This window comes from Marmota monax, unplaced genomic scaffold, assembly GCF_021218885.2.
Source record: "Marmota monax isolate L192 unplaced genomic scaffold, Marmota_monax_Labrador192_F-V1.1 WCK01_AAM20220418_F8-fsc00185, whole genome shotgun sequence".
In the NCBI taxonomy this organism is placed as follows: Eukaryota; Metazoa; Chordata; class Mammalia; order Rodentia; family Sciuridae; genus Marmota; species Marmota monax.
The window spans coordinates 266280-388175 of NW_026693278.1; the positions used below are offsets into that span (position 1 = coordinate 266280).

Below are 121896 nucleotides of genomic sequence, written 5' to 3' on the forward strand. Positions count from 1 at the left end.
AGGGAAGCCCTAGGCTTTGGCTCAGCCCCCAGATTCCCAGCCTGGGGCCTGCTCCATCACGGGGACCCTCAGAGCACCCCCCAGTCCCTCAGCTGAGACGTGGGGTAACACCAACGGCATCCGGGTGGGGTGGGGGGATTTCCCTCTCTCCCACTGTCCCAGGACACACTGAGCGCACCCTGCCTGCAGGCCCTGCTGTAAGAAACCATGTCGGCCACACACACGGGCACACGCACCCTGCCATGTCACATGGTCCCTTCCCCTGTGTCAGACTCAGGCGCACCTGAGTGGCTCCGTGCACTATCAGGAAATGGAGAAAACCCACTAAGTTCCAGAAACTTTCCAGCAAGGAGAACCCCGAGGCATGGCCTCCTCTATCCCACCTCTGTGTTCCCAAGGTCCTCCATCCAAAGCTCCGTCCCAACGGGCCCTGTCCTGGGAGCCCAGCAAGCTGGGTTTGTCCCCTGTTCCCCTTGAAGTAAACGCATTTCCTTCCTCATCTTCCCTCGGGAACTATTCAAAATTGGCATCTTCCAAAACCCCTGAGACCACCTCGCTGCTGCACCTTTCAGAATCAAATAGTGCAGCGCTCACCCCCACGTGGCCCTACGTGCTGCTCAGAGGCTCCTTACAGAGGTGACTTACAGTGGAGACCACCCCAGAAAGCCCATTGTGGGTTTAACATATCCTGAGCCAGCATCAGCCAGTTCTGTAGTCAGGCTGTGTGCCTGCACGAGCACGTAACAACGGAACCCCCAACCTGGCTCAACTCTAAGGCACCAACAAAAACCAGGGAAAACAAATGCCGGAAGCCAAAAGTGCACTGAAGACATGTAAAATCTATAGCACACGATCACTTAGTGACCCAGAGCAGTATGGCCTCACCTTCCCCCTGGGTACCGTGTGGCTGACTGGAAGCTACACTCATGCTGCTGCTGGCCTCCTGCTAGAGGGATGGACCAGGTGTCACTGGCCCAGACAAGATCAAAATCCAAAGCCCCTCGCTTTCTTCTAAACAGATGTCGCTTTTACAGTGTCAACAGGTCAAATCGTGGAGGGTCAGACACCGTTCACGTGGTAATGTCCTCTGTCCACCTGGTTGTGATGGCCCTCAGAAGGTCCATGCTTCTGTCATCAATGTGAGAACAACATGCCTACTGACTCAGGGCTCTCCCTAAGGCCAGAGCCTCAAAGCCAAGCACCCTCCACAGCTTGCACAATCCCAGCAGAACTGAGCTCAACCCCAGCCAGACACAGATAAGTGAATTATGGTAGTGATCTCTGCATCAACCCTCTGCAGTTTGGGGCAGGTTGTTACCCAGCATTAGCTAATTGATACAACTTTCCTGGCAAGGGCATGTGTGGGCTTTGGGTTCACTTAGGCAGTAACCTGTCTGGGCCTCTGTGGCCTCCTTTGTGGAGTGGGGATAACAATACAGACCACAGTGTGCGGTCATCGTAAGGACCCAGTGGAGAGTGGGGCTCCTGGGCTCTCCAAGCCAGCTCCCACAGGACGGTGGCTGCAGGTCCTCATCACCTGCATCAGCAGGAAGGGCCAGGACGGGGCTTGCTCTTCTTCCCGGGCAACAGGGGTTCCACTCATGCACGCAGGAAAGCTGAGCCCAAGCTAAGATTGGGACACCACAGAAAGGGACCTGGATCAAGGTAGAACTCGAGGTTCAAATCCCAGCTCTGCCCCCTGCTGCTGTGTGACACCTAATTTCTGAGAGCCTTCTCTTTCCATGACATGAGAACCATGGGTCCCAGGATGCCCACCTGACAACCCTGCACTGAACACGGGGGGCTGGCGGGGCATCTGCACACGGCACCGGCTGGTGGAAGGTGAGTTCCTCTCTCCAGGAGCCCCAGCGCGCAGGGCTGAGCCCTGAGGTGTCCGCACCCCGGCTTCAGAGAGCTGGCTCCTGTTCCCGGGCTCTGGAGTCGTCCTGCCCACACTGCCGTCTTTAACCCCTGACCCCTTCCCGGCAGAGCAGAGGGTGGGCAGGGGTGGGAGGAGTCACACCCTAGAACAGGGGTCCCCCACCTGAACCTTGCATCAGCACCCCTGGAGGCTTGTGCAAGCACAGAGTGCTGGGTCCCCCGCCCCCAGCTCCTGATGCAGTGGGTCTCTGGTGGGACCTGAGAATCTGCATTTCTAACAAGTTCCCGGGACTTGGTACTCCTGAGCCGTGGGCCACGCTGAAGACCCACAGCCGAATCCACTTGGCCGTTGGCAAACAGCTGCTTCCAGGAGCCTTGTTCTGTGTTGGAGGAAAGAGTTCCACTGCTCAGATGGCTGAGGAGGTGCTCAAGGAGGAAGAAGGAAGGAAGGAAGAGAGAGGGAGGGAGGGAGGGAGGGAGGGTTTAGAGAGATTAAGCCACTAGCCCAAGATCACAGCCAATGACAAAGCTGGGTTTTGAACCTAGTTCTCTAAAATCCCACCTGATTATCATTTCACCGACTTGAAGTAGCCCTTGTCAGAAGTTGGGGCTTGGAGTGCGTGAACTGGACCCCTCCCCAGGTTCAGAACCCTCCCCAGGACCTGGGCTTATCGCCCCTATATGACACGGTTTCAGGGCCCGCGGTGACTTCCCTGCTGAAACCTGTCTCTCTACAGCATCCACAATGGCCTCCCAAGGATCCCTGCCCCGAGTGCTCATGTCCTTGGTCATCCCCTCCCACGCTGAATAGGTCTCATTTGCACAACCAAGAGGATCTTGTGGAAATGACAGTGTGTGACTTTCCAGGTTAGGTCATAAAAGACATGCGGCTTCTTCCTTGCACGCACACTCTCGTTCTCTCTCTCTCTCTCATAGATCACTCGTTCTGGGGAAGTCAGCCACCAATTCATGAGGCTCCTCAAGCTCTGCAGGGCGGTCCCCAGGGAGAGGAGCCAGCTTCCTGGCCATGTGAGGGCACCGCCTTAAAAGTGCACAGATCGTCCAGCCCCAGCCCAGCCTCAGCCCAGCCTTCCGAGGGCTGCGCCCCAGACACAATCCAACTGCAAAGTCATGAGACCCAGACCACCGGAGTCGACCACTTCCATTTCCAGCCCTCCGAAACGGTAAGGTGATAAATGTTGTGTTAAACTGCTGGTTTGTCCCGCGTCTGCGATTAGCTAACACACCGGGCAATCTTTAGCTCCTTTATCCTCATCTCCCAGGAACCAAATAGCCCCAGAAAGAAAAACCATATGCTTCCCAAGGACCAGGGGGTGTGATTCATCTCCTGGTCCCCAGCGTCCCAGGCAAGAGGGCTCCTCAGTTGCTGGAAACGACTAACCGTGGTGGGCAGTGAAGGGGGAGTTCAGAGAAGCCCAGAGACCTGAAGTGGTCGCCACGTTCTAAGGGGAGCCCTGGAACGTGTTTTCCGTTGATCTCCCAGACGGTGTCCTCATAGGACCTCGACACGGAAGCCAGATCCCAGAAAAGTCCTCCCCTACACACTATAGCCCAACTGCCACACTCCCCAGTCCTCCTCGTCCCCTACCTGGTCCCAGGGGTCAGCAGCAGGAAGAAAGACACAAGAGGACCTCTGGCCTGAGGCCAGAAGTTGGGAGCAAGCATCCATCTGGGCCTTCGCCTTGGGGGGTAACCCCTCCTCCTCGGCCCAGCCACTTGTTGACTTTGGGACCTCAAATGAACCATCTATTGCTAAATTGCAACTCACCCCAAAGCTTCCAGCAATAGGCGTTTCTCACGGTTTCTGTGGGTCAGGAATTGGAGCAGAGCTCAATTAGGCTTGGGGTCTCTCAAGAAGTAAGTGTCTGGCAGTGGGATGTCAGCTGAGGCCACGGCCAGCTAAAGGCTTGGCTGGGGCTGCAGGGCCCGCTTCCAGCATGGCACACGCTCATGGCTGGCGGGCTGGCATGGGCTGTTGGCTGGGGGCCTCAGGTTCTCTCCACGTGGGCCTCCCACAGTCTGCTTGAGTGTTCTTACAACATGGCGACCGGCCTCCCCCAGGGAGGGCAATGCAGCCCTGATTCAGTGTAGGTGGACACGCCCCAAGGACAAGGACCGTTGCCAGGGATCAAGGGCAGGTCTCAGCTTCTCCACGCTCAGCTCCACCCTCTGAAGAACAGGGGAGGTTCCCCACTCAGACTGCTCCACAGGAAGCCCAGTCCTCTTGCCCAGCCACCTGGGCTCCTGACCCCCTCTAGTGTGAGGCACAGCCCCCCAGAGCAGCCCCAGCAGAGTTCCATGAGCTGAGTGGTTTGAAAAAACAGGAATTCCTTTTTTCACGTTGGAGTCCAGAAGTCCTAAAGCAAGGTGTCAGAAGACACCATGCTTCTCTGAAGTCTCAGGGGACCTGTCCATGTCTTTCTCAAGCTTCTGGCACTGCTGGCAAGCCCTGGCCAGTAGTGGCCTTACTCTGATCCCTTCCTGTTTTCACGTGACTCTTTCTTGTGTCCTTACACACCATCTTCTTACTGTGTCTGTCTCTCCTCCTCTGCTTTAAGGACACCACCCTGTCAGATTAGGACCCACTCTAATGAAATCCTTTTAACTTGGTGATATCTTTAAAGACCCTATTCCCAAATAAGATCTCATTGCAGATACTACCAGTCTTAAACAGATGGAGGAGGACATTGTTCACTCAGTTCATAACACTTGCTGAGCTCATCTGCACCCCAGGACCTTTGCACCAGCCTCCTCCTCCTCACTACCACTCCTCTTCCCTCACCTATTTGGATTCCTGTCTCCTTTTCATGCGTCCTTCTTCCACATTGTCTCCTCAGAGAGGCTGTTCTCTCTTCCCCTTCTAAAGTAGCCCCTCTGGCTGGGTACAGAGGCCCACATGATCCCAGCAACTCAGGAGGCTGAGGGAAGATCGCAATTTCGAGGCCAGCCTTGGTAACTTATCAAGACCCTGTCTCCAAAGTATAATCAAAAAGGCTGGGGATGTGGCTCAGTGGTGGAGCACCCCTGGGTTCAATCCCCAGTACCAAAAAAAGAGTATGAACCCAATAAAGTAGCCCGTCTGTCACTCTTTCACATACCCCTGTCTTTCAGAGAAGAAAAGGAACTAAAATTTAACCAATTCATCCATTCATTCATTCATTCATCCATCCATCCATTCATTCATTCATTCATCCAGTCATTCATCCATCCATCCATTCATTCATTCATTCATCCAGTCATTCATCCATCCATCCATTCATTCATTCATCCATCCAGTCATTCATCCATCCATCCATTCATTCATTCATCCAGTCATTCATCCATCCATCCATTCATTCATCCATCCAGTCATTCATTCATCCATCCATCCATCCATTCATTCATTCATCCATCCAGTCATTCATTCATTCATTCATTCATCCATCCATCCAGTCAGTCATTCATCCATTCATTCATCCATTCATTCATCCATTCATTCACTGGGTGCTGTCTCTCCTGCAAGTATAGAAGCTCTCTAGGACAGGACAGTGTCCGTCTGTCTCTCAGCTATTTCCGCAGCACCTAGCTCAAACCGGAGGGCATAATAACTGCTTAGTAAACACGTGTTGAGTGTTTACTAATGGAAACCCGCCTGAGCCCGCAGCCTGCCCGCCACCACCTGTGGAGCTTCATTGCCACGTGCCGCGCAGCTGTGTTACAGCCCATGTGAAATTCTCTGTCGCTCTGCTGCCTCTTTGGCCTGCACCAGGCTCTCGGCTGTGCAGGGAGTGGGCCTGTGGGCCTGGGGCCCCCCCCCCCCCCCCGTGTCTCCTACAGGCGCCCCTTTCTCTGGCTCCAGCTGACAGATGCCCCCGTCCTGAGATGCCTGACCCCTCCCTCTGTCTGGAGGCTGCTCCTGGTGGGTGGGTCCTGGTGGGTGGGTGCCGCCCCCGCCCCACCTCCTGCACCCGTGCAGCCCCGTCCACACGGGCTCTGGACCACGCTGGTGGCAGTGCCCCTCGGAGCATCCCCTGAAGCTCACTCAGGGAGCGCGCTGGGCTCGGCACTCTGGGCCTCAGAGGGGGCATCTCCTTTCCCATGGGGGCACCAGGTCTGTGCGAGAGAAGGCCTGGTGTTCAGCCAGGCACGTTGGCTGCCAGACCCGACCTCATGAGGAAACTGAGGCTCAGAGAGGTGCACTGACTTGCTCGGAGTGACCCAGCCAGAGGGCACAGCAGGCCTCTGACAGGCACAGCTGGCTCCAGATTCCACCCCACTGCCACCTCAACAAAGAGCCCAGTGTCCACACCTCCGTCCTTCTCACACTGATGGGCCCATTTACCTTAATGATGAGCAAAGAAAGGAATTTGGGTTAAATTAGGGGACCAGAGGCCCCCCAGCCCACGCCCACCCTGCCCAGTGAGCGGTTCAGAAGCCCCCGGCTCTGTGGGGCCCTGGGGGAGGGCGAGAGGCCACCAGAGAAGTCCGCACGGGCCCAGGAGCTGCCGAGGCTTTGCCCGGTGCCAACAGTTGCTGAGATCGGAGGTCAGAGGTCAAGAGGAGGGAGGTGGCCCAGGAGAACTTGTGACCCTCTGGAGGACCCCCCCCCCAAGTGAAAATCAAAGACGTGGGGCTCCTCAGAAACGAAAAACCTGAGAACAGTGTCACAACCTGCTGCGGCGCCCTGGCCGTGCATGGAGGGACAGCGTGGGCCCCTGGGATCCTAAGGCTCTGGGGGGGGCCTGGAACTAGATCCTGGAGGAGGAGCAAAAGTCCCGGTTCCATCGCGCATGAGCTGTGCGGTCAAGAGCAGGCTCCTCAGCCTGCGCGGGCCTCGGTGTCCCCCTCCGGACCAGGACAAGGAGCAGTGCCTCCCGAGGATGAGAAACGGCTGTGGAAGCTCTGGAAGGGTCCAGCACAGCCTGGGGTCAGGCAGACCTGGGCTCCCATCCAGCCTGGGGGGTGCAAGCTGTGTGACCCTCCAGGACCCCGAGCCTCTCTGAGCCTCAGCTCACCCGCGAGTGGCGGATGAGCAAAACCTCTAGCTTGAGGTGCCCACCCCGCCACCCCCGCTCCTCCAGGGCCAGCATCTTCTTCATAGACGCCAGCGCTGTGGCCCCCCCGGGGACTGGGCTTCTGGGTCCAGAGACGCTGGAGGAGCCTGGATCCGACCTGCAGGAGGACAGGGACAGAGTGGCCAGGAAAGGAGACGGCCACCTTCCCCAGAAGCGCACGGGCAGCGATTTCCCGAGGTGAGGGGGGCCCGAGCCTCCGCGGGAGTGGAGCCCATCTGTAATCGCAAGGCAAGCATTTTTCCACCCTTAATGGGGGACCCGACCAATCCACCAGACACCCTATTTCTCTCTGTCGTTCCCCTGCCAAGTCAGCAAGCTGACTGATCTCCCCCGGGTGATTAATTTTCCCCTTGACACCCTGGGGAATGAGACATTTGTCCCAAGGGTAGAGAGACAAAGGGGCAGGCTGTGAGGATCGGGCGGGCCTCAGGCCTGGCCCACCGTCCCCTGCACCGGGAAGGCCCAGGACAGCAGGCAGTGGGGGCCAGATCCCTTTGGAGGGGGGAGTAGTGGCAACCTTGGGGGACTCAGGTTTGACCGATCTGACTGGCTGTCTCACTTCCAGAATCACTAAATCCCTGGATCAGACCAATTAGAAAATAGTGACAGTGTGGTCGGGGCATGGGACACACATTTATTACCTCCAGGTCCCCCTTCTTACCCTCCTGGGACTGCAGCCGGGTAGGCACATTCCTAGAACCAAACTCCTCACATCGAATGTCTTGTCTTGCTTGCTGTGAGCTGTGGGACAAATCACTCAACCTTTCTGAGCCTCCATTTCCTCGCCCGTTGAACAGGGCCAATCATTTTACTTACCTCCCAGTGAGCCAGGAGCCCCAGGTCACAGGCATCTAAAATCTCGGAGATGCACCCAGTACGTGTGGGCTGCATTTTAAGGTCTGCCTCTTCCTCTTTGCCTCTAAGCTCTCGGACGGAGTTTAGGGCTCTTTCAAACTCGAGTCATTTTCAAAGGCCCCAAGCACTGTTCTTGAGAGACTCCGGTGGCATTTCTAACAGCATTGACTTAATATGTTCATTTCAATTGATTCTGTGTTATACTTAAGTTTATTTCAGAAGGAAACTTTTCATCCTGACCTTAAATGGAAAATCACGCCGATGTCATCATAAGAAGGTAACCAGAAAATCAAATGCCACAAAAAGGAGCCATTACTATTCAATCCTAGCTGGCCCAGGAGGATCCGAGCAGGGGGCCGCTGGCTCATGACAAAGGGGCACAGCGAGGGCTGGGGTGGCGTTAAGCAGGAAGCAGTACCAAGCGGGGACTCCCCTGGGTGGAATGCCGAGGACAGAAAGGGGACTTTCTCACATGACATCCAGGGTCAGATAATGTCTCCCAAACGTGGCCACCAAAACCTCTCATGGAGCCCCAGTTCACAGCCATTCCAAGGGCCACACCATCCTGGGGACGTTGCAGCTCTGACTTCAGGTGACTTGGCACCTTTGGGTCTCAGGATACGGAATCCAGGCTGCCGCTGAGGTCAGGAAGCAGCCTTGGGCAGGACCCAGGGGTGCAAGATGCCACCAAGGACTCACCAGGGCCTGGGTCTCGCAGAACCCCCAGTCCATCTGGGTTTCCACGGAATGAAGCCCAAGTTACGGAGGTGGTTTTTCCTGCCGGCCTTTCCTCCTGTGGCCTGTGGCCTGTGGCCCCTGAAGCCCGGGCCCTGGCCCTCTGCCCGTGTCAGGCTGGAGTTGGGGGGAGGGGCTGGCTGGCCTTCAGCAGGGTCCTGAGGGGGAAGCAGGGGTCTGCAGCTTGCCCGTGTCCAGGATTGGCAGGAGAGAAGGCAGCGGAGAGGCAGCAGGGTCAGCGGAGAGGGGACTGGAACAGCAGGCTCCCCTCCCCTCTGCCACCCCCCACTCCTCCAAGCCCGCGCCTGGCAGGGGGTCGTGCTCTTAAACACAGAATTGTCGGGGCTTTGGGACTCGCCTACGAAATCCATTGGCAAATATTGAGCACCTACTATGTGCCTTGTTGAATTCATCTTTGAGGTCTCCCTCCATACCCGGCACACAGCCTGGAGAACAGGTGCTTGAGTGTTTTCCAAAGGCAGAAATGAATGAGGGGCAGAAATGAGTCGATTGGATGGGTGGACTGGTGGATGGGTGGACAGATGGATGGACAGACAGGCAGATGTGTGGGTGGGTGGATGAGTAGATGGGTAGGTGGGTGGGTAGGTGAATGGATGAATGGGTGAATGAAGGATGGATAGATGGATGGGTGGGTAAGTGAATGGACAGATGGGTGAATGGAAAGATGGATGGACAGACAGGCAGATGTGTGAGTGGGTGGATGGGTGGGTAGGTGAATGGATGATGAGTGATTTCAATAAATGAGAATGGGATAAATAATTGGTGTGTATGTCAAGGATCTTGTCACAAGCAACAGAAATACTCTGACCAGCTTAATCAGAAAGCAAACACGTGGTTGGCTGCTGAGCCTCCCCCAGAGATGGTCAGGAATGGAAGAGGACCGGGCTGGGGAAGCAGGTGAAAGCAAGGGAGGCTGACACCAGAAAGCCTACCCAGGGCCTCTTAGACAGACAGGGGAGTCCATGCACATGCCACCAACGGCCGGCTCTCTTCCAGATGCTCTGGACACTGCTGCTGGGCTTCCACTGTGAGTCATAACTGGACATTATTGCCACTGGACAGCAGATGTCTCAGCCATGAAAATATACTGGCCCATTCCAGTTTCTTTGGCTCCCCCAGGCCCTTCAAAATCCAAAGTCCTGGGCGGAGCCATCAGTTAACTGAGTGGGTCCCATGGCCGAGTCCCAATGGCCAAGTGTGAAGAGAAGGGTATCGGCTCCCCACCCCCCCGGGCTTCTTATGGAAGACACAGCTGGGGCTCCCCTCAAGATTCACTTGATGGAAATCCCTCCAAGCAAGAAGTAAATAAAATGAACAAATGAATGAATTTGTATGTTAGATAGATGGATGGATGGGTGGATGGATGGATGGATGGTTAGATTGGTGGATGGATGGATGGATGAATTTGGTGGGTGGATGGGTGGGTGGATGGATGAATGGGTAGATGGATGGATGGGTGGGTGGATGGATGGATGGGTGGATGGATGGATGGATGGTGGATGGGTGGATGGGTGGATGGGTGGGTAGATGGATGGATAGGTGGGTGGATGGATGGATGGGTGGATGGATGGGTGGATGGATGGATGGGTGGATGGATGGATGGATGGGTGGGTGGGTAGATGGATGGATGGATGGGTGGATGGATGGATGGGTGGATGGATGGTGGATGGGTGGATGGATGGATGGTTGGGTAGATGGGTGGATGGGTGGGTAGATGGATGGATAGGTGGGTGGATGGATGGATGGATGGATGGATGGGTGGGTAGATGGATGGATGGATGGATGGGTGGGTGGGTAGATGGATGGATAGGTGGGTGGATGGATGGGTGGATGGATGGATGGATAGATGGATGGATGGATGGTGGATGGGTGGATGGATGGATGGATGGATGGTGGATGGGTAGATGGATGGATGGTTAGGTAGATGGGTGGATGGATGGATGGATGGATGGATGGATGGATGGGTGGGTGGATGGATGGATGGATGGATGGATGGGTGAGTAGATGGATGGATGGGTGGATGGATGGGTGGGTAGATGGATGGATGGATGGGTGGGTGGATGGATAGATGGATGGATGGGTGGATGGATGGATGGATGGGTGGGTGGATGGATGAATGGATGATGGATGAACAGATTAGTGAAAGATAGAATGATAAATGATTGGTAAAACTGAGGAGCAGAGGGAAAGAAAGAAGGAAATATTACAGAAGGCTGCTAGATTTATAGATGGAACCAGAAGAAAGGAAAGAAATAAGAAAGGGCAGAGGGAAGGCAGAAGGAAAGAGGATGAGTGGGTGGTGAACATAAATATGGATGGTGATCAATAGTAAAAAGGGTTAAAGAGGATGGGTGGATAGAAAGAGAGATATGTGAAAAGAAGGGAAAGGAAAGACCAGGAGATACCAAGCTCCTCTCTGGTTCTGGCCAGAGGATTCCAGAGAATAGAACATGTGCTTTCCTAGGCTCCAAATGGGCAGGTACGTTGGAAAGTACTTTGCAATCAGAAATACCAGTCAGAGGTGGGTAAATGAGATGGGCCGTGTGGTGTTGCTGTGGATAACAATGCCATCGGCGTTTACTGGGCGCTCATGTTCCAGGCATTGTACTAAACTCCTCCAAACGCTGCATATGATTGAAACGGCATGACAGCCATGCAATCCTCATTGTACAGGGGATAAAGGAGAGCTCAGAGAGGTTAAGCAACTTGCCTGAGGTTGCACAGCCACAGAGTGGCAGGCTGAGACTGGCATCCGGGTGTTTTGTTTGTTCATTTTGCTGCACTAGGGATTGCATGTGTTTCTCCCACAGGTTGGGCAAGTGCTCTTCCACTGAGCTGCCCCCAGCTGGCCTCCAGATGTGAGCACCACTCTGAAACCTGTGCAATGGATTACTTGTGGCTGGCGCGTGCTAGCCTTTCTGTGACTGGTCAGCCTGGCTTCCCTCACCAGACTACAGGGATGGGGAGCGGGTTCCAGGCTCTGTGGGTCTGGCCTCGGGGCCAACACTCCCACCATGAGTGATCCAAGCCATTCGCCCCTGCATCTCAGCAAGTCCCCAGCCTCTTTCACCCCTCGATTCTTCCCCAGCGCACCTCTGCCCTCCCCCACGGTAGAGACCACTGGGCGTGGGTCCCATCTGAAAACCTCAGAACCCTGCACGCGTCCACTCTGATGATCCTGCATCAACCACGCCTGCCATCCAAAATGTCCTACCTCCAGATCCTCGTGCCCTAAGCGACTCAAGCACACCTGCCAGGCGGGACTCCATCCCCCACCTCAGGGACGGGGGCTGCCTGGACATCAGGGGAGCTGTGGACTTCAGGGCTTTCCCAGCCTGGGGTGGACACAGGGCGGGAGCAGGGCTGGGCTCTGCACATTGCGTCTCCAATCCAAAGCAAACAAATCAAGCCAGGGAAGGGGACAGGAGGCCAGCAGCCCCGCACACCTCGCCAGCAGGGTGGGGGGGGGGGCTTCTGATGGCCTAGGAACCACCTGGTCTCTGTTTAGCAGAAACCACTGTCCTGGCCTGGCGGGAGGCGACGGCGCCTATAGGACGTCAGATGCGTCTTGGCCAGGAGCCGAAGGGACCCGGGCCTCATGCCGGTGGCCAGCCGGGACCCCGGCCGCGGCGTGGACTCCCTCCCGCCCTGCTGGATGCAGAGGGGCTTGCTGGCCAGGGTTTTGTTTTCTTCTTCCTGCTCCTGGCAGCGGAGGCTGGCAGAGTTGGCAGTGCGCCCTGTCCCTGGAATTTGCCATCTCAATTAGGACCCACGATGAGCAGGACACCTGACAGGGACAGTGGGCAGAGGGGCAGAGGGACAGGGCCGGGGGCTTGCAGCCAGGCTCCAAGAAGCAGAGGGCCACAGCGGGCACAGCAGAGGAGCCTCGCACCCTGCAGGCCCCCCTCCAGGGGAGGGGACCAGGCCCAGGCAGGGCCCCTTGGCGCCCTCCTTCCAACCGCTGCTGCAGGAGTCACCTTCAGTGATGACCCACCACCTGCCAATCAGAGGCTCAACGCTTCTCATGCCTCGTCCACCTCCTCCCGGCAACCTTTGCAAAGCGTCCATCCCTTCCTTCAATCCCACGGATATTTCTTGAGCCCATACAGACCCAGGTACGGAGGTCCACCCGAGGATCTTTCTAGAAGGACACAGTCCCTAGCCCTCGTGGAGTTCAGCATCTAGGAAAAGGAAGCCAGTGGGCACGTGAGCAAATAACTAAATGGCCCAAAAACGTTGGGAGGTGGCCAGGGAGGGGCGGGAAGGAAAGCCGGTGACACTTGAGTAGAGATCTGGACGCCGCCGTGTGACACAGATCATGCAGACAGGGAAGGGCGGTCCAGGTAGCAGGAACAGAGAGTGCGAAGGCCCTGAGGCGGGGAGGAGCTTATGAGTGTGTGGCAGGCGAAGGGCCAGCAGGCCTGGCACCCCATGAGCGGCCGGGGCAGGAGGTCTGGACGGGAGACAGCTGGGCCTGGGAAACTGGGTCTGGGAGAGACCCAGTGTGACCTGATGGGCAAGTTACAAAGGTCCCTCTGGCCGTGTGGTGGTGAAGGACCATGAGAGCCATGGGAGGAAGCCCGGGGCCCAAAGAGGAGGTGTACGTCTTGGGACAGGCAAGAGAAGATGACAGCTGAGACCAGGGTGGTGGGGACAGGGGTGGAGGGAACGATGTGACCTGGAATACAGTCTGGAGACAGAACCCCCGAGGACAGATGCCCTGCGCTCAGGAGGAGCACACGGAGGCTCAGACCCCGGCTTCCTGGAGTGTCCCCGTGAGCCGACAAAGCTGGAACCCATCTCTAGAGTCCTCCGGTGAAGACCTTCTCTGCACCCAAGTGGCCATCACCCAACAGGCTGTCCTGGGAAGGGACCGAGGGTGACAGTCTTAGGCCCTGCAGGCCGCGGGGTCTCAGGGGCGACTCCCCCGTTCTAACCCCGCAGCCACAGCAGGTGAAGGAGCACGCCTGGCCGGGTGCGGATAAAACTGTACCCACAAGGACAGGGACCGGCCCTGGGGAAGACGCTTTGGAGGGACAGACAGGAGAAGTCATTTAAGGAAACAAAAATCACCTTCTTCAAACTGATTTAGGTTCATGGGACAGAATTTCTGTGCCCTGAGGATACGAGACGCCCACCATTAAGGGACAGGGGCTCCTCCCGGCTACCGGGCTCCAGCGAGGAATCGTCCAGCTTCCACAAAGACGCCCTGACTTAACCCCTCCGAGGGGACGGGCCGAGCGGGAGCCCCTGCCCAGCGGTGTCTGGCGGGTGACAGGACCCGAGGAGGTGGGAACTCTGCATCCCAGAGCCATTAGCATCACAGATGTGCGCTGGCAACGCCTCCAGACCATTGGCACTCTGCGCGGGTCCCGGGAGAGACGGCAGGACACAGATGCTCTTCTGGAGCAGAAAATGGGCTGGGAAATGAGACCGAGCCCGGCCAGGGACAGCACCCCTCGGGGCCCCGTCATCTGTATGGAGCAAGGGACGGGGACGGGAAGCGGCCGTGGGTCGTTCTTCTGCTTTTGTGTGACAGTTTCCTTGTTTTCCCTTTAAATTCGCTGTCTGGGTTAATGGCTGGGTCTCTGCATCACCTCTGGCACCTGGTGAGGCTCGGTGACAGCACTCGGCCGCCTGAGCCTCGGTTTTCTTTCTGTCAGGACAAGATCGGCTACAAGAGGCACCTCACGATGGCCCAGCGCCTCCCCACCCTGCCCGCGTGTCACATGAGCCTGAGGAGCCCTTAAACTCCCCAGAGTCCTGGGCCCCTCCCCAGAGATTTGGTGGCCGCTGTCCGGGGGGGGGGGGGCCTGGCCTCTGCACCTTCAGAAGCTGCCCCGCTGCCTCCTGGGTACAGCCAGGCCACAGGACCCCTGGATGCTCCCTACAGACACCAGGAAATGACCCTCGGCTGGGACAGTTTGGCCCACAGGGAGACATTCAGCAATGTTTGGAGATGTTGGGTCACCACGGCAGGCGGAGGCCAGGGTCACTGGTGACCACCCTGCATGCACAGGACAGTGCTCACCACCAAGAGTGACCAGCAGAGCAAAGGCTGAGAACCTGCCTGGGAGTCAGTGACCCGTGATGGTAAGAGGCCGCGTCCAGGAGAGCGCTGGCCAGGGACAGTCGAGGGCGGAGGTCTCACAGGTCTCCATGAGGACACAAATTCCTCCAGGGAGCGGGCCCAGGCTCTCCCAGGTGCACGGACTCCCCCAGCCCACGTGCGACCCCATCGGGGTCCAGTGAGGACCTCAGAAGCCACTTTGGGCATTTCCCAGCCACAGTGAACGAAGGAGCTGACTACTCTGGTGACCAGGGAGCTGGAGGCTCCGCAGGGGACAGTGCAGAGACACCTGGCCTTCAGCAAGAGCGGGAAACCACAGAGGGACCAGAATTCCTGGGCTCAGCGCCACCTGGCCGCCTGTCTGTCGGCCCCACCAGGCTGGCTGGCTGTTCCCAGGGACACACACCCCTGAGCCCACCCAGGGCTGTCACTGAAGAGGCGACAGGCAGTGAATGACAGAGCAACATTCTGCCTCCACCTAGAGCAGTTTCAGAGAAGGGACCCTGGAAATCAACCCGGGGACCCCTCCACAGTGTCTTTAGGCAGCGTCCCTCTGGGGACACTGGCAGCACCTGATACCTACACAGCCCGCTGCAGGCTCCGGGCGGTCAGAACAAAACAAAGCAAGCAGACCAGGCCTGGGCCCTCCGGGACGCCACGGGGTGGGAGACAGACAGTCACAAAGGCGTTTGTTAGTTTCAGTTAGTTCTCAGTGCTAAGGAGGAAAAGCAGGTGACATGATCAAAAGCCACCAGGAAGGAGGGGCAAGGTCTGTTTCCCTAGAGGGGTCAGCAGAAGGTTCTCTGGGGAAATGTTTAAGCTGAGATGTGGGTAAAGTAAGGGGGGTCCTGCAGCCTGCTGGGGGAAGAGCATGACAGGCAGCAGGAACAGCAAGTGCAAAGACCCTGTGGTAGGGCTGCTCTGGGTGTTTGGAAAAGCGATTCAGTGGGAGACAAGGGCCAGGCTTCCCCAGGGTTTTATAGACCAGAGCAGAGGAGCCACCTGAACTGATTCCTGTGCTCCTAAAATCCCTCCACCTGTCCTGCAGAGATGTGGACTAAGCGGAATAAACGAATCACAGTATCTTCTATTCATGTGGATTTCACAGGTGACTAAATTCTCTCCCCACCCCCACCTCAAAAAATGGGGCCCTCATCTCACCGAGATTACAAATGACTTGCTCCAGTCACCAATTTATTATAGATTGGACATTTCAGCCTCAAAAACAGGAGCTGGGGAGGAAGGGCCAGAGTCAGGAGGAGGGTAAGTGACAAGGCTCCGCATGAAGCCCGGTGGCTTTGTGCCCACCCGCGTCTTCCTGGGGCTTTGGGCTTCCCCTCCTCCAGTCTGGTGCACCTGCCGCCTCCTGCACCCGCAGGAGGTCTGAGAGAAGCCAGGGCCACCAGGGGTGCCTGGCAGAGGCATGGAGAGGCGGGGAGGGGCGTTCCTGAGGACCCCAGGGACTGACTGAGGTGTCTCATCACACACACCCACGCCCAGGCCTCTGCGCACAGAAGAGGCGGCACCCACAAAAGTCCCTTTTAGATTCTGTCCCAAGGTCTTGGTTGTGTGCCAACCGTCTCTCTCAAGGTCAAAAGCTGCTTTCACCAAAACCGCACAGAGCGCAGGCCCGGGGGGTGCTGGGATGCGCTACCAACTGAACAGCAGGCCCTGCCCTTCCGCAGGCAAATGGCAGAGACGCATGTCAGTCAAACATGCTAGGGTTACAGAGGGGAGGGGGGAGACAATCAGGGTGACTTCACCCAACCAGGGGTCAGGAAGTGACCTCTGGGCTCACCACTGGAACAGAAAGAGGAATGGCTGGGTCAGGACTTCTCAACCCTCCAGGACCCACCCAACCACCCAGGGAGCTTGGAAAAACACGAAGTCCCCCACACACACCCCGCACCCACAGCACCTGTGTCACTGGGCATGGAGTGAGGCTCAGGGTGATCTGCACAAACCTGCCCAGGGGACTCTAAGGTACAGGCCTGGACAGAGACAGGGAGAAGGGCTTCCAAGCAAGGGGTCAGCCTGAGCAAAGGCCCTGGGGCTGGAAGGAGCTCATGGCCGCAGGCCAGGAGAGAAGGAAGGTCAGATCTCAAGGGTCACTGCCTCCCTCCGGACAGCCAGCCCCTGGGGGTCCTGGCAAAGAGCTGGATTTCAGCAGGGGAGGGAAATGTCCAGGTCAGTCTTTTCTAAAGGCCGATTGGTTCCACCTTCTTGAATGAGAAAACGGAGACATTATTTCCTCTGTCCCTGGTCAGCTGCAGATTCCACTTGCCCAAAGCAAAGAGATTTCTAGACTCCTGCAAATGTCCTTCTCTCCATGGCCAGTGAAGACCCAGCTCCACCCCGACTCCTCCCTCCCCCATCCCCCTGTCCACGAGACAGGCACACTGCCTTCTGGTTCCCAAAGGCAACACAAGAGATCCCTCTGGGGGTGTTACCAGACAATAATGGGGGCCTGCCCTGTCCATGGACACCGACTGGGCATTAGGGACAGAGCAAGAAAAAGCCACTACCACCACCCTCCCAAGACTCAGTGCTGGTGGAGAATCTAAGAAGCTGTCGCAGGTGCTGCTGGGGGCCTTCGAGGGGTGGGCAGGCTGTGGCTGGGATGGACGTGGAGCCCAGGGAGGACGGTGGGCAGGGTGCCTTGGGGACCCTAGAAGAGGCAGCCCCAGGAGGAAGCCCAGCACACAAAAGGATCCAGGAGAGAGGAGACAGCCGGCGGGCCCACCGCCACCTTTCGAAAAACAATAAATAACAGCGCCCGGTGACAACTCGCGTCCCCCACCCCGGGCCTGAATGGAGGGCTGGAGAACTCGCCCCTTCTCTCTAATCACTTAATGACCCCCAGGAGGGCGGAGGGAGCGCACTCGGGGACCCCTCCTCCCTCCCCTCTCGACACCGAGGTCTATAAAGAGAAACTCGCTCCTTAAAGAGGGTCATTTACAAACCCTCCTTAATGGAGGGCGGCAGAGCTCCCGGGTGACACCCTTCTGGTCCTGGACAAGGGTCATGAAAAAGGAATTGGCTTCGCAGGCCCCAGCACATGCGCTCGCCAGCCCCCGCCCGGTCCTGGGCGGCAGGAGCCCGCGGCTGGCGGCTCCGCGGCTTTCTCCTCCCCCCCACCCCTCATTGTCTCGGCCTCCCCCGCCCCGCAGCCCCGGCCTCCTCGGGCCTCCCCCCCCAGCCTCCGCGGCGCCTCCCCCTCCCCAGCCGCCCCTCGGCCCGCCCCCCGCCTGCATCCAGCCTTCCTCATAATAGCACCCTTTTCACAGAGACAAATTGTCCAGTCTCAGGACGCACCTGAGGACTTGCGCCCCTTAACAAATGGTCTTTTAATTTTCTACCAGAAGGGCAGAGGGAGGGGGGTGAATCAATCACACATCCATCTTCATCATGGCTGCCGAGGGACTCTTTTTGCTGGCTGGCTGCCCCTGGGGAAGATGGGGTGAAAAAGCCGGGGCGGGAGGGGGGCGCCGTCGGAAGAGCCGTGGGGGAGGGGCGGCCGCAGGGAAGCCACGCAGCGGAGGCTCCTTGCACGCCCCGACCTCAAGTCCGATCTGAGGGCTGTCTGCACCCCCGGAACGAGGCGGGGCTGTTTGTGCAAGTAGGAAACTGAGGTCCACCTCTCAGATGGACGGTCCGCGCCGCTGGGCCAGCCCCAGAGAAGGGAGAGCCTCCTCGCCACTTGTCGGAGGAAAGGCTCTGCAGTCAGACTGGCTTGGCACATTCTGCCCTGTGCGTCCCCCACCGACAAGCTGCATCTGGCCACGTTGGTCATTGGGCTCAGCCCGGAATTTCTCGTCTCTGGGAGCAGCTACCTCCTAAGGAAGTTAGAGATGAGCCCAGGCAGGGCTCAGTAAGCTCCCCGCGTAGAGTCAACGCAGGGTCCTGGAGACTCCTGAGCTTACCCTTCAAAAAAGTGAAAATAATAATAATGCCAGTACTTAGAAATTTGGTTTCGCTGGAGTCTGGGGAACAAGCACCTACTTTCAGGTCAGGAGTGTGCTGCCTCAGGGCCTTTGCATTGACTGTCCTGCTTAGCTCTCACATGGGAGTGGCTTATCCTGGACTTCTGCTCCAGTGCTGCCTTCTGAGTGAGGCCTTCCCCGGCCCTCCTACATAATACTGCCACACCCCACACAGGTGTGGGGTGGACTGGAGGACTTATCACTGTCTAACAGGCACTTGTGTAGCATTATCCCTGGGTCAGGCAGGTTTATAAGCACATATCAGGTACTGGCTCATCTGGTCTTGGACGAACCAGCAGAGAAGGACGGTTTTCTCACATCTAAGGGGTGCAGAAACGGAGGCTTCTGGCTGGGCTTGCTGAAAGGACCTACCTGCAGTGACACCCCAGTAGCAATGGGCCCACCTGGTGGTGGCTTCTACCCACCATTCCCTGCTAGAAGGGACCAGGGCTCCTTGGAAAAATGGCTAGGAAGGGCCGGGGGAGGGGGGTACAAAGGGACCCTACCTGCCAAGCAAGAAAGCTCGGGGAGTGACAGGGACACGTCAGAAGACCCAGGAGCCATCGGGAAAGGGCTTCCCTGGGGCAAAATGTAAGACCAGCTGAACGTCCAGGTAAAGGGTCCCAGGTGGACGCCATTGGTGGTCTACACCAGGTAAGTGAAGGAATGAACAAGGAACCGCCTTCCTCCCAGCAGAGCCCAGGAGTAGACAGAGGAGAGCGGCACCCTCACCACTGATGCAGACAGGGGTCCTCCACCAGTGCCCAAAACCAGGAGGTATGGCTGGGGGTGGCGCCACGTCCCCACACTTCCCCACGGAATTACAGAAGGGGACACCTGAAGGGAGGGACCCCTGTTAACACAGCCCTGGGACGAGTCTGCATCGTGTGGCTTATTATGGGAGCAGAGGGCACAGCGGGGCCTGCACAGGGGGGCTGCCCACACCTCCCCCAGGGTCACTGTGAAGGACACTCTCCAGAGCAGCTAGGCTGGCGCCTCCAAGACTGTCAGTGTCCCCAATCCCAGAGACAGAGGAGCTGGTTCCAGGTTAGAGGGGTCTAAAAAGACCTGACCACTGAGTGCCCATGGTGACCCAGGAAGCGTGTGTGTGTGTGTGTGTGTGTGTGTGTGTGTGCGCGCGCGCGCGCAGGGAGAGAGGAGGGAGAGCGAGCGCATGTACACAAATGTTAACACTTAAGATTCTGTGGAGTCTGATGCCATTTTTTTTTCAAGTTTCCTGTCTGTCAATATTTAAAATTTAAAGGAAGACAAGGAGAGCACGCAGGAACTGAGGTGGACTGTAAGCAGGACTGGTCCTGGCCCTGGCCCCCAGGCCCCCAGCACCCTGCCCGCTGCCCAGCCCCCAACCCCAGAAGGGCAAAGGCTTGTTTTGGGGGGTGTCTGAGGTTACTGGGGGGTCTCTCCGCTCATCACCAGCCTCCGAGGCCTACCGGAGGCTCACAGTGGGCACTGGGTGGGTGTTCGCTGAGTGCCCGGGGCTGGGCTTGGGCCAGCTCCTAATGCGCTGCCACGTGACGCCCCTGTCCCAGAGAACCTTCCAGAACCTCCACAGGCAATGGGCTTCTCAGAACGCATCCCCAACCAAGAGAAGCAGAAAAGACAAAAAAACCAAAAAAACCTCTCCATTTCCAGGCGCTGCGCCCCGCCCCGCGCCCTGGAGAAGGGGGCTTTGCCCACTTGGAGCGCAGGCCTCGGAGCCTGGCGCCGCCCCACCTGGTGGGGAGCTGCTAGAAACCGAAAAAAGGAAAAGAGGGACGAGAAAGCGCAGGCCGGCCCCTCCCCCTCCCCTCGCCTCCCCTCCCCTCCCCCAGCCCATCCCCCCGGGAGGCGGTGCAGCCCCCGGGGCCGCGCGAGAAGGTTAATTAGATGTTTGCATCCAATTTGCGTCTTGTTTGCGATCGCGCGATTCCGCCGCAGCCCGGGCGCCGCCCCTCGCCCTCGGCGCCTCCGAGTTACTTCACAGCTCGGAACCGGTTAGCCCGGGTCACCACGCGCCCATTAGCATCTGACCACGGCCTGCTCCTCTGTAATTACGGGGACAGCGGGGACAGGGTTGCGCCCCTCGTGGGGCCCTTTCCTCCCTCCCCAGGGCACCCACCTCGGGAGGAGTGGCCACGGGGAGCCGCGAGCCTGGAAGGCCCCGACAAGGGTGCGACACCCCGGGGACCTCCAAGGCCCCGTGGGATCTTGAGAGCGTGAGACCCCAGCAGGGACAGCGGAGGCCGGTCCTGGGTCGGCCCCAGTGGATGCCCACTGGTTGGCAGATTGACCCGTCTCTGACCTCGGGGAGCTTTGGGGAAGATGGGGGCAGAGGTGGCAGCAGGAGGTGAGGTCAGAAGACAAGGAGGTCCTGGATGGACCAACAGCCATAGCTGGAAACTGCCCAGATGCCCATCAGCCATGGATAAACCCCTGTTCCTGCAGGGGAGTGACAGGCTGGCCCAGGAAAACCAGGAGGAGGAGCGCAGGGCTTGATCCTTTGTCTGCTGATGGCTCCCAGCACCTCACACAGCCTGCAGGGCATAGTAGGTGCTCAGCACGTGCTGGCTGAATGAAGGAATGAGCAGCATTCTTGAGAAGTCCAAGTTGCAGGCCTGACAGTCCACTTCAAGCCACACACAGTGGCATGAGCCTGTCACCTCAGCTGGAGGGTCCCTTGAGCCCAGGAGTCCCAGAGCAGCCTGGGCCCCCGAGTGAGACCCTGTCTCAAATAATGAAATAATCAGAAAATACAACGTCTACTTCCAAGTCCCCAGCGTCACCAGCATCCCCCTGTGATAACCCTGGCCAAACCCTCCCGGCTTCCTAGTCCCCAACCCACAGCCAGGGCCTCCTTCCAGACTGTCCCTCCGCCAGGCCGGCTGTGACCTGTCAGTCACTCTAAGTCCTGCAGGCAAGGCCCACTGGAGACCAGATGGAACCCTCCAAACTCATTCAGCTTGTCAGGGCGACCCACCTGGAGGTGGGGGCCTCGGGGAGAGAGGACCACGGGTCCATTAACCCCTTCACCCCCGCCCAGCCCCATCAGGGAGTACTGTGCTGGGTACACAAATGGCGGTGGTCAGGCAGAGGAGGACAGTGGTGGGGGAAAGCTCAGCAAGCCTCCTTGCAGGTGGGGGCCCCTGACCCTGGCCCCCAGGGAAATAAAGGTGTGGGGGGCTCTGCCGCATTTCCCTGGCCTCCACCCTACAGGCATCTCAACAGCCTCTCTTCACAAATGGGGAAACTGAGGCCTGAAGGGAGGAGAGTCTGAAGCCACCTGCCAGTCAGAGAGAGGGTGGGGCGCGAACCCCCTGAGTCCCTGGTGGCAGAGTCCCCACCACTCAAGGGCTCCATCTGTGGCTGCCCCCATTCCATCCCACCCTCTGCCCCTTCTTGCTCCGTGGCAGGAGTGGAGGCTTTGGAGAGAGGGTCAGGGACAAAGAGAACCAGGAATGGGAGGTGGACCTTCCCCTCTGCTCAAAGGCACAGAGTGACTCTCTGCCTCAGTTTCCCTCTCCACCAGCCTTTGGTCTCAGTGGGTGGGACTTGTCCCTGGCAGAGAAGGTGGCTTGGAGGGACAGAATGGTGACGCGGCCCGGGCCACCCAGGAGCACTGGAGAGAAGATGGAGGCACCTGCAGTATCACAGTGCCCTGGGGTCTGGTCCTTCCAAAGCTCTGGCCTGGATCCCCAAGAACCCTGGTAACCCCACCAGGCCCTAGTCCCTGCCCCAGGTTCCTCCCCAAGTGGCTGGATGGGCAGGGGGCATGGTCTGCCTGAACTGGTACATCCCTCCGGCGGCAGTCCCCAATCCTGCCCGCTGCCCCCCATCTCAGCTGGGGGGCTCAGAAATCCTCTGTGGCTGGAGGGAGGAAGGGAGGGGGTCCTAATTGCTTCTTATGACAGGCTAATGGCAGGTCTATTTACAGGAGATTAAAATCCCATTCATAATGGGGTCTAATAATTTCCCCGTTGCTGGTCTGGCAGCTGGGGCGGGGGGGGGTTCTGTGCGGCTGAAATGCAACAGCCCAGCCACAGGCTCCAGACCCCACAGACCACTCTGCCCTGGGCCCTGGGAGGTCTGAGGACCTGAGGCTTCCCAGTGTGGCAGGGGCCTCCAGGAGGGGCCTTCAGCTGCTCCCTTCATTCAGGAGTTTGTTGAGAGCTCTGTGCAAGGCGTTGGGGAGACCCCTCCCCACCCTACACAGATGACAGTCTTTGGGGGGCAGCCCAGTGACAAACAAGCTATCAGATGAAGACCTCCATGATCCCCTTCCTGGGACAGAGAGGCCCTGGGATAGAGGTGGGTCAGACAAGTCTCTTCCCCAAGCGTCTGACAATATCACCATCAGACATTGAGTGTGTCCCCCGTTAAAGGGCACACAGGACCTCAGGATGCCATCTTATTTGGAAATAGGACCTTTACAGAAATAATCAAGTTAGCCTGGCATGAGGGCACGCGCCTGTGATCTTCGAAACTCGGGAGGTTGAGGCAGGAGGATCCCAAGTTCAAGGCCAGGCTTGGCAACTTAGCAAGACCCTGTCTCAAAGTAAAAAATTAAAAAGTCTGGGGATGTGGCTCGGTGGTAGAATGCCCCTGGGTCCAGTCCCTGGTACCGGAAAAGAAAAAAGAGGAAGAACCAAATTAAAATGGGATCCTGAGAGTGGAGCCTAATCCATTATGGTTGATGTCCTTATAAAAAGGGTCATTTGACACAGAGACAGACAGCCGTGCACAGGGACAAGATGATGTGAAGAGACACAGAGAATGTCACGCAAAGATGGAGCCCCAGGGAGACGCATCCGTGAGCCCAGGCGAGCCCGCACAGCTGGCGAACGCCCCCCCCAGCCAGAGGGGCCAGCAGAGGTCCTCCCGGCCGGCCTCAGCCTCCGCAGCCGAGAGCCAAGACAAGTGTGCCAGTCAAGGCCACCCATTCTGTGGCACTGTGTTACAGCAGCCCCGAGGGCATCAGCACAAGGACCATCCCCAACACAGGGGACACCAGAGCCCAGGTCCAGGGTTCCACGCAGGGAGCCGGCCGTCAGGTTCTGACTCAGCCTCTTCCTAGCTGTTTGACCTTGGGCGACCACCAACCTCAACTCTCTAAGCCTCGGCTTCTTTGTTTGGCCCCTGGAGGTGCTGACAGTGGGACAAGCCTCCCAGAGTCATCATCGTTAAGATCAACCATTAAATAACAGGTCACAGCATGGCAGTGGCTCTGTCAGGAGGAGGGAGGGCAGCACCGTGGACTTCCTAGATGGCTGTCCCCAGATTGGAGGTTTAAAGAAACCCACCCAGGATGGAAGAGGCAGGGTGGACATGGGAGGGGAAGAGGGTGCAGGAAGAGGACAAATAGAAAGGAAAACATATCACCTAGAGAAAGGCAGCTGGGGCCTAGCACAGTAGTGCATGCCTGTGATTCCCAGCGACTTGGGAGGCTGAGGCAGGAGGATCCCAAGTTCGAGGCCAGCCTCAGCAACTTAGTCTGTCTCAAATAAATAAAGAAACAGGACTGGGGATGTGGTTCAGTGGTAAAACACCTTTGGGTTTCATCCCCAGCACTGCAAAGAAAACACAAGGGGAGAAGAATAACTCCCATTGCCATTGGTAGAGAGGCACATGGCATGGTGGATAAACACCCAGTCTTCCTGGGTTCGAATCCCAGCCCCGCCCCTGGCTGGCTGTACAACTTTGGCCAACTTACTTAACATCTCTGTGCCTTCATTCTCCCATCTGAAAATGGAGAGAGTCACCACACAGACCTCACAGAGTTAACTCTGAAAATCAAAGTTTACTCATTAGCTTGATCTGGGCGGCTGCACAACATGCACGGGTTTTAAAACATCACCCTTGCACGTGATCAGTGGTTATGGTTTTTATCTGTGCATTTTTAAAAAAAGAAAACAGGCAGGAATACCCGGACAGCCCTTAACACATGCCGCCTGGCTCACAGCAATTGCCCTGTGAGTGAAATAAATAAAGGAAAGCCAGTGTCCCTTTCAGGCAGCCCCCAGGACACCTCTGGCCCTGCGGAGGCTGCCCCAGCCCTCCATCTGCACCCCGCACGGGGGGCACGTGGGTGAAGGACTCCCCGCCCCTATCTGGGGACCCGCCTCAGCCGGATGATGGAAGGCCAGCCCCCCCACCCCCCCACCCCCCGCACCTGAAGGGAAAACACATTCCGCCACCAGGAACCAGGGTCACTGAAAGCTTTTGCTGGGAGGAGCCCGAGATTTTACCTTTGCCGGCCTGGGATCCCGCTGCCCACCTCAATGAACCCAAGGACAGATGGTGACAAAAGAAGTGGCAAATTTATTGGGCCCCTGCCATCAAGGGCTTTGGGGGAGTAACAGGTTGAAGATCGATAGGACGCAGGAGAGGGAGCAGCTCAGAAATGGCTTAGTGGGGAGGGGATTAGAGGGGACCGAGCAGGAGGGAGGGGGCGATAGAACCGCCTGGCACCAGGAGGCCCACTTCCCAGGAGAGTCCGAGGAGGCTTTTAGACCCCCGGGGCAGATTGGGGTCAGTCCCGGATAAGACTCCTAAGAAGCCCGAGTCCTGGCACCTGCCAGGGATGTCACACAGTTGGGAGGACTGGGAAGCACCGGGAGTGCAACTGGACATCTACCCCTGATCCTGGAGGCTGGCCTCCACTGAGGCTCGCTGTCTGCCTGGCGCAGGGATAGGCCCTCGCCCGAGGTATTAGTCTCCTGTTGCGGCTGTAACAAACCACCACAGCAGCCGTACAATTCTGTAGGGTGGAAGTCTGACCTGGGTCTCACCCATCCAAAGTCACGGTGTCAGTGGAGCTGTGTTCCCTCCCCAAGCTCTAGAGAGTCCGTGACCTGCTCTTCCAGAGGCCACCTGCATTCTTTGGCTTGTAGCCCCTGCTTTTTGGGACTCTGTGATTACATAGAGCCATCTGGATAATGCCAGGATATAGGTCCATCACAAGATCCTCCATTTAAGCACCTCTTCCAAGTCCCTTTTGCCATGTAAGGTAAGATTCAGATGCTCCAGTGATTAGTAGCTTTCTTTTTTTTCTTTTTCTTTTTCTTTTTTTTTTTTTTTGATTCGCCCTACTTGAATTGACTGGTTTCGCCCTTGTGAGGCAGGCATCACTATCCCTGCCCACACCCCTATCTTTTAAAGATAAGGAAACTGAAGATCTGAAAGGTAACCAACTTATCCAAGGTCCTACTCCCAAGAAAGTAGGGACTCTTCCTTCCTCTGGCCTTGAACCAGGGAAGATGAGCCCCTGGATCCAACTGTACCTGAAGCTACCTTTAACTTTTCACTTCAATAGCTAACAAATTGCCTTTTCTGGCTCAAGTCAATCAAGTTGGATTTCCTGTTGTATGCAGCCAAGAGAGGTCTGGTGGCTATGGGAGTCCTCTGGGAAAAGGACAAGGATCCGTGTCCCTTTCCCAAAGGACAGGGGCTGCAGGTGGGTGTCAGGCCAGTTTGCTAATCAGGATCAGCAAACATTTTCTGTAAAGGGCCTAGAGGATGGCAGAGACAGTGGCCCATGCTTGTAATCCTCGACACTCAGGAGGCTGAGGAAGGAGGATCACAAACTAGAGGCCAGTCTGGACGGCAAGACCCTGCCTCAAAACAAAAACCTTAAAAGGCTGGAGATGTGGCTCAGTGGTAGAGCATTTGCCTAGCATGTGTGAGACCCTGAGTCTCTTCCCCAGTAATGCATAAAAAAACTGAGTAGTCGAATTTCCAGCTTTGCAAGATCTGCCCCCTCCGCTACACTTCCGCATCAGTAAAGCAAGACCAGCCCCAGACCGTACATAGAGGAATGGGCAGGGCCATGTTCCAATAAAACTTTATTGACAACCACCCACTGCAAGCTGGCTTTCCAGGTAACATGAATGCAGTGTGGACACCTGCACCAGGGCCCCCCACCGTTTCCCAGGCCCCTCATCTGTTAGAGCAGAGGCCTGGGCAGGTGAGGGTGGGGTCCGGTGGGCATCTGTAGGAACAGCTCCACAGCAGAGGGAATGGCCCGTGCGGGCCCCAGAGACCGGGTCACACAGGCAGTGTTGGGGGGAAGGAATGGACACTCTGGGCGGCCGAGCAGAGGAGCCAGGTCAGAGGCACCACAGGACGGGAGGGCAGGGGGCCACAGCTGGACATCGGACTGCACCTGCAACATGGCCATCCGTGTGCCTGGGGCCTAGGGGTGACGGGATCCGGCTCACGGGTGGAAATGGTGCCTTTGGCCACTGGGCACGGGCTGGACGCAGGACCAGGAGCAGAAGCAGGGGACAGGGATCAGCTGCCACCGCGGCCGGGAGCCACAGAGGAGAGGTGGGAGGTGGGTGGACTCGGGATCAATGTTCAAGGTCGAGCTGACAGGATCGTCCAGCGGGTCCACCCTGACCTGGGCCTCGCCTCCTGTCACCCTCTCTGGCGGCCCCTGCCTGCCCCGCCACCATGAACATAGCTGTCAAGATTTCTTTCTTTTTTTTTTCTAAGAATGAAAAAAAAAAAAAGCCAACAATCTATTAACTCATCAATACAGAGCCCTGCCAATCTGTCCGTCACCCGGTCCCCGTCGATAACTCCATCTCGGGGCTGACAAGGCGGGAGAGAAGAGGGAAAATGAAATATTTATAATTTCTTAAGGGACGAGGCCCTTCCCCAAGGTGATGTTTTCAGGTCCAAGCACATTAAGGATTCCATCACAGGACAACCTCTGTGACTCCTGCTGTCATCTCAGCAGGGCAGGGACCCCACAGAGGGGAAAACCCTCAAGGACACCTCTGAGCCAGACTCTTTTATGTTGGAGCCTTGACTTTGTAGTCAGGCTTATAGATTTCCATCACTCATTGACTGTGTGGTCAAGGGCAAGTTGCTTAACCTCTCTGAGCCTCACTTTCCCATCTGGGAAATGGAAACGGCAACCGGACCTATCTCATAAGGTCCTTATGGAGAAAACCAAGATGAGGTGGGTAAGGCCCTGAGCACAGGGCACAGATGGAAGTCATTGGAGCCCATGTTTTCTAGGGGCCCATTTGATTTGGATTTTTTTATAAACTGGGCATTGAACCCAGGGGCACTTAGCCACTAAGCTACATCCCAGCCCCTTTTATATGTTTTTGAGACAAGGCCTCCCCAAGTTGCTCAGGGCCTCCCTAAGTTGCTAAGGCTGGCCTCAAACTTGCCATCCTCCTGCCTCAGCCTCCAGAGCCACTGGGATTCCAGGCTTGTGCCATCGCTACTGGCTTGATCTGGATCCATGGGAAGGGCACACCAGGCAGGAGGAACAGCCTGAGCCAAGGCTCTGCGGGAGAGAGGAGCGTCAAGACTGAGGACTGCAGAGTAGTATGAGGAAGAGAGGGGAGAGGGGAAACGGGTGGGTGGCTGCCCAACCACAGTGACTCAGATCAGGCGCCCCAGGATGGAGGGTGGGAGGTGGGATTGGCACGGATTGGGGTGATAAAAGAGAGACCCTGGCCCTGGCCACTCTGCCCAGAGGTGAAGTTGACCTGCAGACATGCAGGAGTCTGTGGGTGGGCACAGACTCTCTCTCTGACCCCAGGGGTTGACATTAAGCTGGTTGTTCTCAGTCCACAGAGCAGGCTGAGTACCCCCTCCGCACTTCAGTACTATTTCTCTTTGTTGCTGTATCAGTCAGTTATTGCTGTAATAATGCTGCGTAACAAACAACCTCCCAGTTCCAGGGACTTATGACAACAAATGTGCCTTTCATACATGTGAATCTGCAGGTTGTCCATGGGGCAGCTGATCCAGGCTGGTGCAGCCGGGTAGCTCGGATCCAGGCCTCCTGGAGGGTGCAGATGAGCTCTGAGGGGACCAGATGTCCCAGGCCATAATGCATCCCAATGCATCATAAAAGGGTGAAGATCAAGCAAACCTCTCACAGATATTGAAATCTCTGCTTCTGTCCCGCCCTTTAACATCCCATCTGTCAAAATGAGTCAACTGGCCAGAGTCAGGGGCCAGGGAAGTGCCCGCCACCATATTGACAGAAGGGGAGGAGCATAAATCTATAACAAGGGAGGAGTGAAGGGTTGGGGACCAGGAGCAATGATGCAGTCACCCCACTCCTCTTGCTTGAGTTCCTCCTCCCACAGGCCCTAGTTATGTGTTTCAGGTAGAGAGATGGGTGATAGGTAAAAGATTGATAGGTGATTGATTGATTGATAATAATTGATACATGAAAGATATTTAAAATTTAAGTAGTACATTCTATTTTATTATTTACAGTAAAACAGTGTTTTAAATAAACCATTGAGGCCAAGTTATATTCAACGCAAGGATGCACCCGTTTTAAGTGCGTAACTGGGTAAGTTTGGATAAGTGGATACCTTCACGTCATCTGCACAACCCAGGGACAGACCCCTCCCATCACCCGAGGAAAATGCGTCCTGGTTTCTCTGTGGGGCCGTCGCCTCCACCCAGCCTGCCCGGGGGAGCTGTCCCCTCCTTCCCATCCAGAGGGTCAGTTTTGCCATTTCCACTTGCCTAATAAAGGATGTCCCTGTGCACGCTCTTGTATCTGGCTTCTTTCCCTTAGCATGAGATTTGTCTGACAGTCCCCGTGGGCCACCCAGGCAGGAGCTTGTCCTTCTCACGCCACCATCACCCGGGACTTCGTTTCCCAATTGACACGAGTGGTGCGACTTCCCACACGTTGGTCTCTTTCTCACAGGCCACATTACACGGCCCTCCTGTCGCTCTGCGTGGCTCCTGCGGTCTCCTTCCCTGGCGGGATCACGCACACACCCCTTCACCTAATGAGGGACAGTGCTCTGCCTGCTCGTCAATACACACAACACTGCCACAACCCTGTGCGCGTATGCTATGTGTCTGTGACGTGGCTCCTCCGTGTCGATGCCCAGGAATTGCATCTCTGGGTGACACTGAATGCAAATGTCTAACCTCATAACCTGCTGCCTCCCTGCGCCCACACAGCCCCAGCAGTACACCGCAGGACTGTGACCTCCCCACAGCCTCTCCAGCCCTGGATGGTCCCCAATGTCCTGATTCTCACACATGAGATAGACCTGGGATAAACAGCAAATCGTTCGGTTTTCACACGCATTTCTTGGATTACAGATGGTTCCGTCCACTCTCATCTAGACTGTCCATTACAGTTGCAAGTAGGAGGCTTTCCTTTATTATTCTTTTGTGTTCTAGAACAGCTCATGTAATCCAAGAATTATCTGCTTCTTAACATTTACAGAACTCACCTATAACACCGTCGGAGCCTGGTGCTTTTTCTGTGGAGGGGGGCGGGCACCATCTCCCCCGACCCCTGCAGTGTGGGGTCTCTGGAGAAGCTCTGCTGTCTCTGACAAGACCTGTTGGATTCGCCTGAGCCCAAGAAAATATGCTATTACCAGGTGACTGAAGAAGGGACGAGGCACAATATGTAAGTGCAGAGAGGCCATGGGGTGTGCAGTGTGGACAGCAGGCGTAGTTCAAGGGACAAGAGACCAGGGAGGGCAAGCAGGGGTGACACTCTGAAGCTGCACGCCCTGTGCCCTGTGCCAGTTATGCCTGTCGGCGTACATTGTCAACGTGTCCCTGCCCAGTGCCTAGCTGCCGTGGTGCAGGTATGGTCCTGCGGGTCCACAGGGGTACATAGCTGCCCATCACTCCCACCAGGTCCTGGTTGTAGGAGCTCTGCATGGTGTGTGTTCACATCTTACAATCGATTATCACACATCATTTGCATAATCTGAAGCGCACACTGTGCTCAGTGTGTTTGTACCTATTGTGTTATTTGGTAAAGATCACTGCATGGGGTCTGGGTGCCTCTGTGTGCCTGGGGGTGGGGGACATTACCTAGGGTGCCTGTAATGACATAGGCGATCTCGTTACATGCATTTATTTGTTAAACAAAACCCACACACCAATTGTGTTTGTGTGCACACGCATGTGTGTGTGTGTGTGTGTGTTGACACGGCCGTGTCTGTTTCCACGACACCAGGCACCGGGCATTTTCATGTTGGTGTCTGTCTGTGGCACCCAGGAAGCCTCCCCTGCCCCCTCCCCAAGCCTGTCTGTAAAGACACCGTCGTTGTGTGGCTGTGTGTGTGTGTGTGTGTGTGTGTTTGCCTTTTAGTTTGCTCACTGTTCTGTGACAACAGAATGCTCTCCCGCTTACCTTCCCTTGCACATTGAGATCCTTTGGGGATATCAAGGGCAAGCCAGAGAAGGGTTACCTGGAGAAAAGGGTTGCTAAGCAACCAAACACCCACCACCCCCGAGCACCACCAACCCAAAACTCCGTTCCAGGCCTGCAACCAGATTAGCATATTAATGAGGCTGTAATTTCCCCCCGAATTGTCTGCGCCGCACACTCACCCACAACACGCTGGCCCAGGAGTTTGCTATGCAAATAAACTGGTTTTACAGACTGCGACTTAATTAACTCATCAAGTTCATCCTCCTAACAGAAAAGGCAGACGAACTACAGATTAATGAACCTGTGTTTGCCGGCGCCTCTCCCTCCCTCGCCGCAGCCAGCCGCCTCTCTCCCTTTATGGCCCGTTCCTCGCTGCTCCTGCCCAACCTGCTTTCCTCCAGGAGCCCATCGGGGGGGGGTCCCTCCACCTCCTGCACCCCCGCCCGGCCCGGACCTCCCCCGGCCCCTTCCCCGGCCCCCAGGTCCCCGCCCCCGGCCAGCTCGGGCGCCGCGAGCACCGTCCCCGCCCCGCCCCGCAGGCGGCCGGGGAAGCGGAGCCCTGGAAATGGGGCGCGGTTCCTTTAACGCGAGCCGAGCGCGCAGGCTTTCTTTTTGACACGCGGCGCCGGCTCCAGCCTCAGCCCCGAGATTCAATCAGCGGAGCGACTCGGGGACGGAGGCGCCCTCCCTCCTGCGTGCTAATTAGAAACGCCAGTCCCGGGGCCGCCCGCGCTCGTCAACTTCCTCCGCGTCCTGATGGAAGACGCGCACCCAGGAGGGGGCCCGGGGCTCTCCCTGGAGAAGTTGGCGAGCCCGGGGCGCAGGGAGCCCCGAGGAGGGGCGAGGAGGGGCGCCGCCTGGGGGGCTGGACCTCCTCCTCCATCAAGAGCCCCTTCTCTCTCCCTCCTCCCCCCCCCTCTCTCTCTCCTTTTCTTTTTCTTCTAAGCCTGGGGAGGAAACCCAGGGAGGCCCCCACCCTAGCACGGAGCTACAACCGCAGCCCGAACCTCCTTTTTCCTCTCCTGACTTGTCCTCCCTGGGGCCTGGGGTGGCATCACCTCCTCCAGGAAGCCTTCTCTGGTTTGGTGAAGTTCAGCACTTAGATTCAAGCAAGGAAGGCGGCCCTGCATCCATCCCAAGGTCAAGGCTCCTGTCACCAAGCTCCACCCGAGGAAGGACAGACCATGACTCTCCCAGGGCCACAGCTTAATGACCTTCTGGCCTCATCCCCATCCAAATCCTACAGTGTCTCCGGAGGGTTGCTGCACGTGGTCAACTGTGGGTTCCCTGTTTCCTTCCAACTGGCCTCCCCGGCTCCCCCTTCCTCCCCTGCTCAAACGCCCTGGGGGCTCCCTATGGCCTTTAGAACAAAGTCCAAGAGTGATATGTTACCCAAGGCCATCTGGATTGCACTACCTAATCTCCCCAGGTTCTCCCAGCAACAAAAATGCCTGTGGATTTGAAGCACAAGGGAGCCCAAGGATCCCCGAAGCCTTCATTAAAGGTGCAGCCTCCTGAGCCTCACCTCCAGAGACCCAGCCTCCACCCTGCTAGGTGGACCCGGCCCTGCACCCACAACCTGCATCCCAGGTGATGTGATGCATGTGGTCCTCTGACACGTGCCACTTCTCATTAGGGACATGGGGAGTGTAAGCAGGGTCCCCCACTGGTCCTCACACCCCCACTGTCCCCCACTATCCCCCCCACTCATCTGAACCATGGACACCAGCAGCCCTCAGTCAGCTGGGTGTGCCGGGGGCTGACTCAGTGTGACTGGGGGTCTGGGTTGTTTTTTTTTTTTTTCTTCAGTGTTGGGATTGAACACGCCAGGCGCTGAGCTATACCCCCAGCCCCGGGGTTCGGACCCTTTTTAACTGTCCTGGAAACACAAGAGATGTTTGGTCATCAAAAATAAATAAATAAATCTCCCCAGTGCTGTGCCCTCGTGTTAATTCATAGAGGTCTCTGAGGTAAATAAAGCCTGTGAGTTCCAGAGGTCAGCTTCCTGGGTTTGGTCAGTGCCACCCCACCCCTCCTCCTTGCTGTGTGACCTTGGGTGACTTCCATCTCTCTGTGGGAATAAAGACAGTCCTGGCTTCATCTGAAAACATCCACAGAAAGCACCTGAGACACCCAGTTAGTGGTCAACGCCACCAGCCCTTACTAACAAGGCACCCTGTCCCTGGTCCTCGGAGTCTGGGGCCCTGGGAGCTGTACCAGGAGGTTCTGGGTCTGGTGCGTGGGAGGCCCTCAGCCGGGGAGGGTTTGACCAGTGGAGTCGATGAATTCCAAGCGGGAATTTCCCTGGGGTCCAGCTCTTCCGATCAGCCACACAAAAGTCAGACACACCAATACAGACACGCACGTGCACACAGACAGGCAAAGATGCGCAGATCCAACCCACACCAAGGCCCCAGCAGGTACCGTGGCACACACCTGTCATCCCAGCTGTCTGGGGAGGCTGAGGCAGGAGGATCACAGAGCTGGGTCAGCCTGGCCACTTAGGGAAACCCTGTGTCAAATTTTAAAATAAATAAATAAGGGAGGTGGCTCAGTGACAGAGCACCTGCCTGGCACGCTCTGGGGCCTGGGTTCCATCCTCCGTATTGCCAAAAAATAAGACACAATCAGACACTCAAAAACAGACACACAAAGGAGACAGACGCACAGATGCGCACAGGTGCGAGCATGCGCACCCAGACTGGCACCCGGACAGACACACGCCCCCGAGCAGACTCCTGGACACAGGCACACAGTGCTGGTGGGACCAGAGCAGCCCGCGGCAGCTGCCTCCGTCTCTGGCAGCCTGCATTGATGTGAAGAGTGTCAGGAGGTCGTCCCTCAGCTAAATAGTGTCACTGCCATCCTCCCTCTCCTCCCAAGCTTCCTCCACACCCATCCATCACGGCTATCTCCAGCCGCGGGGCCTCCCGGCCACCACAAGGAGGGGCGGCCAAAGCCACGTTGGGAAGCGGACCCCAAATCCCATCCCTGGACTTGACCTCCAGTGGGGAAGGCAGGGCCCCCGTCCCCGGTCGTGTCACCCACCCTATAGAGGGCAGAGGTTCCCGGAGGAGAAACGTCCTTTCCCATCATTCATTCAAGATGAGATGAAGGCCCTGAAGTCACCAGTATCAGCAAAGCCACAGGTTCATTCTGGTATTCAAGGAGGGGGTGGTATTCAGGGGTTCACCCTCTGCTGAGCTCCAGGGGGCCTGATGGAGGACAGAGAGACACAGGCACAAGCCACAGCCTTCAGCTGGTATTTAGTGCCATGAAGAGAAGCTCCCAGCCAGAGGCCGGGGTGGGGTGCTGTCTTAGACTGGGGTGTCAGGGGGACTTTGCTGAGAAAGCAGCAAAGGAATCCAGGCTGGAATAAAGGGAGGGGCTGAGCCCAGGAGAGGGGGAATGGCCAGTGCAAAGGCCCTGGGGCGGGAGCAACCGGCACTATATTGGCAGCAGGAAGGCCAGGTGGCTGGAGTAGAAGGAGCCATGGGAGCAGGCTGGGGACAAGGAGAAGCAGGCAGGGAAAAGCCAGGTACATGGGTAGCCCTGGAGCTACTCAAGTGTAATGGGAAAGGGCGCCTCTTCCTCTGGATGTGCCCCCCAGGCATTCAAAACAGGGACTCAAATGACCACTGAATTTGTTTTTATGTTTTGTTTTGTTTTGGTTTTTTGTTTTTGTTTTTGTTTTTGTTTTTTTGCAGCACTATTCATATCAACCAAAAGGCAGCAGCCGCCTAACTCTCGCTCAAGAGATGGATGGTAAACAGAAGGGGTCTTGCCACCCAGAGGAACAGGGTCACGTCCGACCTGACTCTCCTGTAAGAAGCACCTGGAAGAGCCGGAAGGGAGACAGGATGGGTCCCTCCCCAGAGGGAGCAGAGTTTCTGTTTGGGGCAATGACGTTTTGGAACAGGATGGTAGTGACACTTGCATGACAGGGTGAACGGACTTAAAGCCCCTGACACTAAAAATGGTTAAAAAGCGAGCCCGATAATATAAGGGGGACAAACGAATGTCAGTAGAGGGGGCAGAGAGAGAAGAGGGGAGGGGAGGGGAGGGGAGGGGAGGGGAGGGGGGATAGTAGAGGATAGGAAAGGCAGCAGAATACAACAGACACTAGTATGGCAATATGTAAACCAATGGATGTGTAACTGATGTGATTCTGCAATCTGTATATGGGGTAAAAATGGGAGCTCATAACCCACTTGAATCAAATTGTGAAATATGATATATCAAGAACTATGTAATGTTTTGAACAGCCAACAATAAAAAAATAAAAAAAAAAAACCAAGTAAAAAAAAATGATGAGGACATAGAAGATGGTAATTTGTAATAGAAAAGAGATTTCTAAAGAGAGGAAGCTATATGTCCTTAGGTAACTGTTGACACAGATTTAATGTCAGCCATATACAATCTGCATAAAAATGTTATGTGCATAATTTTGAACCAAATATAAATAAATATCAGCCTTTTAGAATATGCACTTGATCTCCTAAACGTATTTGAAATGCCTGGCCCCTCATATATACAAATCTAATTAACAGTGTTAAGATTCCAATACTTTCTTTGGTAATGATCTGGCTTCTTATAGATCTTCTGTAATAAAATATAAGCTAAAAAATGTCAAAAAAAAGATACTTTAGATATTCCTTTATCCTTTCTGTTTCTACATTTTGTAATAAGGAGGCTGAGGCAGGAGGATCACAAGTTTGAGGCCAGTCAGCACCTCAGTGAGGCCCTCAGCAATTTGGTGAAACCCTGTCTCAAGATAAAAAACAGAAAGGGCTGGGGACATGGCTCAGTGGTTAAACTCCCCTGGGTTCAATCCCTGGTGCAAAAAAAAAAAAAAAGATTAAAAAGTGAATTTTATTTTATATGTATTTTATCAAAATATAAACATCACTGCTGGGTACAGAAGAACCTGGAAGGTACCCGGATGAGCAAGGAGCTATTGTGAAGACCACCTCAGTCATCTGGGAGAAGGTAATAACAGGCAGAACTAGACGTACCCAAGGTGAGCCCATGTCCCTCGTGATCTGCCCAAGGGTGTGCCAGGAGCCAGGAGCAGAGCAGAGGCCGAGAGCCAGGGTTCTGGGTCTCAGTACCTGTGTTTGAATTGCAGGTGTTCCCCTCCCCGCTGTCTGACTTTGGGAAGGTGACCTCACCTCTCTGGGCCTCTGTTTCCTCCTCTGCTGAGTGGGGCTCATGAAAGCACCTGTCTTGGGGGCTGTTGGGAGGGTGGGCTATGATAAGCCAAGGGCTTGTCCCCTGCCTGGTAGCAGAGATAACAAGCCAAGGTCACTGTGTGTGGCCAGAGTCCCAGCCCCGATTCCCTCTTCTCCCCGCTTTGCGGCTCCTGCCCTCTGTCCTCCCTCGCCTCCTGCCATTTCCTCCTCCTTTTCTCTCCTCCTGCAGGAATGGCCTCCTGGTAGTGTCTGCACGAGCCCTTGGCTCTGTGGTCTGGCCTGAGGCTTGTCACTGAGCAGGGGTCCCAACCGCGTCTTCACTCGGCCCCCTGTCCAGGCCCCACCCACAAAGAGAACCACGAGCCATCGGCGGCCTGCAGGGAAGGGATTTCTAGAACCTCCGGCAGAAGGGGCGGGGTCAGCAGCCTGAGGGGGACGCACTTCATGCCCACCCTCTCTGTTCAAGGTCTTCCCCGGAAGGTGAGCCAAGGCAGACAGTGGAGGATGAGAAGGCGGCCCAGGGAAGGTTCCAGAATCCTACTGGCTTTCTTCTCCCCTCGTTCCTGGAACTTCTGCGGCCTTGGGGAAGAGGGTGGCCATGGAGAGAGAGGAGCTGGCACCAGGCGCTGCCTCCAAGGCCCTCTGGCCGGGGATTCTGGACGCTGGCTGTCCTCAAGATCACCAGGAAAACCGATAGGAGAAGGGGGCTCTGTGTCCCGCCACCTCCTGGGTCCTGAGGGCTCCGCTGCGGGTGGGTGAGACCCAGACTCCTCCAGACCCCCAGCGGGACCCCGTGTGACTGACCCCAGCTTCCCAGGTCCCCTCCTTAGGCAGCAAACAGTCCTTCTCTCAGGAACACCCTCCCTGCACCTTCCCGGGTGTGGTGCCCGGGAGGCCTCAGCTTGAGAGTCACCTCCTATCACCTGAAGCTAAATGAGGCCCCTGCCTCGTCATTCCCCATCATACAGTGGCCGCCCCCCACCTGCGGTTCTGTTGCCCACCAGATCTTGTCTGCCCAACCTAGTGCTGACACCCAGTAGGTGTTCAATAAACACAGACCACACCCAGGGACACGCGCATCTGGGTTTCGGCAAGTGCCTGGGTGACCCTGACATCCCAACCATGCTGGGGTACTGTTAAGAGCCACAGCCTAGTCGGAATGGCCCCTGGCATATTGCCAGAAGTAATGGTTGAGAGGCTAGCCATTAAGATGATGCTGGATTGAAACTGGCTGTGTATTCAATTGTATATAGACCCCTGCTGTCCGCCGGGCACCGGCTACTTTGGAGTTCCCTTTGGTTGGTGAAGTTCCGGGTGGAGGAAGTTCCGGTTGGTGTGTGGTGTGCCTGGAAGGGCCGTGTGGATGGCATTCAGGGGGAGTTCGGAAATAAAGTTTGTTCTTGCTTGAGTGGCTCCTGATTTGTGCCCAGCCAGACTGCGGCAGGGTACATGGGTCGCAGGTGGAATAGCCTCTCTCCATGCACATGCAGAATCAGGAGCCTCTGACATGCTGCCCGGAGTGGAAGGGTCACCTCTCTCCAGAGCCCTACAGTTTCCACCCAAGGCCCTTCCTGGGCCCTCGGGGCTCCTCAGAACAGACCTAACTCCCTCTTGAGATAGCAGGTCCTGCAGGGCTCAGAAACCCCAGGTGTCCATTACCCGCACTTCCGGCCCTTTACAACTCCCATTTCTAGCAGGGCACGGGAGGCTGAGGCTGAGGCTTGTTGGTCCTAGTTCAAGGCCAGCCTGGGCAATTTAGCAAGATCCTTTCTCAAAATAAAAATTAAAAAGGCTGGGGATGGAGCTCAGAGGGAGAGCGTTCCTGGGTGAAATCTCCAAAAATAAAAGTAAAAAAAAAAACCCACCATTCCTATTTTAAGTTTCACCTCCACCAAAGGAGGCTGGGGTTTAATGGAAGCAAGCCTGCTCTGGATTGGACAGCTCTCACCTCCTGTTTTTGACCTCGGCCTTCACCTCTTCCCATGCCCAGCTTGGATTCCTTCCATAATGAGGGACAGGGGAGACCCCACTCCCACACCACCTCACCCCAAGTAATAAAAATAAGTGTCTTCATCATCTGGAAAGAATGACAAGCAGGGACAGTGGGCAGGAAGGCCCTTTCTTCAAGATGCCCAGGCCCTGGGCATCCTCACAAGGTCCACCTGGAGGCCACCCTTGCCACACACCTGAGACCAGCCCCACCCACCGAACACGCAGCTCTCCAACGAGCAGAGCAAGACGGTGGCGCTCAAGTTGGAATTTTCAGCCCCACGTCCAGCCGCCTGCCCGGAGCGGCTCCGGCCACCCTGGGCCTGGGGGTGCGTTGGAAAATCTGTGCCCGTTGGGAAGGTGTTCCTGCGGGTGGAACAGGGTCTCGGTCCCGGAGGCCCTGACAACGTCCTGGGACGCTTTGGGCTGGATCAGGATGGGAGGTTCCACGGAGGGTCTCCTGGGAGGTCACAAGTCCTTAAATGTCACCCAGCCTCTCACACAGTTGCCACCCCAGGAGGCTGACAGGTGAGAGCTTCAGGAATCCACCCCCACCCAGGCCAGTTTCTGGTGCCATCAAGAGGTGAGCCTTTCAGAGAAATGACGGAAGGGGACATGGAGGCAGTACAGAGAGCCGCTGAGGGGGAGCTGTGGCCAGAGGGACATGTGCTCGCCCCCCTCCAACCTCCCACCAAGATGCCCATCGGCAGACCCCTGCCAGACGAGCCGAGTGAGAACAGGGACGCCATCCGGGGAAGTGGCCTCCTGGCCATGGGAGGAGAAGGTGGCAGGGTGGAGGGCAGGTGAGGAGACCCCAACCCCACCTTTAGCACTACTCCCGCACACGCCCTCGCACACTGCTGGAGCTCAAAGATGCTTGTTGAATGACTCAGTGACCTTGACCCAGCCTGGCCTAGTGACCTCGCATTTCCCTGCCATCCCTTGCGTCCCCTGGTCTCTTCTTCCGGCGGGGTTCTCCGCTCCCCAAGTCTCATCCTCACCCTGCACAGCGCAGCCCCAGACCTACCTCCTCTGAGGCAGGAAGCAAGTCAGACATGGAAGAACACAGACAGCAGCTCCTGTTTACATAAAATAGAAGGAAATGCAGACTTACCTCCAGCCCCTGAGAGCAGGTGGGCAGTGGTTTGTTGAACACCTACTGCGACAGGGACACTGGCTCCGGCTGGGTATGAAGAAGGGGTCGGGAGGGACGGGATGGGAGGAGCGTCCCCGTGAGGTGAAGACTTCCACCCACCAGGCCCTCACGTCCGCAGCCCTGGGGCCGGTGTGCCGGTGGCTCACGCTCTGGAAGCTCCATTCCCCATGTGGCGATGCTGAAGGAGGAAGGACCCGTAAGACCTCGGTCAGGTCACGGGGGCACTGTCCTCAGAAGGGATCAGGCAGTTCTGTGGGACCCTGGTGGGTTCTCAAGAGAGGGTTATCCTAAGGCAGTGGCAGCCTCCCCGTGCTCTGACTTCCTGTCTTCCCACGTGACCTCCCTCTCGCTGGTCCTCCCAACATCACCAAGCCACCTGCCCGAGGCCCTAACCAGGGCAGAACTGATGACACAACTGTGTCTTCGAATCTACAAAACTGTGAGCTGCATGAACCTCTTTTCTTTATGCATCACCCAGCCTCAGGCATTTTGTTACAGCAACAGAAATCAGACTACTATCAGCCCGGGGGTATAACTTAATGGGAGAACACTTGCCTAGCATGCACAAGGCCCTGGGTTCCATCCCCAACACTGCAGAAACAAGGAGGGAACGAGGAAGAGAAGAAGGAAGAAGTCAGAAAAATACAACAGCAAGCCACACTCAAAGCCTGACATAAATTTTCCTCCTAATAGAATAGGTATTTACTGGTTGCCCCCATTGATGAGTTCTTTCTCCAGATTTATACACATCAGTCCAGCATCAGGAAACCTCTATTTTTAACCCTTAGTCTATGAGGTTTCCATGTCTCCTAGGTCCACGCCCCAGGTGACCATTAGACACCCCTGGGTTTCCATGGGCCAACTCCACCAACCCTCCCTGAGGCTCTTGCCTTGGACCCCTGTGCCTAGATCAAGCTGATCTCTGGGTGTCTTCTCTTTATGACCAGTCTGTCAACAGAGGGACACAGAACTCTACACCTGCCACTAGGACAACTCTAGCCTAGCTCTCCAGGAAACTCCGGCCAATGTAAGTGCACAAACAACTCCCGATTCACAGATGGAGGGGTGGAACAGAAAGGTTGTGTAACTTTCCCAAGGCCACACAGTCAGGCCTCCTGGTGCTGAGAGTGACTTGTCTCCAATCCTGACTGCTCCCCAGTCGACCTACCCTCTCCAGAGTTGGCCCCTGAGAACACTGATGGGCTCAGATTAGAAAAATCATGAAAAGCATAGAAGGTTGAGAGGACTCCTTCTCACTGCTAGGAAGTGGCCTGTGCTTTTTCACTGGAGTAGAAACCAGAACTCCCCCCATGTTCCGGGGGCTGTGGAGCATCAGTGTCACCTGTGTATCACACCAATGAGCCTGGGAGCTGCAGACTCTGCTTCTTGGGGCATCTGGTATTTTCTCCTGGTTTCATATTGAATCTTCGCCACTGAACTCCCAGGGAGGGAACTGAGTCTGATGTTCTCCTGCTGCCCGACCCCTCTCACAGCGCCATGGGACTGGACACGCGGGTGCAATTCATTCCAATTCTGGGACGAGGTGGAAAGAAGAAATTCTTGAAGGAGATGAGAAGCAAGCCATAGGCTCAAGGTGTCCAGCCCTGGGCTGCCCTTCTCCAGGTGTCCACCCTGCCCTCTGGGCTCCACGTGGGAGATCCCCGGGCAGCCACCTGTTCCAGAGCTCAGGCTCAGCAAGTGGGAGCCACGGTGGAAGGAAGGGCTTAGCCACGAATCCCCACTGCAGCGTCCCTCCTCTCATCAGCTACAGGGGACAGGTGACCAGGGACCTTTTGCTTAGCTTCCCCTGCCTCCCACACTGTTAGGATCCAAGCCCAGAGAGGAAGCCATTGTCCAGAGTGAAGGACAGTCCATTCAAAGTGACACACACCCCAGTCAAGCCTTCCTCCACTTACAGATTCAGACTCAGGGAGGCACAGTGATCCCCCCCAGCTCACACAGCAATGGAGGGACACTAGACAAGCTGAGGTTAATCAGGTGAACCATCCCTGTTGGAAGAGGGCCTTGGCAAGTTCCCACCAGACAGCTCCGGGTTCCATCTTCTTTTTAAATTAATTATCATTTTAACCATACAAATGCATGGGCTATCATGTGATCATTTAATACACATATGTGGTGTGTAATGACCAAATCAGGAAAGCTGACATTTCTTTTTGCTTGTAGTTGGACACAACACCTTTATTTTATTTTATTTATTTATATGTGGTGCTGAGGATCAAACCCGGGGCCTCACGCATGCAAGGCCAGCGCCCTACCACTGAGCCCCAGCCCCAGCCCCAGGGTAGTTGACATTTCTATCTCAAACATTTTTAAATATTTTGATGGACACAGAATAATCGGACATAGTTATGGGGCACAATCAAATATTTTGAGACCTGTAACACAGTATGCCCTGTCCGAATCCGGGCAACGAACATTTCCATTGGAAGTGGAGACTTAGAGCTTCTCCTTAGCTCTTCATGAAGGGTATGACAGGAGGGTCAGAACTGTAGCTCAGTGACAGGGGACTTGCCGAGCATGCATGAGGCTTGGCTTCCAGCGTCAGCCCTGTCAAAAATAGAGAGAGGGAGGGCAAGACTCTTCCTTTCTTCCTTGGTGAATATTCACAGTGAACTCAAGTTCAAGCTTGGCTCTGCAGACACGGGTGCTGAGATCCCAGGAGAGTTGCTGGCCCTCTCTGCCCCAGCTTTCCCCATCTGTGAAATGGGAGGATTAACTGCACCTGCCCAAATAGTGCACGTGAAGTGCTTCCTACCTCGCCCAGCCCAGCATCCTCCAGAAAAGCTGTGGTGACTGTTGACATTCCACATGTCCCCTGAGATGAGACACCGATGGTGGAGATGCCTGAAACTGACCAAACTGGTATGTCTCTTAGACTGGAGGGACTTCTGGGGTCTTCTAAATCTCACAAGCTCCTGGCCCCTGACCGCCAGTCACCTCTGCACCCTCTCCACCTGCAGACCCCACAGGGGACAGAGAGATTCATGCAGTAAGGAGGGATCCAGCGGCGATCTTCAAAACAAAGCCTCCTCAGGTCTCCAGCACAGAGTCTGGGCAGCAAGATGGGGCTATCCACCAGCCCAGGGCATAGGCCGTGCTTTCTCTATGTCCGCACTGTTGAGACTTTGAGCTGGGTAATCCTGGGTGGGAAGGGGCGGGAAGTACCGTCCTGTGCACGAGGGTGCTCCAGGGTGACCCTGGCCTCCACCTCCTAGCCTCCAGTAGCGACCTCCACCACGTCCATCAACCAAATGTGTCTCGGAACGCTGCCACGTGCCCCTTGGGAGACAAAACCCCATTGATGTAAAAGAAGCTTCCCTGCATAGGAAGGGGCAGGAGCGGGGACAGACACTCAGGTGGATAGAAGGAAAAGAGGAGGGGAGGGGAGGGGTGGCGGGGATACCTGCTGGCCTACAGGGGAAAGGGGATGTTGACCCCTAACTGATCACATCGGTGCCTCCAGAGACGGGTGGGGATCTCCTGCCCCTCCTGCTCCTCTCCGAGGGCCCTCCTCCTGTTTCTATTAATAAGGGCGTGATTCCTTTCTGTAAATATTGATGGTTTTCTGTAGACAAGGCCCCTCTTGCATTCGGTTCCTTTGGTGAATCTGTAATGTCGTTATTACTTAATATCTGACCGCTTGGCAGCCACCGCCAACTGGCTCTCACCGGGAGCCTGGGTCCATCATCTCGATTCGTCCTCAGAGCCCCCGGGAGCTCTGAGTTTCTTTTATCATTACTACTGTACCTGGTTTACAGACGACCAGAGTGAGCCTCAGTGAATTCGATAACCTGGGTTATCGAATTCGGGACACTCTGGGGAGAGAAAAGGAATGAATGGGGGAGTGGACAGCTTGGTGACCAGGGCTCTCCTTCCTCTCAAGTCCACGGTCACAGGTGGAGGTGTGCAAATTCACGGGATGTGTAGGTCTCCCCTGCTCAGCTATGGACAGCTGGGGGGGCAGGGGCGGCTGGGTAAAGCTCCTTCACCTTGGACCCTCAGCCACCAGCACAGCCCCTGGCACACAGTAGGTGCCCCATACATGGTTACCAAGTGAGCAAATGACAGAGGGTGCTTTTCGAACATCTCGTTTACCTTTATAAACACCACTCCCCCAGCCCAGTCCCATAGTGGCTCCAGGTTTTGTTCTGGGGCTCTAAGGGAGGGACAAGGAACGGAGATTCGTCTTTGTAGAATGTTTTCATTACGTAAAGGAAGGCTCCCCTCTAGGGTAGCCGTGACCACAGTGGCCCAGGTAGAGCCTCTGGACAGGAGCTCTGTGGGAAGCTTGGTCAGCCCCGGCCCCGGGACTGGGGGTTGAAAAGCCCTTTGGTGACTCCGAGACTTGGCCTCCCACCCTCTGCCTTCTGCATCCATTCCAGGGCCAACAGAGTAGATGTGCTTTCTCAAAGAGGACGGCCACTCTCCAGGACACACCGTCCTTTGTAAAGAGGAAAGAAAGCATTCTCAGTAGCACCAGCCAACATGCAGGCGGCTGCCCTCTCCCCCAACTCCCAGCACCCCCAGGAGGCAGACACAGCTACCGCCCCCGTGGACAGAGATTCCAGGAGACTGAGATTCCAAGAGGCTGCACAGCTGGGCCGTCAGCATCGGAGCTGGGCTGGAAGCCTCCTATCAACAGATAGGAAAAGAGCTCTTGACAGACAACATGAGATCTTAAAAGATGAGACTCATCTCTTTCCTTGCACCATCTTCTCCCCACCCCTGGGACATCCTGAGCCTCTCCTTCTCTCCCATCCAAGGCTCTGACACAAATTAAACCAACCAAGATGATCTCTCCCGGACACTTTAGGGGACAGACACAGACTTTGACCCCCACTCCACAGACTCAGAAACTGAGGCCCAGAGAGGCTAAGTGACTTGCTCAAGGTCATGTGGCTGATAAAAGGTGTCACCAGATTCCAGCCTAGGAGAATAGGGCCCAGAGTCTGGGCTGTCCATGGACTGTGTCCCCTCTACCACAAACGGGGCTGGCGGGCTTTCCCAAAGCCGAGTGGTTCCGATGTCTTCCTGGGCTTCCTACTGCCACCCTCTTATCTGGACCCAACTGAAGGTGACCCACCTGAGAACAAGTGAAAGCCACCCTCCAAGGCCATGGCCCCATTTCTCTTCCCTGACTCAATCCTGTACCTAACCTGCAGATTTCCCACCCCCGCCCCAAGGACTGTGTTCTCTTGGAGTCCTTAAGCAAGATTTTTTCTCTTCTTTTATCCAAAATGGGAATGCACCCAGTTATCTGCTCAATTTGCTGACCCCAGAAGATGGACAAATAAAGCACAGTCCTTCTTCAGCTCTGCCCATCCATCTCCACCCACTGCTGTGTCTCTGAGGCCATCCATGTGCTCCATCATATTTGTTCATCCAAAAAATATGCACCAAACAACTATGTTCCAGTACCTAGCTGGGCATTTGGAAGTTAAACAGTAGACAAGATATACAGTCTCTCTGCCCTCATGGAATGGATATTTTATTAAGGAAGACAGATAATATGCAACTAAACATATTATCAGGATGATTCTAAGCCAGGCATGGTGGTGCTCCCCTGTAATCTCAGCTACTCAGGAGGCTGAGGCAGGAGGACCACAAGTTTGAGGCCAGCCTCAGCAATTCAGTGAGACCCTGCCTCAAGATAAAAAAACAAAAAGGGTCAGGAGGTGGCTCAGTTGTAGAGCACTCCTGGGTTGGATCCCCAGTAGTACAAACTAAAAATAAATAGGATAAATCTAGATATTAATAAGGGCTACAAGGGCTGGAGTTGTGGCTTGGTGGTAGAGCGCTTGCCTCCCACGTGTGAGGCACTGGGTTTGATTCTCATCACCACATACAAATAAATGACTAAAATAAAGGTTCATCAACAAGTAAAAAAGAAATTTTAAATAAGGGCTATAAGAAAAACAGACTGCAGAGGGACTGGGGAGGGAGTGCTTTTAAATAAAATGGTCAGGAAAGACTTGGTTAAGGAATTGACATTTGAGCTGAGACCTCAGTGATAGAAAGGAGCCAGCCCCGTAAGGATCAGAGGGCAGAAGAGCAAACCAAGCGCAAAGGTCTCGAGGTGAGAAAAGCGAGGCCTGTGTGAGGCCCAGCAGGGGGTGAATGTGCAGGGTACAGAGATAGGAAGGGGGAGCCCACGAGGAGAGGTGGGCAGGAGCCAATCTCAAAGAGCCCTTCACACCAGGATGAGGAGTATGGATTGTGTTCTAAGTGCAATGGGAGCTGCCGGAGGGTTAAAGGCAGAAATGACAAGATCTGATTTATGATTTTAAAATATAACCTTAGTTATAGTGTAGAGAATAGATGGAAGAGGAGGTGAGCATGGGAGGAATGGGGGACCTGGTCAGGAGGAGGCTGCTATAAAACAGATGAGCTGGGGTGGCTGAGACCAGAGTGCTAATGCAGGAAGGTGAGGAGCAGGCGAGTTGGGATGTGCTGGGGAGGCAGAGCTGACTTCCTTGACGGATTGGACAGGAGGAGCTGCGGTGGGGGAGGGAGGGTCCGAGGAGACTCCCAGGTGTGAGCCTCGCAGAATTTCACACTGAGCTGGTCCCATTGGCGGCGGGGGTGGGGGGGGGTGGGGGTGGGGGTGGTGAAGAGCCACCCGACCCCACAAAGGGAGAGCCCTCTCTTCTCGCCATTATTTTCTGCTTTCAGAGTTACCACTTAAGCTCACTTCCAAACACAGACCACAAGCCAAGGTGGTCTGAGAAACCAAAGAGACTATGCTTTTTAAAAAGTTATCAGTCTCACAGCTGGTCCACCCCCAGAGCAGCCATCTGTGTGGCTCCCCTGTAAAGCATGGAGTATCATAGCAGGCACAGGATCCAAAGCCCACAAAACCTGAATAGCAACACAGGTCCTTTCTGTGTAATCATAAGTAACAATAAATGTTTCAGAGTCTCCGTTTTTCTCATCTATAAAATGGGTCCAGAATAAATATCTACTCTTTTTTTCAGAGTTGCAGTGAAGATCAAGGAACCCAATGCACATTGTGATCACTCAAAAAAATGACTTTATTATCATTTTTCTTATGCCTTACTACCCAAGGTGAGGGCTTCTCTTATGACTCGTTGAGGTTCTGTGTTCTGAGAGGCTGAAAGGCTTGTGACCTCAAGGCTTTGGTCTTAATTACAGATCTAAGTGTATTTGGATAAGAAGCTAACAGTCCAGATCTGCAGGAACTGGAGTACCATTGTCCCCATCCCATAGATGCAACCTCTTGTTACAAATGATCCCAGTTGGAGAATTCAGGTTATTTTGCCTTCATGGGCAAAGAAAATATCTACAATATTCCGGTGGAGAACCAGCCAGTTGTATGCCACTGAATTAACGGGGAACCCTCTCCATATGTAATGGTGATGTCAACAGCTGGACTTGGCTGACACCTCTGCAGTGGGGAGGTTTGAAGGGTAGTGAGAAGATCAAATAAAGAGGAGGCCATGGGGCCTCAGGGCTCCCCAGGAGGCAGTGCATCTATGAAATGCCACTGGGAACAAACCTATGTGCACGAAATGGGTCTCTTTCCCAGGGAGAGAGTTTGTGATTGTTCCTCTCCCTAGCACACAAACTCCCCTAGATGGGTGCTACATGCAAATTTGAACAGAGGTGTGGACACTTGGTTGTGTCCATGCTTGGCACCTAGATAACATCTAGAATGTTTAGAAAATGAAGCACCAGATGATCCCTTTGTGTCCAAACTTTCCAAAGGCATCGTGCCCCTCTGAGTAATCCCAAAGGTCACTATCCCTGAAGCTCTCCTCTCTGCCTCAAAGGGTTAAGCCAACTTATGCCCCTTACTGGGACCCTCACAAAACGTCTTTCTTTCCTCCATTAGGCAGGTGCCTTTGTCTCCTCACCTTCCCGTGCAGCCACCAAGTCTTCCAGCTCCTAGATTTTTCTACCTGAGAAATTAAAGTGGCAGGGATCTGGTATTCCCCAAACCAAAATTTCAAATCTAAACTCCCCGCCTCCTCTTCACAATAAGTCAATGGGCAGATTCGTGGTATTCACGACAGTTTCGTTCTATTGTTTGCAACGTGAATTTTCATTTCTTGGGAGGGTTGGGAAGAGCTACTCGTGTCTTTTATGGAACATAGTTAAAATGAGCCTTTCTTACAGAATTTATCTAAGCAACAAGAAATCGTTTCTTAATCAATCGTTTCATCCTTTGAGATTGCATTCTATATTGGCCCGAGTATAGGACACGGTTCTAAGGAGAGGCAAAGGGAAAAGGGGTGAAATACATTCAAGGGGCGGCAGGAGTCACAAAGTGAAGACGCAAATCAAGGATCCCCGAGGAGCAGGCCAACTGCAGCAGCCCCTCGCCCCCAAGGCGGTGCGGAAGGTTCAGCACCGCGGACAGCTCCCGGCTCCGGCTCCTGTCTTTGTCTAGGTCCAAACTCCCGGCGCCGGTGCAGACCCTGCAGCCGCCGCAGGCGCGCCCCTGCCTCGTGCGACAAACCTGCTTGGGAGAGAAAGAGACAGAGAGCAGAGCAGGGCGGTAGAAGCCTTTTTCTATCCTCTTCCCGCCTCCTCCGAACTTGGCCCTGACCCCATCCCGCTGCATCAGAGGGATCGATGTTAACTTGGGTTCACCGGGAACCTCGCTTCTGTCTACCTGGTATTGGGGTGAGTGTTGGGGGCAGGGGCTCTCCATGGCGAGGGCAGATTTGGTTTGGAATTCGTTTCAGTGTTACTGCCCCAGGCTCCAGCTGCATCCCTAGACAACACCTCGCCTTGGATTAAAACAAAAATACAAACATAAAACACACACACACACACACACACACACACACACACACACACGGCGATGTCCAGCGCTTCTCGGGTGCGTCTCCCGGCACCGCACAAATGCCCGGTCCAGCTGAGCTTTTCACCCCAAGACCCGCAACCTCAAATCCAGGGGAGGGAAACCAAAACTACGAGAAGCCAGAAAGGATGACACCGCGCGTCTTCCAACGCAGCCACGTCCCCCTAGAGAGGGGCGATGCATGGGACAAGCCTGTGCATCTCCCGTGCACCAACGCCACAGCGCTGCTTCTCCTTTCGCCCGCAAAAGCGTCTGGCTCCGAGTTCAACACGCCACCGAGGCTGCTCAAAATATTTGTTTTTTATGGGTCATTTCGTAGGATCCAGGATAAGAAGGGATTTCTTCCCATGTTCTGCTCAGCCAGAATCCTCGCCTCCCCCAGGATGTGGAAAACGCGAGCTCGTGAAGCTCGCTCTCCAAATCCCACACCCACCTGCGTAAACACACACACACACACACACACACACACACACACGCTCTCTAGCCCGGGGTCAATGAAGTTCTGCGCCTCCGCCGAGCTTGGAGAAGTAGGCGGCCACGCTCCCATTCCATTCTCCGGAAACCGTTCCCCCAGTGGAGCCCCCCGGGCAGGGGCAGAAGGGCAAAGTAACTTTAAGAACGAACCGCCGGCACGGGGGTCTGCAATGCGTTAGTAGGAAAGAAAGGATTCTTTGCAGACCCCCTGAAGCTTGGGGCCCGCGTTTCGGCATCGCTGGGCGCAAGGAGACCTCAGCCACCAACCAACCAGCCCTGAGATCCCCCAATCGCGGTGAATTCATTTGTACTCGCCTCCAAGATAAGGCACCTCACCCCCCCCACACACACACACACACACCCCTCCCAAAATCCCTGATTTTTTTTTTCTTCTAAACAGCACTCTGCCCTCCCCGCCCTCCTCCCCAAGAAACCTGCGGGGGAGAAAGGCCACCGCGCCGGCTGAGCAGCTCGGAGGAGTTTCCGAGAACGCCCCGTCCCTGCTGCGGTCCCTGCGGAGCAGAAGGGCGCACAGCGGGGTAAACATACTCGCCTTGGGAGGAAAGAGCTGGGGTCGCCTTCCCTGGTCCCCTCCCCCCTCCCTGGATCCGCCGCGGTGGGCGCCTGGGGGGGTGGCCGCGCCCCCCGCACACACACCAGCCCGCTGTGGCGCGCAGGGTTCAGCCCGGCTGCTGTGTAAACCGCCGCTTTCCGATGCAGATTTCCCTTTTAACACCTTCTAAACAAAGGCTAATGAGGCCACTGCATTACTCTATCAACACACAATCATTAGCAACCGAGAAATACACACACGCATACACACGGGCGCGCGCGCACGCACACACACACACACACACACACACAGCGCGGGCTGCCAAAGTCGGGCGAATTCTAAAGGAACCCATATTAGGCTAACAAAAAGGAGGTAGGATATGGAGGGGCGGGGAGAGGGAGTAGGAGAGAATGGAGGGGGGAGGGGAAGGGAGAGAGGGAGAGAGAGAAAGAGAGATGTGCTATCAAAACAGAAAAATATAATAAAGGCTAAGAGAACAGAGGAGAAGCAAGACGCAGACTAGCTAGTTGCAGAAAGAATGATGAGAAAGTCCAGGGACCCTTGTATCTGAGATGAGGAGAATGGAGTGGAACTGTGGGCATCTTCTTACCAATAGCTCCCAAGGCCTGGTGGATGGCCTCCATCTCAGGTACACTCAGCAGGGCCAGGAGGCCTGGTCACAGCCTCCTCCAGCCTCAGATGCAGAAGGACTGGGCCACTCCAGGCCCAAGCCCTAGACAAGGATGAGGAGAATCTCAGCCATGGTCAGGGCTCACCCAGGGCTAGAGCGGTGCTGCTGGCCGCCTGGAATCTACTTCACCAAACAGGGTAGCCAGGGCCGCTCTGGGACATGTGTGGGACTTTCCCTCTCTGAATAAAACACCAGACTTTCCCTCACAAGTGGAGGGACTGGACTGCACCTTTCCTTTGATGTCAACAAGATCCCCCTTTTGTCCTCAGGGGTCTATCCAGACTGCACCTTCCCAGAAACTGGAGCAGGAGTTTGGCCCTGGGGATGAGCGCCCAGGAGTGAATGCAGCCTGCTTGTGCTGGTCCAGCAGCCTGAGTGGTGGAACTGCTTGGGGGTACCTCCGGGTCGGGCAGGGGCTTGCAGGAAGGAAAAGGACCTCAGTCCCTGCCCTGGGTGGTTGGGATCTCAGATCCCAACAAGCTATTCAGTTCAAAGCTGAATTCAGGCTCAGACACGGCCTCCTCACCTGCTCCAACTTGGAGATGTGGAGCCTGGAGAAGGCTCAGACCCCAAAAAGCTGACCCAGTGGGTATTGTCCCACCCCTCACCCTCTGGCCCAGCAGTCCTCTTTAAAGTTCAAGTTCTGGACTGGGCTTGAGTTCAGACTAGGAACGCCCCTTCCTGGAGCTGGAGTGAAAGTCTTGGGGAAGGAGTGAACTTGTAGAAGGGTCCCCGGCAGCTCTCCCAAGGAAAGAGGGAAGAAGGAGGGAAGAAGTGGAGAGAAGAGGAAGGGAGGGGGAGGGATTCCCTGCCTTTTTTGATTAAATGTCCCAGGTTGGGCCTGCCCAGTTAACGAGACCGTTAATTAAGCAGTGCACAATTCAACTGTCGTGAAGGCCCTGCGCCCTGCAGAGAGGTTCTGGAAATCAAGCCGTCCACGGTGGTGCGCGAGTCCAGGGTTCCACGCAGGCGGGCACCCGCTTCCATCTGGAGACCCGAACCCTCACCCACTCCGCTCTTGCCATCCCTTCAGCGTCCCTGCGCAGACACCTAGACCTGAACCCACGCCCTGACCCATACATCACAGCCCTTGGCCGTGCGCCCCGGTCCGCTTGGGTGCACAGGATCTCAGAGTCCTCCGGCAAAACCCAACTCCCGAGGACAGAGTTGAGGACCCAGTCTGCCGCCTCCGCTCGCCGGATCCCGCCAGAGCGCTAAACCAGCCACCAGCGGCTCGGGCCTGCAGGCGGCGGGCGCAGGCTCCACGCCCACTCCTACTCCGGGGCAGATTCCCGCCGCCGGCGGGCCGTGCGCTGCGGCGCGGCGGGACGCTGAGTGTGTGTGCGCGGCGCGGCCTATATTTACACCCCAAACAAAATAATTACACTTTTGTCGGAGGGAGAAAGCCAGTGATTAGGCGCGGGCTCTTTGCGGCAAAACAGTTTCTCAGTGGTACACCAGTATAATTTTTCACGGCTGGCTGAAATCAAAGAGGGGAGGTAATGAATCCGGCGAGCAATTTAAATTTACAATTTGTAACGCCGCCGCCGCCTCGCAGACCCGGCCGAGAGCGCAGCTCCCAGGCGCTCGCTGCGTTTGTTTAATGTTAAACCGCGCCGGCTCTTGGGGTGGGGGGAGTTCGTGTGAGAGTTGGGGGTGGGGAGGCGGTAACGATCGAAGTCGCGAGAGGACCCGCTGCTTCGCCTGAGATACCGAGGGGAGAAGGGAGCGAGGGGCGCGCCCCCTAGATCCCCCCCAGCCACCGCGGCCCCCGGCGCGCGCGATCTTCAAAAAAAGCAGGCCACTCGCGGCTATTCAAAGGGAGGGAGTGCCCTTAAGAGGGACCAGGAGAACCACTAGCCGCCGGTGAAGCCCTGGTCCCCTTTTCTGCAGAATCCCCCAGGCCGGCGACTCCCCGATCAGGAGTACAAGGCCTGCAACTGAAATGTCCTCCCCTTCCACCTGCGGAAAAGGCGGCTGGGAACGGCCGGAGGAACTCTCCTTCCGGCCACTGCCCCGTGTCCCTGGCTGGAGGAGTCCAGGAAGGTACCCGATGCCCCACCTCAGCTGCCTTAAAACTCTCACTTGGGGCGGGTGTGCAGCCTTCTCGCCCGTAATTAATTACCGAACTCAAGGGGGAATATGCAAACCGCAGATTACTAACTCTACAGGGCTTAAGTGATTGGAAACAGATTATTATCTTGTTTGTCTTTTGTCTGTTTTACTTATCCCGCCGCCGTCTGTCGAGTTGTAATGTTGATACTCTTTACTCTAGGAGGAAGATTTTTATATAGTAAATTCCATCAACATCTTGTATAAGTGACATTGCGTCTCCATGCATTACCCTGTTAAGACACAAGCGGTTTATTAGTTACATATAGGAGGGGATTTCACTGCCTGGTCGCCATCTGTTAACGCTGCTGGGGCAGGATAATGCCTCTAATCGTTGGTCTGCCGTGGTTTGGGGATGCTGTGGACCAGGGAAGGTGATGGACTGGTGAAAGCAACACAGGCTTCCAGGCAGCAGGGGCATGGAGGGCGGGCAGAGCCGTTCCTGGAACTGAAGTTGGGCTGTGTGGAGGGCCAGCCCCTAGAGGTGGGCAGTGCTGCGACCTGAGCAGATTCTGCTCTAAGAGCTGAAAGATCAGACCAGGGCTTCTGGAAATAGAACCCTCTTCTGCAACCAGGGATTCAGCACAGGGTGACCCACCCCTATCCAGGCTCAGGGAGACCGGGGGCAGCTGCTGCTATCTGCTAGCTGTCCCTATCTTGCGACCTACCTGGCCTGCCATTGCGCAGTGGCTAAGGCCTGGCTGTGCATTGGAGAAGAGGGAGAGAGGACTTGTCAGAAAGAGTCAGAAAGAGCTACGGGGCGCAGGCTGAGAGTGGACCCAGCGGGGCTGGGGAGGCACACCGATCTGGGTCCTTGAATTTTTTGTGAGGTCTCCATGGAGTGTGAACTCGGGTGCCTAGTCTGGAGCAGAAGGGGCTCCCGGGTAGAGAATGTGATCACCGTAGAGGGTATGAGTGGGGGTGTGAGACTTCTCCCCACACCCCCAAATCTGTACGGGGTGCACAATGAGAAAAGTCACTCGCAGCATTATCCAGATGCTGGACTCAGAAAGCAACCCCGGCAGAGAGGAGCTGAGGGAGACAAAAAGAGAAGGAGAAAATAGAGGGAAAGGGGAGGGAGAAACCGGCAAGGGAGACAGAACAGGCGCCGGGTCTGAGAGCGAGCCAGAGCCTGGAACAGAGAGGTGAGCGCTGGAGCCTCGCTCGCTCGGTGAGACAAAGACGGAGAAGGCAGCAGGCGGCAGCCGCACTTCCCAGGAGCTGGGGCCTCTCCCGTCTTCTCTGGGTTCTTTTTTTTTTTTTTTTTTTCCATCTATGCCCTGCCAGAGCTCAAGGACCATTCATGCCCCAGGCGGGCAGAGCCAGGTGCTACCAGAAACTGCAGTTTCCTTTGAGGCTCTCAGAGCCTCTCTCAGCTGGGCCTAGGAGGCCAAGTGAGAGCAACTCTTCCTGAGCCAGAAGCCTCACTACTGTTCTATGTGCCTGTCCCCAGCCAGACAGAGGGTCAGGGGACAGTACTGGCAAGCAGAAGCAGCCCATTTGGACTCCTCTTCCAGAGGCCCAGCTGGTGGGTCAAGGACTCACCAGAGACCAGCACCCAAGGATTCTCTGTCACCAGTGAGACCTTCTCCTCTAGAGACCGTGGGGGGACAACGCTTGACCTGACTAGGAACTAGGGAGAGAGTAAGCATCTTTGTGCTCCAACACAAAAATCTCACTCCTCCCAATCCCTGAAAGGTAAACACTACTAGGAGCACACACAAATACAAACACCCTCCCCGACCTAGAGGAGTCACATAAACAAAAATTTGCTGTCTGAACACACAGGCAGGCACTTGCAGTGACGGCACCCAGATCTACAAAATTCTGCACTCCAAATGCCCAAGCCAGACCTCAGTCATACACAGGGAGGGTCTCAAACCTGCAGAGTCTCATCTACACACACACACACACACACACACACACACACACATTTTTTAGAGTTTACTTTCACATCAGTGTTAACACGCACACATAGAAATAATCTTCCACAAACACACTGACATATACAAACATCCTCACATTCGTGCTGCCTCACGTAAGCACACACACACAAACACCAAAACGCACACACTCACACACAAATATTAGGAGGACCATACGCAGTTATAAACATGCATTTTTGCACACACACAGAAAAACACATACCAAAATGCACTCCCAAAATGAACAGACTATAAACAGATGAAAATATTGCAATCTCCAAACAGCAAATATACACTAACAAGCTCAGGGAGTCCACCCAAACAAACATTCGATGCCAAGTCTTGGCACAACAGTCTTCTGGGCCCAAGCCCTACCCATCAGCCCTCTTGTGAACACGGCCCTCCCACCAACCCACTCTGAGCAGCCCAGGAGCAGAACAAATATCTGAGAGACACAGTCCCATCCTCCCCAGCTTGGAGGCTCCTGAGGGTGGCCAGGATGGCCTTCAAGAGGGGGGAAAAAAAAGCCCTGGTCTCTTCTCATCCCTCTCAAGCCCACACACTCCCCCCTCCAAGACCTGCGGGGACACATATACGCACACAAACAAACATATTGCCCACAAACTCAGAGTCCTGTGGAGCTAGGAAAGCCTGGGACTGCTCCTCCCGGGCCCTGTGAAGGGCCCAACTTCACACACAGCCGCCGGCTGGTGGGATGAGTGAGAACAGTGCCCAAGTAATCCCCAGCCTCTCTGCTGCCGTGGGGCCACCCACTCACCTTGGCGCCTGGACCTACTGATCTGGAATCTGGAAGGTGTGGCCGGGAAAGGAGATATGTGGTGAGGGTCACCTCTGAGTCTCTGAGTCGCCTGAGTGGAGACCCATCCAGGGTGGACCTCACCGCCCCCCTCTACAACTCTCTGAGCTGAGTGGCCGCTGCGCTCAGGCCTGAAACTCTGGCGTAGGGGATCAGGCGACACACACACCCATACACCGCCCCAACCTGGGTCTGGGCAGAGGCCTGGGCCCTGTGGCCAGGCTGGGAAAGCTACCCAAGCCGCGTGGCCTCCACTCTTTCCATGAGAAAGGCCCGGCTGGGCCCCAGCTTAGTGTATGACAAAAGAATCTAGAGTCCAGAGAACCGCGTTGTCGCAGCTCCAGGGCTCAGACCCCGGGGGCACCGGAGTGCAGAAGTCCAATGGGGGTGGGGCTGGGCAGGGGAAGGGGAGGCGGACTAGAGCGCGCTCCCGGCCTCGGGCAACTTCTGCAAGTTCCAGGGATGGCAAAACGGGAAGGGAGGCCCCTCCCTGACTAGGCCTTGAAACCCCGGCCCCCAAATATTGGCGAGGAGAGAGGAAGAAAAAGTCCGTGTTGGTGTCGCGCGCCCCGCACCCCTCCCCCAGCCCCAAACTGGAAGGTAAATACTTACTTAGCCTCCGAACCAGGTAGAAGCTAATACTCAACAATACGGATGCCTTGTTTTTTTTGCTCTGTCCGGACCGCAACGCAGTAGCCAATTTAGATATGCTATAAATTTAAGAGGTTGCCATGGCCACGGCGCGCCCATTGGCCGCTGGGCCCCCTACGTGCCGCGCCACGTCACCAAATCTGAATAAGGATGCGCGAATTAGGCGGCGGCCAGACAAAGATGAGGATCGGGACCGCTTGAAAGTGGGGGAAAGTGCCGGCGCCTTCGCCACCGGGGAAAGCCGCCCGGCAGTGCCGAGGCTAGCAGCCACCGGAGACACCTGGGGGAGCCCGGAACAGGCGCCGGGGCGCGCGCAACTGGGACATGAGGTTGTGAACGCCGCCCCCCACCAACCCACTCTGGGCAGCCCAGAGCCAGGCCAGAGATCGTCCAAGGACTTGACTGGCTGAGTCTAGGTCCGGACCGGACTCGCCGGGCGGCGGCGGCGACAAGAGGCGGAGAACAGCCGCGGGGCCCGGAGGCCCAAGGGCCAGCGGCCCCTAGGGACGGCGAGGCGGCCGGAGCCGCCAGGGCGCGGGGCTATGATGGTGCACTGTGCCGGTTGCGAGCGGCCCATCCTCGACCGCTTTCTGCTGAACGTGCTGGACCGCGCGTGGCACATCAAATGTGTTCAGTGCTGCGAGTGCAAAACCAACCTCTCGGAGAAGTGCTTCTCGCGCGAGGGCAAGCTCTACTGCAAAAATGACTTCTTCAGGTAAGAGCCCGCCATGCCCGCGCTCCACCAGGGCGCAGGGGAAGGGGGACCAGGTTGCCCATCCCCGCCTCCCGGGCTCACGAGCGTAGCGAGGAGCAAAGGCCCTCTGCTCACTGTCCTCGGTCCCGGAAAGGGCCGAGCCCAGGCGGAGGAAGAAGGACGCGGCCAGCTGCCCGGCCTGCCCTGCCCCTCCAGGGGGTCGGTGCAGAGGGCAGGGGAGGAAGCCCCTGAGAAACTTGCTCTCCATCCGTCCCTTCCCCTGCCCAACGCTGCAAGCCCAGGACACACGCGTCAAGCCCCATTCGAGGGAGAACGGTTCTCCCCAGAGTTAGGGGCCTCTGGAGGCTTCTCCCTTCAGCAGAATGCACAAGACAGGGTGCCCTCCTGTACACAGAGAAACTTCCCGGCTCCACGGGAAGGTCGGGAAGGTCGGCCCTGGCTACCGGCAGAAGGAATTTGCCCTTCCATTCCCCCAACCCCTTAAACATTGCCTCCCATGTTGAACAGCACCAACGAAATGGAGGATGGGAGCCGGGATCTTGGAAGTCTAACCGGGGCTGTGGCACCTACCTCCCGATCTGTTTGGGGCCCACAGACCAGGACAGCTCACTTCTCTGGGCCTCAGTTTCCCCAGCTGGGAAAGCTGAGGGGCAGCCTAGAATCCTGCAGGGCTGGGTTTTGGGCAGCTTAGCCTGCCTGCTTCTACTGGGCACCAGAGCCAGCTTTGTGAGTGCAAATTCCAGGCGCTGAGGGAAGGGGGGGGGGTGATTAGCACCACAGAGAAAGGCAGCCTGCCGGCCCCAGCACCCGGCACCAGGGAATTTGAATAGGAGAAAATGTCAGCCGCGCCTTTACACGTGTAAACTCCCCGGCCCCGAGGCCCGCGCTGCTAATGTGGCGGTGCTTGCAAAGCGCCTAATGATTTTTGATAAGGTGCATATGGCCAATTACGCTGCCGGATAAGGCCAAAAGTGACTTATGGCTTCTAATGCCCTCACTACATCAATGTCACCCAAATTCACCCTGTTTAGAGACATGGGTGTGAGTGGATGTGGGGTCCCCAGAGTCCTGAGCCCTCCCCCCACACACACACCCTGCACCTCACCCCTCCCATTGAGAGCTTACACTACCTGTCCTGCGGGAGGCCTCTTTCTCCCGGAGTGCAAAGCCAGGGAGAAAAGGAATTAGCTCTGGAAGTAGGGAAAGAGGGAATCCAGGTCCTGGCCTGCAGCATTCTGCATGGCTTTCTGGTCACATTCTCCTGCTCCCTGCCAGGGCCAGAGGTGGGGGTGGGGCTGAAACTCAGTCCCTACCCCGCTTGGGCCCTGCTGTCCACAGCTCCCAGCTAGATCCGGCTGATTCCATGGTTCAAAAAGGAAAGGCTCCCAGTTTGTGCTGGGAATTAGCAGAAGGTTCCCTCCTTCTTGCTCAAGTCCAGCCAGCCCTGGAAAGGGGCTCCCCACCCCCACTGCTAGGGCCAGCTGGCCAGGCAGATTGGCCCTACCTGGGCCTCAGAAGACTAGAAAGGATCCAGGAGGCAAAGCAAAGATGTGATCTCAACCCAGCCTGCCGGGCTTTGAACCCCGCCAGACCTCGAGAGCATGGACTCCCGGGGCAACCCAAACAGATCCGGCTGGGATGTGGGGGACAAGAAGGCATCTTGGGATGCTCTGAGCTGTGACTTGGTTTCAGGCTGCACCCACTGCTCCCTGCTTCACAGCCCAGTAGAGTCTGAATCAACCCCCTAGAGACAGGACAGTCCCCATCCCCAAAACAGCCCAGGCCATTTGTCCCACTTCTCCTGCTCTAGACAGGGAGGACGGAATTAGGGTTCTGTTGCACAGATGTGGAAATAGAGGCCTTTGGAAAGCCGTGGCAATGGGAAGGAATCAGGGGGACTGGACACTAGGCCCACCTGAATGTGACGGACACCTTGTGTCCCACAGGCGTTTCGGCACAAAGTGTGCAGGATGCGCACAGGGCATCTCCCCCAGCGACCTGGTGCGCAAAGCCCGGAGCAAAGTCTTCCACCTCAACTGCTTCACCTGCATGGTGTGCAACAAGCAGCTGTCCACGGGTGAAGAGCTCTACGTCATCGACGAGAACAAGTTTGTGTGCAAAGATGACTACCTGAGCTCCTCCAGCCTCAAGGAGGGCAGCCTCAACTCGGGTATGGAGGCCTCTGCCTTTCCCTGGCCGGTGGCCCTAGCACACTCCTGGGTCTGGCGCACTCTGCCTCCCCCGGTTCCCGGGTCTGTACTGGGCTCAGAGCTCATCATCCTAACTCACCCGCTGAGCCGTTCTAGGGTCGGGAGAGGGTTATTAAAGACGGGGGAAGACAGGACATTCGGAGCCTGTCCTGCAGGGAAGCTGGGTGCACCCTCCTCCAATTCAGGAGGCTTTTCCAAGTTCTCCTCCCTCAAATTTGAAACTGCACAATTCACTCTCAGTCATTTGGGATCCTGGCAATTTCTAGATGCATTGGGAGGACATTCTCTGGGATTTGGAGGAAGGGCGGAAAGAAAAGGAGGTGGAAGGGGGGCTGCACACTGCTCTGTCCCCTCTCCAAGAAGGTGGGTTTTCTAGAGAGCGTGCCCTCTGTACCCGGACCCCAGCTGAGATGGGCTGAGATTGAGAAGGGCGGTTTCAAAGGCCCAGCCCCGCCTGGAGAGAGTGGGCGGGCGCCGGGTCCCGGGGGGAGGGGCTGTCGCAGGTTCGGGAGGGAACCCCGGGCCGGCCGGCGGTAGCCTGGTCCGGATGGAACCGGCCGCTGACCACCGCTGTCCCCCTTCCCAATCCGTCCGCCCGCAGTGTCATCCTGTACGGACCGCAGTTTGTCCCCGGACCTCCAGGACCCCCTGCAGGACGACCCCAAGGAGACGGACAACTCGACCTCGTCTGACAAAGAGACGGCCAACAACGAGAACGAGGAGCAGAACTCGGGCACCAAGCGGCGCGGCCCGCGCACCACCATCAAAGCCAAACAGCTGGAGACGCTCAAGGCCGCCTTCGCCGCCACGCCCAAGCCCACACGCCACATCCGCGAGCAGCTGGCTCAGGAGACTGGCCTCAACATGCGTGTCATCCAGGTGCGGCCGGGGTCGGGTCACTCCTCTCCATCGGTACTGGGGCGCGGGGCCGGGAGTCTCTTCGAAAGAAGCCTCCACCCAGCCTCCTCGTCTAAGAAACGTGCAGGGTTCTGATCTAGGGACAGACAGTGCACCCGAGGTCGGGGACAGCTGGGCACCGCCCGAGGTGGGGAACTTGGAGCCAAAAGAGTCAGTCCCGCCCCGCTGTCCTCCTGAAGATGTCACAGTGGACCTGGCCACTTTGCCTCTCTGAATTCCGCTCCCCACCCTGTTCAGCTTAGGTTTTAAGCCTCTTTGGGGTCCAGGACCCCCCTCCTTCCCTCCCACCCTCCTATCTTCCCAGCGAAGAAAAGCTATGCCCGGCCCCAACCGATGCGCTGGCAGACAGACAAACGGCCAGAGCCCGGCTGGCTCCGGAGCCGAGGCGAGAGCTTGCCGGGCGGGAGGCCTTTATAAAGCCGTCAGGCCGCGGGCGAGCGGAGGACCGGGAAGCCCAAGTCTTTATGAGTCGCCCCACGGGTCCGCGAAATCCTTCACCCTTGGCTGGTTCGCCGAGGCCCTTCTCCACCCCTACCGGCCTAATCCGACCGGGCCCCCGCCTCAAGGGAGTCGTGGCGCGCAAAAGGCGCTGGGCTCCAGCAGGGGCAGCCCGGGCAGGGGGAGGAGCGAGGGCACCCCTGACCCCGAGCTCACAGCCCCAAATTCCTTCCTAGGTGTGGTTTCAGAACCGACGGTCCAAAGAACGCCGGATGAAACAGCTGAGCGCGCTGGGCGCCCGGAGACACGCCTTCTTCCGGAGTCCACGGCGCATGCGTCCGCTGGGGGGCCGCTTGGACGAGTCCGAGATGTTGGGGTCCACCCCGTACACCTACTATGGAGGTAAGGGGCGCGCGGGGAAGTACGGCTCCACCCCCAGCCGCACTGTTGGGCACCTGGGTACACCCCTGGCTCCCTCTCATTGACACACGATCAAGGACACCCCTGGACAGACAGACAGCAACTCGGGCACCCTTATCCACAGATACCTCCTGGACAAAAGCAGGCACAGTGATATACAGATAACCACACGGGAGAGCATGACACTTGTCCTCACCTACCACCCCAGGACACGTGGGCCCGCGCGCTTGCTTTCATTCAGAGACTGCCGGGATGTGGTAGTAGAGGGAGGGTTACACAGAACCCCGCACAACAGGTACACTCAACTCCCCACACACTGTCACCGAGACACACCCAGAAAGAGACCCAGAGACCCCCGCCCTCCCTGGGCCTCAGTATAGTGCGGTCAGTGGCAAATCCACAAGAACCTGCGCCCCGGGAACATACAGCCCTCCGGCTGCCCTTGCCCAGGTGCCTGGTGTACTTGGCAGAAGCTGGAACCCTGCTTGAGATAGTGCTCAGAGTCCCTCCGGCCTCCTCCTCCCTGGGCCGCGTCCTCCCGGCTTGCAGTGCAGTAGTTCCTGTTTTGCTGGGGGAGGGGCCCTGTTAGCCCACAAGCCAGCAGTTGCTCTGGGCCCTCGTTCCAGTCCCAGACAGGCAGGGATTCATCTGGATTGGGGGCCGCTTGATGTCCACTTTCCCATCTTTAGGTCTGGAGAGATTGAGACCCCAATTGCCGAGGGAAAATTCCAAAATTCAGCATTACCAGTCTCAGCCTGGGGTGGGCGCCCCACTTGGTCTCGCCCTTTCTTCTCCTCCCCTCCTCCTCTCCCCCACCTCCTTCCCCTCACAAGGGCTTGCTGACCCATCCCAACTGCCCACTCCCACCTCATCTCCCGCACATTGAGTCCTTTGCTCAGGGGACTAGCAGCGCTGTTGGGGGGTGGGGGGTAGAGAAAACTCCTTCTTCTCCTTACTCATGAGCCTCAGCTCCCGGAGCTAGGGGAGCGCCTAATCTGAGAGCCTGCACACCTCTGCAGGACTCCGCTGCGGGCCTGCTCTGGGATAGTAACCCAGTTTGAGAAAGGCAACTGCCCTTTAAAAACTAGATCCAGGGACAAAGCAGGGAAGGGAGGGAAGGCAGGAGCCAGGCCTCCAGGAGGGAGGTAAGAGAACCCAGAGACCGGCCTCCGGGGCGCGTATTAGGGAGCCCCCTCTGCCCAGCCCTGGACAGTCCAGATTGTGGGTGTGTTCTCCGGGGTCTCCACTCACCCACTCGTTGCACCTGCACAAAACCTCGGGCGGGAGCGGGGAGGTGCGGGAGGCGGTACTGACCCGGAATTTTTCCCCGCCTGAGTAATTAACCAAAGTTTACCGGAGAACCGGGGCGCCCCGCACCAATCCCGCCGCCTCCTCTCCCTGCGCGCCTGCTGGGGGTGGGGGGCAGGACACCGGGGCCCCTCTTATCCCGGAATGAAGCGGGGGACCGGACTCCCCAGCCCCCAGCGAGGCAGCCCCGCCTAATCCGCGCTGGGAGATCCCGGCGGTGGCGGCCGGCAGCGGGCGAGAAAGGGGCCGGGCGGCGGGGCCGGCGGCTCCCCGTGGGAGCGCGGACAAAGCCCCAGCTGCGGCTTTTGTGCCCTTTTCAGACGGCGTTTGTTCCAATTACCTCCGGCCCGGCCGCCATATGGGCGGAGGCGGCGCGCACCGCGCGGGGGCCGCGGCCTTCGCTGGTTTGCCGGCTCGCTGCGGGCCGCGGTCGTCCCCATCTCCGTCCGTTTAGGACCCAAATTCGCTTTTCTGAACCTTTTCCTTCACTTTCCGGGGAGAATGGAATTTGTAGTTAAAAAAAAAAAAAAAAAAAAGTAACCGGCGAGGGTTTTAGCCATAGCCTAAGCTGTCTCCAGGGCGCGCCTCCAGACACCACCCCCCATTTTGGACAGATTTCAGGGTTTGGAGAAGAAAGGGGGCGGAGGGCGGTGGTGAGGGGGGAGGGCGTCTGAAACTTGGCCTGTGACCGAGACTCCAGGACTGAGTAGGAGGAGTGGGTTTGCAGAAGAGACCCTGGCTTATGGAGGAGCTGGTTTTCCCACCGTACAAAGCGGGTTGTTGACACTAGAGCAGGCTACAAAGTGCTCCTTTCAAAAGGGTGCCATACCCTAATACTTGAGGGGCCCAAATGGGGAGGGAAGCATGCTGTCCCCAAAGACCTGGAGGAGAGGCTGTGGAAGGAGGCCTAAGGGTTGATGCAGAAACAATTTTTTGTTGGAGGATGACCTGTGGCCTGGAGTCCTGGAACCCCTGGATGTGTCATACGCATCTGTCAGTTTTTTTCTTGCGAGAGAGCAGGTAGATCTCATTAGCTTCTGCAAAGGATTAAACCTTCACCAATGATTCAGAACCTGGTGCCCTGGCCTGTGCACCCAGAATGAAACTGGAGAACCAAGCCACCACCCCAGGTGCCTTCCAATGTTCTCCTTATTTGCCGAGTGGCCAGGGCTCAGTTTCTCTGTTCCAGGCTAGCAGAGCGGTTCAAACAGAGCCTGCATTCTCCCGCCTCCACCAGGAGGGTTGCAGGGGCTGTGGTTGGCAGGGCAAAAGACCCGACCAGGTCGGTGGGGCTCAGGGGCGGAAGAGAAGGGGCTCGGGTGGCCTGCCCACTCTGCGTCCAGGTTAGCTCTGGGAGCTCAACTGGACAGCCCCTCTGTGGTCCCGCTGCCCGAGTTTCGCTCATTTATTACCACCCGGCTCCTTCCCCTGCCTCGGCGTCTCCAGCGGTTTCTTGGGCTCATCTCGCTGGCCCACTGTCTCACGGTCTCTGGACGCATCTGCCTCTTCATCTTGCGTCTTGCTCCTAAGCCTTTCGCCGGCCACCCTCGGTTTTCTGGTCTATCTCTAGCCAGGACTCTTACTCGACCTCTGATCCCTATCCGGCCCTTGCTTCTGTGTCCCGATCCTCGGCATCTCTGGGTCTCCAAGTCTGGTGACTCCCCGCTGCTGTGCCTCTTGCGCTTTCCACTAGCCTCGGCCTTCCCCCGATGCCTCTGCCCGTGCCCCTCCCCGACTCTAAGACTCTGGAGTCCTTCGCTGTCTCTGCGTCTCTGACCACTGCTGTCCCCCTCCGCCTCTGGGACTTGAAGATTTGCCTCATTCCGGGTCTGTCTCCTGGGTCGCTGCGCCTCTCTTGCCGCTGTCCCTCGAAATCTCGAGTATTTCTCATTATCTTTCTCCCCAGCCTTACCCGAGGGTCTGCTGCGTCCTCCCCAATCTCCAGGGGCCCGAACCTCATTCTCCCTCAGTCTCTGCAGACCGCCTTGGGTCTCTGACCTCGAGTTATTGTCGCGCTGTCCCCCACTAACGCCCCCTCTCGCGTCTGTAAGGTCTTTTGCGCCGGTGACCACGTCGATGCGTCCCAGGCAGGCTTTGGTCTCAGGGGGCCTCGTCCCGGGATCCCGCGGGCCCCTCCGGGACGTGGCGGTGTCTCATTGCTGCCTCTCCCCTCCCGCTTCCCTCCCGCAGACTACCAAGGCGACTACTACGCGCCGGGAAGCAACTACGACTTCTTCGCGCACGGCCCGCCGTCGCAGGCGCAGTCCCCGGCCGACTCGAGCTTCCTGGCTGCCTCGGGGCCCGGATCGACGCCGCTGGGCGCGCTGGAGCCGCCGCTCGCCGGCCCGCACGCCGCGGACAACCCCAGGTTCACCGACATGATCTCGCACCCGGACACGCCGAGCCCCGAGCCGGGGCTGCCGGGCGCGCTGCACCCCATGCCCGGCGAGGTGTTCAGCGGCGGGCCCAGCCCGCCCTTCCCCATGAGCGGCACCAGCGGCTACAGCGGACCCCTGTCGCACCCCAACCCCGAGCTCAACGAGGCCGCCGTGTGGTAAGGCCGCAGCCGGGCCGCCCCTGCGCACCGCCCCCAGGGGCGCAGCCCGGACGCAGCCTCCGAAACCAAAACGCCCGACGCGGACGCGGCCCGGATCTCCCTCAGGAGTTCTCTCTCGGGTCCGCACCCAACTGGAAGCTGCTCCTCGGCTGGGCGCCGAGGGGGGCCGACCCCCATCTGCACCCCGGGGGCTCTCCAGCTTCAGCCAGCCGCCCGCCAGCGCTCTCCGGGCAGCCGTGAGCAATTTCTTGGGACCAAAGTCAATATTCCGGAGGGTCAAGAGATTCCAAGCACGCTCTGGATCGCGGCCCCCACCCTCCCACCAGCTCTTTGGACGGAGAGGGGGTGAGGCCAGGGGCGGAGACGGTGGGTTTTTTTCCCCCTCCCTCTCTCTCTGCAATCCGAGTGGCATTTTGTAATCTCATTTCTCGCTCGGCTTTCTCCATCTTTAAATTTTTTTTTGATAAGAAAAAGGAGAGATTGAAAGGGAGAGAGAGAGAGATGAGGAAAGCGTCAGGCAGAGAGAGAAGATGGAGAGGGTGAGCGAGAGAGGCACACACTCCATCAGGGGGACCCGGGGAGACAGAGCCACCTGCAGGCTGGCGCCCCCTGGTGGCCAATACGAAGGCTCAAGGTCAGCTCTTCCAGGATGTGGGGCTGTCGGGTTGTGGCCAGAGGGGCCAGCTCCCTGCCCTTCCTTCCTTTGACATTAATTTTGAGCCTGGGGGTCCAGGTTGGACTCGAACACCGCCCACTTCTGCCCCTGAGCGAGGCACCAAGTTGCTGGGCTCTGGCCCGCAGACCACCCTCCCTGCCCCAGGGCCTGGAGTTGGGCCGTCAGGATGTACAATATTATACTTTTTTGGAAGTCGAACGCTTCTAGTTTCCTTATTTTGTATAAAGAAGAAACAAATAAAGTATGTTTTTGTGTTTACTGTTTATTTATTGTACTCTAGTTATCTGGGGGCTGGACATTTTTATATTTTTAAGAGGGAGGGTGGGCAGAGTGGGGAGGGGAGGCAGAAAGAGGTTTACCTAAAAAAACAAAAAAACAAAAACAAAAAAAAATCAACGTTTTTTAAGAAATATTAATAAAAAAAAATTCTTTTTTCCCTCCGCGCTGTGTGGCTTTCTTTTGTCTCTGATTTCTCCTTCCTTTGGTTGTGCTTACCTTGACAGAGTGAATGAGACCATTGTTCTCACCTGCCTGGAACAGATTCAGTGGGTACAAAGGCCTCTCCTCATCAAAGGGGCAGTTGTGGGGTGCCCACTGGGTTGGTGAAAGTGGTGGCCAGTTTTTGGTGGTTGCTACAGCCAGGCCAGGTCTCCCCATCTTGAAGTAAGGCCCAGCGTGACCACAAGCCGACTCAAGCACAGAGTGGGCCTGTGTGTGCATCAGCAGAAGACCTGATGTGTGAATGCGTGTGTGATGGGTGTTTTTCCGACACGTGAAAAGGACTCTAGCTTCACTCCTGTGCATGTTCCCTTACTTTGGCCAAAAACAAAACAAAACAGAAAGATGGAGGAGGAAAGAAAAGGGAGCCGGCCCCAGGAGCCCGCGCTTTATCTGCAAGGCTGCGTTAGTACCCAAGGGCCCCGTGGGGAACAGTGCTGGAGCGCTCCCCAGTCCTGGGTACATTTTATGTCCTTGGGGAAAGCAGGGCAGAAAGAGGGCTGTGGGAGATTTAGGGGGCCCGAGGCCACTACCCCCAGACAAGCCCCTCCAACCCTCTTTGCTCACTTTCCTGACTTGCGAAAGTGGGGTTTGGAGGGACAGCTGCTTACACCCCCTTTCCACTCAGGCACTAGAGGGTTAGGAAAATAGGTGAACTAGATAAAAATAGGTGCCTAGCGTCCCTCGTCACCCTCACTTGGGGTGCTGCTTGCTCACTGCGGAAATTGTTGAAATTTCAGACGCACAAAAAGAAGAAAATGGCGTCGTCCAGCGTGTGGAGCCCTGTGGTCCTGGGGTGGGTGCGTTTCCTCCCTGGCTTTTTAATTTTTTTCCCCCTCATTTTGAAACTAGAAATGGTGCCCATGGGCTGGGGATGTGGCTCAAGCGGTAGCGCGCTCGCCTGGCATGCGTGAGGCCTGGGTTCGATCCTCAGCACCACATACAAACAAAGATGTTGTGTCCGCCGAGAACTAAAAATAAATAAATTTAAAAAAAAAAAAAAAAAGAAATGGTGCCCTGAGGGCGCCCTGGGGTCACTTGCTCTGGCTCATCCAGCAACATCTTCCAGGTTCATGAACTGATCATAATCAGAGTTATATCATCCCCTGTGATTGCTTAAAATCCCTTGAATGGGTGAGCTGCGTGTGCGTGTGTGTTGTGTGTGTGCACGCGCGTGTGCGTGTGTGTTTAGATAATTCTGTAGTGGAGACGTTTGGGTTAGCTTCCGGTGCCCACCACTTCCTCCCTGTTGGAATGAGTACTGCGGTGGCTGGCTGTTTGGACTTGTATCAGGGAAGGTATTATTTGTCCCATCAGGATGCTCGAAGAGGTCAAGGGACTTGCCCACGGTCACACAGCTGGGGAGTGACAGAGCAGAGATTCAATCCCAGCACTGGGGTGGGCTTCTCTTCCTCGGCGGTGCCCCAGGGAAATGGACTCTAGAGGCCAGAGGAAAATTTGCAAGGTGGACCCCGTCCCTGCTGGGTTCCTGGTGACTCCTGCGCACGTGTGGATTTTGCAGAGGGGCTGTCACCAGAGACAGGGAAAGCTGGGAAAAAGAGGACCTGCCCCCACCCCTGCTCCTCCAGGAACAGGCTGTGACAGAGTGACAGAGGCAGGGAAGGGGGGAGGGAGGGGGAGGGGGAGGAAGATGGAGGAGGGCTAGGCAGAGAGGGGGAGAGGGAGAGGGAGGGAGGGAGGATGCCTGCTCCAGGAGGAACACCCCTCAGGGGTGCCACCGCTACTGCCCAGGCCCCACGGTGTCCTGTCACCCAACCACCTGCCTGAAGGAGATACCTGTGCCCAGAGGCGTCAGCGAGCTCATCAATGTGGCAGCAGACTCCGCTACCCCCTTCAGGTGCCCACACACACACACACACACACACCAGAGACACGTGCGGGCATGCACAAGCTCATGCGCCCATGCAAACATGTGTGTACAATAGAAACCACCTGCAGACGGCATTACCGGGCACATGGACACCCCCCGCACCAAGCCTCTGCATATGCAGACACACGTGGATACAGGCAGGTGTGTGGCAGGCACCCACAGTGACATATGTGTGCTCAGAACAGTGTGTGAACACACACCTGCCGGCCTGTATACACGTGTGCACACCCCTCCCCCACAACCCCCATGGACACAAAAACCCCACGCCCCCATCCCTACCCAGGTGGGCCCACGTCACACAGCACATTCCTGCCGTTCAGGTGCCTGTGACTTCAGTGTGGGAGGAAGAACCAGGCCTGGTTGAATCAGGAGATCCCTAGATAACCTGGGGGTCCCCATCAAGGTCTCTGGGGAGGGCTCCAGAATCCAGATTCAGCACCCACCGCCGTCTTCTTAGTATGACGGGAGGGGGTGTTTGATAAAATGGCATATACGCCAAGGCCCACCCCACCGAGGCGGCTTTGCCTAGATGGAGCTTCCCCCGACCAGCCCTACAGGATTCTGCTTGCCTGGACCCCTTGACGAGAGTCCCCCTTAAACCTCATGACCCTCTTCTGAATGAGTGTTGTTATCCCCACTTCACAGAAGAAGAGCCTGAGGTCCAAGGGGTAAAGTGAGCTGTGGATGGGGCCGGACCGGGTTTTGAATCAAGGCTTTTCTGCTTTGAGAATCTGTGCTGCCCCTGGGTGCGGGACAGAGCCCTGCACAGATGTCTAATGACACAAACCCGCGGATGGGAAGATGGCTGGGAGAGTGAGTGAATGAATGAGCGAATGAGGGAAGGCGGTGACCAGGGAGGGGGGTCTTCTAGAGAGGACCTGGCCAATGCTGGTTCTTCCTCTAGCACCTCCACTGGGTTTGTTAAAAAGCCCCCTCCACGTTTGAACAGCAGCTGGCTCGAAGGGCAAAGGGCGTAGGCAGATTGCCAAGGTCAGAGACCCGAGGACCTGGCCTCTCCAGGCTGCCCTTGTTCTCCCCCTGCCCCGATGTCCTTGTCCCTCTCCTTCTCTATTAATGTATCCGTTCATCTTCTATCTCCCCATCGCCTGGATCTATTATCATTTAAAAATAAAAGGCTTCCAAGAAGGTGGGGAAAAAAACCACTGTAAGGTGTGGAGGTGGGACGTCCCCCCAGCTCTGGAAAAAGGGGCTGTCACCTGTCCCCACCACCCCTAATTCAGGCCAACCCAGTTCAACCCCACCTCTCCCAACCCCCTCACTGCCGTCCCTGTCCCTCTTCTGCTGCCCCCAAATAAATGCCCCTCGGAGCACGAGGGCCGGCCCCCCGTGCTCAGGACTAATATTTAAAATGCAGAATGGCTGCGGAGGGCCCTGCTCCCAAGTCCTGTAGTGCAGTAAAAAGATATAAACAGAATAAATTACCTCTCCCGCTCAGATCCCGAGAATGCCCATCTCCTGACTGGAATTTTAAGTCCTGCCTCCCTAGTCGCGCGGCACGCGGCTGATTTATGGAAACCCCAGCGCTTCTCTGCATATTTCTCTGTTCAGCCGAGTGACCAAGTTTACCCTTCCTCTGCCATTAGCGTTATTAACACCTGGGCAACCGATCATTGCAAATGCGCCATTTCGATGATGAACAGAGACCTCTCCAGCCGCTCCTCCAGGGCCACGCCACCCCTGGGCCCTGCCTGCTGGTTTCGATGCCAGGGCTCAGGACCATCCCCACCTGCCCGCAACCACCTCCCGTCACCTGCTGATGGGTTCCCCGGGGACTCTAGGAGGACACCCCTCACCCTAGCAGGTGGCGTGGCTTTCTGGCAAATTACAGAAGCCACGACACAGCCCCTGTATGTGGTTTCTAACTCTTCAGAGAATGTTCTAGAAGGGGACAATCAGTGTCCCCTCCTCATTAATCAAAGAAAGAAGCAGAGGCTCAGAGAGGGCAAGAGAGCCGCCTAAAGCCCCACAGAGAGTTCACAGTGGACGTGGGAGCAGAATTCAAATCTGCTAGCCCCTTGCAACCCAAAGTTCCATCTCAGGAACGCCAACAGCAGCAGCAGCACCTGGAAGTGGTGGCCCCCAGGTATCAGTGGACACATTGATTTCCTGAAGCATCGGCTTAGACATCACCTCCAGACCCTCAATGGTCCATTTTCACTGGGGCCGAATCTGAGGGTAAAAATTCTCTTTGCTTAGAAAGAACTGAGGGAGACCCTAATGCTGGTCAAACTGACCAAGTGAAGATGAAGTAGCTGGGCCTCCTGGACACCTCTGTCCATGTGTCCTCATCTCAACCCACACTGTACCTGTGACACGTTATCAGGCTGCTCACAGCCTGAGCCCAGGGGCTGTGTGACCTGAGGTTGGTACTCAACCTCTCTGAGCCTCTGCTTTGCCACCTATAAAAAGGATATAACAATATCTAACCTCAAGCCTCATGGTTAGGAGGAAAGACGGCCACATATATCAAAATCCCAACAGTCCCTGGTATGAGGAAAGTCACTGAGTTAATAACATGAATGAAAAAATAATAACATAGTTACACTAATTTCCATGGATTGATGCTGCCGTTCTTCTTGGCAATTCTATTTTCGTCTTTGAAGAAGTGCTTGGAGCTTTTTTTTAAAAAAACAAAGAATAACGTCACAGATTCCACAGACAAAAAAACTACCATCTTCCAGAACCTTCTTCAAGAGTCTCTCTGCTGTCTGGTGGGAAACGGGGGGTAGCACAGCGAGGGTCAAGATCTGGGGGGGGGACTATTTTAATAATCTGTTTGAAAAGGAATGTGCCATTAACAGACGACCAGAGGAACAGGATGTGGCACATAGGACGGCATGGAGGGACCCCCAAGTTGTGCTAAGTGGCAGAAGCCAGTCACCAGGAAGCCACACACGGGAGGATTCTGTTCATAGGGAATGTCCAGGACTGTGGAGTCCCAGGCGCAGAGAGCTGACCAGCGGTTGCCAGGGGCGGGGGACCGGGTGGCAGTTCAGTAGGTGCCGGTGTCCTTGTGCAGAACCGAGAATGTTCTAGAACTGGAAGAGGAAGAAGTGGCTGCACAGAACTCTGAACGTGCTGAATGTTCCTGACTTGTGGTGAGGTTTGTGACCATTCAAAACACCAGGGAGGGCGGGATGCCCTGATATTATCTCCAGGGACCTGAAGACCCCCCCTCCTCACGGTGGGGACCACCTTCCAGGCTGGCAAGGTCGTCAGGCTACAGCGGGCAGCAGCAGGTCCAGCTGGAGCAGGTGTGGGCCTCCCACGCGGTTTGGGGTCCTTGACATCAGAACGGGTGTCCTCGGTGCAGGGCAGGCAACCCTGGGGCCGGGAGTTGCAGAGACGCCAGGTGCACCCTCCCCAGAGCCCATCTGGGTGTTAGGCAGCCGCACCTGTTTCCCAGCCACTGTGGAGCTGGAGACAATGTAGCGATGTTGTCCCCTTATCCTCGGGTGTCTCCACTGTTGCCTGGTTCTAGGAGGTGACCCTGTTTGTCCATTTACACTGCTAATGAGGTCTTCTTTCCAACAGCCTTGGAGGCTTCTAGAAAACTATGAACCAGAGAATGAGAGTGAAGGTGACCCATCCATATGGCAAAACCCAGGATGGCGGATGGGTTAGGGGAGGATGTTTCAGGAACGTCTACTCAGAAAGAACTGTCCCCTAACTGGCCCATTCCAGGTGACCAGAGACCTCTCCGTGGTAACCACACAGCCTCATGGGTTTTCAGTTTGAGACTGGCTTTGCCATGGTATTACTGTGTGACCGCGACTGGGTCCCTCACCCTCTCTGGGCCACAGACTTCTCATGTGGAAAATGGGGGGTGGGAGGGGGGGTGGACTGGAAACCCTGGAGCCCTCTACCTGGCTTCCTGAACCTTCTGTTCATTTGATTGTTCATTCAGCTCTTCAGCAAATATTTGTGGAAGGTCTCCCATGAACTGGCTGCTCCTCTGGGTTCAGTCACAGATGTGAACAGATCTGGTCCTGGTTCTCCCAGGGCTGAGATTCTGCTCAGAGAGACGACAGTCACCAAGGGAGAAAATCAACAAAAACTGCAAATAGAGATAGGAGGAGAGGGGGTGGGGTGGAGAGTAACCGGGAGCCGGGAGGGGTGCTCCGCCCGGCCAGCCTACAGGAAAGCAAGTGGGTAATGGCCCTGGGTGCAGAACTGAAGCGAGCACACCCCAAACTCAGAAATCCAGATAAATAGCATTTAAAACTAATACCTCAAGGCATCAAAATGAATGTAAAATAACCCACTGCAAACAAAAGGGCCACCTTTTTAAGTTATTTATTTTTAATTGATACATAATAGTTGTGTCTATTCATGGGAACTGATGTGATGGTTTATATCTATATTGCAAACAAGATTACATCAAACTAATTTTTCTTTTCTTTGCACTGGGGATTAAACCTGGGGGTACTTTACCCCTGAGCCACATCCCCAGCCCTTTTTATTTTTCATTTCGAGACAGGGGTCTCTCTAAGTTGCTGAGGCTGGCCTCCAATGCCATCCTCCTGCCTCAGCCTCCCAAGTTACTAGGATTACAAGTGTGCCCCCATCTTACTAGACTCTAAAAGCCACGTTTTAGATACACAGGCTCTGACAGACCTGGGATAGGGGTGAGGGGACAGGTTAGCCATGCAAGTGCCTGGTGAGCTCCTGTCTTTACCTAGAGTTTCCTATTTCATTCATCATGAATCATTTACATCCATTTTAGTTTTTAAAGCATTTCCTTTTTATAGCGGAGGTTTGGGGCACCCCTTCCATTCTGCTCCAGGACAGGGGTTGCTCTCGCCTCATCCTAGACCCTGCCTTGCCCTGAGCAGCAGGCTGCAGGAGAAGGGTCCTGCCTAGGAGGTGACCTGGGGGTCCAGGGTTGAGGGAGGTGCCACAGACTCTGCTGAGATCTAGGGAAGGAGCAGGCGGGACCCAGGGTGCAGCCCAGACCCCGGCTCAGGGGAATGAACAGACTCGGTGGGCTTTAGGAAGAGAACAGGGCTGGCACGGCTGGGCGTCTGGAAGGAGAGAGGGAGACGGAGACCTCCAAGGTCAGCAAGGGCAGGATGAAGGTCAGGGGAAGCTCTTTATCCTCCGTTTAAGTGGGGGAAGAGGTCCGTGGATCTGCCTCTTACTGGTTGTCTGGCCGCTGGGTGGCAAACAGACGGGGCTGCATCAAGACACAATGGCCTCCTGTCATCCAGGAAAGAGACGTGCCTGGCTGGTGTCCTTTGTCCCAAGGAGGATGCTTTTATTCCTCATTTTGCAGAAGAAGAAACTAAGGTTCAGAGAGGTTAATTCACTTACCCAGGGTTCTATCCAGTAAGGAGAGGTAGGACTTGAACCTGGGTCTTTCAACACCCAGCCAAGCCCATCTTCTGCCCACCGCACCATCTCAGAAGAAGGGGCCAACATGTCATCTCGAGAGAGCCTCAGTTTCCCCATCTGTAACATGGGAAAGGGCCGAAGAGGCCAAGAAATGCACCAGGCGCAGGCTCAGCACCCGACCACTTCAACCTCCAAGGAAGAGAAAAGGACCCTGCCCAGCGGCCTCCCTCCCTGCCGGGTCCCCTCTGAAAGGAGAAACTTTGGTATTTGTTCTTGAAACATTTATTTTATTCTTCAGATCTTTTTGGTAGGGGAAGGATTGGGGAAGGTAATCAGTTTTCGGACTTAAGATAAAAAATCGCAGGAAAGGGTCGACTTGACTCTTGATAATTAATGGGGCGGCTTGTAATAGGATTCTCCTGCCTGTGGCGCTCCCAGGAAACACCTTTTTACATAAGATATTGCCCACGCCGGAGTGGCAGCGGGGTGATTTATGGGGTTTCTTGCTCCAGAAAACCTCTCCTGGGGTTGCCCTGCTGGTGGAATTTATCAGGGAGTTTGGAAGCGGAGCAAGAAACCTGCCCGTGACATTTTTGGTGGAGTTTAAAAAGCACAAACACTGGAACAGGGAGAGGCCGATGGGACACAGGGTGGGGAGAGGGTCCACCTAGACCCTCAGAGTCTAGATGGGAATTCCCAGCGTGATTTACAAAGGCGGGTGAGAGGAGGGGCCTGGAGACGGAGGGCACAGGACAAGATGCCAATGCAGGCACAGCCAGCACCCTCGGCAGCTGGGGATTCTCTGCACCCTCCTGGTGAGGGGGCTATGATTCAGAGAAGGGACACCAAGCATGTCCACTGCAGAGGTCAGGCTTGCACGGGACAGGAGATAGAGACCAAGGCTGGGGACAGGACCCAGGGAGGCAGCCACAATGGGGCCACATATGAGACTCTCCCTCATGCCCAGAGGAAAAAACAAAGTTTTCTTTCTGTCTACCCCCCACCTCCGTATACCCTTTACCTCTCTGTCCACCTTTTCTTTGTTTACTGAATTTTTTATTTTCTTGTGGTGGTGGTGGGGATCAAGCCCAGGGTTTCACACATGCTAAGCAAGTGCCACACCCTGAGGTACACCACCAGGCCCCTGTCCATCTTCTCCTACTCTCCCCTGCAGCCACACTGGCCTGCTCACACAACTCTACCTCAGGGCCTTTGCACATCCTGCTCCCTCTGCTCTTCCCCTGCCTCCCCCACAGGGCTTGCTCCTTCATTGCCTTCAGACCTTGACTCAGATTGCACCTTTTCAAAGAGGGCTTCTTTGACCTCCCACCGCCACCAGCTCAACTAACTGTGATAGACAAAAGACTTAGGAACCAAATTAACCAAATACTCTGTCAAGACTGGATCCTGCCTCCACAAACCAACAAGACTTTTCTTTTAGACCGTCTGGGGGAAATGGAACAGAGACCCCGTGTTAGACAGTGTCAAGGAATGGCTGGTGATGGGAGGACGCAGTATTGTGCTTACATTTAAATTTAAGTTTTTTTCTTTATCTGTTAAAAACTCATCTTGGCCTACTGTATAAGCAGAACTGCGTGATACTTAGGATGGCTTTAACACAAGAAAACTGTCCCCACCTCGTCCCTGTCATTCTCTCCCTCCTCACCCTGCCTCGTCTTTCCTTGAAGCAGCTCTCAGTAGGTGACAGGTTACATTTCTAACTGGGGGCCTGTCCTTGTCCATATCTCTGCACTGGAACGTAAGCTCCATGAGGGTGGGGCTTTGGCTGCATCCCTGGACTTAGAAACCCCTGGTAAAGGACCCTCAGGCAGGGGTCAATGTTGCTTGGAGGCCCCGGGCACTTTTCCCCAGCATAGATGGCCGCCACCCTTCCAGTCCCCACACACGAACCAGGAACACAATGTAGAGAAACCAGGTGTGCAGGTCTGGGATGGATTCCCCAAAACTCCCAGCGTGGGACACGAGGTGCCCAGCCTGACCCTAGAGCTGCAGGACACTGAGGTCCCCAATGAGTCCTCATGAGAACAAAGCACCCTGCCAGGGCAGTGGGGAGAGCCTGCGTCCCTGCCCTCGATGTCCCAGCATGGACAGCTGTGCCTCTCTGGACCTCGCCACCCCCATCCCTCTCTGCAGACAGCCCTGCCGGCCTCCAGGAGGCTTAGAGAGAAGACGTTAAGAAGGGTGCTGCCTCCCAGCCCCTCCAACGAGGGAACTGCCTCCCTGAAGGGCTTGTGCTCCAGCGGTGGAGGGGGCTCCAGGCTCCCCCAGACCTGCCCACCCCTTGCATTAGTCGCTTCCAAGAGACCCTTGCCCACCATGACTTTAAAATCCTGCAATCTTTACGATCCCTGGCCTCCGCCGGCCAGCAACATCCCAGGGAGCTTTGCCTCGCTCTACAGTAAAAGCAGCAGGAACTCCCAGGTCCCTTGGAGCAGGAAGAAAAGTGGATTCAAAGCGAGGGCTGCCCTCATTTTGTTGAAAGCGAAGCCCAGATAAGACTCGAGCCAGGCCGGCAGCCCAAAGCGGGTCAAGTCAACTGGAGACACATGGCCACCGCGCACCCTACTCCCCAAGCCCAGGCGACACGGAGAGCAGGATTTACTGACTTGCCAAATCGGAGGGTCCAGGGATGCTCCGCTTCCCCGCCAAAACCCAGGGAGCCATTCTGATTGGACAACTCGGAGGCTGGGTCCACCCTGGAGCCAATCGCTGTGGTCCGGGGAGATGCAATGCTCGGATTGGCTCAGGCGGGAGTCAAGTGCTCCTCCCCTGGATTCCGGGAAGTGGCAGGAGCTTTCCCGCTCCCACAGGCACAACCCTCGACCCGCTTCACTGAGGACCTAGAGGCGGGAGCTCTGGCTGGTGACGGGATTATAAATGTCAAGTGCAAAATTGCAAAGCACCAAGCAGGCTCCTGATGGACAGGGGCGTACGAGTGCGCTCAGGTGCGTGCAAACACGCGTGCAGGGTCACAGGTGTGCACACAACAGAAGACTTGGGACAGGAAGTGCCACCATCAGAATGCTCGTGTCCCCCCTAAATTTATGTCGAAACCCTGACCCCACAGCAATGGTATTAAGAGCGGGTGATTAGGTCATGGGGACAGAACTCTAATGGGGGGATTCGTGCCTGAAGAAAGAGGCACCCAGGGACCACGCTTGCCCCTCTGCCGTGTGAGGTTGCAGTGCGAAGACGTTTGAGGCATCATCACCTTGACCTTGAACTTTGCGGCCTCCAGAACTGTGATCAATACATTTCTATTATTTTATAAACCTCCACCAGTCACGCTGCCAGGTCTGCAGGATTTCGTCATAGTGGCTGGAGGGGACTCAGACACAAAGCCACCCTGAGCCGCCCCTTCCCCTTAGGACGCTCAGGCCATTATCCACAAGGCAGCAGCATTGGCCGGACCCTGGACGGGGCTCTTGCCCAGGCTGGGGAGGGACGGGTGGCAGCAGCTGAGCCTGCACCACCCAGTTCTGGGGTCAGAACACTACCTTTGCCTGCGTCTCCCTGTCACCTGGCTTGAAGGCAGGACTGAAGGACCAGATGGAGATGAGGCCCTTGGAGTCCGAGGTGTTGGGACCAACCAGGTGGAGGACAGAGGGGCCTCCACTGCAAGGCGCTGCAGTGGGCGTGGGAGGCTGGGTGTATCTCAAATGTGCACACCTGGTGACCTGGTCTGCAGTGTTCCCGGTGCAGCCCTGGACAAACACAGAGACACCCTGTCCCAGTTACCTCCTTGGAGGCCCTAGAAGGCAGAGGCAGAGAGATAAGAGTCTCCACCTGCACGGCCAGCCTTGCTGCAGCCAATCGTAATGGCTCCTGTCCCTTCTCTGAGCCCTGACCCTTCCTCCCTTCCTCCACATGCCTTGGGTGTCAACCAGGAGGGGCCACACTGGCCCACTGATGTGTGTTATCTGGATGGGGTCAACAGCGCCTTCGGCTTCTTATCTGCATCTCCAGAGACCAGGAGAGGGGCAAGCAGCAGCTGAGGCCTGTCCCAGGGGCACAGCCACAGACATGAGGCAGGCGGGGCCCCCTGGGAGACAGAGCACCTGGGACACAGTGGCAGCAAAGGAAAGGAGGTGGCAGAGCAGTAGGGATTACATACTCTTTACATATCAGGGTTGCCATACAGCTGTGTGACCCAGGCTAAGTGGCTCAACTGCTCTGTGCCTCAGTTTCCTCATTTACAAAAGAGGGATAATGATACTACCCCACCACGAGGATCATTATGAGATAAGATGAAAGGAGTCCACATGTGAATAAATCCTAATTCCTCCCCACCCGGGTTGTGGGAGGAGGGAGGCTTAGGGGACAGGAACAGTAGGCATTTATTGAAAGACTGCCTGTAGCCAACCATAGTGACAGCCCTCCACAGCCTGCTTTACGGAAAGCACACTGAGGCACTCAGGGGCCACCTTTGTGTCACCGTGCAGGTCAGCAGGAGCAGAGTCGGTGCAGGTCCAGCTGCATCCAGCTCCAGAGCTCATAAGGTCTTCTCTGTCCTGGGGAATCCACAAAGTGAACTTTGACCCAGGAAATAGGGCCTGGTTCTGGGGTCTCTGGGGGGCGGCATCCCTGGCAACCACAGGTTAAAGAGAGAATGAGACAGGGAGCCCCACTGGTCACCGCAGGCTCAGACCCTGCTCCTGAGCAAGGACGGGCTTCCTGGTGGAGGAAGTGGTCAGCAGCGGTGAGAAGGCCTCCTACATCACTGAGGGGAAGCCGGAGGCCCAGAGAGGGAGGGCACTTGTCCAAGGTCACACAGCCCACAGGAGGCAGGAGAGGGGGCTGCGGGAGGGGTGGGAGGCGGGCTCTCGGTGGGTCTGGTGGTCCAGACCTCTGAGTTGTCTCCTAGCAGGGCTGCGAGGGGTTAGAAAAGGCTCCTTGGTGCCAAGACCCTGTGGCCCATCTCTGGGGCCTCGGCACTCCCGGCCAGTGAGGGGCCCACAGAGGGGGAGCCCAGGAGAACCCCAAGGGTGCCGGCCTCCTGCCCTGGGCCAGCTGGCCCCGAAGGAGACCCTTTGCTGCCCCCTTGTGGCCACAAGGAAGTGGACTTTCCATCCTGCTTCCTAAGAGGCACCTTGAGGGGCCCTGGGCTCCTGCTCCCCGGGGTCACCTGCGTCCAGACCACCTGGGTTCCTACCCCTTCCCAAAAACCCCGCCTCCACCACCTCCCGCACGGTGAGCCCCCAGCCACATGGAGTGACGTTGGACATTGCAGAGTTTGAACCTGGCTGGGTCCCGTCCCTGCTGTGTCCTTGGGTGACCTCTGTCCACTGCCCTGCTCCATTTTCCCATCTGTAAAGCAGGGGCAGGAATAATGGCTTCTACTTCATAGCACCTCCGAGGAGATGAAGGAAGACGGTGGGTAGAAAGTTCTAGAAGAGTCCCTAGCACGTGATTCACTCAATAGACACTGTCCTCTCCCTCAGATCTGATGAGTGACAATGTCCCTGTCCTTCCTGACCCGGGCCCCCTGAGCCGGCCCTGTAGGTGAGAGGAGCCCTCATAGGACCTGGGCTGGCTGGCTTCCTGTAGCACAGCTGGGTGTGGGCAGTCACCTGTCACAGGACAGGATTAGGATTGTCACCGTGCCTCCTTGAGCTAGCGGAAGGAGAAAGACGGGATCCACAGGAGATGGCAAACTTGGCCCAGAGGGCTTTATTGGCCGTGGCTGCCAGGAGCCCCAGGAGCAGTTCTGGAGGGCTTTCTGGAGGAGTAGTAGTAGGAGGAGGGCATCTTGAATGTCCAGGAAGCCCCCACAGTCATCCCCTGGAGCAGAGGCCCTGAGCCAGCCACACGTGTCCACAGCCTTCGCGGGCGGGTCTTGGGGACCCTCAGCTTTGGCCCAGCTTGGCTTTCAGAGCCTGCAGCTCTCCACTGTTGATGCCGTTGCCCCCACAAACGATGACCACGACAGAGGCCAGGGGGCCCAGGCGGCCCTCAGCCTGCAGCCTCCCCAGGAGGCCCGAGTAGATGAAGGCCAGGGCTGCACCGCAGGCGGGCTCCACCAGCAAGCGCTCGTCATCTGCGGGGCGGGAGCAGAGGGAGCCGGGCTCAGCTGGCCCCTGGCTCCACGGGCCACCCGGCCACCTTCTCACAATCTGTCACTGGCCTGACCCTCTCTCAGGAGTCACCCCACCATTTCTCTCTCCAGCCGTCCACTTCTCCATTCATCACTAGCCTGTCTGTCCATCCGTCACGGTGGCCATCCATCAACGTATTCATCCATCCGTCTCCTTTCCATCATTCGGTTGTCTGTCTGTCCATCCATCAACATGTCTATTCATCATTGTGCCCGTCCATCCGTCCATCCATCCATCCGTCCGACTCCACATCAAGCATCAGTCTCGCCCATGGCTGTCCCGCCCACTCTCCATCCCTGCCCCGCCCACTCTCCATGCCCCCCTCCCTCCCATCCCTTCAGCCAGCAGATCCCCGCGGGGCCCACTGCTGGAGCCTGTGCTGGAAGGACCCCAGGGGACACCACCCGGCCCCGCCCTCGTGAAGCTGGCCGTCTGGTGGCGACAGATGGGAACCAGCCGGGATGCACCGAGGGGCTGGTGCACAGGAGGTCCCCAGCCTGGGCACTGTGGCGGAGACCTGGGGGCTTCCTACAGGAGGTGCCACGGTGACTCAGTCACTAGCCCTCTGTCCTGGGAAACGGATAGCAGGCAGGGCCAGGGATGGATGCAGAGGCAGGGACGCCCTCCTCCACCCGCCCCACCTGCTCCAGGGCCCCAAGCACAACTGCCCACGCCCTGCCCGGGTCGGGCGCTGAGAGCACCTCAGCCAGTGCACTGGGGACTTGCTGGGTCCCGGGCCAGCGGGGCCGTGCCACTCACCCAGGAACCGCTGCACAGCGCTCACGGCCTCCGCATCGTCCACCACCTCAGACAGGACCCTGCACTCCCGCGTGCACTCCAGGGCCCGCGCCGCCACCGTCTTGGCGCCCAGGCTCTTGGCCACACTGCAGGAGGCAGGCAGGTCAGGGAGGGCAGGGAGCTGGGGGAGCTGGTCCCCACGGGCCCACACCCTGCGAAGACTATGCCCCCTGTCCAGAGCCCCCCGGGGCACCAGACTCCTGGACCCTGAGAATGACCAGTGTGGCAGCAGTCACCCTGACCCTTCCACCCGGGGACGCCTGGACACAAGAAGTTCACTGTCTGTAACTGTGGGGCACACAGACAGGAGGCAAAGCCCCAGGGAGCACGTCCCCCTTTGGGGACAGGACCGCCGGCCACTTGGTTGTCCGGGGCAGCTTGGTGTCTTCATTTCCTAACTGCCCTGCATCTGGCTCAACCTGCTCTTCAATGGAGCCGATCAAGGAGGACTTGCTCTATTAGTGGGTGAGGCTTGGGGGACCCCACCCTTCCTCTGCTGCTCAGCGCTTCCCAATCAGACCCTCAGTACCGTGCCTGGGGGACAAGGAGACCCCTTTTGGGCCTTGTCCACCCTGCTGGCTGGGGCAGGAGGCGCTGGGCACAACAGCCCGCCCACGGCCCCCTCCAGCGCCTGGCAGGGGCTCACCTGGTGATGTCCGGCAGCGTGACCAGCTTGCCTGCCTCCACGGCGGCGTTGAAGCTGTGCGCCCCTCGGGTCTCCATGGCGATGATGGGCACGTGCTGCCAGCCCACCTCCACCAGGCCGGCCACCACCCCTGCCAGGAGTCCCCCGCCGCCCACTGCCAGGACCACGGCACCTGGCGGGGTCCCCAGGGTGGCCTTCAGCTCCCGCACCAGGCTGGCGTTGCCTTCCCTGGAGAGAGGAGTTGGGGGGGACACCACAGGTTCCTGGATGGGGTGGGCTGGGCTCCCTGCCCCCACATATGCACAAATCCCTCTCTGTCCCCTTCCCACAGCCAGCAGGCAGGAGAGTCCCTGTGGGGGCCCATCGTCCCCTGCATTCCTTCCTTCAGTCACCCCCACCACCACCTCCCAGGCACTTTCCTGGACATGACCCCAATGAGTCCCCCAACAATTTTGGTAAGAGGCAAAATGTTAGTGCACATGGTTGAGGGGACGGGCCTGTCACTTGGACTCAGCTGACTGAAGTTGTGGGGCTAGTACTGGCTGTGTGATCTTGGGCAAGTTGCCTAACCCCTCTGTGCCTCCGTGGTCTGGCCTGTGAAATGGTTTTAACAACAGTGCACCCAAGGGCTTTGGGGAGGATACACAGGAGGGCACAGGGAAGGCCCTTAGCCTGGGGTGGGCCCCAAAGCCCTTGCTCCGTCTGTCAGGGGGACTTAGCGTCACCATTTCCGTCTTACAGATCTGGATCCTGGGGCGCAGGGAGGTGGGTTGCTATGTAGTCACAGGGTCTCCGAGCAGCAGAGGCAGGGCCTGGACCCCCTCTGTCCACTGTGGAAGCGTCCTTCCCCCCGGGCCTTGCTTTCCCTTCTGTCCAGGGCAGGACCTGACTTGGTGAGGGTCTCCCGTGCTGGGCCTCCTCTTACCATATCAGAGGGTGGTCAAACGGGGGGACGTTCACCCAGCCATCCCTCTTGGCCAACTCCTGTGCCCTCAGATTGGCATCATCCCAGATCTGAGGAGAAGCAGAGGGGACCCTCAGAAGCCCCAGGTGCCGGCTCCGCAGAGACCAGAGCAGGTGCCAAGGCTCCCAGACGCCCAGATCCAGGGCCTCACCTCTGTCCCCTTTCTCCGCAGAGAAGACTCATATTTCTCCTTCAAGACCCAACTGAGGGGACCCTTCTGGGGGGGCTTTCCGGGTCCCCCTCCCCAAGTCTGAGGCGCACCCTGCTGGGCTGCGGCCCGTGTCCAGGACCCCACTGCTCCTGCGTCACAGGTGCGTGCCTGTGGCCGAGCCCACCCGGCCTCTTGACGCTGGTATCCACTGGGACTTGCTCTGGTCAGTGGCCAGTGGCAGGATGCACAGCGTGGGCTCTGAGCAAAGGTCTGAAGGGACGTCACATGTTCCATCTGAGACCCTCTGGCCATGGCCGTGAGGAGAGGGTGCTGCCTCTGCCGGACGACCTGCCTCTGCCCCGTGGTGCAGCAGGGGACGCCGCCTCCGCGAGCCCAGGGAGGGCAGTGGAGCCTCTGCCCAGCGTGGGCTTGGGCTTGGGCCACACGGCCCCTTCCAGCAGCAGCTGCTGCCTCCCCTGGGGCCTGGGCTTCATGGCACCACCAACCTGGCTGTCTCCCGCTGGACACCTGCATCTCCCAACACACGCCAGTGCCCGAGCAGAGCCCACAGGGTCCTGGACCCCTGATACGGCAGGCCCAGGCAGGCACAGGCACAGGGGACATAGGATGGCCGGGAGGGGCGGGTACAGGATGAGCGGGTGGATGAGTGGGCGGGTGGGTGATGGATTGATGGATGGGTGGGGTGGCTGGCTGGATGGGTGGATGAGTCCATGAGTAGGTGGGAGGCCCCAGAGGGAGAGAGGGAGGTGAGAAGCTACTTAATGGAAGGATGGCTAGATTGATGGGGTCACCCAGAGGAGGTGTTTTGAGGACAAGGAGAGGCGAGTGGGGTCCTGGCCCTCAGTGCACAATACCCCCCTCTCTCCCTCCTCAGCTCAGCCGTCCTGAGAGACGACCTAGGAGGTGACTCCCCCAGGGGTAGGAGGGGTGGGGACGTCCCCGTGGCTGCTGTCCTCCCTGGGTCCTCACCTTTCCAGCCAGCTGCACCTCGGCCCCCTGTCCCTGCAGCCTCGTCACCACCTGCAGGGAAGTGGTCTCGGGGAGCACGATGGTGGCCGGGATGCCAAGCTTCCGAGCAGAGTAAGCGGCAGCGATGCCCGCGTTGCCCCCTGGGGTCAGAGAAGGGGTGACATGTGCAGAGCGGCCTGGGCCTGTTGACACCCCCAGCTCTCCCTCCACCCCCTTGGGAGTCACACTTATGCCCCCCACTGACTCGTCCCCTGGCTGCAGAGGTGGACACCTGATCTAAACTGAGCCAATCGGAGAACTTGACCTCTCGACCCACGACTGGCTTAGGGATGAGTAGTGACCCAGGCTGGGCCACAAAGAGGAATTCTAAGGCTGCGGAGAAGTTTTTCTCTTCATTCTAGTCAGGAGATAGCAGGACAGCAGGTCCCTCCGGCAGACATCTTGCTGTCGTGAGGCCTGGGTAAGATGGAGGTAGAGGAGAGAAAGAAATAGGAAAGGAAGGACCGCAGAAGAGACGGCCTGGATCCAGCTGAGCCTGAAAGCCACACAGCCTGAGGATTTTCAGTTCTTGGAACCTGTAGCTTAAACTTGGTGCTACCACCCTGAGTCCCCGATTCTGAGAAGAAGCCCAGGAGAGGACATAAGAGATGGCTGCCTGAGATTTGACCCTGATAAGGAGGCCAAGCCCTGGACATCTACAGCCACCCCAGACAGGTTCTCCTCCCCAGCCCTGCCTGGAGGACCCCCACAAAGCAGAAAGGGGTGGGGTCACCTGAGGAGCACACCAGGTGTTTGCACCCGCTCTTGGCCATCTGGGGAGAGAAGGAATGGCGTCAGGGGCTAGCCCAGGCAGGCGGCCTTGAGGCCAGTGCAGGGCAGCTGGACGCGCCCCCTCCACCCACACGCCCTCACCTGCTGGCAGAAGTGCCCGATGCCCCGGATCTTGAAGGAGCCGGCCGGCTGCATGTTGTCACACTTGAGGAGGACCTTCACGCCCGCCTCCCGGGACAGCGCCCAGCTCTCCAGCAGAGGAGTGGTCGTGTGGAAGTGGCCAGTCGGGGCGCCCTCCATCCCAGCCACCAGGGAGACGGCCCTGCAGGGGCACACAGTCCTCAGGGCTCCAGGCAAGAGGCGGGGAGGCTGAGGCCCTGGGCCTGGGCACCCTGAGCCCCGCTGGCTGCCGAGCTGGGAGACCCCAGGCAAGCGCCTGCCCCTCTCTGGGCTTCAGCCTCCCCTCTGCCCAGGAGGCCTGATCGGGCAGGATGTGACCCCTCATGACGAATGAGTTCATCCAAGTTCCCTTGGGACACTGAGCACCTACAACGCGTCGGGCAGAGGTCAGACCTCGCTGTCCAGGTGGGCAGTCGGAATCACAGGAGTCCACACAGGAAGGAGCGACCCCTGGGGGTCCAGTGGCATCCAGAACTGGGTTGTGACCCCTTGTGGCCATCACATGGCCTCAGTGAGCGAGGACACAAGGCCTGCACCCTCATCCCTGTCCCTCCTGCTTCCTGGATTCTTATTTTCTCCATTATTGTTATGACCATTATTCCCCCGATTATCACATCCGGAAACATGTCAGCATGTGTCCCTAAAAGCACTTTTAAAAAAAGTACATGGTTTCACCACTGTATACATTTGTCCAAACTTATTGCACTCCATACTTAGAGTGAGATGATTTGATTTTATGTAAATTATGTCCAATGGTGCTACTTTTAAAAAGCAAGATGGTGTAGCTCATGCCTGCTATCCCACCTACTTGGGAGGCTGAGGCAGGAGGATGGAAAGTTTGAGGCCAGCCTCGGCAACTTAGGGAGACCCTGTCTCAAAATAAAACAAAAAGGGCTGGGGGTGTGGCTCGGGGATAGAGTGCCCCTGGGTTCAATCCCCAGGGCTGCGAAAATTTTAAGAATTAAAAAGAAACAAAGGAAATTCTAAGCATCTCATTATATGTGACCGCTGCTTGGTTTCATGGCTGGTCGAGGGATTTAAAGGTTTAATTTCTAAATTTTTCTTTGTCACCTGCTCTGGCAGGGCTGGGGTGAAGCGGGAGTGGGGGGGTGGAGTGGCTGAGACTAGATCAGCCTCCTCCCCAGGGGCCGGACTCCACCTAGAGGGCGAGACCTTGAACTCTGTTCTGACCCATAGGTCGTCACAGGGGGGCTTCGGGAGGGATGACAGAGGGGACCACGGGGAGAGCATTTCTGCAGAGGGACAAGGTCTGGAGCAGGTGGGCGGATGGGCAGGGAAGGAACAGGCCCCGGGAGGACCCTGCTCCACGGTGGCCACCAGGGGGCGCGCCACACCCTACACAGCCCGACTTGGGGTCCACGTTTAGTCTCCAAAGGCCGCAGAGCAGAGAGGACCAGGTTTCCTGGCACTTCATCTGACCCTGTGCCCTTGGCACCTCCTTACCCTCCCCACCCCCGCCCCACAAGGCAGGGCGAAGTCCAAGCCTCTCCACATCCTCACCCCAATTCTGGAGCCCAAAAGCCTGGGGTTTAGGATCAAAGTTAGAAACCAGCTCTGAGTTCCTTGGCTGTGTGACCCAGGCAAGTGTCTTGAGCTCTCTGTGCCTGTTTCCCCTTCCGTCAAATGGAGATAAATACAGTCCCCAATTCTCAGCCTGTGGTGTGCGTGAATAAGGATAACAGCTACCAGAGGTCAGGTGGCAGACAGTGGCCGGGTTCTCTGGGGTATTAGCTCACTGGGGCCTTTTAACAATGCCAGCACACTCACCCTTACTCTATCCTGTCTCTAAAGCACCCACAAGGTGCAGGCCTTGACCCAGGAACTGGGGACAGCACAGTGAAGCAGGCAGGCGTCCACTTCAGAGCTGACTGAGCGTCTGATGAGGAGAACAGCATGCAACAAATAACAGCACAGACAAACAAAATGATCAGAAATGGTGGAAACTGCCGCGTGCGGAAACACAGGTAGGTAGTTGTGAATAAAGATCAAGGGGACCTGTTTTGGGTGTGCAGGCCAGGAAAGACCTGCAGGAGGTGGGACGTGACACTAAGACCTGGAAAGCGAGAGCAAACTGGCCATACCACAGGCGAGAGGAGCTGTGTGTCCCAGGGTGGTGGCAGGATTGAGCCAGGCCGTGTGCTGACGGTGCAGACTTTGGCCCGACAGCCGCGAGGACTTGCTGGGAGCCGGGCACTCTGCCAGGCACCCTATGTCTCCTCTTATCTGACGCTCAGACAGCACCGAGGCCATTTACTAGCCCATGAGGCCCAAAGGGGTCACCTCCAAGGTCACACAGCTGTGAAGGTCATCCAGCTAGGAAGTGTGGGCTGCGTCCGCTGCTTGTCCCCTGCTTGTTAGCGTGGCCACGATGAAGGGTGTGGGCATCTGATACATAACTGCCAACTTCTTCAGGCGTCAAGTGCCCCCAGCTCGGTCCCCACGCGTCTCCAGCCCCCTTCGTTATAGCAACCATCCCCCCAGAGACAGCAGGCATCAGTTAAAGGCCGGCAGCCTTATCAAGGCCAGGTTGGTCCCTTAGGGCTAGGCGGACTGAGGCCTTGGCCCAGGGACATGCAGTGCTTGCCAGAGTGGCAGCCACCAGGACTCAGGTGGCAGCCTGTCCCTTCTCACGGGCCTCATGGTCTCCCGTGAACTGGGGTAAGGGGCCCTCGCTTTCCATGCCTTGACCCTGAGGGCTACCTGGGTGGCCCTCCACAGTCGAATCCCTGCGGAGCCTGGGGCCGGTCCCTGGCGGGGTGCCCAGCCCTGCCCTCTGGCCAGCAGGACCTTCTGCAGACCCAGGGTCCCCTGCAGGGCACCCTGAGCGGACGCACGTCCCCAGGGAGGGCTCAGACCTTGCTGCTCCCTCTGCCCGTCCACCCAGCTGACCTTGGCCCCCGACCAGGAACCCCCAACTCACACGCTACCCCGGGGCCCCAGCAACACTGCTGCTCCCGGCTCCTCACCTACCTGAGCTGTCCCCAAGCTGGGCCCTGGCTGCTGCCAGCCAGCCCCTCCCTGGCCCTGGCCCCGCCTCCTGTGTTAAAGGGGCAGCTCCCGCCCAAGGCTGCCTGGGACGGAGGCAGAAAGCAGGGGAGGTTGAGGCTCACAGCCGCCCCAGCCTCCCCGTGTGCATTTCCCCTGTCAGATGGAGGAGCAAAGGGAGGCTCAGAGAGGGACACTCACTTGGCCGTGGATGCCCAGCTAGCGAGGGGCAGAGATGCTAGACCCCCTCCCGTGAGAGACTTCTCCCAATCTCCCTCCGAGCCCTGGGCTCATCCCAGGCCAAACCCCTTCCCTTGAAACGTGAAAGCAGGGACAAGGAGGTAACCGTCATCTGTCATGTGAGAGGGGCTCGGAGACTTCACACCCAACTCTGGGGCCCAGTTACTGCTCAAATGAGCGGCTGACCACTGATCCATTCACTCAATAAATATTTATTGGACACCTACTATGTGCCAATCCCTGGGACCTTTAGCCTCAAACAAGATAAGGTGTCCCCTGTCGTCACAGCACCTTTGGGTGCCACAAAAGAGGAATTGTCGTCTCTGCTAGGGATGGGGACAGCTGGGAAGTGAGTGGGGCTGCGGAGCCCAGAGCAGGGGACCTGCCTGGAGGAGAAGGCAGGGACTGAGCAGCAAGTGGCCTGGGGACAATGGACGGGGCAGAAGCCACAGGGATGTCTGAGCCAGTGACAGGGCACCTCAACCTTGCCCAGGGGCACTGGGGAGTCACGGAGGGCGTTAGGCCTGTAGGTGACTGGGTCTGATTGACATCTCCATTGCCACCTCCCTGGTGAACCCGAGCCACGCACACACGCCTGAGCCTCAGTTTCCCTGTTTGTAAAGTCGAGATCCCAGGAGGACCCAGTGTTCTGTGTCCCCCCTGGACCATGTGTGACCTCCCGGGGTTGAGGACCAGCTCCTGGACACGTGGCGTCAAGTGGCGCTGTCTAGAGGTAGCCGCCCGCCATGAGGACTCTGGCGAGTTTCTCCCCAGCCTCACACTGAGCACGCCCCACCCTTGCCAGGTGCCCTGTCCTTGCCAGGTGGTTGAACTAGGGAGAGAGAGGGACACATGATACGTGACAGTCACACCCCAGGAGGTCAGAGGGCAGAGGTTTACCAGAGGGCAGCAGGGGCGAGGGATCTGGGAGGGCCTCCGAGGAGGTCTGCTCCAGCACATGGCTAGGGCTTAGATAGGAAGCACAGCTACACTTATTTCATGCCTACTGTATACCAGCCCTTTTATACTGACTAGCGGAAATAGCTTTTAAATAGTTGGAGATTTTTAAATAGTTGGGGGTTTACTTCTGTGTGCATTAGGAGACATATACACTGTGTGTGTGTGTGTGTGTAATACCAAACCCATAATTTTGTGGATATTAATGCTTAGGGAGAAGTGAGGTGTTAAAATGTTTAAATGCAATCTCTTTAAAGTATTAAGCATAGAAGAATGTCCAGTGTGGCGGTGTGCCGAGGCGTTAGATCGAAGACCCCAGAGCCAGGCCATGGTACAAGCATAGCTCTGCTGTTTCCTGGCTGTGTGACCTCAGGCAAGTCACCTGACCTCTCTGTGCCTTGATTTCCCAGCTGTAAGATGGGGATAGAAATAATCCTTTCCTATGAGAGCTGATGGGAGGGTCAATGAGCAAATGTCTGTGAAGCCTTAAGAGAAGTGGCCGGTGCTCGGGGTTGGGTGTTCTTGCTGCTCTTTGCTGTCATTATGACCCCTAGGAAAGAGGTGACGTGACAATATGGCACAGATTGCAAAGGGGGGAATGCCCGAGGTCTGGGAGTGTGGCATCCTTCTGTCACAGAACACTTATGACTACCTGGGGAAGTGGGGACCCCAGGGAACCCTGCATGGAGGAAACAGGCTCAGAGACCCAGGCACTTTCCCAAGGTCACACAGCAGCAGAGCCAGGGCTCAGACCCAGGGGCCGGGGCCAAGCTCCGGCTGCAGTGAGGAGAGGCTGGTGGGGTGGGCCGGGCCACTGGCCATGTTCGCCGCCAGTCCCGTCCCTGACACCTCGGCCTGCCACCCTGGCCTGTCCCCTGGCTACTTATTAAGCTTCATTTCGCCATCCTCCCCTGCAGCTGGCGTTCCCAGGCGGGGTCACTGCGTGGAGAGAGGACGGAGTCTGCACATCGCGATCGTCACCACCAGGGTCGCACTTTTCGCGGGTACCCTGCCTCACGCACCTTCTGAGTTTCACCAAATGACGAAGGAGCAGGCTGTGGGGCGGGGGGCAGGTGACAGCAAGTGGCCCACCTCTCGGCCCCCGTGCATCATGGTGCCCTCCAAGGGCGGCGTCTCCAGCCCTGTTAGAGGAGGCGGTCGCCCCAGCCAGGGGACTCGGCTGGCTGCACTCACAGGCCATGGCTGAGTGGCCCTGTCCTCTGTAGGACAGCCGCCCTGACCCAGCCCGTCCTGACCACTCCCCACGCTGACCCGACACCCAAGGGCCCCTGTTGGCCCTGCCCGGGTTAGAACAGTTTGAGACCCTGGTGAGGAGGTCTATCTTTCTCTCTCCCTCCCTCCCTCCCTCTAATAAAAGTGAAGCAAAGGGGCAGAGGGTGGCGAGTGAATCTGAGGGTGGTTATTAGGTCATGGAGTTCTGAGCAGTTGCAAGGGGACGTGAAGCTGTGGCGTGGGGTTGCAGGAAGCCGTCATCCAGATCTAGTTAGATCTCAGTCTGTGCCTCCAAGGAGACGGTGGTGATGTGTAATGGGAGGGGGGGGAGAAGGGAAAAGAAGTAGGGGCAGCCGGGACAGTGGCCCGCGCCTGTCAACCCAGCAGTTCGGGAGGCTGAGGCAGGAGGATCCTGAGTTCAAAGCCAGCCTCAGCAGCAGCGAGGCCCTAAACAACTCAGTGAGACCCTGACTCTAAATAGAATACAAAATAGGGCTGGAGTGTGGCTCAGGGGTCGAGTGCCCCTGAGTTCAGTCCCTGGTGCCCCCAAAGGAAAAAAGAGAGAGAGGAAGAGGCAGCTTGTGGCCGCCGTTTCAGATTCTGGGAAAAGCACAAGGAGCTAAGGCGGAGGCCAAGCCCCGCGGGACACCTTGAGTTTGCCTCCCGCCTGCTGCGGAATGGTTGCCCCCTTGTACCAGGAGCACAGCTGGGACTGACCCTGGGCCACCTGGGGTGGGAGCAGACCACCATGGACCCAGCAGCACCCCCACTGCTGCCCTGGTCCCGTGAACACCCCTGACACCCTAAAAGAAGGGAATCCCCCCCATGACACAGATGAAGTATCAGCTTGAAATGACACGAAGCCAGGTCAGGGAGGCCCAGGGAGGTGTGGGATGGCGCAGGTGGTCCGTCCGCGTGGCTGAGACTGGACTCTGCTGAGAAGTCTTGGGCTTTCTTTTTCTTTTTTTGGGGGGTACCAGGGACTGAACCCAGGGACACTCACCCACTGAACCCCACCCCCAGCCCTGTTTTGCATTTTATTTAGAGACAGGGTCTCACTGAGTTGCTTAGGGCCTCGCTGTTGCTGAGGCTGGCTTGGAACTCAGGATCCTCCTGCCTCAGCCTCCTGAGCCGCTGGGATGACAGGATGACAGGCAGGAGCCACCAGCCACCGCACCTAGGGTTGTCAATGAGCTTTGGACAAAAGCCCAGAGAGGGCAGCTGACCGGCTCCCCCTCCCACGTGTCCACCATGCATGACAAGTACCCAGCGGGAGGCTCCGCCTGGCTGCAGGTGCCTGACCTTGGCCGTGGTGGCAGTTTTAGACACAAGGTCCCACCGAGAAGCTGTTTGTCACATTTGGAGATGACGCAAAGCTGAAAGGCCACAGGCAGCACCATCTAATAGGACAAAAAAGGTCCCATTAGGACCCAGTTAGAAAGCTGGACTGTGGCCACAGGTGCACCGTGTCCAAAACAGGGAGACCAGGCTGGGTCGGATCCATTTCACAAAGAAAAAAAAAATGTCATTTAACTTCTCCAGGGGGTTTGGGGGAGTCGCAGTTAGATAAGGAGCAACAGCTTTTTAGGTAGAAGACCTTCTTCCCACAGGGCCCTAAGCAACTGAGCGAGATCCTGCCTCGAAGTTCAAAATGTCAAAGGGCGGGGGAGGCGGCCCAGTGGTCCAGCGCCCCTGGTTCAGTCCCCAGAGTAAGAAAGAGAGGGAGGCCAGGGGAGGAGCGGGCGGGAGGTGGGAAAGCCGGTCCATGGAGGCCGCGTGGGGGTTGGAAGTGCCCAGGCTTAGGGCTGGGCCTGTCCTCTAAAAGAGGGGTGGGGAGTCCCTCTTGGAGCAGGTCCCCGGGCTCACAGGGGTCGGGTGGGGTCGTTCGGAAGCCCTCCAGGGCCCAGGCTGCACAGCCCGGGACCTCTCGGCATCCCCCTTTGTCCTTCTTGAACTTCTCGGATGTTTTCCTTTGTTTCATTTGACAGTGAACCGAGCCAAGTTTCCTGGGCACCTACTGTGTGCCAAGCCTGTCCTGGGTGCAGGGAATTCAGCACAGGAGGGATTCACAGGCCAGCGGGTGTGGGGGCGGCAAGTTGTGCAGACAAGGGTAGGCGGGGTGGTTTTAGATAGGGGCCAGGGAGTCCCCTCTGTGAAGGTGACAGGCAAGTCGACACTCGGGTGTGGAGGGGAGCCAGGTGGACCTGTGGGAAGAAGATCCGAGGTCCAGGCCCAAGATCCCAGGGCTTGGGCAGGCGCTAGCTGTAGAGGTTGGCTGGACTCTGGGTGCCGGGAGCTCAGGCTGCAGTGGATACCCGTACCGTGAGGGACCGAGGCAGCGAGTGGTTGGAGGCCCGAGAAGAGAGCAGAGGCTGAGGGGAGCAGGCAGGAGGTGGCACAGCCCGTTCTGGGCTGCTGTGGCCCCACTGGGGAGAGACCGGGCCACCTGGCTGCAGAGCGCCCCAGAGCTCCAGCCCAGGCACAGCAGGGAGCAGGCAGGAAGGACAGCTGAGCACCAAGGGGGACCCCAAAGTCCGGGACAGTGGGGAGGGCAAGGAAAAGGGTGGAGACGGGCACAGCTGCTGGCCTCAGGGCCCTCGCTCAGGCCCAGCCTCTAACCTTGCAATGCCTAGCCGCGTCTTTGTCCCCATCTCAAGGGTGGGAAAGGAAGCCAGGGCCGTGAGGTGACCACCCCGAGGTCACACAGCTGGGTGGCAGTGCCAGCCCAGGGGGATGGACTCAGGACTCTGAGACCTGAGCTAATCAAAGACACCAGAGCTACCTGCCAACCGGGGAGGCCAGGGGACAACGCCCACCCCCAGCTGTGAAAACACCCGTCACATCCCCACCTAGCTCCCAAGGACACTCTGACCTGACTGTCCTCAGGGACAGGGGACACTTCCCAGAAAGGTGTGATGTAACAGCAGCCGACGTGGGGACGTGGCACGTGGGGACGTGGGAGACGCTTGCCCAAGGTTCCCCGGCCAGCTCCTGCCTCCCCCGGGGCAGAGCAAGTCCTCAGTTTGTCCATCTTAACAGGGAGAGGCCGGCCTCGAGGAGACCCAGGTGGGAAAAGAGGGCTTCTGTGCTCTGTCCGTCACCCAGAGCCAGGGACACAAGTGTCCTTTGAACACCAGAAACTAAAAATGGCCATTGCTTTTTTTTGGGTGCCGGGGATTGAACTCAGGGGTGCTCCACCACTGAGCCACGTCCCCAGCCCTATTTTGTGTTTTATTTAGAGACAGGATCTCACTGAGCTGCTTAGGGCCTCACTAAGTTGCCCAGGCTGGCTTTGAACTTGTGATCCTCCTGGCGCAGCCTCCCAAGGTGCTGCGATCAGAGGTGTGCACCACCGTGCCCAGCTGACCATTGCTTCCTGAGTACACAGTCTGCACCAGGCACTATCCTGACAGTTTTACATCAATTAAGTTATTAAAGCTTTATAACAAATCTAATCATAGATATGGAGGCACAGAGAAGTGCTTGCATATTACACAGGTCACACAGCAAGTTGATTTGAACTTGGAAAATGTTTGCACGGATAAATAAAATGTGGTGATGTCCTTATGATGAAATATTATGTGTTCTAAAAGGAAAGGGTACGGCGTCATGCTGCCACATGGAGGAACCTGGGAGACACTATTAAGTGACAGAAGCCAGGCACAGGGGAAGGAGAATGATCCAAGAGCAGGCAGCACCTTGGAGACAGGTGGATTAACGGTCACCAGGGCGCAGGGGAGAGAGGAGGAGCAACGTCTGCTGCGGGCACAGGGTTTCTTCGGGTTTTAAAGTCACGACCCTGTGCGTGAGTGAATTGTCCGGCATGTGAATTGTTTTCCCAGTCGAGTTGTTCTTTCCAGACATGAAGGGCCGGCCAGGCGCCAGGACGGGCCGGGCGCCTTCTCTCTGTCCCCTTGGGTTCTTATTCGTCTGTTCCAACGATGACACGACACGTCTTGGTTGAAATAAGTGGGTCAGACACGCAGATCTCAGGACAGAGTTGTCCCCTAGTCCCTGCCGCCTGCAGCCCCAGCTCCCTTCCCAGCATCCGTGAGACGGAGATGAAGGAGGGAAGGTGACAAAGGGGACGTCTCCCTTCAGTCCTGTCACCTGGGCCACGGGATTACCTCATATGGAGATGCCCTTTAAACCTAAATCTGGGGCTTCCGAATGTGACCAGCCTGGCCATGTGCCCTCTGTCCCCTACCCCCACTGGCCTTGAGTCCACAAAGGACTCAGAGTCCCCGAATTCATACTCCCAAGCTGCCACTTGCCACCTGCTGGCCTTTGGCAGGCGTCCCAGCCTCTGAGCCGGTCTCCTCGCCTTCCATGTGGGGCCCAAGACACCCACCCCCTGCTCCCCTGGGGTGGGCGACCCCACATGGCAGACTCATGGTGTGGGATCGGCCCAGCTCTGGCTGCGTGGGTGCCGGCTGTATACAATCAGACACACGAGAGCGGCTGTCTGCAGGGTGCCCACAGCACTCCAGCTCTGCCACCTCGTGTCCCCAGCCCACACCCCTGTGGACATCCTGCTAGGGAGGGGGCTTGGAAATGTTGTGCAAAATCAGGGAGGGCCAGAAAAACGGGACAGCCTGTCCCACAGAGGGGCATGGCCGTTCGAGCTGAGTGTGCCCTGGTCGCCCTCTGGCTCATCGACATTCTACTCCCGGCCGGCCGACAAGAGAGCTTTGTTGAGAGGCCCAGGGAAAGAACCAGCCAGACTGTGTGTGTGAGTTTGCGCGCGCCTGTGGACAGACGGACCTCTGCTCACAGCCAGGGACAGACCCAAGGACTGGTTTAGGGCAGGGAGTTTTCAAATGCAACATGCTCCAGTTCCTTGATGGTGGTGGTGATGGTGGAGGTGTTGATTATGATGTTGGTGATGGTGATGGTGAAGGTGGTGGTGGTGTTGGTAATGATGGTGATGGTGGTGGTGGTGATGATGGTGATGGTTGTGGTGATGATGATAGTGATGGTGGTGTTGGTAGTGATGGTGGTGGTGGTGGTGGCAATAATGATGGTGGTGAGGTTGATGGTGATGGTAGTGGTGGTGATGGTGGTGGTGGTGGTGGTGATGGTTGTTTATAGCGGTAGTGGTGGTGGTGGTGGTGATAGTGATGATAGTGGTGGTGGTGATGATGATAGTGATATTGGTGTTGGTGTTGATGGTGGTGATGATGATGGTGGTGGTGATGGTGGTGATGGTGGTGATGATGATGGTGATGGTGGTGATGATGATGGTGGTGGTGGTGGTGGTGGTGGTGATGGTGGTGGTGGTGTTAGTGATGTTGGTTATGGTGGTGGTGATGGTGGTGATGATGATGGTGATGATAGTGATGTTGGTGGTTGTGTTGATGGTGGTGGTAGTGACGGTTGTGATGTTGGTGATGGTAGTGGTGATGTTGGTGATAGTGATGATAGTGGTGGTGGTGATGATGATAGTGATATTAGTGTTGGTGGTGATGGTGGTGATGGTGGTGATGATGATGGTGGTGGTGGTGGTAGTGGTGGTGATGGTGGTGGTGGTGTTAGTGATGTTGGTGATGGTGGTGGTAATGATGATGATAGTGATGTTGGTGGTTGTGTTGATGGTAGTGGTAGTGATGGTTGTGGTGGTGGTGATGGTGGTGGTGATGGTGGTGGTGACTAACTTACTGTACACTCATTCAGTTCCTGGCCCCTTACGTAATACCTTCTCCCATCTTCTGAGACCAAGAGGGAGGTGCCATTGTCACCCACTGTACAAGTGAGCACACCATCGTGGCAGGGGGCGAAAGCGGCTTGCCCAGGGCTACACAGCTGTGCACAACAGGCCAGGCTGGAACTCCGGCCCCTGAGTCTTGGCCACCTGCTCCTGTGTGCCAAAAGACTCTTGAAGGAGGACCGGGGACAGCAATGAAGACCTGTGCTTGGATCGCAAGTTTGGGGGTCAGGCTGCCTGGGTCCCCTTGCCAACTCCTGCCTCTTCCGAGCTCTGTGACTGGGGCAAGTGACCACCTCTGAAACCCCCGTCTCCTGGCTGTGAGGTGGTGGTAATAACAGTCCCCACCTCCTCTGTGGCTGGACACTTATTATTGTGGCTATTGTTTCTCTGTCACCTACCGTAGGCCAAGCACACACCAGGGACTTTAAATTTATTTAATGGTCCCTGGGAAAAGGTGTTGTCCTGTTTGCAAGTGAAGACACTGGTGGGGGGAAGGCAGGAGGACCCTGTAGACGGGAGCATAGCAGCTCCCCACCTCCGGGAACCCCAGCTTCTGACGGGGGCGGGGCGGGGGCGGGGCCGGCCCTGCGAGCCCATTGGCTGCCCGAGGCATAAAGCAGGAGCCAGGGAGGATTCAGGCCAGTCCAGCTGCCTCCCTGGGTCCCTGAGACCATCAACACCATCTCCCTCTCACTGCCTCCCTCTGTCCGGACGTCCAGCTCATTACTATGCCTGGTAAGTGACCCTATCCTCAGTCATACCCCAGGACCAGCCAGGGTTTGCCAGTGGACAAGGGGTGACAGGGCCAGTGATGTGCTGTGGAGTCAGCGGCTGGGTGCACGGCCCGCTCTGAGCCTCAGTGTTCCAACCTGTCAGTTGGGGGTGATAGTAGGAGCTTGCTGCAGATGGAATGAGAGAGCACTTAATAATAACAGGTGACATTTACTGAGCACCTGCCACGGCCGAGTGAGAGGGCGAGGGTGGGGGTGGGAGTGACAACCCAAGGCAGGTGCACAGAGGCAGGGGTGGCTTTCCTGTGCCAGGCCCCCCACCTGGCTCCACATCTGTGGGAAGAATTGTGACCTGCAGGACAGGGTCCTCCAGATGCCCCCGGGGTCCCTGGGGTGGGCTCCTGCATGGCAGCCAGGGCATGGTGAGCTGTGCAGGCCTCCTCTGCCCGTGGGTCAGAACCAGCGTCCACTGTCGGGGTCAGGCCCTGCTCTCTGATTGCATTCAGAAGATGTAAGGGGGGAGGCCTCAGGGGCCCATCAGCCCAGACAGCTTGGGGCTCCCACATGTGAGGGCACTAAGGCTGGTGCCATGGCCAGGACCCCCCATGGGGATGTCTGAGCCAGTCTTGGGGAGGGGGCTTCCTGAGCCAGGAGCGCCCAGGCGAGGGACGGGAAATTGGGGCACGGGCTAGCCGCCCCCGGTGCCAGGCTTCTTGGGGGTGCGGGGACCCCAGATAGGCCCCTGAGCCGGCCACCTGTGATCTCCTCTGCCCCAGCCCAGGTTGGGGGGCATGAGTCTCCCTGTGGCTTTCAGTAAGAGAGAGGGACGGATGGAAAGGCCACGGGGGTGTGCATGGGCTGGATTCTTGGCCATCTCCACTGTAACCACCCGGAGCCGGCACAGGAGGGGTGGCCTGAGCCACACCAGGGTCCTGGGGAGACCCTGAGCTCGGGAAGCCTGCCCCAGACCTACCCTGCCTCCCTGCTGTGACCTAGGACATGCTGGTGTGGCCGCTGTGTCACCAACTACCCAGAAACGGCTGCAGCTGGCAGCGGTGCTGTGGGCTCAACAGGGCTCAAGGGGGCGGTGCGTACCTGGGGTCTCTCAGGGCGCAGGGGGATGACGGCTGAGCCAGAGTCACTGCAAAGCTCCCCTACCCCACGTCTCACAGTGGACACCACCACCAGCTGGGACCTCCCAGCCCTGGGTGGACCCCCAGGGAGGGAGCCCACAGGGGTCCAGCCAGCTGTTCTGACCTCGGCTTGGGACAGTGATGACAGCAGCCACCCTGCAGACTCCAGAGGTGGCTGTGTCCCTCCCTTCCCAGCTCCACATTGGACATTTGGAATTGTCCCTGGCAAGAGTAGGGACATCACAGAGGTGGCCCGCGTCACCATCAGGGCTTTCAGTCCCTTGATTGCTAAACATTTGCTGACACGCCACAGCTTGGACATCACATAGTGTCCCTGCCCCCAAGTCACAGGAGCCCAGGGCTCGGGAGGAAGCTTGGCCTGCCTGTCACGGTGTGGCTTCATGAGAGGTGTGTCCAGGTGGGAAGGACTGTGGTGGCCGTCTTGGAAAACCTGACCTGAGCCTGGCCAGCTCCCAGGATTGGGAAAAGCCCCAAATGACATCATGGTGCCCGGCTCGTGCTGACCATTGGAGAGTGATGACTAAGGACAACAGTGGAGCTGGGCTGGGCTCGGTGGCCGGCAGTCGCCCCGCATGCCGAGGCCCTGGCTCCATCCCCAGCACGACAGAAATGTCTGTATTTGTGGCAGGACCCAGCCAGCACAGAGGCGCGGGGGCTGAGCGGCCTCCCGAGAATCCCCCTGCCCAGCAGTTTCTTGGTAGTTTCCTGAGGTCCCGCCTGGGAGGCAGCTGGACTGTGCCTGTGGGGACCTGGGCACTTTCGCCTGTACTATACCGCCCACTTTGTCCTTCTTCCCGGGGAATGAGGGGCGGGGCCACTGGCCTCAGGGTGCCCACAGCCAGCATGGTGCCCACTCTCCTGACCCTCCGGGCTTCCGATCTCTGTCCCAGCGATGGCGTCTGGAGAGCCCCTGCACGTGAAGACACCCATCCGGGACAGCATGGCCCTGTCCAAAGTGGCCGGCACCAGCGTCTATCTCAAGATGGACAGTGCCCAACCCTCTGGCTCCTTCAAGATCCGGGGCATCGGGCACCTCTGCAAGACGGTACAGGATGGGTCAGGTGCCATCGGGGCAGGTGGCAGCCCCCTTCCTGGACAGGGCAGGCCAGGGCTGGGTGGACCAAGAGGAGATGCAGGCTATGGGGAGGCTCCCCACACGCACTGCACGTCCATGTTAGGACGTCCCCCAACTAACGGGTGACTGTGCACGGGGGTCCCTATGGAGCCATCCCTGAGCCAGGCTCTGGAAGGAAGATGCAGAGAGACTAGAGCAGAACAAACCCCGGAGGAGGGGGAGGGGGGAGGGGAGAGGAGCAGAAGGGAGAGGAGGGGAGGAGGAGGAGGAGGAGGAGGAGAGAGAGAAGGGGAAGGAGGAGGGAGAGAAGGGAAGGAGGAGGGAGAGAAGGGGAGAAGGAGGGAGAGGAGGGGAGGAGGAGGGAGGGGAGGAGGAGGGAGGGGAGGAGGAGGGAGGGGAGGAGGAGGGAGGGGAGGAGGAGGAGGGAGAAGAGGGGGAGAAGGGAGAGGAAGGGAGCAGGAGGAGGGAGAAGAGGAGGAGGAGGAGGAGGGAGAGAGGGGAAAGGAGGAGGGAGAGGAGGGGGAAGAGGAGGGAGAGGAGATATTCCAGGGGGAGGGAGGATCCCAGGCGAAAACGAGGAGGCGGGCCAAGCCTGCTGGGGCACACCTGTCATCCCTGAAACTTGGGAGGTTGAGGCAGGAGGATTGAAAGTTTGAGGCCAGCCTCAGCAATTTAGTGAGATCCTTGCTCAAAATTAAAAGGGCTGGGATGGTAGATCCAGGGCAGAGCTCCCCTGGATTCAATCCCCAGTACATAAAAAAGAAAGACCCAGAGGTGGACCTGACCCTTCCCCTCTTCTCCCCACAGTGGGCTGAGCAAGGCTGTGAGCATTTTGTGTGCTCCTCTGGTAAGTGACCAGCCTCCCCCTCCAGTCCTCTGCTGTGTGTGCTGAGGCCAGGTGCTTCGCCTCTCTGGGCCCTGGGTATCCCAGCTATGATGGGTGGCAAACCTTTGCACTAGCCGGGTTTGGAATTCCAGGAGGAGGCCAGTGGGGTGTGGGGAGGCCCAAGCTGTAGGTGGAGGTCCAGTAGTCCTGGCCCTCGGGCACTAACCTCCAGCCCACCCCTCCTGGCAGCGGGCAATGCAGGCATGGCGGCCGCGTATGCCGCCAGGAAGCTGGGCATCCCGGCCACCATCGTCGTGCCCAGCACCACACCGGCTCTCACTGTGGAGCGGCTCAAGGGGGAAGGCGCCATGGTGGAGGTGGTGGGCGAGGTGAGTGCCCACCCTCAGGCTGTTGGGGCACAGGCGGCCGACCAGGCCCATCACCTTGACTGTCCCCACCCCCAACCTCGCAGACGCTGGGTGAGGCCTTCGCGATGGCCAAGGCACTGGCCAAGAACAACCCCGGCTGGGTCTACGTCCCCCCCTTCGATGACCCCCTCATCTGGTGAGTGCAGTTTGGGGTCACTTGGCACACGGGCGGCCTCTCCCGGGTACCACTGGGCTGCGATGCTCGTCACCACGCGAGATGCCGGTTCTCGTGGCTGCGCCCGTGACCTGTCCACGGGAGAGCACAGTGGGAGGAAGCCCAGGGAAAGGGGTCCTCCAGTCAGGTGGCCCTCGGGGACCCGGGAGCTGTGTGGAGCTGCCCCGCAGCCCTGGCCACTGGCCTCTCAGCCCTGCCCATTGCCACGTTCGTAGCTGGCACTGGTGGCCAGAGCAAGGCCCCAAGTAGACACAGAGCCTGGCGGCTGGCATCAGGGTGGCACCTAGAGCAGGGGACCAGCTGCCCAGCCCCAGGGCACGTGCTGACCCGCCTGCCAGGGTGCCTCGGGCCCTGCTGGGTGCCTGCAGGAAGCCCAGCGCTGACCTGTCACCGGTGCCACTCCCCAGGGAAGGCCACACCTCCCTCATCAGAGAGCTGAAGGAAAGCCTGGGCACCAAGCCGGGCGCCATCGCGCTGTCCGTGGGCGGCGGGGGCCTGCTGTGTGGAGTGGTCCAGGGGCTGCAGGAGGTGGGCTGGGGGGACGTGCCCATCATCGCCATGGAGACCATCGGTGCCCACAGCTTCCATGCTGCCACCACCGCGGGCAAGCTGGTCTCCCTGCCCAGGATCACCAGGTGAGGGCCCGAAGGTGCCCCCTTGGGGGAGCCTCCCTCAGGGTGGCCGGGAGCTGGCTCCTGGGGCCACCCACTGCACAGCGAGGAGCCCGAGGCTTTGGTCACTCGCCCGGGGTCACAGACAGTGAGTGGCTTAAACAACATGGAACTTGATTTCTCTCTCTATGAAAGTCTAGAGGTGGCAAATCCAGAAGCCATTCCAGAAAGTCATGGACCAGTGTTCCTTGGGCATCTCGCTCTACTGTCTTTGGCATGTGGCCTTATGGTCCAAAATGGTGGCTTGCATGCCAACTATCACGTCCACGCTCCATCAGGCAGGAAGAAGGAAGCAGGGAGAGAAGGTTAGGCGCTCACCTTTAAAGACACAAAGTGCAGCTGTTCCTTGATTTATAACTGCTCCAGGGTGACATCCTGATAAACCGTCATTTGTTGAAAATATTTCAAGTCAAAAGTGAGTCGCATACATCCAACCTGACACCCCACTTAGCAGCACAGTGCCGTAGAGTGGGTGGCCCCTTGCCATCAGCTGACCAGAGCTGTGTGCCACTGCCCGGCACCACAAGAAAGGATGGCGCCTCAAATCCATGCTCTGGGGAGAGGTCCAAACCAAGATTTCAAGGACGGTTCCCACCGAGTGCGTCACTTCCCCGGTCACACCCCATGGCAAGTCGGGGACATGTGCTTCCGATGACCTGTCACGGGCCAGAAGTAGGTCAGGTGGCCGCGCCTGGCTGCAGAGGACGGGGAGATGTCCTTGTGCCAGGCATCCACGGGGCAGCTAGAAGAGAGGGCAGCGCAGGCTTAGCGCCCACGGTGGAGCCTGAGCCCCGGAGGGACCTTTGGGTTTCCCAGCCGGCCTCCCTGGAGGCTGCCGGGCTGGTCTCTGCCGCAGCCAGGTTGGCGCAGAAGCCACTGCTGAGCGCCTACTGTAAACACAGGCTGCCTTAGGGCCACGGGGGCGCCCTCGAGATGCTCCCGGGAGATGAGCTGGGGATAGGACCAGTGGCCACCCAGGGAGGCTGGGAGAGTGTCCACACAGCCTCCAGCAAGGTCCCAGAGTCACATGGACCCTGCTCAGAGCCCCAGCGCTGCCAGTCCCTAGGCATGTGGACCTTGGGCAGGTGGCGGCAGGTTCTGCCTCAACTTCCCGTCTGTTAAGTCAAACCAACAAATAACAGCAGAATTCCATGACGCTGGGGAAGTGCTTGGCCTGATGCTGCAGTGGGCAGGGCCACCTGAGGTCAGGGTCCGAGCAGCCCTGGAAGACGTCCTGGAGGAGGCATCCTTCATCCTGAGCCTTGAAGGACAGGGCAGGAGGGGGCGGCAGGGGCGCGCGAGGATCAGTGAGGACTGACCAGGTGGACCAGAGCGGGGGTCCCGTGGGGGTGACAGGGTGCTTTTGCTCGAGTGTCCAACACAGATGTACACTACTGACCCCGATCCAAATCATCTGTAGGCAGCAGACCCCGCCGTCTGGGGTCCCTGCCACCTGCTGTGGCTCCGCTCACAGCCACCCTGTCTCCCCCGCCCGTCCCTGCCTCCCTCCTGTCTGCTGACCCCGGCTCCGGCCAGCGTTGCCAAGGCTCTGGGTGTGAACACGGTGAGCGCGCAGGCCCTGAAGCTGTTTTGGGAGCACCCCATCTTCTCTGAAGTGGTCTCGGACCAGGAGGCTGTGGCAGCCATCGAGAAGTTTGTGGGTATGTGCCACTGTCCTCGGCGCGCCATGGGGTCCCGTTCACCCCAGTCCCCTGCATTCCTGCCTCCCATCCTCACCTAGAATGCCCCACTCGTGGAAGGTGACCACTTGTGACACCCTCGCCCAGACCATGCCTCAGACCCTTTAACCGGGGCTTTGGCGATGGTGATCACTAGTCAATGTCAACCTAGGGCAAAACCCAGGCTCCTGTTGAGGGTGACAGTGGAGGCGCGGCCCAGAACCTTCCGGGGCTCAGAGCCGACTGGCTCGCTGCCCCCAAGTCCCCTCAGCGGCCTGCCGCTCCCCTGGGCCCACCATCCCTCGCTGTCCCTGGCAGATGACGAGAAGATCCTGGTGGAACCGGCCTGTGGGGCGGCCTTGGCCGCCGTCTACAGCCACGTGGTCAAGAAACTGCAGGGGGAGGGGAAGCTGCGCGCCCCGCTGCCCAACCTGGTGGTCATCGTTTGTGGGGGCAGCAACATCAGCCTGGCCCAGCTGTGGTCCCTCAAGGAACAGCTGGGCATGAAGAATGGCCTACCAAAGTGAGGGCACCCGCCGTGCCCCTGGTGGGGCCACCCTGGGGCCGGAGTCCCCAAGTCCCACGTGCAGTGCCCTGGGCCTGGCCGTGAGCCTGGACCTGCATCACTGGCCGCTGGGCCAAGGACCAGGTGGGCAGCAGCAGGCGCAGCCATGGACTGAACCTCGCATCTGTGTGGCTGCTCTGCAGTTGTCCCCGGCTACGCCTGCTAGGATGACTGCCTACAAGTGACACCAGGACCCCGGGGGGGAGGAGCTGAGTGCCACTGGGGGCCTGGGCTGCAGGCCTATCTCCTTGGCTGCCTGGGGAGGCGACGGGGCTAGTCCAGCCCGAGGCCCTCCGCCACCCTCCCGGAGGCCAGCTACTCCTTTTTCTAACGAGCACTTTTTCACTGGAAAAGACAACTATGTATTTATGACACAGCAACTGTGAGGCTTTCTGTCCCCTGCGGTCTCGCCCCTGCTTCTGCGCCCTGCTGGGTTGTCCCCAGGTGAGGGACCTGGTGAGGGAGCCCGGCTGACCACGGGCCACCTGTGCTGGGGGCAGAACCAGCCTGGAGCAGGGCGCAGAGGCCGGCCTCACCCTGAGTCCAGTCCTCCCCGGGAGTCAGAGCCTCTGGGAGCCCAGTGGTGTGGCCCCACACCCAGGGGTGTCATCTGACACTGGACACAGGTTTCGGGGACAGGGAAGACCTGGGCAGACTTGAAACCAGTGTGTAGACCCTCCAGAAACATGGACCCTGCTCCCCACAAAGGCACACATGGAACAGGAGAGCATCCCTGGGCTGAGCCCCCTCCATGACCCCGACCCCCTCAGCCAGGGCGGGGCCACAGGGTTGGCTTTTGTGACCCCACATTGTACCCGGGCGCAGGAACACACACCTATGACCCCAGCGACTGGGGAGGCTGAGGCGAGAGGACCCCAAGTTCAAGGCCAGCTACTTAAAGGGCTGGGGAAGCAGCCGGGGGTAGAACACCCAGCACTGGGCAGGAGACCCACGATGTGGACGGCCACACACAGGCACCGGGAGGCCAGTGAGAAGGCGGATCAGCCTTACTGCGCTTTATTCTCCCCGAGCGGCTGTCTCCATCCCGGGGGCGAGCTTCGCGGAGCGGGGAGCCTTGTGGACCTTCTCCTTTAAGGTGCCGGGGCCTCCCACGGTGCTGAGGGTCAGCAGAGATTGGTTATGTGAAGTGCGAGGCCCCGTGCAGGGACCCTGGTCACAGTCCGGGGGAGTGTCACTGCCTGCTTTACAGACGAGGTGGCCGGGGCTCAGAGGGGAGTCTACAGCCAGCATAGTAGGCCCAGGGGTGAAACTCTGGGGCTGCACACTATCCCTGTCCGTCCCCGGGCGGGGAGCACAGGAGTCTTGTCACAGGCGGGCCACACGAGGTCAGATGGGAGAGCTGTCCGCACTGGTCTGTGCCCCACAACAGGGCTCAGGAAGGACCCGCACACAGCAGGTGCTTCTAAGGCCCCTGGGACAGCTGGACACGTGGACAGATGGCTAGAGGTGCAAGGTGGAGGCCTTCAGGGGGGACAGGGCATGGGACAGAAGGAGTCCCCAAGGTGGCACGGATGGACAGAGAAGGAAGCAGATGCAGAGAAGCAGAGGGGGACAAAGGTGGCACCACCCACTGTGGAGGTGACAACAAGTCCTTTCTGATGGCTGCACAGGAGGGAGGGACAGAGGGATGGCCGTGAGGAAGGACGAGGGCAGGTGGGCTGGCACGTGAATGACTGGACAGACAGATGGAGGATGAGCAGGCTGCACGGTGGACGCTGCAGGGCCCAGGCCAGGGAGGGAGGTGCCGCCTGTGACCCAAGCGGCACAGCAGCCACAGCCTCTCAAGTTTAATGGCGGCACAGCCTGCAGTCCGCCTCCCCTGGCCCTGGAGGGGTGGACACCAGGCAGGAACACGGGGCCACACTCCCACCTGTCCGGGGACAGAGGGCACTCGAGACCCTCCAACCGCCAGTGGCCAGAAACTTTGGTTTTGTTTCAAGTTTCTGTCTTTGAGGAAGCTGTCCAGGGAGCAGGCGAGAGGTGGGGGGCAGGGGCAGCGACACCAGCCAGAGATGTGCCTAGACCCCGGGCTGCCCCTCACCAGCCCCAGGCCGCTCAGGAGGCAGGAGGCTGGAGGCTGGGCTGGAACAGGCTTCCCGGCCCAGTAGAGGTCCAGGGCCCCAGCCCAGGACTCTCCCTCAGCTTCAGGTGGACAGAGCACGAGGACAGTCCCCGAGGTGGCAGAGACAGAAGCGGGAGGAAGGGAGGGAGCTGCAGAAAGCAGATGGCACAGGGGCTGCCACCCACTTTGTGGGGACCCTGAGTCTTTCTAAGTCCCTCGGGTCTGTGCCCAGCCCTCGGAAGAGACCCCAGGACAGGAGTGACCCAGACAGCCCCAGCCCAGCTTGGGGGCGGCGGGGCAGAGTGGCAGGGATGTGGCAGGTCGGGGGCAGCGGGTGCCTATGGGCCAGCAGGGCAGGGGCAGCAGGCGACGGGCTCAGCCCCAGGAGACCTTCAGGGGTGGGAACTTCCAGAGGTCGGGGTGGCCCATGTGCAGCTTGTCACTGAAGGGCGAGGTGCTCCACTGGAAGGGCGGCACCTGGTCCCACGTGGGCCCACTGGCCGCCAGCAGGCCCAGCGCCTTCACCAGGGACATGTTGGTCACCTGGGGGCAGAGCACGTGGCTGAGCCTGAGCGCTGGGCAGCCCCAGCCCCAGCCCGACCCTAACCTTGAGCCTAAATGGGCCGTCACCTCGACCGCAGCCCAGAGCCAAGCCTGACCCCACCCACAGCTGCCCCCCCCCCCCCCCCCCCCCCGGCCTCCGCCCCTCCCCAGGCCCGTCCAGCCCCAGGGCCGCACACCTTCACGTCGATGCCCCCATGCAAGCGCTGGTGCAGGGCCTGGAACGGGTAGGAGCCGTTGGCGGGGTTGAGGTCGGAGCGGGCGGAGATGGCGTTCTCCCCGTTGGGCCGGGGGCTGCAGGCCTCACACAGCGAGAGGGGGTCGTGCAGGAAGTTGTTGTACCTGGGGGATAGGTTGCCGCGAGGCCTGGTCTTAAGCCCGCTCCTGCCACTGCCGGCCCCTGGGCTCCCGGTGCCTCGCGCACACCCAGGTCTCCGCGCAGCCCCCCCCCCCACCCCCCCGGAGTCAGGCCTGCCTGATCTCGTCCCTGGGACTCAGGTGCCTGAGCCACCTGTCTGCATCAGTCCGGGCCCTCTGAGGGCTTGGCAGCCCCAGGGACAGGGTGCCCTGAGGCGGGCGGTCGGGAGGTCTGCCTGCACCTCCCAGTGCCATGCCTGTCCCAGCACAGGTCACGGCCCAGGGCCCAGGCATCTGCAGGCAGCCACAGGCCCAAGTCGGGGCCACCAACTGCTGCTGGCAAGCACTGTGACCACTGGCGCAGCCGGGCTGTCCCGAGGTGTGACCCCGGGAGGCTCCCCTGACCCGCCCCTGGCCCACCTCATCAGCCGGATCATGGAGTCCATGTCCCTCACCAGGGACTGGTTCCGCTGGAAGATCTGGGCGCGGGGGTTCTTGTCGTAGGAAAACCAGTTCCCGTACTGGGCCACCAGCGCCTGCAGCCCGCTGGCATTGAACACTGTCTCGAAGGCCCTGCGGGACAAAGAGAGTCACCATGACTCCAGTGACCGCGCGAGGCAGGGTCACGGGCCAGGAGGAGGCAGGCGGTCACTCCAGAGCAGTCACAACGACCCAGGAGCCGGGACCCAGAGGGGACGGCTCTGCTCTGGGTGGCTGGCAGGGTGGCCGGGCTGGGGTGCCACAGTCATGGCTGGGACCCTGGCCCCACCACCCAGCGCTGCAGCCTGCGAGGGCGGGCGCCGTCCCGGAGCCTTGGGTTCTGCACCCCTGAAACCAGAGATGATGGCCCCCAGGCCCAGGGTCACCAGGACCAAATGAAGCAGTGAGTGCTGGGAGTGGCAGCTGCCACCCAGCTTGGGCACACCCCTGGGTTGGGCCATCCCGCGCCACCCTTTGGTGGGTGCCACACAGGGAGCCGGGCGCTGCTCACACGCTGCTGACCAGGTCACTTAACTACACCATGAAGCCCTCAGGACCTGCCTGGTTCCTGCTGTGGCGCTAACACCACTAGGGAGGGCCTGGCCCTGGCGCCTGGGGAGCGGACAAGCGGAGGAGAACGGGTGGGGCACCTACGGGATGTTGTAGCTGGCCCAGTAGGTCATGTCGTAGAGGTCCGAGGTCTTGTCGGCCACCACCACCAGGCCCCTGGGCAGGACAGAGCGGAGGTCGTCAGGAGGGGTCCCAGAGCAGGCCTGGCTCAGGGCCCCGGCCCCCCTCCTGCCGGGGCCAACCTGGCTGCACCAGCCGCCCCTCCCGTCTCGGGGACCCCAGCCTTCCCACGAGGCTCGCCACCAGGGCCTCCACCCAGGCGGGGCCTCCACCCAGAGGTACTCACGGGAGCTGCTCCAGGACTGTGAGCACCCTGCCCCCTGGGCTGGTCTGTCCGGGGACAAAGGCCTTGTAGTCCACGATCATCCACTGGTTGTTGTACCTGGAGGGCCCAGCAGGGGACTGAGCAGCCTGGGACACCCACCCAGCCCCTGCCCAGCCCCCCGGGGCCACTGGCCCTCACCCTGGCACTGCAGTGAGGCAGGTACCCACAGGCGCTCAGGCCCCTGCTGCTGGCCTGCTGGGAACGGCCCGCAGCTACCCGTCAGGACAAAGGCCAGTTCCTCTGCCGCGTCTGCACTCCCGGCCACCCACGTGCCCCCTTTCCAGAGCCCTTCCTGCCCTGCCCCCAGGGCCCCTCCCTGAGCCAGGAGCCTGTGGGGGCCGTGTCCTGCCCTTCCTAAGCCTCGGCCTCCCCGGCCTCCCGGTGCAGAACAGGAGAGGCCTCTGGCATCTACCAGCCCCTAGGTCCCTGGGGTCTGTGGCGGGAGGGCTGTGTCCAGGGTGGGGCCACGGCCCAGAGCCACTCACGTGCCACTGTTGAACCTCTTGAAGACGTCTGTCCAGATGGCTCCGTCCAGGGCCAGGCGGTTGGCCACCAGGTTGCGGATCCACTCCAGCACGCAGCCCTCGGGCTGCACATACTTCCACAGGGCTGCGTTCCTGTTGCCAATGGTGGTCTCCAGTGCCACCTGGGGGGCACAGGGGCCGCCTCAGGGGCAGGGCTGCAGGGACCCTGGCCCTGGGCAATAGCAGTCCCTGGTCTACTGATGCACAGGATGGGGCCTGAGCCTGGGCAGGGCCTGGGCAGTCCCACAGCCCTGCCGCATGCTCCCGCTCCTCACTGCTTCTCCCTACCTGCGCTGGGGAGTCAGGCTGAGGAGCCGGCCCAGCCCGGGAAGCCCAAAGTGCTGCTCCTGCGGACCCCTCACCAAGCGTTCAGCTCTCCCTGAGACAGTGCCCCATTCCCAGGCCAGCCTCAGGGAAGGCTGATGGCCTGAGGCCATGAACCTGGACCCAGGCCCAGAGCCCGGGGGCCGTGCAACAGAGAATCCTCGGCCTGTCCCAGCCCGTCCTGGAGCCAAGGGCAGACGCCCACCCGGCCTCCAGCTGCCTCCTGCCCCTCTCCAGGGACCCCGCTCTGTCCTCTGCTTGTTCTGTAAACAATGCCTTCTTCTTGGTGGTTAAAAATAAAACTCATGTCGCTATGAAATCCCAGAGACTCAGGAGGCCGAGGTAGGAGGACCCCATGCTTGAGGTCAGTCTCAGCAAATCTGGAACCATCTCAGGAAATAAATAAGTAAAAAGGGCTGGGGATGTGGCTCAGGTGGAGCACCCCAGGTGCCACTGCCAGGACCAGGACAAAGAAACAGACCACCGCCCTCCAGGCCCTTCCCACACTCAGAGCAGGCCTGGAGGAGGCCAGGAGTCCCCGCCTGCCCTCCCAGGACTGGCACCTGGGCCCCGAGGGTGCCTCAGAAAGCTCTCTCCTGGCCGGTTGCCCTGGCAATCCAGGCACGAGCCTTGGCGAGAGGTGCCAGGGACAGATTTCTAAACAGGGCTGGGCACCAGCCAGGGAGACAGCACAAACAGCTCACCAACAACAACAGCTATTCAGAAACCCGCCGGGCTGTGGGGGCTTCGCCCACAGAGAGCAAGACGAGGGACAAGGACAGTGGGGGTGAACCTCCGCCGGAAAAGCAAACCAGGTCACCAAGGTCAAGGGCATCTCCAGGGTCCCCAGGACCAGAGGCTCCCAAGGACCTGGGCCCCAGGACCAGTGGCTCATGAGGACTGAGCCCCCACACAGTCCAGCCCAGTGAAGGCTTTGGGGACCCACATTTAACAAGCCTTGATGAGGGGCCAGCCAGCAGCACGGGAGGAGGAGCCAGGGCCTAGGGTGCAGGTAGGGCTGCAGCCACCCCACCCTCCATCTCCGCTCTCACTGGGGCCCAGCCACAGGGTGCAGCTCAGTCACCGGTCACCACATCCAAGCGAACACCTCCTGTCCCAGCTCAGCAGTGAGACACAGTGAGACACATCCCCAGGGAGGGGACACAGGTGACTGGTGGGACTCACCAGCTGGCTGCCCAGGATGTAGAAGTCGTCACAGGAGAAGATGGTGCCGGGGTAGGATGAGAAGACCATCTGATTCCCAGGAACCAGGAGGGCGTCCTCTGGGGAGAGAGCGGCCGGCGCTGGTCAGGCAGGCCCTGCAGGGACGTGGGTCTCAAGGGGAGCAAGCCGCTCCCACCCAGTCACTTCTGTCCTTTAGCAAATGAGGAGACTGATATAGAATGCACACATGGGCTAGGCAGGAGCTCACGGTGGAGGCTCGCCTAGCGCAGGAGGCCTGGGCTCCACCCCAACACCATAAGAAACTAGTAAGAGCAAGCAGGAAAAGCCACCACTGACAAACATGTTTATCCCTTTCTCTCTGTGTGCACTTTGTTTACTGGCATCTCGCTTTTTAATTATAAGAGGGTGGCCATGAAGAGGGCCAGACCCAGAAAGGAGATGCTGAGTTTCCCTGGGACCAGTCACTCAGCCTCTCTGAGCCTCAGTTTCCTTCTCTGCAAAATGGGAATACCCCCCCCCACTGCAGCCCCACCCAGGGGGCTGTAAGGGTTCAAGTCACAAGCTCAGGGTCCCCATAAGTCAACTGTTAGAAGCAGTAAAGGGGTCGACAGGTGGCAACGACCCAGTATCCACCAGCTGGTGGGTGGGGGAGCCACGGGCCACCCACACCATGGAGTACTACTCAGCTACAAAGAGGACCAGAGCACCAACACCCGCCACAATGTGGCTGAGCCTGGAGACCATAACACTGTGGGAAAGAAGCCAGCCCCAGGAAGGTCACACATGGCGACCGGCTGCCTGGTGGGCACAGGGTCTCCTGCCAGGGGCAAGGAAAATGTTTTGGAACCAGATAGAAAGGACAGTGCACTTGAAGATGGTTGGGTTTACATTATGATTTTTGCCTCAATAAAAAAATTTCAATAAAAAATAAAACTACAACAAGAAGTTTTAAATAAACTGGTTAAGGGCTTAAATAAAGTTCTAGAACACACAAACTAACCTACTAAGAAAGGAGTCAGAACAGTGGCCGCCTGGGGAGGGCAGCGAGGGACAATCTTGGGGACCCGGGGAGCGTCCTGGGCAGTGGAGGGGTCCTGTATGGCTGCAGGAGGCCGCATGGCCACAGGCGTCTGTACAAACCCAGCCACGCTCCCACTCCCGGTGCACAGCTACAGTGTGCATCAATGAAGTCAGGCCAGAAGCCCAGCCTGGGGGGCACTATCTCCAGTCAGAAGGCAAGCTTGGTGAGAACAGTGACCCCCTGGGGCCATGCCGTGGCAGAGACGCCCTTGCGGCTGGCGGTGGAGCTGGTCTGCTGAGTCTGACCCCGTAAACCACATTTTAGGCCCCGCTGCTCGGACCAGGGCTTGCCCACCCCCGCTTCTCGGCTCTGCCCCGCTGGTCCACTCCTGGCGGGCCCAGCTACAGGAGGAGGCGCACAGGCTGTGGGTGGCTCACGGGACTACCGGTGGCAGTGTCGGGTCAGCAGACACTTCAGGGCAGTGAAACAGGTCTGTACAATGGCCCAGGGGTAGGCACGTATCCCCAGGCACGTGTCAAGCCCATAAAACTGCCCAATGCCCCGATGAGAACCAACGTATGGATCCCTATCCATTGCTGCGACAAACAGCACAGGTGTGCGGCCAATCGTGAGGTTGGGGGGATGCGGAGCTCCCTAGGGTGTCCATTCCCGATGCACCCCGGCCTCAGGCTTCTCTTAAACACGCGTCTATTAATTTTAGAACAGATACATACACAAAACACACCCCCACGAGTCCAGCCCTATCCAAACCACACTGTGACCCACCGCAGCCTTGGCCCAGGCGGGGGACAGGAGCCCCAGCCCTCACCTGGGACCGCTGAGCTCACCTCTTGCTCACAGAATAAAGTGAAGCACAACAGAAAATCAAAGCACCTTGTTTTCAAATCTAGGAAAGCAAAATAAAACATAACCACGTGTTCTCAGAAGTGAGGGGTACTGAAGCGAGGTGTTCTACGGAGTTTTCTGACATTCTATGACTTTAAAGAAATTATTTAAAATGGGGCTAGCAGGGCACAGTGGTGCCCGCCTGTCATCCCAGATCTCAGGAGGCTGAGGCAAGAGGATCACAAGTTTAAGGCCAGCCTCAGCACCTTAGCCAGACTCTGTGTCAAATAAAAAATAAAAAGGCTGCGGGCGCAGCTCAGTGGGGAACCCCTGCTTAGTATGAACAGGGCCCTGGCTCAACCTCCAGCACTGAAAAATCAAATTAAAAAAACCCCAAGATGCACTCTTGGAACTGCCCTGGTGACCCCGTGTGTATGGCAGGGGCTGCCAAAGCCCCCTTCCCGCGCCCCGCCCCTCCCGCGCCCCGCCCCTCCCGAGCCCCAGCAGGTGCTCACGCACACACACGCGCCCACCTACCCTGGGGGCCCTCCCGGAACTGGAACGTGTACTTCTTGATGATGCGTAGCATGTGCTGGTAGGAGTTCCAGGTGTTGTGGGCCACCAGGAGGTCACGCTGGCCGGGCAGCAGCTTGATGAGGGCGGAGCAGGACCCTGAGCCAAGGACGGCCCTGGTCCTGGTCTTGTTCAGGGCGGGCTCTAGATCTTCCAGGTCCCCAGAGATCTGCAACAGGCTGAGGAGGGATGGGGCGGGAGGTGAGCAGCCTGCCGCGCCCGTCACTGGCCAGCCAAGGCTCTGGAGGTCAGCTGGCCAGTCCGAGGCTGTGAAACGAGAAAGGCCGAGCTGGCGATGGACCTGCCATCTGTGAGGCGTGCCCTTCCCCACCCTGCGCACCTGGGGGCACTTACAGGAACCCCAGGGGCTTGATGGTGAACTTCCCAGTTGGGAAGGACACGCGGCCTTCATAGCTGTCCTCCAGGCCCTTCAGCTGCAGCAGGGTCAGCCGCACCTGGGGGGTGAGGATGGGTGCCTGGAGGTGAGGCCCGCACCCCTGCAGTGGGGCCAGTCTGGGCTGCAGCCAGAGCAGGAGAGGCCAGCCCTGCCCCTCCCTGCCAGGCCCTCTCCTGCCTTCCATGAACTGTTGACGTCCACACCTGGTGCACCCCACATCACCCCTGCTTAAAAGCCCAACTCAAAAGCCACCTCTTGCAGGAAGCCTCCCAGCCCCCATCCCACGGCCACTGTCCCTGCTCCAAGCTTAGAGTTGCTGCCTCGGGAAACCTGGCCCCTGCGGCCAAGGCTCCTCCCTGCGGCAGCTCTGCCTCGGCACCCTGTGACCACGAGCACCCTGTGACCATGGGCCTCACGGGGCCTGGCATGTGTGAGCACTCCCCAGGCCCTCAGAAAGCACAGGCAAGATGGATGGACGGTGGACAGACAGACGAATGAGGGGAGGATGGATGGATGGACGAGGGCTGGATGGCTGGAGGAGGGAGCAGATGGGTGACGGACAGGTGGACAGATGAGAGGTGAGCGGATGGGTGACAGATGCACAGAGAGGTGGTGAAGTGGTGGGAAGGTGAACAGATGGATGGACAGACTGACAGAGGGTCGGGAGCTATGGGCTGGGGTGGGTGGTTGGGCACAGGAGCCATCCTAGCAGTCCAGCAGGTGGGTGGACACTGAGAAGCTGAGAGAAGGACACGGTGCAAACGAGGCCCACAGTCTGTGGCAACAGTCCTGACGGCCACGTTACAGAGGGCTGCCCCCTGGCGGCTTTCTAGGGAAGCCACCGTGTACTGACTGCACTGAGGATGTAGTCAGCAGCCAGCAGGGCGGGTGCCCCCTGGCCTTGCCCTCTCCATGAGCTGCCTGCCCAGCAGCTCCCGGGAAGGAGAAGGTCCCTGTGCCCAGCCTGCCTGGGTGCTCAGCCTCCCCGCCTGCCTCCTCCTGCTGCTGTCACCGTCCCCAACATGATCACCCTGTCCAGAGCCTCCCCGTGTGAAGGAGAACAGGGTGCTGGCCATGAACCAGGTCTTTTCTTCTTTGACGGGAGAAAAGCAGGCTGGGCTGGACAGGGGGCCAGGACAGACAGCAGGCGCGCCATCAAGGGAACGACGGAAGGACAGGCAGGTAGAGTGGGACAGATGGGGGGACGGGGGCCAGGTAGGGGGTACTCAAAGGCTGGGCAGGCAGCTGGGCTGGCCCCGGAACGCAGAGCCCGGCAGGCCCACCTGGTGCCAGTACCCGGAGTCCTGGTCCCACTGCATCTCCCGCTGCATCCACTCGAGGTTGGCCTCCAGGAAGTGCTTGAGCTTCTCGCAGTAGCCGACCTCGTACTCGAAGGGGCCGCAGTAGTTGACCACGGTGTTCATCCAGTGCATGTAGATGAGCTGCGGGGAGCGGGTGCTGAGGGGCCGCAGGCTCCAGCCTAGGGGCCCGTCCTCCCATGGCCCGCCCTCCGGGCCCTTCCTCCAGGGGCTTCGGCGGGCAGAGCCTAGAGCACCTGGGGACCCAGCCATCTGCCTCCTGTTCTGAGCAGCTCCTCTGTCCCCAGCACCGAGGCCACAGCAAGGGACAATGCAGCCCCCTCTTGGCGGATGCTGTGGCGAGCCTTAGGAAGGCCTGGGCTCCCCTGTTGGTGGGGACCCTGAACCTGGCGCTGCCTGTCACCCCAGCTGATGAAGCGCTGAGCCCTGGACAGTGAACGACCTGCCAGCATACTACAGGAGCTCCGCGAGCCAGCCAAGACCAGTCCAGCCAGCCACAGTGACCAGTCCACCCCGCCAACCCCATGGCCGAGGTCTGCCAGCCTTGTGGCTCTTGGGTGGCTGGGTGCCCACAGCCATGCTCACAAGCCCGCTCCAACCTCAGGGCTCCGTGGCCGCCATCTCTGCTGCTGTGGTCTGGAAGCTGGAGGTCCCCAAGGCTTGACCCCCAGGGGCTGCTGGGGGTAGAGCCTGCAGGAGGCAGGGCCTAGCGAGAGGCTTAGGTTACTGGGGGCATGTCCTTAAAGGGGACCCTGGGGCCAGGGCTTTCCTCTTCCTTGTCCACATCCAGCTCCCAGGTGGGCAACCTGTGCCCACTGCACCTGCCACAGCTCCCAGGCCCCTTCCATGGCCCTCAGACCCCTGCTGGGCCAGACACCCAGTGGTGGTCGGATGTTCTGGCCCCGTGAGCCAGCACATAAACCTTTCTCACCTCTTGCCCACCTAGGTGCGCTCCACCTAGGAGCCCCCCCCCTCAGTCCCCCGCCACCTGTTAGCTTCATAGTTACCAACTTTAGTATGATTTATTTACTTACTTATTCATTTATTTATGATACCGAGGATGGAACCCAGGGGTACCATGAGCGATGTCGCCCGTCCTTTTTATTTTTTAAAAAAATATTTTATTTTTATAAATATTTTAGGTGGACACGTGTCTTTATTTTACTTTATGTGGTACTGAGGGTTGAACCCAGGGCCTCACACTCTACCTCTGAGCCCCAGCCCCTATTATCATTATTTTTGAGAGAGGGCCTAAGCTGCTGAGGCTGGCCCAGAACTCGCAACCCTCCTGCCTCAGCCTCCCGAGGCTTGGGAACCTGGCCCAGGTGTTCTGCTGCAGTGATGTGCAGCCCGCACGCCTACCTCCCGGCGGAGGCACAGGCAGCCCAGGTAGGGAGGAGGTGCAGGGCTGGTGGCCCAGGGACCTGGCCTGTCGCCGTCCCACTGGAACACACCCTGACCCATGTCCTGCTCACCCTGCACGGCCTGGCCAGCACCCCGCCCCTCCCTGTGTCCTTCTGAGCTGTCCTGTGCACGGCAAGCCAACCAACTGTAGGTTTCTAAACAGTGAGTGTCATGGTGTGGGCAGTGTCTCCACAAAGCAAGGGGGACGGAGCATGGCAGCGGGCACTCGGAGCCGCAGGCTGGGCTCGGGTGGCATGGGCCGCTCCTGAGCGACGGTCGGGTGTTCACTGTCTGATCAGGCTGTGGAAACTGGCGATATGTCACGTATTTCTCTGAAGACGTCAAGGAATACATTGTGACTCAGCCCCAGGTGACACTGGCTGGGCAGGGCCAGGGCAGCTGGGACCCAGGCCCAGCGTGGCCTTACCTCCTCGGACACGGAGGCCTCCACCACACCGGCCGCGTAGGCCTGCAGGCTGTCATTGTAGCTGCCACTTGTGCCCAGCTCCAGGAAGGCCCACCTGGGGAGGGAAGGTGGGGACACTGGTTGGTGGCAGGGACCCTGCAAAGCTGCCCGCAGCCAGATGCGGCCATGTCCAGCTCTGATTCTAACAGGACGGACAAACAGCTCCTGGCCAACAACAGCCCATCAACTTCCCCGGTGCCTGGCAAGGGTCTCTCCCCGTGGCACTTGTAAAGCCACCGTTCCCTCATGACAACCCCACAGTCCTCAAGACGGGCCACATGGCCCAGCCACAGGGAGGAAAGTAAAACACAGTTGCACGGGGCTGCGGCAGACACCCTGCAGCAGACACCCTGCGGCCTGGAGCCAGGGATCCCTGGACCTGGGCTCCATCACGCCACATGGCTTGCTCTAGTAAATGGGACATGCTCGGCAGTGACAGGGTTAGCCTTCAGGAGGATCCCGTGTTTCCACCTGCCCTTTGCTGCCTCTGTCCCTGCCACTGTGGCACATGCCCCAGCCAGCCAGCTCGTTCCAGAAATATGAAACACAAGCAGACTGCGCCTACAGCATGAAGCAGGTGGCCCCAGCCGCCCTCAGACCTGTGGGGGTCAGGGGCTGTTGGCCTAAGCCCTGGGCCTGGGGGCTAGTTTGTTACACAGACTGGGGCCCAGCGCTAGCTGGTGCACAGGGTACCAAAGGCGGAGGCAGGATGGGTCCAGGCAGGCTGGGTCCTGCTCCTCTGTCCCACTCCAGGTCACCCGAGGGCTTCGGGAGGAAGCAGGTTCCAGCTAGGAAGACGGGGACAGGGCCCGAGCCCCAGGCACCACCCATGGTAGGTCACTCCCTCGCTGTGGTGAACACTCCTGTAGGCCCACGACCCGGGGTTTCCTTTCCCTCTGTTTTGCTGTACTGGGGACTGAACCCAAGAACCTGCGCAGCTAGGCCAGCGCCCCACCCCCGAGCCACACCTCCAGCCCCCATTACCTCATCTAAAATGAATCCTAGCATAACCATGTCACCTCTGTAACTAGGGGAACCTCTCTTTCTCTATTTACTTATTTATTGCAGTATTGGGGACTGAGGAGTTCTGCCATCAAGCTACAGCCTCAGCCCTTTCTTAAAATTCAGAGACAGCTCAGTCAATTACCCAAGCAGGCCTTGAACTTGGGATCCTCCTGCCTCAGCCTCCCAAGTCCCTGGGATCATAGGTCTGGCCGCGGTGCTGGGCTAGGGGTGCACAGGGTTAAAGGTCCTAAAGAAACTTGAGGAGCCCACAAGACAAGGAGAGCAGAGGACTGGGAGCAGCCGGAGCAGGCGCTGCCCAGACCCGTGAGGCCCTGGGCTCCGCCCAAGCACCACAGAACAGAGCGCCAGGGTTCACACAGGACTGTCTCGGGGGAAGTTGACTGAAAGGCCACCAGACAGCTCCAGGACAGAAATGGCTAGGAAAACACTCAAAATACCCACGCCCAACACCTTCAGGCAAAGATGAGTGACATTCAGTCCTGGCTCCAAGAAGCTCATGGTGGGGACATGAGAACAGTTCAAATCCCCACAGGGGAACTATCACAATCAGGAAAGAAAGACAATGCTGTCCAGGTGCCCTGAGGAGGGGCACTGCCACGTGGAAAGTTTAAAAAAAAAAAAAAGCCTAAGCTCTGAATGTTCCAGAGCAAAAAAAAAGAGCCGAAGTCTCTTGCCTGAGGTCACACAGCAAGTAAGTAGCAGAGTAGAGACAGATTCTAGAGCTGTGCTCCCAGCCTCTACCTCGGCCGGGCAACCGAATCCTGGAAGGGGGCATTGTTTGTCAGCTGGTTGGTTTGGGAAGGGGTCTGGCTGGGCTGCTCAGGCTGGCCTCCATCTCTCGGGCTCATGTGATTCTCCTGCCTCAGCCTCCTGAGTTTCTGGGATGAAGGGCCCACACCACAGGCTCAGCTCAGAGGGGACACCGTTCTCACCAGAGGAAGCCAAGAGCCATGACCCTCAAGGCTGGTGACTCACATACAATGATGGATAATGACCGAGAGACTGGAGGGACAGGAATGAAGGTTTTACCTTTCAAGGAGGGTGAAGGACAAGAGCTTGGGCTCCTGTCCCCAGCTCCTCTGGGTCCCCAGCAGCCCTCCCCCAGCCTCTGGGACAAAGATCCACCTCCCTAAGCCCTGGTTTCCTCCTCCATGAAATGGTCAGTGACTCCCACTTCAGAGGACGGTGTGGCACGTGACAGGAGGGGACACTTGCTCACTCAGTGTGTCTCATGGAGAGTGTGTGAGGGCCAGAGAGGCAAGGGCTGGGTGAGCGAGGAAGATCAGGTGCCCAGTGGCAGACCTGCCTCATGAGCCGGGAGGCTGCACGCGAGGGGCGTCAGAGCGAGTCACAGAAAACCCCAAAGCCACTCGAGGCGAGCACCGTGGGCAACCTGGGGCCAGGGACGGCCTCCGCTGACCATGGCCAGAAGCTGCCGCTTCGAGGCAGACTCGGGGCCATAGCACCGCCACCCTGGAGGCGGAAGGGCCCAGGAATTCCGCCTGTGACCGGGTCCTTGCACAGCCCTGCCAGTGGGGACCAGGGAGGGCGGGCCCTGCACACAGTGCTTCTGCCCAAGCTGAGGAGAGCCAGCCGCCGACAAGTCCCTCACCAGGGCCTGGCCCAGCCCAGCCCAGCCCAGCCGTCCACCACGCGGCTGGTTTCCAGGACCCTGCAGCCACTGCCACGTGAGGAGGGAGGACAGTGTCAGATAACATTAGAGAGAGGGAGGGACCAGGGCCACAGGACACGTGTCCACACCCCTGTGCGCAAACGCGGGCGCGGGTGTGTCGGGGTCCGCGTCTGCAGTGAAGATTCTGGAAGAGGTTCTTCTAGAGAGGACGGAGGCCCCCGTTTCCCGTGCCCTGTGCCACCCTTCAAAACTGCGAGTATTTTTACTCCCAGGGAAAAAAGTTCAACCAGGGCGAGGAAGGTGGCTGGGGCAGAGCACCCGCCCAGCACATGCAGGGCCCCGGGTCCGCCCCGGACTGCAAAAAAACAGAAAAAATATCTAAAAAAAAATATGTACTTTCATAATAATCCCAAAAACATTTAAAAAGAAGGGCAGCATGGGTTCCTTCAAGCTGGGCAGGAGGTTGAGACCCCGTCTCCTGGGTCCCATGGGCCACAGCAGGGCATCTGTCACCGCCCTTCGAGGGAGCGACGCTCTCACTTCCTCCTGCCTCTGCTGCAAGGTGACCACTGGTTCCAACTGCGTGGGAGCCACATGTCCTGACTGAGCCTCAGAAAACCAAATTGGTGGCATTTGTGCAGCAACCCTTGTCCTTCCAGAAAACCACGGTGGGAAAGGTGCCCGTCTGTGGCTGAGGAGCCCCTGGGCTGGCTGGGGCCCCACGCCCACTCCAGCCCCTTCTCCCAGGACCCCACAAGGCCAGCACTGCCTCACCCCCGAGACGAGGCCACAGACATGGTCGCCACGGACAGTGCCCCCACGGGGACTTGAAATGGACCCTGACGCTGACTCTGAGTCTCTGCTTCCTGCCACCCTGCTCGGCCTTTCCAGCCTCAGCTTCCCCATCTGTGACATGGGACAATGGCGACGGCCTCTGGAATTCCTGGTGGCGCTGGGCCCGTTGACAACTTTCAGAAAGATGACCCGGCCACTGGTCAGGAGAACGTCTGAAAGCTCCAGTAACTGCACGAACTTCCAAAAACCACCCTCCTTCCAGAGAGCGCATCCTTCCTGCTCGCTTTCTTCTCAAACTGCTGATCTTCTTGGATAAACAGAGGCAGAAGCCAACACGGATCATGTCTGCCTGGTGGTTAGTGCCCTTTGATGACCGGATTCACACGTTGGCAGCCCTGATGGCATTCCTTAACCGTTTCTCCTTCTGGAAGATCTACGGGCCATACTGACTCTATCTCAGGAACAGTTGATGTCTCTAAAACAACTCCAGGCTCCAACCAAGGCACCCTCTAGACGCTCAGTCGGAAACATCAGCGCTCAACACTCTTCGCCCTGGGGGGATCCAGTGAGGGGAGGGACATATCAGGCTGGCCGGGTAGAGTGCTGGCCAGGCACAGCGGTGCGTACCTGCAATCCCAGCCACTCCGGAGGCTGAGGCAGGAGGATCACACGGTCCAGAGCAGTTCCAGGGCAACGGTCTCAAGATGAAATAAGAAGGGCTGGGGAGGCACTCAGTGGCCGAGAGCCCCTGTGTTCAATCCCCAGTACAGAAGAAAAGCCATGGGACGAGCAGGGGTCCCAAAGGCCTCCCATGGCCACCTGATGTGCTCCAGCACGCGGGATGCCTCTGGTGGAGTCATCGCTCCCTCATTACTCGCGATGGCACAGGCTGGCCTATCATGACTTTCCAAAGACACGGCTTGTCCACACTCCTGGCTGGCTTTTCTCGCTGGCTGGGGTCGTGGAATGTTGGCTGGTTTGTTAGTTTCTTAGCACGTTCAGCTCAAGGTGATTTACTCCAAGCAGCCTTGAGGATAAGGCACTGGCAGGGGGGAACAGATCAGGGAGGAAGGACAGCGAAGGCGGAGGGTGCCACTGTCCAGACCCACACCAGAGCCAGCTGCGGCAGACTGCCACCAGCGCGGCATCTCCGACCTCCAAGCATCGAATCTTAAATGGTTCTAGGCTGCGTGATGGGCACAGGTGCAAAGTCAGGCACAAATACAACCGAAAAGGAGGGGGATTTACCCTGAAACCCCAGGATCCTGGGAGACGAAATCCTCAGAAAGGGAGGTTCATGCCTGGCCAGGGGACATCTCTCCAAAACAGTGAAATCAGAGATTCTGCGGGCTGGGAGCAGGACGCCCCAGAGGTGTTTCTTTCATCTTGCCTCTGAGTCTCCAGAGGCTGTCTCTGAGGACCTCAGTTTCATGCCTGTACGATGCCCCCTACACTGCAGTCCCCACTACTGGCGAACTCGTGATGGAAGGGGCCCCCTGAGGCCGAAGCCTCCTCCATGCTGGGCCGTCCTTCCATGTCTCCTTCCTGGCTGGTATCCAGGCAGAGGTCTGGCATGCCCTCTTGGCTCTACCAAGCAGGCCGATAATGTGTGAGTCATCAGAGAATGGGTCACCAGATCCCAGAGTCACAGTGGCCCCCATGGCTAGTCACAGAGCTCTAGTTCCCTTCATAAACGTCAACTCCATCTGTGTCTCCTCTCCCGGGAGCCCTGCCAGCTCAGTCCCAGCAACTCCTGTGTCTGCAGAACCTTCCAAGGGCCACCAGCACAGAGTGTCCTCAGCATCCTGTCTCCCCAACACCTGAAGGGACTGCAGATGCCAGGACACTGGGCGGGTGGGAGAGGGCCATGCCTGCTGTAGGGGACAGCATTGTCTGAGCCCTGGGCTGTGGCCAGGCAGGACATACAAAGGGTTCCCTGCGACTCCCCAGAGAACCTGGATCCAGGACCTGGGCCAGCTGACAAGGCTCTGAGGTCCCCATTCCCACCAACTCTTCCAGCATCGTCTGTCCCACTTAGAGAGGGGCCTGCTCACCTCTCTACTGCCCCTAAGGCCAGGCACCAGAAGGAGGGAATACAAACAAGCCCCTGTGCAGGCCTGAGAGGGGCATCACACAACTCCCCAACCAGGGATGGCTTCAGAATCTGGGCCACAGATGGTGACATGGGAGCCCAGACAGGCAGAGGAGCCAGGGGAGAGACCTCAGAGTGACAGCCTGCATCCCAGCAACCAGGAGAACCGTCATGACTTCAAGCACAGCCCTTGGCTCCAGAGTATCTGGCCAAGGACCTCCCGGGACCAGGACACAGCAGGGGGAGGGGCAGAGCCCTAGTGGAGGTCCTATCTGCATCTATGTCACCGGAGGAAACTTCTGCTTTCCCAGTGGCATGGAACCAGGCTCCACCCCGCTGTCCTGGTTCTGGAAGGGAGGCAGGGGGCCGGCACCCATGGAGCAAGCCACAGGTAAGCAAGTGTGAGCTAGACAGACCCCTGGAAGCTGTTGCCAAGTTCAAGCCTGGGGACACGGCGCTGGCCTCTGTGGTGGGAACTGAAGTCTGGAGAAGAGAGCTAATCCCTGTGACTCCAGTGGGGACAGGAGTTACTGTATTACCCACCAGCCATGACTTGCTCCAGATGCAGACACTGTGGCCTCTGGGGGACAAAAGTATTGTCACCTCTGGCTGGAGGCAAGTGACTGGCCCCCGTGAGGTGAGGGGTGTTGCACCAGCCCCTCCCAACCGGGGAGCTGGTCCGGAGGGCGATGCTGCAGCCTTAGAGGGAAGAAGTGACTCCCAGGGAGACAGCGGCGCTGTCCCCGCAGGCGGACGGCCCCAGGGACAGGCAGGCCTGGAGCCCGGGGCTGGCCCTGCGCGGGGGCGGGCCAACCCTTACCCGGTCTCGTGGATGGCGTTGGTGAGGTTGGCCCAGGCCACGGCCTCGGGGTGGCGACCGTCCACCAGGCGCAGCTGGCCCGACGCGGCGTCCAGAAGCACCGAGCGGCTGCGGGAGGCGGGTGGTGCCGGTCTGTGGCGCTTCCAGCGGTCCCCCGGGGCCGGGATCGCGCCCGCCAGGCCGCTTAGGAACAGCCCGACCAGCAAAGCCAGCACCAGGGCCAGCGCCAGGGCCCGCGTCAGCGCCCGGGCCAGGCGGCCGCCGGGGGACCCGTACATAGGGGCCACCATGACCGCGCGGAGCCCCGCGCCGCAGCCTGGATCACGTGACTGCGCTCCGCGGGGCGGGGCCTGGCCCTCGGTTTCCGGGAAGGGCGGATCCTAGGGGTTAGGGGCGGGGCCTGGGTTAGGGGCGGGGCCTGGGGTCAGGGTCTGGGGCTTGGGTTAGGGGCGGGGCCTTGTTGGGGCGGGGCCTGTGGTAAGGGGGCGGAGCAACCCTCAGCCCCCGCCCTCCCTACGCCTCCTTCCCCGTGAAAATGCGGCGTTGCACACTTCCGCCTCAGCGCTTTACTTTGCAAAGTTTCAAACCTCAAGAAAAGTTGCAAGGATAAGAAATAGTCTTATACCCGCCACCATTTGCTGGTATCTGGTCACATCGGATTAACCTCTCTATATAGTTTCCCTGAACTATTTGAGACGTCATTGAAGACACAGTGACCTATCAACCCTGCAGGCTGCAACATGCTTTTCCTAATAGCAAAGACATTGTCTTACATAATGACAATACCATTACAGTCGGTCCTCCAGGGAGTCAACCCAAGGATGGAAGATATGAAAAAAAAAGGGGGGGGGGGTGGCGCACTCCTGTCATCCCAGCCACTCAGGAGGCTGAGGCAGAAGGATTGCAAGTTCTGGGCCAGCCTCAACAACTTAAAGAAACCCCTGCCTCAAAATTAAAAATAAAAAGGGCTAGGGGTGCAGCTCAGTGGTAAGAGAGCCCCTGGGTTCAATCCCCAGTACCCCCCCTCCAAAAAAAAATTGTACTACAGATTACACATGTATAGAATTTTTTCTCTTGCTATTATTCTCCAAACAATACAATATAGCTATTTATATAGAATTTATATTGTATTAGGTACTATAAATTATATAGAGATAATTTAATATATGAGAAGATATATATTATATGTTAAAAAACAAATAGATTATAAACAAATTTGGGGCCATTTTGTATAAGGGATTTGAGCATTTACAGATTTCTGTATGGAAGAAGGGTGTCCTGGAACCAATCTACCTCTGATACTGAGGTACAACTGTAAACACGCAGGAAAATTACCATGTATTTAACACTATTATCTAATGTGGGATCTTTACTCCAATTTATCCATCTGTCCCCAAAATGCCATTTTTCCCCCTTTTTAAATCCAGGATCACACAATGCACAAGAATAAATCCTAATTGATCAGAATCTCAATGTAGAAAATGAAACCATACAGTTAGTTACTCTACAACTTATGTCTGGAAAAAGCTAACTATAAGCCAGGTGCCATGGCACATGACTGTAATCCCAGTGACTCTGGAAGTTTAGGTAGGAGGATCACAAGTTTGAGGCCAGCCTCAGCAACTTAGTGAGATCCTGTCTCAAAAATAATAACGGTGTGTGGGGGGTGGGATGGAGGCTGTGGTAAGAGTACCCCTGGGGTCAATATCCAGTACCACATACAAAAAAAAGCGCTAACTGTGACTCCAAAACCAAATGCAATAAAAGATTGATGCATTTGACTACA

General features: G+C 57.9%; 4 protein-coding genes across 9 annotated transcripts; 2 read left to right on the forward strand and 2 right to left on the reverse strand.

Moving 5' to 3' along the window:
- The first annotated feature begins 55742 nt into the window (after nucleotides 1–55742).
- Nucleotides 55743–64697, forward strand: Lhx5 (LIM homeobox 5). The gene is made up of 5 exons (XM_046456551.1): nucleotides 55743–55915; nucleotides 57862–58085; nucleotides 58727–59004; nucleotides 59718–59883; nucleotides 63400–64697. The coding sequence occupies exons 1-5, from the start codon at nucleotides 55743–55745 to the stop codon at nucleotides 63765–63767; spliced, it is 1209 nt and encodes a 402-aa protein (XP_046312507.1). The 3' UTR covers nucleotides 63768–64697.
- A 13155-nt stretch (nucleotides 64698–77852) lies between these two features.
- On the reverse strand, nucleotides 77853–86121 carry Sdsl (serine dehydratase like). Of its 5 annotated transcripts, none has more exons than XM_046456528.2 (9): nucleotides 86010–86121; nucleotides 82764–82944; nucleotides 82624–82663; nucleotides 81852–81991; nucleotides 80862–81131; nucleotides 80672–80760; nucleotides 79747–79974; nucleotides 79062–79186; nucleotides 77853–78244 (listed from the first exon to the last, which is right to left on the reverse strand). In XM_046456528.2, the coding sequence occupies exons 2-9, from the start codon at nucleotides 82920–82922 to the stop codon at nucleotides 78054–78056; spliced, it is 1242 nt and encodes a 413-aa protein (XP_046312484.1). In that variant the 5' UTR covers nucleotides 82923–82944; nucleotides 86010–86121; the 3' UTR covers nucleotides 77853–78053. The 5 variants fall into 5 exon arrangements, with proteins under 5 accessions (XP_046312484.1, XP_046312482.1, XP_046312483.1 ...); XM_046456526.1 differs by lacking the exon at nucleotides 86010–86121 and adding an exon at nucleotides 85104–85737; XM_046456527.1 differs by lacking the exon at nucleotides 86010–86121 and adding an exon at nucleotides 84905–85097.
- An 8436-nt stretch (nucleotides 86122–94557) lies between these two features.
- Nucleotides 94558–101625, forward strand: Sds (serine dehydratase). Of its 2 annotated transcripts, none has more exons than XM_046456531.2 (8): nucleotides 94558–94680; nucleotides 96721–96875; nucleotides 97713–97752; nucleotides 97981–98120; nucleotides 98204–98295; nucleotides 98742–98969; nucleotides 100542–100666; nucleotides 101003–101625. In XM_046456531.2, the coding sequence occupies exons 1-8, from the start codon at nucleotides 94674–94676 to the stop codon at nucleotides 101209–101211; spliced, it is 996 nt and encodes a 331-aa protein (XP_046312487.1). In that variant the 5' UTR covers nucleotides 94558–94673; the 3' UTR covers nucleotides 101212–101625. The 2 variants fall into 2 exon arrangements, with proteins under 2 accessions (XP_046312487.1, XP_046312488.1); XM_046456532.2 differs by having other exon boundaries at nucleotides 94595–94680; nucleotides 96637–96875.
- A 608-nt stretch (nucleotides 101626–102233) lies between these two features.
- Nucleotides 102234–120435, reverse strand: Plbd2 (phospholipase B domain containing 2). The gene is made up of 12 exons (XM_046456530.2): nucleotides 120111–120435; nucleotides 113706–113799; nucleotides 111839–111997; nucleotides 110513–110613; nucleotides 110123–110337; nucleotides 107719–107816; nucleotides 106171–106331; nucleotides 105647–105742; nucleotides 105385–105456; nucleotides 104671–104823; nucleotides 104073–104235; nucleotides 102234–103875 (listed from the first exon to the last, which is right to left on the reverse strand). Exons 1-12 carry the CDS (start codon nucleotides 120398–120400, stop codon nucleotides 103708–103710), a joined length of 1770 nt encoding a protein of 589 aa, XP_046312486.1. The 5' UTR covers nucleotides 120401–120435; the 3' UTR covers nucleotides 102234–103707.
- Between the last annotated feature and the right edge of the window lie 1461 nt (nucleotides 120436–121896).

What these genes read in the sequence shown, in the direction of transcription:
- Sds (XM_046456531.2), top strand. An exon ending in GCATTTTGTGTGCTCCTCTG is followed by an intron (nt 97,753 to 97,980) that starts GTAAGTGACCAG and finishes CCCTCCTGGCAG; the next exon opens with CGGGCAATGCAGGCATGGCG. An exon ending in AGCCATCGAGAAGTTTGTGG is followed by an intron (nt 100,667 to 101,002) that starts GTATGTGCCACT and finishes TGTCCCTGGCAG; the next exon opens with ATGACGAGAAGATCCTGGTG.
- Plbd2 (XM_046456530.2), bottom strand. Translation starts at nt 120,400, where the DNA reads ATGGTGGCCCCTATGTACGGGTCCCCCGGCGGCCGCCTGGCCCGGGCG. An exon ending in GTTCCGGGAGGGCCCCCAGG is followed by an intron (nt 107,817 to 110,122) that starts GTAGGTGGGCGC and finishes CTCTCTCCCCAG; the next exon opens with AGGACGCCCTCCTGGTTCCT. An exon ending in ATGGGGGCATCGACGTGAAG is followed by an intron (nt 103,876 to 104,072) that starts GTGTGCGGCCCT and finishes CTCTGCCCCCAG; the next exon opens with GTGACCAACATGTCCCTGGT.
- Sdsl (XM_046456528.2), bottom strand. Translation starts at nt 82,922, where the DNA reads ATGGAGGGCGCCCCGACTGGCCACTTCCACACGACCACTCCTCTGCTG. An exon ending in TCGGGCACTTCTGCCAGCAG is followed by an intron (nt 82,664 to 82,763) that starts GTGAGGGCGTGT and finishes TTCTCTCCCCAG; the next exon opens with ATGGCCAAGAGCGGGTGCAA. An exon ending in ACGCTGCCGGACATCACCAG is followed by an intron (nt 79,187 to 79,746) that starts GTGAGCCCCTGC and finishes TGCCTCCTGCAG; the next exon opens with TGTGGCCAAGAGCCTGGGCG.
- Lhx5 (XM_046456551.1), top strand. Translation starts at nt 55,743, where the DNA reads ATGATGGTGCACTGTGCCGGTTGCGAGCGGCCCATCCTCGACCGCTTT. An exon ending in GGAGGGCAGCCTCAACTCGG is followed by an intron (nt 58,086 to 58,726) that starts GTATGGAGGCCT and finishes GTCCGCCCGCAG; the next exon opens with TGTCATCCTGTACGGACCGC. An exon ending in TCAACATGCGTGTCATCCAG is followed by an intron (nt 59,005 to 59,717) that starts GTGCGGCCGGGG and finishes ATTCCTTCCTAG; the next exon opens with GTGTGGTTTCAGAACCGACG.